Raw genomic sequence first — 135,388 nt, 5'->3', positions numbered from 1 at the left:
GCGTGGCGAGGAGAGCCTCCGTGCCCTACTCCTGGCCAAGAGCCTGGCGTTTAAGAGCTGCTTCCTGAGGGACCTAGCGCTCCTGCCAAGACTTAACCTCCAGCCCCCAGGCCCCTTCCCTCTTTGCACCGCTTGAGCCGTTAGCATACCTCCAGGGGGGTCAGGGAAAGGGCCATCTCAGCAGTTCGAACACTAAAGGGTGAAGCGAACACTACTAATAACATACAACTTTAGAGACGTTACCATCGCCAACGGTAGCCCACGCAGTGTGCCAGGGGCTTGGTGTCTGATTTGCTGGAGGGGAACCAGAGCAAGCCAGGAGGATCCTTCCTGGCCTGTGGGCTCAGCTCCACAGGGAGGGGAAGGTTAGCAGTGGATAAAGGAGGAGTGTCTTTTTTTCCCCATCTTGCAGGATTCCTGTTTTACCCCTTTACTCTTTCTTTACCTCTTCTGTATTTTTCAGGTTTTGCACAGTTCTTGTAAACATCACTTAAAAATAAATTTCCCCTAGCAAGGTCGATGCAGCCTCAGGTGTTTTCCTCTGCAGGATTTTGCTGGCTTCTGATGACCAAGAGACCCATTACATGCCAGTTAGATGCCTTGGAGGTTGAAGGCGTGCTTACTAGGTTGCCCACCAGCCTTCCCCTCTCTGTCTGTGGAGATAGTAAGATGTTAAATATCCATCTGTGGAGATATTCAAGCCCTGACTGGACACGGTCCTGGACAACCTGCTGTAACTGACCCTGCTTGAGCAGGGGGTTGGACTAGATGATCTCCAGAGGTCCCTGCCAGCCTCAGCTCTTCTGTGATCTTGGCTGGCCCTCCTGTGAGGTAGGAGTGTTGTGACGAGCTGTAATTAGTGAACAGCAGCCAGTAAGTTGCCCATGTGCTGCTCGGGTGATTTGGACAAGTTTAATAAATGTTGTCCATGGCAAGTATAGACAGATTAACCTTGCAGAGAGTTGGGCTGTGCCTGCTTTGCTGGTAGGGAATGCTCATCTAAAAGGTGGAGAAAGGCTTTCGTTTCCATTTCCAGCACAGTGAGGGGGAATGGGGTGCGTTTTCGGGGGCTGGGACAGTTCAGTGACAGGTCTGACCCTGGGGCTGAGTCTTCTTCGTGCACAGCTTTAAGGAGGTTAAAGCAGACCTTGCTCTCTGCTGCCCAAGGAGGAGGGACCGATGGTTATCTTACTTCATGCTGCCTCAGAGATGTAGAACTTCCTACGGAGTTTTCTGTCTGTTTCTTTTTCCTTTTTTTTCTTTTTGCTTTTTTTTTAAAGCAGTTTGTTAATATTCATTAAAAAATACTGTATAGTTTAACTTGATGTCATACTGGATCTTTTAAAAAAAAAAAGTTGTGATAACTTGGATTTTTAGAGAGCTCTTTGGTTCTAGGTAGCTGGTTTTTGCTGTTTAATATGTAGTAAGTTCAGTGTATGCTTTACTGTAGGAGTAAAAATGAGGAGTAAAACTAAGGAAGGCTAATCCTGTCTTTACAGAAGGGCTTGGTGGTGATGGAGGCTGCGAGCATGGGAGCGGGACCAGCCGGGGAGCGCGGCACCCACTTGAACCCTCGCTCTGTTCCTGCCTCGGGCTGTGGTTAGCCCTGCTCTTGCTCGAAGCAGCCCAGCGCAGCTGCCACAGGTCCCACAGAGCCGGTGGTTCAGCGGTCGCCCTGACTGCTTGAGCACGGCACCGGCAGCCAGGATCAGTGTCCAGAGCTGGGAGCTTGCGGAGAGGCTCATCTTTAGTAAGAGGAGGGTATGAAACGGAGGCTGCTGGAGCCTCCGGGGGCTTTTGTGGCTGTATTTCTTTCTGGGGCAGCTGCTGGCTAGAGGAGGGGTTTGAAGAAATTGTTACCGTGGCCCCTGAATGGCTGTGCCCTGCTCTCTTCCCTCCCCAGGGGCCCGGGTGTCTGGACAGCCTTGTGTGCTTGGGCAGAGGAGGATGGCGGTGGGCCCTGGACAGAGCTTCGCACCATGCGCTGGCCACGGAGCTGCTGGATCCTGTCCCCTTGGTACCAGCTGGGCACAGGGACTGTTGGGGAGCGTTTCCCTTGTGCTGAGCAGCTGCGGAAGCCCTCGGTGTCCCAGCGAGGAGCTCTGGCTCCGCTTAGGGCCTGGAAACAGCTAAGCAGCGCCCTCGGCAGGGAGAGCATCATCAGGGCTGTGCGCTCGGGGTCCCGTGCCTGGGGGAGAGGGGGTGCTGTGGGGAGCTTGGCGGGGACAAGCCCAGGTCCAGGTCATCAGCCAGTGCCTGTGAGTAGGTGCCTCCAGGTTCGAAAACATCTTGGTGCGGCATTAGAGCATCATTAAGTAGGACTGGCTGTGGGCCTGTGGTGACTCAGTCTCTTCATCTTGTTTGCTGCCTTGCAACAGCCCAAATCCCGTAGAAGCCCGTGGTGGCTTCTGCTGCCAGACCTCGGTGCTGGCAGGCGGAGGACCTGTGCGGAGTGGGCAGCTGAGCGGCCACTGAGGGCCTCAGGTATATTTTTATAGGAGACTGTCTAGTTGGAAGCAGCTGTGTTGCGTAAAGGTGGGCTGGGGGAGCAGGTCAATCTCTGTTGCTGTGCCTTTGGGTCGTGTTTTGTACTGTGAGGTGAGAAGTGATGGAAATAGCAGGAGGCATGTGAATGTCAGGAGCGTGGTGCTGGGTGGGGAGGCAGCGGCTGGCCTGGGGGGCCGATGTCCCCTGGCCATCACACTGCGAAGGGCTCTCTGCTAACTGCTGGCGTTTCCTTTTCAAACCAAAGAGCAGTTGCAGCCAAAGCCTCTTGGGAGTAAAACGCGTTTCTACTCTGTACCTGTGTTGCACTTCACTTCTGACATTTATTTCAAGAGACTTTCAGGCTTCTTCATGCTGCCTCCGCTTGGCCTCACACACTCATCACCCCACAGCACCCAAGAGTGTCGCCGTGCTGGAGCTGGTGTTGCATCAGCCTCATGACAAGTGCTCGCGCGTGTCTTCAAGACCTGGTTGCCAGGCTGCCTGAGGATGCTCTGTAGGGCTGGAGTAGGGGATGGTCCCTCCCGAGGGGTTGTTCTCTTCGGCAGGCAGCTTGAGCATAGGATGCCGCTGGGGACGCGGTGAGGAGGGTTAGGCTGGCCGAAGGCAGCGTGGATGTTGTCCAGGAGATATATCCTGCTCTCTAGGGCTGCTGTTCCTCTGGCTTTCTGTGTCCAGGAAGAAGGTAGTCTGTTACCTGGGCTTTTTTCCGATCTTCACTTCCCCTTACCCTACCTACAGGATGCCTTTAGCTGTGTCTCAGCCCCTTCCCCTCCACAGCTATTTTGCTTATACTTTTGTAAGACCTTCTAGGCTTCTTTGCCCTGTGTTCAATTCTTTATTTGTAAGCAGCGGTTTGGTTTTCATCCCTTTTTCCATTTTGATTGCGAGGTCTCTTCCCCCTATCCTCCCCCTCCTGCCCCAAATTCCCCTCCCAGGCTGGATCCAGGTGATACCAAACCACTGATGATGAGGTCAGGTGTTTGGGACGCAAATCTTGCTGGAATTCAGTGGGTGCTTCTGGTCCTTCCCCCGTGAGGTCGTCCATCTCGCTGGGCACGGGCGATGCCTGTGGCCTGGCAGCTTGGCTCAGCTGGGTCACGTCCGTGGTACAGCTGGCTCTGGCAAGTGAGTCCGAGCCAGGACCAGGAGCCAGAGCAGAGCTGTAGGAAATGGGCACTGGGGTGAGAGTGGCCATTTCCGTGATGGGTCCCTTTGCCACATCTCCAAGGCTGGGGGTTAAGTCAGTGAAGGGCTGTCAGACGTTCCTGGGGAGAAGTCATGGCGCTGGGTTGGGGTCGGACCACTCAGTTCCCCTGGGAATGCCTGCAGAGCGGCTGTGTGCATCAGGCAGGTGGCTGAGCCGAGTTAGTTGTGGCATGGACACCCCTGGGACCGCGGCCCTGCCAGCTCTCCGGGGAGCAGATGCCATCCCTGCAATCTGGTTGGGAAGATGTGCACGGTCTGGTCTTGGAGCCCACGCGCTGGAGTGGGGGGCGAGGGGGAAAGTGTCCTCTGATAGTGGTTTGGGACCATCTCTGGGCACTCAAGCCTGGCCTTGCACCATTAGGAGGGAGGAGAGCACTTTCTACACTTCCCTTGGGAGTTTACCATCAAGTCCAGGCTGCAGCCAGAGCCTGGCTATTAATAATAAGCAAAAAAACTTACTGTTCTTCAGAGTTTGACTCTTCCTCCGGTGGGTGGCAAGTTCACCTGCAGGAAGGTTCCTGCACACGCAGGCGTAATGCTGAGATGCAATAACGGCAGGCCGGCAAGGTTTGGGGATGGCAGCTCTCCCCTGGGCCCTGGCGAGCACGGCTTCTCCCCAGCTGCCAGGCTGCCTCTGCAGCGTCTTCTGGCAGCCGCCTCCACCGCTTTCTGGACATGAAGGTGCTGCTCTCGCAGCGTGCCCAGGATGCTCGGCAGGGAGAACAGGACTGCAGGTGGGAGCTGGACCATGGGCTTGTCTCCGAATGCCTCCGAGCCGTGGATCCGAGGGATTTCATGGCCGGTGAGGTTCTCGGGCTCCTCCTAACCTGCGCTCGTGCCTCCGGCAGAGTTCCCAGGGCTGTGGGAAGTTGCGGCCAAGGATGATGAGGTTTGTGTGGCTTGCAGTGCCTTTAACACTGCTCTCCGTGTGTTTCTAAGATGATACTCCATGTATGTGTGTATATATATTGTATTAACACATCCCGCTCTTCTGTGTGAGTGTCAAATGGTTTTGCTTTACTAATAAATTTATAGTTATTTATACCTTCCTGTGGATGTGTAAGATTTGTGGAGCGGAGGCCGTGTGCCGGGCACTGCCTTCCCTGTCTGTCTTTGTGCTCTGTCTGGCTCCGCTTGGTATTTTTTTTCATGTTTTCTTTCTTTCCCCTGAACTTTTTTGATGGAGAAATGGTGGTTCTTCCGCCTGGTAGCCAAAAGTCGAGACAGAGGGTATGGGCAGGCTGCCAGGGGCCAAAAGCAAATGCAAGCAGAGTCTGCAATGTGGTTTTGCCCCTTGCTAGAGGCGGACTGCTCCCTCCCCGAGCACAGCTTGCTGCCAGGGCTTCAGGGCAGAAGCAGGCAGGATTCTCTGCCTGTCAGAAAGGAGTGCCTGTTTAGGAGGCAGAAGCTGATGCATGTTGTGCTCCGAGGACCCCAGCCCCACGCACGACTGTTTCAGCTTTCCCAGAGGTTTTTTTTGCATCCCCCCCATCCTGTGATAGCAAGAGAGGAGCCCGCTACCTGCAGATGGCCTGACTTGTTCCATCCCACACCCAGGCCAGGTGAGGTGTGTGTTTGTCTCCGGATCACTGAGAAAATGCTTCTGGCTGAAGGTTTGGGAAGGGGATGGGATGGGAAACAGAGGCAAGAGTGGGGACAGCACTCGCCCAGGATCCCACGGCTGGGAGATGTCTCTACATCCCTTCCCGGCTGGCTGCTCCATTCAGAGCTCCTTACATTACAGCAGAGGTGCTTGGGAGGAGGAGGAGGGAGGATGTCCATGTTTTGGCGAAGGGGCAGGACCCCCTTCCCCTTTGCTGACGCTGATACCAGGTCACCAGCCCCTCCATGGCAGCCGTGCTGAGCCCCGGGAGAGCGTTAGTGCCACCGAGCAGGATTGTGCCTGGTGGCAGAAGGGTGATACCTTTCACAGCTGCCCTAATTTCTTATTCCTGGCTGGATGATTTCCGTGGGAAGATGAAAAGTTAAACTGCAGCCGATAGTCCTAAGCTGTGCCCGTGTTTGAACTTTGTGGTTTGAGGAAATACTCCGTATCCTCAGGGCAGGCAAGCAAACTGCATCGGCACCACCGGTGCTTTATATGGGCTTTACTTTCTCGTCTTTGATTTCCCTAAATCACAGCAAAGCTGTGTAATTTTTGCACGTGCCAGAGCCCCAGGCTGGGGGAGGACCAGGAGCGGTTGGTGGGAGCAGCATCCTCTCGGCACCTTATTAAGAGCCCCTTAAGGTCTGGTTGCTTTTCCAGAAGACCTTACCTACTTGGCAGCTGTTTTCCATGCAGGCATTGTCGCCGATCCCTCTTGCCTTACCCCACGAACGTAAAAGCTAAGGATGCAAATGAAAGGACAGCAGAAGTGGATGGAAAGTAGTTCTCCAGCACACACGCCAGGAGTGCTGGCAGCGTCACCCAGGTGAGGAGTAGAACCTTCCTCTTCCTCCCGGGGGTTCCTCCTGGGCATTCACTTGCAGAAATATGTCGAAGACCTTTGTAGACAGGTCTGGCTTGAAGACGAAGTGTCTCCAGAATGTCCTTGGAGGAGATGCAGGTTTAGCCATCAGCAGATGCTGCTTTTTTTTTTTGGACCCCTCACTGCAGGATTTCACAAGCTTGAGCCTGCAAAAGTCCTCTTGAAACTGTCCCTGCATTGTTTTGGTCTTTCAGGCAGCACCGTCTTCTCGGGTGGGACCTGGGCAGCCTCCTGCGAGGTGGGACCTGGGCCAGGCTGTGCCCCAAGGGGTGCAGGATTCGGGCCTGTGCTGCTGATCCTGCTGCAAGGGCAACAAGTCGATTTAATGCTGCGCCTCTCCAGGAGCCACTGCTGCTCCCCAGTATCTTGCTGTTGGGCCCACCACAGCTTGCTCCCTTCACAGGGGTGATTTTTCCTGGTGATCCAGGGTTTTCAAGGCATTATGCAGCAGCCCCCTTGCCCTGCTTTCAGAGCCGAGGCTCCCCTGCCACCCCCAGCCCTGGCACAGGGGTCAGCATCCATCCCGCAACAGGGAGCAGAGGGTTTGCCCCCCTGCGTGGAGGCGTGCATTTGGGGCAGCTGAAGTTGCCGACAGATTGAACTGAGATTTTTTTTTTTTTTTTGGGGTGCTGGAGCATCTCCTGCCCCGGCACTCAGCACTCCCCAGCCCCTGCAGCCTGGTGATGGAGGCAGCGTCCCGGTGGTGGCCATCTCCAGGCTCATCCTGCTTCCCAGTGCAGGCTGGGCCAGGGGAGGAGTGGCAGTGGCCCATCTGCTCCGTGTGACGATGGCATATGCATACAGTGCTTTGGTGTGTTCGGGGATGCAGCTTGCCTAGCCCCTTGGCACCACCGGCCAGGGGCTGTGCCAGGGCTGGAGGTAGAGCGAGCGGCTGGGGAGGTGAAGGGATGTGCTAGGGCAACCCTGATCCCATTGCGTTGTGGGGGCTGGAGGTTTGCGAGCAGGTGCTGTGCCAGCCGTGGGCTGGGGGTCTGAGCCCACCCCAAGGAAGGGGAAACTGGGATGATCGGGGCTGCCTGGCCTGGGATGAGAGCCCTGCGCTCCTCTCCTGGCCACCATGGAGGGTTTGCTGCCGGTTCCTGCTGGGGCAGGGACAGCTCTGCTGGACGGAGTCACGGGGAGCAAAGTGAGGAGATCTGAGGCTGAGTAATGGCTTTCGTAGTCACAAGGCCTGGGACAATGCGGCAAGCACCTTTGGTTCATGTTTTTGCCATTAAAATCAGTGGCCAATGCTGAGCTGTAAGCAGTCATCACTCCACTTCAGAGTGAACGGTATCTCAGAAATACAGGGACACCTTTCGGTCAGCTTCCCCAGGCCCAGCAAGTGGGGAACGAGGTGCGATTTGGGAGACCGCTGCTCTGTGCCTCAGTTTCCCTAGCTGTGAACCAAACCTTCAGAGGTGCTGGGCTGGGGCCAGGCAGGATGGGTACCTGTTGCTTGCCAGGCTGGGGACACCCGTGGGGCCGGGGAAGGAAGAATCGGGCCAGGGGGCTCCAGCGCTGCTCCAGGGAACTCTGGCCAAAGACAGAAGCTGGGGCTGGACATCGAGCAGCGAAGCCGTGCCGATACCAGGATTCCGGGGTGTGACTGCGGCCGAGATTAGGTGCAATGGGAAAGGCCGGCAGTCACGCAGGCCCGGAGGTAAACGGATCAAGCAGCAACTGGCAGGCTCAGCAAGGGGAGGCTTAGCTCAGCCTGGCACAGCTTTGCTGCCTCCTGCCCCAGATCCTTCAGGGTCGGGGCAGAGCCAGGGGTCGAGCATCCTTGGGCACATCACCCTTGCATCACCTCACAGGGTTTTAGCAGCCCCACTGCTGCTCGTCTGCGCATCCCTGCACCCACCTGCACCTGGGCGAGACGACAGCCTTCCCCACAGCACTGCTGGGCTCGCACCTGGTTGGTGAGTGCCTGGGGTAGCTTTGGAGGCTCCAGGGATTTTGAGGATGCTCAAACCTGCTTGATTTGGGGGTTTTCTTTGCACTATCCCACACCAAAACCGGGCTGGCTGCTGGGAGCTGCAGCATTCGGGACAGCTGGGTGTCGGTAATCCCATTTGTGGGCAGTGCTGGGCTAATCCTTGCAGAGCCCTGAGCGGATTGGGGTATGTTTGGGGGCTCAGTGGCGAGCTGCGGTGGTCAAGCGAGCCCGCACATCCCAGGGGTGGCTTCCCGGGGAGGCGGTGGTGAGCGTGTGGGGGTAAGTGGCAGCGATGGAGGCGAGGGACGCGGCTGGGGTTTCTGTGGGGCCACCTCCGCACATCGTGGTGGGGTTTGGTGCTCTGAAATGGACCTTGAGGATGAGCTGCAGCAGGGGTGCATGTCCATAGCGGGGGAGCGATGCTGCAAGGGCAACAGAGCTGGGTAATGTGGAGGGGTTTGATCTGATTCTGGAGGGGAGGGAAAGACCACGGTGCTCCCTGTTCCAAATGGGGATGGCAGATCTGCACCCTGCTGCTTGCTCTCGGAGACTGGGGCCCTTCACCCGCTGGCGCAAGCCCCACAGAGCTGGCATGACGGGTGGTGGCACCGGCCGGTGCCTGCAGCATGGGGGGAATGCACGTGGCTGCCCGCTCTTCGGTGCCATCGCAGCCAAATCTTGGCTGCTTATTCCTATTTCTTCCAGCAACTACTTTTTTGGGGATCCACAAAAGTTTCTGCCCCTCTTGTTCGATGTGTCAGAGGAATGGCCCCAGCCCTCCGCTTTCCTTCCCAGGTCAAGGACAGGCTTAAAGTTCCAGGCTTTTACAGCTGCACAAGCTTATGCTGAGGGAGGCAGAGACCTTGGCTGTCGCGGGAGGCTCTCTCCAGCCCCGGGGGGCTTTCTCTGGGCTCAGAGGTGTACGTTGGCCCTGGGTTTCTTTGGGACCTGTGAAGGGTGGAAATGCCACTGTGCTGCACAGCACCACCAGGTTTTCCTTGCTGTTCCTGGGGCATTCTCAGCTCCTTAATCCCTTATACCCAGTGGGAAGTAAAAGGCAATTTCTTAATTGGTTTCTGGTCATCAGGCCTCCTGGGGGTTGTTTTACAGCCACCGTGTCCTGCTTTGGGAACATGGGGGTCTCTGGGAGAGCTGAGCCTGCCCATGGTGTGCCAGAGGCTGCAGGTGCCGTGTGGGGTGATGCTTCGGCCACATCCAAACCTGGCTCCCAGGCTTGCAGAAGGCAGGGGCAAGCAAATTGCTGAGGACGCATGTTACCTCACCCGGGAACCTTGGCTCATTAAGATTTAAGATGCCAGGCTTTGGACAGCCCCCGATGAACCACCTTGAGAGATTTGAAGGTGTTCTGCCTGCCCGAAAGCTGAGTGGCTTCCAGCCTATAACCTGCTGCCTATATGGGACTGGGGTCATGTGTAAACCTGGGATCAAAACTCCCTTGCAGTCTCCTGGCTGGGCTAAATGGAGCTCAGGGATCTGCTTTTTCTTGCCCTTCTTGGGTGTCTCCTGCGAGCAGCAGCGTGGGGGCCACCCGAGATGCTCCTGAGCCCCTCGTTGAGCAGAGTGGGGTGTCTTTGGAAGGGCATTTTGGGCACAGCAGGGCTCTTTGGAAGGGCAACAGCAGAAGACATCCCCAGTTTGAGCTGGGCGAGAGCCCCCAGCCCTTGTCCTGTACCCAAGCATGGGAACGTGCAGCATCGCTTGGGTCGCTGGTGCTGCATCCCAGCCTGGAGTCACATGGAGAATGGACGGGGGACCCAAAAAGACCGAGCAAACACCTTGAACAGCTGAATCCCTGCTCTGCAACATCTTATTTTTACCTACCCCATCAACATCTCGGCAGCCACAGCAAGTCAGCGCTGGCTGCCTTTGCTGCCCTTCCCAGGGGCCCAGGCAAGTGCTTGCCCCAGCGGCCACCATGGCCTTGGGCTGTGGCTGAAAGGTGATGGAGCAGAGTTGTTTCCTAGGGGCAGAACGAGTTGGTACGTGTGTTGGGGTGTGAACTTGTCCATAAACAAACTCTGCTCAAATGACTGTTGATATTCATCCCTCATGAAAAATGAGGGAGAGCGTAGAGGACCCTGAGCAGAGCATCACAGTTTCTGTGATCTATCTGCTTCTCCTTGCACAACCCTAGCTGTGGAGGGTTGTGCAAAAAAATCCTAAATGAGCAGTTACATTTAGGAAAATCAAGTTTAACTGAGCCTGCGAGCTTAAAATACAGGGCATAGTTTGCTCCTCGTAATGGTTAGGGGTCAGGGGTTGAGCCGGGTTTGGTCTGGCTGTGCTGTAGTGCCGTGTTTCCCAAGCAGGACGTGGAGACGGAAGGACGCCAAGGACCTTTTTGGGCTGCTCTGGGGACAGCGTGAGCAGCTGGTGTACCCGGTATTCCCCGGGGAACGTGCACCACTGCTGCTGGCCTCTTGCCGGCTGGAGACCCCTCCTCGCTACCTGCAGGCGGCAGGATGCTGGGCTGGATCGAGCGGGTGGTTCCCCAGCCCCCAGTGCCCCATCTGACGGAGAAGACCCCCCCGGCCCCAGTGCAGGACCTGGAGCCAGCTAAGGTGAGCGGAGAGCCAGCTTGGGAGGTACCGGGGACCCCGTGAGCATGGTGGAGAGATGCCCGATGCCTCTGCGTCCGGCACTGCGACACCCAGGGATGCTCCACAGCATCCCTGGGAGGGATGGGGTCCAGGATGCATTCCCCCTCTGAGCTGCTGGGAGGCAGCAGGAAGGATGGGGAATCCCTTGGGTTTGCAGCCACCTTTGAGCGGGGGACACTGACCCCTGCGCCTCACTCTGACACCTTCTGCCTTTTACCCTGAAGGCACCGACAGGAAAGGCCAGTGGCCCTGGGGATGCTGCTGACCGCGCACGCACAGAAGGTAAGCCTCTGTGGCGGGGGGACACGCTGGTGCGGGCCGCGGATCAGCATTCCTTTACCAGCTGGTACCCCTCCTGCCTGGCGTGCCAGGGGCTGGTGGAGCGGTGATGGGAGCTTGCTTTTGTTTTTTTTTCCTGCTGCCATTGAAGAAATGGAAAAGAAGGTGGGATTTGCGGTCCCCGAGGACCCAGGCTCTGTGTTTGAGAGGTATTGCTCTTGCACCCTCCAGTGTGCAATATGGTTTGCTTGGGATTTTGCTTTCAGTCAGGGGCTGGATGCCTGGGATGGGGGATCCCAGCCTGACCCACCCCCTTCCCTGGCAGCGTGGGGAGCAGTGTGCTCTCCTGGCTCTCCCAGGGGTTGGAGAAGGTGATTCCCCAGCCAGTCCCGGCCCCGGGGACACTGCAGGCGCTTGGGAAGAGCTTTGAGACAAGCATCGACGTTCCCGATCAGGTAGGTGACAGATCTGGGCAATGGTCTGGCTTATTTGGGCTTCTAGCTCTTTTTACCTTTTTCTTCTTCTTCTTTTTTCCTTCCTATCACTCTCCCAGTGCTAACTAGGAGCACTAAACCTGCCCAGCACAGGCTTCTGCCTTCATCCACCCCTGGGGAAAGGGCAGGTTTCCCTCCCCGCCCGGCAGGATGAGCCCCACCTCAGCTGCCGGGTGGGTGACGGTCTGTTTGGCTTTTCAGACGGAGGTCCAGATCCTCAGGGACGAGGAAGAGGATGCTCTGGGTAAGGAGAGCTGGGAGCCTGCAGCTTGCAGCATCCCAGGGGCCTTTCTGGGACTCCCACATCCCAGCTCCCCGGTTGGTGATGCTGGCGCTTTTGTCCCCTTGAGCTGGCTGATGGGGGGACCGGGAGCTCCCAGCAGTGCAGGTCCTGGCTCTCTCCCATCCCCACAGCACCGCTCTCCTTGCAGAGATAACCCCCTTCGATCCGGAGGAGGACGAGCTGGACGGCTGCGAGCCCGAGGCTGGCTCAGATGCTGGCACGAAGGAGTGGTGGGTCCCCAGAGAGGCTGGTGGGGGGATGCGGGAGGGCAGGAGGGGTGCAGAATGAGCTCCCCGACCGTGGTGCACTCTCCCCGCAGGGCAGGAGCGCGGGTGCTCAGCTGGCTGGTGCAGGGCTTCGAGAGGGTGGTGCCGCAGCCAGAGATTCTGAAAAAGCCAGAGGTGAGCACCGCCTGGCTGGGGGAGACCAGGGGGCTGCTGGGCAGAGGTGACAGCGGAGTGGGCTCCCCATCCTCATCCTCCTGCATGCCCCGGCTGGGACCCTGGGGAGGAAAACCCCAGGGGAATTCATCAGAGCAAAAGAGAGACCTCGGGGTGCTGTTCCAGTGCTCCCCGACTTGGCCGCACACTGGGGGGACCCTCCATTCGGGACCCGCTGGTGCCAGCAACGCCAGGGTCTGGGTTTAATGGTCCTTGTCAATGAAATGGGGCCAAAACCGCAGTGGAGGGTGTGTGAGGCCATGCGTGTGAGTCCCCTTGGGGTGGAGGACGTGCCCGCCCAGGGTGATGTGGGGCCGCAGACAGTGCTTTGCCATGTCCATCCATCCCTCTGCAGCCGAAGCCAAAGGAGCAGAAGTGTGAAGCCGCGTTGGGAGGTGAGCGATCCCCCTTCCCTGGGTGGCTGTTTCAGAGGGGACACGCAGCCTTCGAGAACTCGGGTGCAGGCAGGCACCAGCGCTGGGGCTGCCCTCCATCCCCATGCCCCGGGGTACCAACTGTGTCAAGAGGGGTGGGCACGCCGGGTCCTGGCATCACGACGCTGCCCCTAAACCACGTCTGTCCCCAAACCACCCCTGTCCTCATCCCAGGCTGGGTCCCCGGGGGAGAGGCTGCCAGGGAGGCCCCCCAAGCCTGTCCCTCTGTAGGAGGTGACCCTTCCTTGCTTGCTCCTCTTCCCCAACAATTTATGACTGCTGCATTGTCTATCCCCCTTCTCCTTTTGAATAAACCTGAGCAGGCACAAAAGGGACTAAAACCCAGGCAAAGCCAAGCAGCGTTTCAGCCACCCAGAGCATCCCAGGAGCAGTGGAGCCGGCAGCAGCCGAGGGGCAGCCAGAGCCGGTGGCCATCCTCACCCCTCGGTCCCTGGCTGGGGACGGCAGCAGGTAACCATGGCGGCAACTTCTGCGTGGGTACAGTGGCCAGAGGGACGGCTGCTGTGGGAGCAAAGGCTCCGGCAGCTGGGTCTAACAGTGGTTTCTGGTCACCAGGATGTTTGCCTGGTTGGTCCAGGGGCTGGAGAAGGTGATGCCGCAGCCGGTGACCAGGGAGAAGCAGGGCGCACAGGTACGCTGTCTGCTAGATAGGCAAAGGGCACACGAACACCATGCCCCCAGCGGGGAGGGCATCCCCTGCCACGCAGATGCCACCAGATCAGTGCCGGGACCTGCCGTGGTTTGGGCTGTCACCCAGCTCCTTCAGGAAAACAAAACCCACGACCTGCTTAGCTGATGAAAACCAGGATTTGGCTTCTAAGCAGCAAGAGAGCCCGTAGCGTGTGCTCTCTTTACCATTTCCTTGCCTTTCTGTGCAGCACCGGCTGGTGTCCAGGCCCTGGCACCTCACCCAGCTGCGGTCCAGCTCTAAGGAGAAGCAGCAGCAGCTTTACACGCTCTCCTTTCCTTCCCTTGCACCCAGGCGAGCTCACTGATGTGCTCCTGCCCTTTACCATCGTGTGTGGGGATGTTTGTGCCCACAGCCAAGCCATCCAACGTGCCCTGAGAAATCACATGGGGTATTTAGGGTAAAAAGGTCACGTTTACTGAAAATGGGGCATTTAGGGTAAAAACTTAGGTTTACTGAAAATGGGGCATTTAGGGTAAAAACTTAGGTTTACTGAAAATGGGCAATGTCTCATGTTTCCCTTTTCCTCCTGGCAGGGAGTGGCCGCAGCAACCTCGAGTCCCATGGAAGAAAGTAAGTGGTTGCTTCATCTCACCATGCCGGTTAGCTTGCCGAGGTCAGAAAGGTTATTGGGAAGAGGGGCCGCTGGCAGCTTTTATCCCCTGGTCTGCCGTGGGTGCCGGCTCAGGAGCCCCTGAAATCCCCCAGGGAAGCCATGAGAGGCTGTTGCCGCTTGAGAAACGGGAGCAGATCCAGAGTTGTGGCACAGGCTTGGTAAAACTCAGGCCATGGGAGTCTCGGAGTGCAGCATCCCACATCCTCAGGTCCCAGGTTTTGAGGTTAGTGCTGATATCAAGGTCTGTCCTCGAGCTGTGCCGGAGGATGTTTGCCAAGCTGGTGGGATTCGGTCAAAGGATTACAAGGGAATTCAAACCTGCCCCCTTTGGCATGTTTGCTGCCAAGCCGGAGGGTGTTTGCCGAGCCTGGTTGGAGATGTCTAGGGAGGTACCTCAGGAAAACAAAATCCTGGGCTTAGATGTGTTAGATGTGAGTCTGCATGGTTGTAGGAAAACATTGCGGGGTTCACACTGATGCTTGCCTGCCCGTGGAGGGGAACAAGTGCCGGCTCTGTGGGCAGACGGGCTTGGCTCCCCCCACCAGCCACGTTGCGGGATGCTGAGCAAAATGGGGAGCCCGGCCGGGAGCTACGGCTGCCTCCACGGATGGACCAGGCAGGGGAGATGTCACACAGCCCCATGCAAGCACCGTCCCCAGGAAGGAGCAGTTGGTTGGGCCGTGGGAGCCACCAATGGGAGCGGGGACCCACTGTGGCACACGGAGGCTGTGCACCCCTCCAGGGACATGCTGGGAGGTTTCTCCCGCCGAGCCAGCAGCCACTTGGCGGGATCTCGGAGCGGGAAATCCTGCAGGAAGGCATTTCTCTGCATGTTTGTACAAACTGGAGACCTGAGCGCTGCCATGGACCTTGGAAAGAGGCAAAGCCAGTGGGATGCTGCTGCATGTGCAGGGCAGTCGCACCCTTTGTGCGCGGCTGGCTTGCGTTACAGCTCGCTTTGGTGTCTTGAGGCATCTCAAGGTCACTTAATCTGCCCAAAGAAGGGAGCGATTGGGTTGAGCAAGAGATCTGCCCCGGCACCAAACTGCCAGCATGCTCATTAATGTTTTCCTTCTCCTTTTGTTTCAGGGGGCAAAGGGGCTTAGCGCCTCTGAAACAAACGGAAAATGAAGACTGTGGTGAGCCACCCCTTCCCACAACCAAACGAGACCAACCCAAGGAGAAAGCACAGCTGGGGAGGAAAAGCAAAGGGGAATCTGCAAATGGTCTCTAGCTCCTTCCCAGCCGGGGCGGCGGGGACCCGAGGCTGGCACAGGGATGCTGGCTGCGTGTCCCCAGTCCCAGGGCTGTCCCATCCTGGCTCCCTCTTGGCTCCGGGAACCGGAGCTATTGGTTTTGCAGGATGATGTCTATGAGACAGGAGCTATAATTTATAGGAGGGTAGAAAAGCATCTCTCAGGACACCTCAGAGGCAGAAAGGCTACAGCCTCCCAGCACTCCTGGCCCTCTCAACCCCCCCTAACATCCAAATATTCATCCAAATATTCCCTGAGACCTCCAGCTGAAGCCCACGGGCTTCTTTTAGTCGACTTCTGCCTCCGAGGTGTAACGTTATAAAGCTCTTTAAGCTCTCATGAGCTTCTTATTGCTTTTCTTCCATTAACTGAGTGTTTTCTCCCAGCAAGTGGAAAGGGCTCTGGTTTGCAGCAGCAAATGTAGGTGGTGAGGTTAATCTCTAGGTGAATAGGTAGGAGTTAATGGTTAAAAGCCTTTGCCTGGGCTCTCCTTATAGGAGAACTTACCCCAAACTCTCCTTACCCCCAACTACGGCTGCTCCCTCCTGAAGCTCACAGCTCTTCAGATGCAGCACTAACCATGGCAGCAGGAGTGTCCCGGCAGGGAAGGAACTCAGGAGCTGTCTCCAGCCCAGAGGTGTGCGGGCAGGCGTAGCCAATGCAGGCATGCTGGGCTGGATTGGGTGAGAGCCCCTACACGCCAGGTTTTTAGTACAGACCTTAGAATCGCAGAATGGTTTGGGTTGGGAGGGACCTTTGAAGATGATCTGGTCCAACCCCCCTGCCCTGGGCAGGGACGTCTTCCACTAGGTCAGGTTGCTCAAAGTCCAATCCAACCTGACCTTCAACACTTCCAAAGATGGGGCAACCACAACTGCTCTGGGCAACCTGTTCAGTGTCTCATCACTCTTATTGTACAACATTTCTTCCTTATGTCCAATCTAAATCTATGCTCTTTCAGTTTAAAACCATTGTCCCTTGTCCTGTCACTACAGGCCTTGGTAAAAAGTCTTTCTCCATCTTTCTTATATGCCCCCTTGATATATTGAAAGGCCATGATAAGGTCTCCCACCGTCTCATTGCATCTCTTTAGGATGATCTAGGCAGCTGTAACGATGAGTCATGAACCAAGCAACCAACCTGAGATCCATCCCCTGTGTTTATAACAAACCCCGCTGGTACCAGGCTACAATTTTAGTATTTGCCCTGTTTTCATATAATGTATCCAAAAGTTGTGGTGTGTCACGCGTTTTAATTAATGGAGATCTAGAGGGAACGGGCTAAAGGCAGCATGGGCACTGTGGGGTGGGTAAATACGGCACGGAGCCAAGCGTGGGTGGGTTTCCTGCCTTTCTGTAGTTGAATTTGCATGTTTCCTATTAGCTTCGCTGCGGACATGTAAGTTTTGTTGTCGGGCAGACCTCAAAATAAACTGGTTTTACAGTATGCGGATGCGCTTCCTCCTCCTCTTTCTCTGGTGTGTGCCTGACGTGGTAGGATGGATACCCCTGGGACACGGAGAGGGCTGGTCGTGGGTCAGACCCGCGCTCTCCACTTTGCGGCTGGCCCGACAGCCTCCCCAGTAACCCACCACGGGTTTTCCCCCAGCCATGGTGGGAAGTGGCGGGGCACGCGGGATCCTTCCTACGCTGTGCCCGGGGGAGCGTTCGGAGCGGACATGGCATGGTGCTCCGGGCGTTCCAATGCGGGCTCTGGGCTGAGTCTTGCTCTGCAAACCTCAGGCTGTGCTAGCGCAGCATTTTGCTTGGGGTTCGCAAGGGGAAAGGCTTTGGGCTCTTCCCGCAGCTGCTTCTGTTTGCAAAGAGAGCCAAAATGTGGCCTGGAGATGGGCCAAATCATCTGCTGGTGGAGCTTGCTACGCGCTTAGGGAAGCCAACAGGCATCTGTATGCAAAGGGTTGTAGTTTTCATAGGGTTTTGGACGCACTTGGCACAAAATGGTGAATTTTTGTCTTCCTTTTGACAAAAGTGCCCAAGGCATCTGTCTGGCAGAGCTCGGGGGGACCGGGGCTGCACGGGGCTGTGCAGGCTGAGATGTGCTTCAGTCCTGACATGCGGCAGCACCTCTGCATCGAGCAGCTGTTGTAACATGCAGCTAAACCATGGAATCTGCCCTGGCCCTACCCCTGGCCTCTCGAAAATGCGCTACTCTCACTTCATCACCTCCCTTTCCCCATTCCTGTTTCAGTTCATATTGTCCCTGGGGAACCTGAGGAGACCGACCTCGTCTTGGAAGAGATCGATGATGACTGGATTAATGAAGCCACATGCGAGATGATGGCCTGGGGTCGTGAGACTGAGCTGGTGGCAGATGCTCGTCCCCTTCCCCCCATACAGGAGGAACCTCAGGAAGAAGAAAACAGGTAGGAGGAGGGAGGTGCTGTTGATGGGCAGCTCTGTGTGCTCTCTGGCCACCAGCGTGGTGGCCATGGGAGGGGACAAGCATGTCCCTGGGCATCCCTCCTCGCCAGCGCTGGTGGTGGAGCTGGCAGCGGGCAGCCGAGGTGCCCGTTTCCAAAGAGGGGGGCACCAGAAGGACCCAAAAGGTGTTTGAGCAAACAGCCTTTCCTTCTGGTGTTGCGATTCCGGTTGGACAGGCAGTGGCAGAGCCACGAATGCAATGCTTCACATTGCCCTGCAGAGGACAGCTGAAGGATGCTCTGCTTAGGTTTCCTGTAAGTAGATTTTGGCCCGAAGGCAAGAGGGTTTGGACCTCATTCCTATCAACTGCGCATCCAACTGTCATGACATTTGGAAATGGTAGTCTTTATATAACTCATCCTACTTCTTCCAAAAGAAACCCCTGCTGAGGTCCTCCCAAGGGCTGGGCAATGCGTTCAGAGCCAGGAGCGGGCTGTGTTGCAGCAGGGGGATGAGAGGTGTCCATGCACACTCCCAAAGAGTTCGGGAGCCCCCCAAAACACTCCCAGCACACGTTTGCTCAGCAGAGCTCTCTTCTGCTCAGCCAGAAAACACTGGGCATGTTATAAAAAATATTTTTCAGATTTTTTTCCCCTTAGTACACGAGCCTGAGAAGCTGTCAGCAGAAAGCACGTCCTGCCCTGGAGGGTGGATTTCATTAACAGGGAGGTTTTGGTCAAAATCAGCAGCAAGTGACTCCTAAGCACATCCTCTCCCTGTGCCGCAAGGGGAATTTGAAGGCTCTAGGACTCTGGTTTTGCGTTCCCAAACTTTTTCCCGTTCTTCCTCCCACCCCCTTGGGGCCGCAGACACTAATGGGCTGTGAAACAGCATCTGCCCGGTGTGCCCGAGCGTGTCCCCCCCAGGATGTTGGCTGGGGGATGGAGGGAGAGCATCTCTGGCCAAAGAGGGTGTGGAGACTGGCAGTGCTCCTCTTGTGAGGTTCAGACATACTTTTTGGATTTCACCTAATGAGTTTCTCCTTCTCAGGCTGTGGTTGTGCTCCCTGAGTGCTGCCGAGGAGGAGGAGGAAGAGGAAAAGGAGGAGGAGGGGGAGGAAGAGGAGGAGGAGAAGAAGAAGGAGGAGGAGGAGGGGGAGGAAGAGGAGGAGGAGAAGAAGAAAGAGGAGGAGGAGGTGGTGGAGGAGAGTGCAGGGTGAGTGGCTCCCGTTCCCTTCATGGCTTTGCTGGAAACGAGCGTGAATGCAGTCGTCGTTTCAGCTGCATTCGCAAGCCGGAGAGGCTGAAACACCCGCGGACGAGAGAGCTGCTCTCGGCAGAGCCGAGCCGCCCAGCCCGGCGGGCGGCCGGGGTGCGCTGGGGAGGGAGGGGTGCGCTGGGGAGGGGTGCGCTGGGGAGGGAGGGAGGGGGAGGGGTGCGCTGGGGGGGGAGGGAGGGGGAGGGATGCTTTCGCAAACCGGCTCACCCCACGGCTCGCCGCTGACGCGGCACCTGGTGACAGGCGACCGTCTCCTGGTGACACAGGCGCCATCTCCATCGCGGCCGTCGGTGGCAGCCGCAGCCCCCGGCCATCCCCTCCCGCGGGGTCCCGCGGCTCGGCCGAGCGGGGGCCCCGGCCTGTGCCTTCGTCGGGAGCTGGGAGCACCCGGCGCCCGGAGACGGTCCACGTTATTTAAAACCGTATCCATTGATTCAGGGCAGTCGGGATTATTATGGGTATTACAGAGTGGAATTTAAAGACGGGATTATGTGTTGTACCTGCAAATGCTACTTAATACAAGTAGGTACAATTTAACATTTTTTCCTGTTGTAGAAAATCGCCGAGTTATAGTCAGCTGTTGTAGGTGATGACTTTGGTCCAGATGGTATTTAAAAAAATCTTTCTGCTTAGTTTAGTGGTTTGCTCTGATTTCACGTGAGATAAATGTTTAGGGATTTATTACCTAGTGCTACAATATTACTCTCTGTTAATTCTTCTGAAGTAGCTAGATTTTCAGGAAGAAGCTGAAAACGCATGATTATGCAGTGCTAAAACCATATCTTTTTATTTTATCAAAATCTGTTCCTGGAGCTCCACTATAGAAACCTGAGCTTTAGTTGTTGGGTGAATGAGATGCTGCTCCGTCCTTCGACGTGTTTGTCTGCTTATGGGAAAAGAGATACAGCAACAGGTTTTCTAGATTAGGATGAAAAGACTTGCGATTGCATTTGAAGGGAGCCTAAGTAAAAAAAAAAAAAAGGGGGGGGGGAATGATTAAAAATAATTTTAAGACGACCTTGGAAAATAACAGTTTTTCAAGACATGGAGATAAAAGAGAAAAAGCAGCCACTACTTGTTACATACATCATCTGACTCAGGACCTGCCAAGGATTTTTCAATTTTCATGCATTTAGCTGTCTCAAAGTTTTTTTCATTATCCCCAATCCCCGCTTTGCGTCTCTCTCCAGGAAAGAGCAAATCTGGAGATAAGTGAACAGAACAACACGATGAGGCTTTTCTTTTTTCAGTGGTAAGGTTATATTAAACCAGTAAAATCGATTTTGTGAGCCCCCTTTGTCGGAATGGTGGAGCTGAGGCCTGCGCTTGCTGCTGAAGGAAAATGAGAATTATGTGTCCTGGTGGTGTCTTGCACAGGCAAGCGTGGGATTCGGATGGTGCTTGCGGGGCAGCCCTGCCTGGAAATTAGGCTCTCAGCTTTTTATTTGGCAAATTTTAATTATATGAGAAATTATTATGCACAGCAGGAGAAACATACTGCCTGTATCTTTTTGCATATGCAATTTTTGCTTATGTATATGCAATGCCCTGCATTATTTATGCACCTCTCACTTGGTCTCCCATGTAGTATTTTTTCCAAATCCCTTCTAACCTAAGCAGCAATTTTTTTTGTACCACTACTGTATTAAACTAAGATTTCTGTGGTGGTGTTCACCTGCAAATGAGGCTTGCGGCGCAGCTGGAGGAGCAGTGCTCCCCGAAACCGGGACAGCCGTGCATCTTCCCCGTTGACGTGATGCCCCCCCCCGTTGATGTGATGCCCCCCATCCGCAATGTGCACAACCTCTGAAAGGGCAAAAGCGAGCTTGGGCGCTTGTCTCTGCTTGATCTGTACCATCCAGACCCCTGCTCCAGTCGCCTTGTCTCGCTGCTGACGAGGGTGTGGATGAAGTCTACTTTGCAGAGGAGGCCCTCAGGTTTGAGCAGCTGGAAGAAGCTGAGATAAGTGATCTCGAAGGTGCTTTTGTACAGGTACGGCATCGCTCCCTGCTTGGGCTCAGATCTGCAACGAGCTCTTGCTGCCCAGCGCATGCCAGGGGCTCAGAGCCTGTCCTGGGGGATGCAACGCCCTGGCGAGGAGCAGGGACCAGGATGGGCACTGGGAATGTTGTCCACCAGGATGTTCCCATCTCTGAACCTGCGACAGCAGCAGTAGCTGTGCACGAAGGGGGGGATGCTTTCACCCTAAAATGTTGGCACTGAACAACAAGCTGAGATGCTGGCGAATGGTCGGGGGATATGGGGCACCCAATCAAGCTGCAAAGTCTGCTCTTTTACTGACAGAGCAGGTCTTTTTCTCCTTAAAATGGCTTTTTTCATTTTGAAGGTGGAAGAGGAGACAGCTGAAGCTGCTGAAACCGATGCTGAAGGTACAATATATAGCAGTGTAATGTCAAATTAGGATGAACTGAAGCAGGCAACGCGATGCCCGGCGAGGGGAAAATGCAGCTTCTCCCTCCCCGCTGCTCGCTGTCTGGGAGCAGGCAGATGAGTTTTCTGCAGCGTGGGCCTGCGTGGGCAGTCGGGGCTTTTCGCTAGCTTAAAGCATCCCGTGGGCACAGTGCGATGGCAATATTGTCATCAGCTGGAGCCAGCTCTGAAAGGCTGGTGCTTACTCAGTACTTAGTCTTGTTGATTAAGCAACCTCTGATGCGAAATAAGAGTTTTTCCTTCAACTGAAGAACGTAGGTGGGGACAAAAAGGACTTTCGCTACCACTTTGCTCAATTTGGGAAATAACTGGTGGCATAAAGCGCATTTTAATGTAACCTTTTAGGAGGTAACGGGTTGGTAATGAAACTTAGGTGGTGAGCTCCCATTGCAGCCTGAGTGAGCAAAGGCAGGTCCTGGCATAACTCCACCGACGTCAGGGGAGTTGCACACGGGATGGCTTGACCTGAGCCCTGGTACAGGCCGGAGATTTCTCTGCTCATGCAGCCCTGCAGAGCACCCCAATCTTGCAGCGATGCTAGAAAAGCATGTGGTAGGATGTTCACCGCTGCTGCTACCAACATCCGTGAGCAGCGGGCGGCAACAAAAACCCCAGCAGCCCTGCATTTCTCCGCGCTGACATAACCCATCTCAAACCACTCTGTGTTTTATTGCAGCTTCAGATGCCTTGCCCTTTGCTTGAAGCACCTAGGCACCTAGCAGCATGTCCAAGCGTGCCCGAGACGTCGAGCTAGATTGGCTGGTGCATGACAAGCCGCTCGACGGCGGGGACGCCTCCCCTCCCGGCCACGGCGCGCTAGAGCAGCTCCCCAATGTCCCCAGCTACCAAGCCACCACTGCCTCCCGCATCCCTGTCCTTGTCACCAGCAAGCCAAAGGCTGGAGTTGTCAACCCCAATTTTTGCAATGAGGAGCAATCCCCCCTAGGTATTAGAGATGTCAGCTTTGACGATGGACTTGCGTAACTTGAGGGGGGCAAGGGGTTATTCCTGGAGTAGTTGCTTTTTGTTGCTTTTTTTGGGAAAAAATAAATAAAAGCATGTTTCATGTTGCAGCACAGAGGCTGGGGAACAAAATTCATGTTTTTTCTGCTTCCGCCTCATCACTATACTGCCTTTCTAGCTAACCCCTAGAGAGCGTTTGCAAATATCTGTACGTGATATGCTATATGTTTTGACCTGCTTGGCCAAAAACTCTCCTGAAGGACCTGCAGGCAGAGGGTTAAATATCCGCTGCACACACAGTTTTCTCCTCAGCATTCGTGCAACCCACTCATACTAAGATGACAGTAAGATGGAGGTTTGCTGTTCACGGTTTTCTGCCTTTTAACCCAGAAGTACGAATTAGATTTCTGTAGCTTTGTTTTGCTTTGTTTTTAACCAGCAAGCCAAATTCTGCTGCTTTTCCTTACATGCAATGGGATTTTAACTTTGCAACCCAAACAGGCTTTTTCTCAGTGATTTGATCGAGCCTCTCTCTGATCCACTGGTCCCACATCAGCGTGGGACAGGAGGGGATGCACAGGGTCTTTCAGACGTGTGAACCCCCCCCCTTAGAATAAAACCTGCAGGAACTCATTGCATTTTGTTATATAGCTAAGAAAAGGGATGACACTTCACAGCCCTGCCGGCTGTGGGGTCTAGCCAAGATAACCCCCAGCGCCATTTCTCCCTTGGGCAATTGGCATCTCTTGCTACCCACTATAAACATCCAACCTTCCTGCTAGAGGCCACCTTGCTTGTGGCAGGAAGCAGTTATTACCTCTGCAAAAGAGAGAGGCCGTAAGTGCTTATTTAAATAGCGCCTTATTCTGCATGAAAAACAAACGCTTGTGTAATTTGGAGCTTGCATGATCCATATATTTATGTTCAGAAGACCCAGGAGGTTTTTCTAGACCCTGGGAGGAAGGTTTGCAGCTGGAAATCCTGGGTTCCTGCATAACACCTGCAGCTGGTAATCCACATCTCCATCATTTTCCGAACCACGGGGACCCAAGGCTTGCACGGAGTAGTTGCAATCACTGCAAGCTGGGAAAGCAGAAGGGAAGCAGGTGGCACTTCTTATAGTGTTAAAAACTGGGCAAAAAAAAAAGAGAAAGAAATGCTCCAAACTGTTAGGAGAAAGGAGTGCTGGGCAAGAAGGGAATGGAAGGAAAAGGAGAGTCCCTCCAGCACGCTGCGGGGTTTGGGGGCAGCTCTGCGGAGGTGATGGGGCTTGGGGATTCATCCTGGCTTCAGGCTGGGCCCTTCGCCCCTCTCACATGCAATTATTGTCCTTCTCCATGGGCCAGGTAATTACCCCACCGTGGACATCAAGGATGTGGACAGTGGAGGCGATGCTGTGGAGAATGATGGTACCCACTTACCGATGCCCACCATCGACACTCCCAACATGGTGGTGGTGCCCGGCATGGTGCCGGCATCCCCCAGGTATGGCTCTGCCCAGGCGCGGTCCCCGGCTCCCAGGGGTCTCACCTCCCCCCTTCCCTCCCCCCCCCCAATGGTTCCAGTGCAGGAAAATTTATTCAACCATATAGAGCAACCCATTTCGGGCGGGTTTGGGCAGTGAGCTGGGGTGATGTATGTGCAGTGGGTGTCACCCCCATGCAAGGCAGGGGAGATGGCAAAAGCCTTGCCTCTTGTTTACATTTTTTAATTAAATGGTTAAATTTTGTTTAAAGCTTTTGGGGGCCAGGGACAGCCCTGTCTGTGTGTTCTCCTGGAGATGGGCTCGATCCCCAGGTCGTGGTCAGATCCCATTTGTCTGTTGACACAAGCGTCTGTGCTCCCAAATTTGTAGTGCGGGGGTTCCGTGTGCTGGATACGGGTCTTCATCATGAAAAACAACAATTTTCTTCTTGCGTTTTTGCTGGAAGGGTTTGCAGCATCTCCCACCTGGCTTTGTGTGTCTTCGGATCAAGGATGCTCGGAGAGGGGAGGATTAAAACTGAGCTTTAAAACTGAAGCTGGAGGAAGCTGATGGGTTTTTGGTCGTTAGTGGTTTTTTGAGGCTCATTCTTGAAGAGGATTAAAAATAAAAACCAAGGTGTTTTTTTCTGTGCTGAAAACCAGGTGTTATATCCATGCTTACTTAATAGTTTGGATCTTTTAGTAAACAAGCTCCTGAAGGAATTGAAACTAAGATGGTAAAAATGTCCATAATCCAGTCTGTTGAACAGCTTTTTAAACTGGGAAAGCAGAGCCCAAGGAGTTATACGAAATACCTGCAGTGCAAACACTGACAGCGTTAAGAGGCCAATTATTTAAAACCTGCTGAATCTCACTGCCTTTTTTCTATTAGCCCAGCGATGAAAATTTTCCTGTGACAAGCAGCTCGTCGCTGGAGAGCTGTCGAGGCTTACAGCCTGTCAGTACTTAAAGGGGGCTTATAAAAAAGATGGTGGCAAACTTTTTATCAGGGCCTGTTGCGACAGGACAAGGGGGAATGGCTTTAAACTAAAGGGGGGTAGATTCAGACTAGATCTAAGGAAGAAATGTTTTACGCTGAGGGTGGTGAAGCACTGGCACAGGTTGCCCAGAGAGGTGGTGGATGCCCCATCCCTGGACACATTCAAAGCCAGGTTGGACGGGGCTCTGAGCATCCTGATCTAGTGGGAGATGTCCCTGCCCACGGCAGGGGGGTTGGACTAGATGGGCTTCAGAGGTCCCTGCCAACCCAAACTATTCTATGATCCTATGGTTCCCCAGTAGAGCTATATATTTGCAGCACCTCAGTTTTCTCATGCTATTTTCTACCAATTTCTTAAAGCAGGTCGTATATGCAGTATGAGCATATGGACCTTTCTGCCATGTCTGCAGGTAGCGTCTCTCAAGACAACACTGGAGGTCCCTTGGTAGAGCTGGAGATTTTTAAAAGCAAGCAACTCCTGTTTCGCTACATAAAGAAATAAAATTTCATCATTCTGAACCAGAAGGAAAATGCTCGGCTCTGGCTGGTGTTTTCAGAGGAAGAGGGCATCAACTCTGCATTGAGCAATCATCCATTTATCCTAAGTCACTTCTATTGGCCACAGTCTTGAGTTTTTTCCTGTGTGGGGCTGTGAAGGATTAGGGTCAATGTTGTTTAGACAGAGTCACGAAAGACTCACTGCAAAAGAGCCTCATGTTGTCTAACTGGTGCCTGGAAACAGGCTCTTGCAGGCAATAAGTACTAGGATACACCAGACGATGCCATATGGGCAGTGCCTTTGTGAGGGACCCTGTGCACCCCACATTGCTCTAGGTAGGCGCAGGACAGCCCGGTGCTTGTGGCCGCAGCTTTCCAAGGGCATTGAAAATGGAACAATGTTTAGGCTGCGACAAGGTCTTCCATCACGGCTGGCGGTTCAGTGGACGGTTGCGTGGTGGCCGGGCGCAGAGCTACCTGAGCGTAGCTGGAGGCTTTGCTTCAGGGCAGCGTCAGAGCAGCGACCCACGGTCCACACCAATGGCCAAGCCCAGGCAGCGGCTGACAGCCTCGTGTTGCTCACCCTATACCTTTATTTAGGCAATTGCACTCTCTACCTGGTCTCTTGAGGTGGCAGTTTGCATTTTTATTGCTTGTATTCAGATCCTGCATACTTGTGCTTCCTGCGTGTTTGTGCAAGGGGGTTCGTGCAGCTCTTTCTACCTGTGCTGTGCATTTCCACATCTCAATTTATTATTAATTTATTATTAATTTAATCATTTAATTATTTATTTAATCTTTCACCTTTAGCTTTTACTTGGTCTACACGCAGTCCTCCTCTTCACTAGCTATGTGTCTCTTGGGTCACTTTGTATCGTAGGAGATGTGGTTTGAAGTCTTCATGCATCAGTGGAAAAAAATGTGGGTTTTAGTGCCATTCTGACCAGCGGTCTGGAGGTCCTGTCCCAAAAAACGTCCCCTGCAGCTGGAATGTATCAAAGGACTGAATGTTTTCCAGGGGATTATCACGCAGGTTCCTTTTTTCCCATGGATGACTGGGAAACTGCTAGACCTGCCAGGGTTTTGGACATACGTGAGCTTCTCCATGGGACTTAATCATAGAATCATAGAATCATTGAGGTTGGAAAAGACCTCTAAGATCATCGAGTCCAACCGTCGACCCAACACCACCACCCACTAAACCATGTCCCTCAGCGCTGCATCTACTCGTCTTTTAAATACCTCCAGGGATGGGGACTCCACCACTTCCCTGGGCAGCCTGTTCCAATGTTTAACCACTCTTTCAGTAAAGAAATTTTTCCTCACGTCCAATCTAAACCTCCCCTGGCACAACTTGAGGCCATTTCCTCTCGTCCTATCGCTTGTTACTTGGGAGAAGAGACCGACCCCCACCTCGCTACAACCTCCTTTCAGGTGGTTGTAGAGAGCGATGAGGTCTCCCCTCAGCCTCCTTTTCTCCAGGCTAAACAACCCCAGTTCCCTCAGCTGCGCCTCATAAGACTTGTTCTCCATGTAACATCCCAGGTTCCCTCTGAGCCCTTCACCCACCAGTTTCCAAAATCCGCTGAGGTTTGCGTTGCTTTTTGGGTAGCTCCTGCTCCTTCTCATGTCTGCATCTGCTGGGAATGCAGGTGAACTACAGGCACGGCAGAATATCAAGGGATGTTTCCTGCACCTCTGGAATTACAACCTTCCTGGGGACATTTATTTCCTTTTACGTCTTTCCAAGGGCATCCATTAATATGAAGCAAAAAGAAGCATTTTTTTTCCCAGATGGATGCTGACACACAAAGCTTTGCATGTACGTGGAGGGTGATCACGCGAGCTCTGTGGCCTGTGGGGAGTCGTGCCACAGGCAAAGAGGGGGGGACGGCGATACCTTTTCTACAGGGTCCCCCTTACAGAGCAAGAGGCCATCGGGCTGTCGATGTAGGCATCTTGGGCTTGCTCATGGATGAGGATGGGCAATGGGGCAGCGTGGTGCCTCGAGGGGCAGAGGCAGGGGAAGGGCAGCTGGAGACCAGTGAGAGGCGATGAATGTTGTCCTAACAACATCACGAACCTTGGCAGGGCTCTTTCTCCAAACTGATGTGGTTTTCGGAACCTCTCCATCCACATCTGAGGGTACTTTAACAGGGGTGGTGGTGGTTTTCCTCTGCCCCTGTGCTGTGCACTTGAGGAATGAAGGTTTCGTTGGTCTTGTTCCTCTGCTCCCCTTCCCAGCATGGCACGCCTGAGAGCCAGCGAGGCTGGAGGCGGGTGGGTTCATCACATTTGGCTTTCTTCAGGAGACTTGCGATGGCAGGACGACCTCCCTCAGCGTCCTGCTTGCTCCTGCTCCACATGTGGCACTGAGCCATTTTGCACCAGGGTCAGTGAAATCCTGGTTAATTTAAAGCAACAGCTGTGGTGGCAGAAGACAATTTCTTTGTCACAGTTGAAACTCTGGACTTGACTGCAGGTTTGCAAACCAGATTTTTGTCGCGATTGTCATCTTCATATTGAGATCTCTTTCTGCCACGTTGTTTGCCCACATGTAAGGAAGTTGTCCCAGAAACCCGTCTATGCCAAAGGGAGCCACCAGCTGTGTTAGGACACATCTTCTAGGAAGACATCAGCTGCCACTGGCTCAGCATTGCCAGGACGGCATTTACAGTGCTCCTCTTGAACCTGGAGCCATTCTTAGCTGTTGCGTTTTGCACTTGGCTTTGCAGGTGTCCGCAGCCATTAAAGGGTCCATGTTACACACCCATTGCTCTGCAACTCACTCTTTGTCTCAGAAGTTTAAGGTGCTCCGGAGCCAGCTCAGAGCTGGGCGGTGTCCCCAGTACCCTCCCTTTTGTCCAGATTTCACTTTTTTGCTCCACTTCACCGCGATTGCATTTTCCTTGCCTGCCTCTTGAAGCGCAGTGGCGTGATGGTGCGGCACTGGGGACGAGTGCAGAGCGGTGCCTGCCCTCTATGCGTCTTGCCAGGTGCCCAAAACGGGTTGCAAAATGGGCCAGGTGGCTGCATGCCCGTGCAGCCGTGGGCTCGGTGGTGCCCAGGAAGGAACAGGGCTTTAGCAGCAAAGGAGCAGGGTGGTTTGCTCCCATTAACTTCAGGCAACGCCAAAAATTAGGGGGAAACTGACCCTGGCAGGAGAAAGGGAAGTGGAAACAGATGAGACCTGGGAGGAGGAGGAGGGAGAGGAGCTGGCTGAGGATGAGGGACAAGCCGAGCGTCAGTCGCTGTGTTTGTGTCCGCAGGAGGAAGCTGCTGTCCCCGGTGGATGGTCTGGACGAGGGACCGGTGAGCCAGTCCCACACCCAAGCGCTGCTGGGCTGGGACGAGAGGCAGAGGGAAAGGTGCGTGGTGGAACTGAGGGGCTCTGGATCAACCAAGCTCCCAGGGGTTCGGATCCCGGGGCTCGGGTGGAAATAGCAAAGATCCTAGAAGTGCTGGGATACCAAAGATAGAGGGAGCCATGCCCGCAGCTGGTCTAGCACTGTGTAACAAGTAATGCACCCCCCTCTCCAAAAAAAACCGATCACGATGCTCCTTGGAGCAGAAACTGCTCTCTTGTTTTTCCTGTATCCAGGTAGAAATATTCTCCTTAAGATGAGGTTTAACCACAGAGAAGATGCACCTTTGATCTACATATGCTATAGCACTATGGGGACACCTTGTTTTCACTGATTGTGGAGAAATAACCTTTTTCTACCGTGTAGGAAGTGAGCACAAGCTGTGCATCACGTACCCCAGGTCCTGGCTTCCCTACAGCCCCGGGGGACAGCCTTGGAGGGAGCTGCCCTTCCTGGGAAGCAAAGTCTTGGGGAAGGTCTGCACCTCCACATGGTGCAGGGTTTTGCCTTCTTCCTGGGCAGAAATCGTTGTGCCAATTATTACAATGAACCAGCCTGGAGCTACAGCAAACAAGCTTGTTTTTGTCCTCCCTCGTATTGATGCTTCTCAGTCATGCTAGGTAAAGCATCCTGCTCTGAATCCAACCTAGTTTTAATAAAGAAGCTGAAAAGAGAAGATATAGTTTATAAATTCAGGGGTTTGGTGCACATTTTCATCCCATAGTTCTTCCAAAATCTTCTTCTCCCAAGCACATGCAATCCAGCCTGGGATCTTGGTGCTTCCCAAGTCCCTCTGAGGGCATCTCACACCCCAGGGCAAGGATGAGGCTCAGGCTGGTGCTGCTTGACAGTATTTTGCTGAAATCACCTTAATTTGTGTTCTTCTGATTACACAATAGCCAAATAAATATGGGTAAATCCTAATTCAGGATCCTGTAGGTTAAAAAATGGGTCATGAACCTGCCCTTGTGCTTTCCTACCTGCATGAAATGCCTGATGGTCTCCTCACAGCCTGCTCAAGCGCGTCGGTTCAGCCACGAGCCTGAGCAGCGCCGTCATCAACAACCGGCTTCAGGAGCTGGTGAAGCTCTTCAAAGAGAGGACTGAGAGGGTGAAGGAGAAGCTAACTGACCTCGATATCACCTCAGATGACGAGAGCCCTGAGGCATGTGAGTATGCGTGGGGCTGGGAGCACTTAACTGGTGGGTCCCCACACACGCTGTGTTTTCAGGGAGACAGCTGTTTCATTATCAATTTAAAGACCTTTAAACAAATTGCTGTAAGATGATTTTCTGCCCTTGAAAATAACTGTGTGGCCTCTCCCAGCCCCCGCCAAGCTGGCACCTGCGGCAGCACCGGTGCCTCCCCCAGGAGGGGAGCCAGAGGGGGACAAGCCAGTGGGGGACAAGCACTACTGCGAGATGCTGTGCTGCACGTTCAAGTACCAGCCCTGGCTGGACCGCGTGAAAAACTACCAGTTCCCCAGCAGCATCGACCCGCTCACCAGTGAGTGATGGAGCACGGCCATGCGCCCGGGCTGGGGGCAAGCTGGTGGGGCTGGGGAAGAGGGGATAAGGAGGGGAGCAGGCGAGGAGGTGTAAAAGATGAGACCTTGTAGAGAAGGGAGGACAACTAAGCAAGGAGCAACTTAGCTTACACCTGTATACTAAAAGAACCAGAGTTTTAAATTCCCCTGCAAGGCACAGGCTTGCCTAAATACTTCCCGATGGCTGTGGGTGTCAGGAGCACGACCAGGCAGAGAAGGGGCAGCCTTCTGCTTTTCAGGCTCTTTAGCGGGCAAACACTGTCCCTGTGGTGTGGACACCCCAAATGGAAATAAAAATCACAAAGGAAAAATCCACTGCCTGGTGGACACCCCACAGGATCCCAGCTCCTTCCTTAGTCCTTGCTATTTCACAGTTATTTCACAGCCCCCAAGCTCAGGCAGCCAGCACTTGGCTCAGCACAGCCTCAAGGGGAAAAAAGCAAAGCAAGAAAGTCGTCGGTATTGTGGGAGCAAAGCAAAAGCAAACCTAGTTGAACCAGCAAAGTTAGAAGAAGCTTTCTGATAAAAAGCGATGTGCTCTGCAACCGGTGGTATTCACTTTGCATCTACAGCCCAGCTCACTTGCAATTAAATGCCATCGATAAGAGACCTGCAGGTTTCCTCCTTGCACTCAGGGCAGGTCAGGGGATGAAAACCCCTGTGCATAGCGGATTCACACGGGCAAGGGATGTATGCCCAGCTAATCGTGGTGTGGTTCCCTGTGCGCAGACCTGATGTACGTGCTGTGGCTGTTCTTCGTTGTCGTGGCCTGGAACTGGAACTGCTGGTTGATCCCCGTCCGCTGGGCTTTCCCCTACCAGACACCATCAAACATCTACTGCTGGCTGCTCATGGACTACCTCTGCGACCTCGTCTATCTGCTGGACATCCTCGTCTTTCAGACCCGGCTGCAGTTCGTCCAGGGGGGAGACGTAATAGTGAGTGGCAGCACGCTGTGTCCCACTGCTGGGGACCAGCTGCGGGGACCTCCCATCCCCATCACCCCCAGCGTGTGGATCGTGCTTGTCACTGATCTCTGAATCAAGCTCTCCATGCTCTTCCACCACAGCCGTGGCCATCAGGGCTGTGTCCACTCTTGGAGGACTGCAAGCATCTCTCCTGCCATGTAGTGGATAAGCCGGCAGTCTTTTTGTCCACCAAAAATACATAATTTTCCCCTAAAGTCAATACCGGCCCATCTAGAAAGCATGTGGTCCATGGCGGCCCCGTTCCTGGGTAGGGATGCTTGGAGGGTGCTGCTCTGCAAAGCGGTCCTGCCAGTGGCGCGGTGAGGTGCACGCCGACCGGCCCCAGTGCAGCCGTACGCTGCTAATCGTGAGCAGGTGGCATAAACTCGGGGTTTAATTCTCAGGAGCACAGCTAGGCAGAATGCATTAGCGATACGACAAAAGCAATTACAGTCTGAATGCATAGATCATGCGCCTGAGATAAGTGAATATCGCTTCCAAACCCAATTAAATAAGCTGTGAAAAATAAAACCTTGAGGGTACAGCCTTCCCATTGCCCGTGCAAATATTCAGACAGGGAGGTTTCTCCTGTAAACTCTGATTTTTGTGGTGCAGGCACTGCAATGTGCTTTCTCTGGGATGCAAAACAAGCACAAGATGTCTCGAGATAGGATGGGAAGATGGCATACGGCCAGGTCTTCTTCTGCTCCTTTTGCTCTGCTCCCCTTCCCAGGCACGAAGGGAGCATCTTCCCTGTTGTGGTGCAGAAGAGGAAAGCCAGGCATGACCATGTTGGCCATGACTTTCCTTTCTGTAAGCCGTGACCAATCTTCCTCTCTCTCTCTCCCTCCTATTCCCAACCAGACCGATAAAAAGGCCATGAGAGAGAACTACCTGCGATCACAACGCTTTAAGGTTAGACGTAATCTTATTTATTAATCTGAATTTTTAATCTGAGCCATGGCTTGCAGCTTCGTCCCACCATGCCTGCAGGTCTCCACAGAGGTTTCTCTCTTTGTGTGGATTTCAGATGGATATGGCGTGCCTCCTGCCCCTGGATTTCTTCTACTTCAAAGTCGGTGTCAACCCACTCCTGCGTTTTCCTCGCTGTCTGAAGGTGAGTTGGAGCTTACAAAATCAGGCAAAATACCAGTCGCAGGGGATGTGAAGGCGTCCCACACTGGTTGGGGTAAGCTGTGGCTCGCTAGGTTCATCGATGATGACAAGAGGATTGTAAAATGGATGGGAAGTCTCGTCCCGAAGGCTTTGTGGGGCTGTTGGTCAAACACTTCATTTCAATCCTAAAACACGCTCACATTTGAATAGAAGGGCACTTATAGATGGAGCCAAATCTGTCTGCAGCAGTTCATGCTGCAGAGGGGCTGCAGGAGGGAAACAGAGGCGGGGTGGGGCTTTATGGGGACGTAACTCTCCCGGCGGGGGCCGCGGGAAGCTGGAGCGCGCTGCTTTCCTTCTCCTCCCAGTACATGGCCTTCTTCGAGTTCAACAACCGCCTGGAGTCTGTCCTGAGCAACGCCTACATCTACAGGTGAGGGGAAGGGAGGGAGGGAGGGAGCATGGGGTTGCTGTTACTGCGGGGGGAGAAAGTTCACTTTGGTGTGCACCCATTCTGGGTTTCTGATTTATTTTCCCACTCTCCCTGGACCGGCTGACGTGGGTGTTGGCTGATGCAGGTGGGATGTGGGGGTCCTGGAGCCCATGTGGGTAGGATCACCTCTCCCTGACCCAGCAGGGTTAGGGGTGCTGGTGGTGAAGAGGAGCCACCAGCAGATAAGCTGCTTTTTCTGGCACTTCTGTAGCTGCAGGGCTGCGGGAAAGAGCAGCGGGGCCACACGTTTGGGTGCTCTGTGGTTCCTGCACTGGCAGGACCTGCATGGTCAGCACTCGGCTCATCGCTTCGAAGCTCCTTGTGATGCCGGGGGGGATCTGACGTGTTTCTCCCAGCAGATGCCATATCATCTCCCCTCCTGCTCTTTCCTATTTTTTTGCAGAGTGATTCGGACCACTGCCTATTTACTGTACAGCTTGCACGTGAACTCCTGCCTCTATTACTGGGCATCAGACTATGAAGGACTGGGCTCTACCACCTGGGTCTATGATGGGGAAGGAAACAGGTACAAGCCAGGGCTTGGGTCCTCACATAGCACAGCTTGCTGTGATGAGCTGGAGCAAGAAGGGAGGTATTAGGATGCAGCTGGGTTCATAAAAACCCCTGAAGCAAAGGGTTGGAGGTGCCAGGAGATGTGGAGCCAGGGAGAATGACGGGGACAGGAGGGATGGGGTGTGCAGTAATATACAGTGCTGCAAGACAAAGAGGCTGCAGTTCGGCTGAGATCAAAGGCAATCACAGCTCGAAGAGGCTGAAAAACTGGGAACCCGGTGCTGGGAAGCAAGGGAATGCTCCCTGGCCAAGCAGGATGGCAGTGTGAGCCCTGTTTCTGTTCGTGTTGACCTGCTGCTGCCAGGTTAGGATGGAGGCTTCAAGCTGTGTGTCCTAGGTGCCATGTGTCAGGCCCCTCAGGCCAGCCCAGCGCCCTCATTCCCAGGGTGCAAGACAGCGACAGTGGCCACCCCATCCCCTCGCCGTGGCATTTCCAAGATACATGTGTTAAATGTTCATTGTGCTGTCAGTGATGGATGCCACAGGGAGAGCACTCAGCTCGCAAGCTTGAATGCTGCCTCGTAACGAATGCCCACACCTTCAGGTTGTACAACATGGGCAAAATAAAATACTGAGTAACATTCAACTAATTTAGCACCATGCAGTAAATAAGAGTTTCCTGCAAAAAAAGGGGTGGGCACGTGCATTAAAGACTTAGCGTGAGGTGTGGGTATAGGTGGGGACAACTGACTGTCACCCAGGAAGCCTTAGTGCAGGTGTTGCCTTCCCTTTGAGCACTCAGCTTCCCATGTTAATGTTGCTGCTGTGTAGTTATTTTGTGTGATATACATATCTGTATCTATCTCTAGGTGTAATTATACCATCCAAGGGAGTGCCCAAGACCAGTGAACCAATAATTCACTTGACATCCGAGTCCCATGCTAACAATTTGCTCACAAACCCTTTTTTTCCCCTGACTGTTTCTAAAACTGTAAACGTTGCTGAAAATGCATTGCTGGTTTATGGTAGTGGAGCTGTAAGAAGCAGAAAATGGGAGTAGCCAGAGTAGCTGAGCATCCCATGCAGAGGTTTCTGGAGGGTCCCTACGTCCCCCTGCTCCTGTAGCACCTCCAGCAGCACCTGCAGGTGTGGTGGGGAGTCTGCAGCCCCTTAATTTTCCCTTTGTCACCCACCTACTCTCAGCAGGCTCTGGCTTGCCATGGCCAGAGGATGCGAGCTCGGTACTGAGGGGTGAAACAGGCCTTCATGCCAGAAACGCCTTCAAAGCTGCCTCCTCTTTTCCTCCCAGCTACATCCGCTGCTACTACTGGGCAGTCAAAACCCTCATCACCATCGGGGGCCTGCCGGACCCCAAGACGCTGTTTGAGATCGTCTTTCAGCTGCTGAACTACTTCACAGGCGTCTTTGCTTTCTCCATCATGATAGGGCAGGTGAGCAGGAGTCACGGGGAGTTCCCAGCCTCAGGTGGGGAAGGGTTTGGTCCAAAGGTTTGTACCTCCAGGTTTGTTTTCCCCGTGCAAGGACCTGCTCTGCTTTGGTGGAAGGCAAAAAGGATTTGGCAGATGCTGTTAGGACTCAGCATATGTGCTCTAGACTGCTTAACCTGCGTGATGGATAAGCAACAGCAATTAAAACATCTCTTCCACCCCTTTCTCCTATTCAGATGAGAGATGTGGTCGGCGCCGCTACTGCAGGGCAAACTTACTATCGGAGCTGCATGGACAATACCATTAAATACATGAACTTCTACAAAATCCCCAAAACTGTTCAGAACCGGGTGAAAATGTGGTACGAGTACACGTGGCATTCGCAAGGCATGCTAGGTGAGATCCAAATGCTCCGAGGGTCAACACTTGCATCACGTGTTTTACTGCGGTTGTTTTGCAGAGCTGAAACATTACTGCCAAACAGCACCACAGTTTCGGGGCGGGGGGGTGGCTTATTTTACTCTTTGCTATACGGGCTTGTTTGCCCACCAATAGGGTATATAGGCTGCCACCAGGTCGCAGCACCTCGGTGACCCGGCATCACTCATAGTGCACTGAGTCCAGCATCCCAGCTGACGGTCCCTGGGGAGAAGGCAGTGACTGGCAATCGCTGGCCAGAGTGTGTCCAACAGCAAACCCACTAGCCCACCCTACCAGTAAATCATCAGGCAGGACCTCTGCGCCCACTCTCCTGGCCAATAAAGATGCTGGCTTGGGCATACCGGTCTGTCTCTGAGAGCTGTCAGGGCAGGGATAACGCTCTCCATCACCTGTTGGCTTTAGACCTGCAGGTTGCTGGGTGGGCAGAGGCTGGAGGAGACCTTTCTGGGCAAGCTGGCTCCTGCCCTCTGCCACCAAAATGCGGGCTGCTCTCCCACTGCCACGGCAAGGACGCACTCTCGGATCAAGTGCTGGTAACAGCCAGTTTTCTGCTTCATCTCACAGATGAGTCAGAGCTGCTGGTGCAGCTGCCGGACAAGATGAGGATGGACCTCGCCATCAGTGTGAACTACAACATCGTGAGCAAAGTGGCCCTCTTCCAGGTACCCTCTGCAGCGCGGGTCCTGGCCAGTGGAGCCTGGCATGCCAGCGCAGACTAACGGCACTGTTGGCTCTGTTTCGGCTCAGGGCTGTGACAGGCAGATGGTCTTCGACATGCTGAAGCGGCTCAGATCGGTGGTCTACCTGCCTAATGACTACGTGTGTAAGAAGGTAATGAGATGCTCGGGTGCCCTGCCATCCCCGGTGTCGTGGCCAGGCTGCGCAGGGCACTAGGAGCAATGCAGAGCGGAGAAACCCAGGCCTGGCCCATCAATGCCAGGCTTCACAGCATCAAGCCGCTTCACAGCATCAAGCCGCTTCACAGGGAGGGAATTCAGAGCAAAAACATCCTCGGTTGCAGCTGGTCTTGTGCAAAGACTGACCTCTTCTGCTGCAGCCATGAACAGCAGGAGAGATGGGAAGAGCCTGCAGAGCTGGAGGAGACTTTGGGATGCTTAGATGAGGATGCTCGGGAGTGAGCACCATCAGGACAAAGTGTTTTGAGAGCTTGGAGAGGGCAGTATGGTCGCGGAGGTTTCCAGCAAGATGCAGGTTAGGGCATCCATAAGGTCTCCCTGTTTCTGGGCACCCCACACAGCACCCATCTTCATTGCAGGGAGAGATCGGCCGCGAGATGTACATTATTCAGGCAGGACAAGTGCAAGTGCTGGGGGGACCCGATGGCAAAACCGTGCTGGTGACTCTGAAAGCCGGATCCGTGTTTGGAGAAATAAGGTGAGTGAAGCATTGCCAGGGAGCCGGGGAAATACAGCTTGTGGGCTCTGGGCGAGGAGGGTGGGAGGTGGGGAGATCAGGAACACCCTAATTAATCTTTGTGATTGAGAGCCACGAACACTGAGCAGCATCTGCTACGCAAATTACAGCTTTTTTCTTGGAGCTTTTCCGCTGTTTTTGTCACTGTGATGTTTTCTGCCTGGGGAGCTAGTGACAGTAAGCAGAGGTATATGGAGGGATGGGAAAATGAATAAGAAAAGATGTTTCACTAAAACAGCCTCCCAGACATTAATCTGCCCATTTCATGAGCATGTAAAGTCCTGTAGCATTTGTAGCACAGTGATAGAGTTTGCCTCCCTATAGCCCAGCAGACACTAGAGTGGTGTAAAATGCAACATTTAAACCTTCAAACAGGCAAATCATTTTTTATGTAGCGCTCCATGCCAACGTTTCCCAGCATTCTTTAAAAATTGGGCTTGGAAAATTTCACTGGGGGTGAAAATTAAACTCTGAGTCTTCTGAAAGAGAGAGATGGGGGGACATGACGGGAAAAGGGAGGTTTTAAATTACAAATGCTGTGCTGAGCCCGTTAATAACAGCGTTAATGTCTCGCCATGTCTCCCTCAGCTTGCTGGCGGCAGGAGGGGGAAATCGCCGAACAGCAAACGTCATAGCTCACGGCTTTGCTAACCTCTTCATTTTGGATAAGAAGGACTTGAACGAGATTTTGGTGCATTATCCGGAGTCTCAGAAGCTGCTGTGTAAAAAGGCCAAGTGCGTGTCGGGCTGCTGCTTTCTAGCCTGTGGGGTTTTAAAAAAAGCAGAGTACAGGTTTCAAGATCGCAGGGGAGATTTCTCTCCGTGCGAAAACTCCCGCTGCAGGCACCAGGCGTTAGGCACACGTCCCCGGAGGAGAGCCGGGCTGGAGCTGCCGCGCTTCGGCAGAGGGCACCCGTCCCTCACCGCCGGGCTGGGGAGGCTGGAGGTGCCCAGAGCCAGCCCAGCCCTGCTGCGAAGCTTCACCGCTAAAAGCGGGTGCAACTCGGGAACCAACGCGGCCAAAGTGCATTCGTTTAAAAAAAATCTATTAAAATATTCACTTTAGTTTTTAGCATTACTTAGATTTGTTGTTCTGTCCTTCCTAAGGCGTAAAAAATTCCTGTCCTTTTAAAGTCTGATTTTTCTGCATTATAAAATCAAGCTAATATAACATGTCCCCGGACTGAAATCATCTCTCCTTTTCCTTGCTGTAGGAAAATGCTGAAAAACAACAATAAACCCAAAGATGAGAAGGGAGCGCCCGGAGACCCGCTGATCATCCCCCCGAAAGCTGACACCCCGAAGCTCTTCCGGGCTGCCCTGGCCATCACGGGGAGGATGGGGAGAAAAGGGCCATTGGCGCAGCTCCAGCAGAGGCTGAAGGAGCTGAAGGCGATGCAGGCGACGCAGGTCAGCGTGGGGAGGATGGCAATTTGGCTTTGCTTCCTTAGATGACAAGTTGCTGCTCTCCCCGACCAGCTCCGGAGTCTGTCATTAAGGTGCCTTAAAGGAGTGAGCTCAGGTCATCGGGGTCTGACGTAGCGCAGGCAAATGGGAAGTGGTGGTGCAGCATCTTACACATGGCCTTGGGAGAATGTCATTGTCTCACAGGGTTTGTTTTGCAACACAGAAGGGAAATACCTTCACTTTTTGCCCAGCTATGCTAAGCCTGAGTCTAGTTTCTAGCTGGGCTATAGCCACAGACAAACATCTCTTCCGTGCCACAGAGACAGAGCCACTCGTAATTAATCGATGTGCTGGCGGGACAGAGGGTGATACTGGCATTCAGCATCCACAGGCCAGTCAATATTTGCAAAGCTTTCACGGTGTGGTTGGGGCCGAGTCCGCCAGCAGCAGGCACGCCATCCTGCCAGCTCTGCACGAGCTGCAGTCAAATCACCCTTGCCTTTTTGTCGAGCAACTGAAAAAGAAAGTGGCCCTGCTTTTTTTTTTTTCCCCCCCTTCCAAGTGTCTCTGCTGAACTCGTAAAAAAGGTCATATCTCCATGCAGACCTTGTTGTTACTCTTCCCACCATGGAGTTATGCAGACTATCACATCTGGACGTGTAAAGGGAGGTGAAAGAGCAGCTGATATGGAGCGCGCGGTGGCCTTGAGGCTGGGTAAATATCCAGGGAGACGCTGAGCATGACTGCGTTTCTGCAGTCCTTCACAAAAGCACGACGAGGCTTCACACACTGCAGTGCTTAACACTAATTAATAACCAGTTAAAGGCAGCGGTGAACAGTGGCACCCTGTGGTCTATACGGTAGTGGCAACGAGACCCGTCATCGGGGGGTGCACGTATTAGAAGCTGACCCCGCTAATGGGGTTAGCAGGACCCCATTAGAAGGACAGCCCTGTCCATGGCACGTCCGTAGGTGAGGTTTCTGAGGCTCCTCTCTAAAGGAGGTTTTAAGACAGGGCAGTCCAGGGCTGCTCCCTCACAACAACGCTTCTGCCAAGCTTTTGCCAAGATCAACCCCTCCAGATGCTTTGGGAGCAAAACAAGAGCTAGTGCAGGAGGTGTGAGCGTTGCACTCATCTCTGTACACTTCTCTCAAGATGTGCAGGATATAATCCAGCTGCCTTTCTCACAGGGGTCACCTCTGGCAGCAAGCTGACATCCCGATGATGAGGTCCGGTGTGGTGAAACTCCTCAAAACGCCTGCCTGGCTTTGCACAGCTCAGACGCCGTGGTTCGGGGTGGTGGACAAGGGTCTGCTAAGGTTGATTTTGCCCTGGTCATTTTTTTTTTTTTTTATGATCGTAGGGTTCCAGCGTCAGTCTGATCCCACCGAAATCGCCAGTGCACCGGAGATCGCCTGTCATCTCCCACAAAGCATCCACTGACCTGGGAAAAGAAATATTCTCAAAATCTTCTGATAGTTTAGTCACCGTTCGTGTGATTCCTATGGCACAAGAAGATGAAGAAATCCTTGCTGCTGAGATTTCGGAGAAAGAAGAAGAAAAAAAAGAAGAGAAATGAAAAACAAGCAGGTCCTGGGGCAGGAGTAGGAGTCAGGCAAATGCCTGGGGTAGAAGCTTTTTGTTGTTAACAATTTCCACACAGTGGCTGTAGGCTTCGCTAAGTGCTATGGGTAGGATCTGCCTTTCTTTTCTGCCTAGATCTTCACTCGCTGTTGATAAAACCCTCTGCCATATGACCCAGAACCGTACAAGGTATCTGTGCTCTGGAGATCTATTTTTATTGAGCATCTTTATGAATATTCCCACTAAATCTCAGACCAGCCCTCTTGCTTCAAAATCCAGCCTTACAGAGAGGGAGCCTTGAAGAAATTGCTTTTTATGGCTCTGGATGGTTAGCGAGTGTTCAGATAGTGTGAAGAGTTATTCACCTCTGACAGCCGAGTCACTGCTTGGCCAGAAACAACCGGGGAGAAAAACAACAAGGTCTCTCTGTTGGGCTCAAGGTTGTCAGCAGCAGCTGGAGAGTGATTCATCCAAAAAGGATGTGGACTATGCTCACAAGCCAAGCACAGACTGAATCACGCTGTCACGAGAAGGCCGAGGTCCGTCCTGGTGTGCATAGACTGCAAGATGCTTGAGGGTCCCTGCGTGGTGCCAAGACCACCTTGGGTTTGCTGCTGGGAAGGGGAGTTCCTGCCAGCCGTCCACCCCAGGGAGGTGGTGGGCTCTCCATTGCCAGTGGCTGTTATGGAGAGATTTGATGAGCGTCTTTCAGGGATGGAGAAGCACAGTCCTGGATGAGGAGATGTTCCTGGAGATCCCTTCCAGCCCTGGGTTTCCATGGGTGCACCAGCCTGCCACTGCCAGAGGGATAAACCGAGTGCAGGAAGGGAGAAGCCGTGTCGGTTTCCAGCTGGCACGGGAAAGAGAAGTGCAGTAAGTGCTCTCCTCTCCCAGCCAGCGTTTCAGAATCGGGCCAGAGTCCATAGCGTGCACGAGCATGCAGGTGGTCCCCTGCGCTCATTGCTGGACCTCAGTGACCTGCCACATTTCCAGCAGCCAATTTCCAGCCCCTTTCGGTCACTTTGTTGGCTCTTGGCCATGTTTCCCATGGAGAAGCCACTCCGGTCCTGCTCATCGCTGCAACGGGGTGCTTGTGAAGGCACTCTCCCAACCGTGCTGGTACCAGGTGCTGGATGAGAAGGCGAATGCCTGGTCAGCAGCCAGCACGCCCGGCTGATGGCTCAAGGTGTCTGATCTTCCTCCAGCACCACCAGTTCCTCATCTTCCTCAAACCCAGAGCCAACTGGAGCGAGCTGCTGGTGAGCTGAGAGGCGGCGAAAAGTGATGGGCGAGACAGTGCCGGGTGAGACGATGCAGACCCTCCCCAAGGCTTCGGCTGGCCAGGTCTCCATGCTACTGCTGGCTCCATCGAGAGGAGCCACTTTCCACCCTCTGGAGGAAAAGCTGGGCAGGTTTTGCCACAGGGAGCAGCCCTGGAGCCATGGCCGAGGGACTTTGCCGGTGTTCAGCAAATCCTGTGAGCAGTGCTGCAGGTTTCGCAGGTCTGGCCGTGAGCCGGCCAGGCTGTTTGTGAAGGGTGTCAGCGCCGGCATCGCCCCCGTACGTGGGTGATCCCTCTTCCCGTCAGCAGCCTGGGGCTGATCTTCACCTCCTACAGGGTCTTCTTATTTTGTTGAGTTTTTTCCCTCTCTTGCAAAATAAATGGGTTTCTGTGGTGGTTAGTGTTAATTAACGATGGCTTGCTCTCTTTTAAACAAATTTAATGAGCTCCAATATACCGCAGAAGGGTCTGAAGCCATCACTGCCCTTAACAGTGCAGGGGAAAACCTGGACTCACCCAAACCTGCCTAAATATTTCTCATCTTCAGTCATTGGCAAGCGGTTTCCTGCTGGGTCAAAGGTTTCAGTGGGAAGTGCAAAGTATTTTTTTCCCCTATATAAATATTTATATAATCAAACCAGGAAACATGCAAAAGTCAAACTGGGGTTCTGATTTGCTGCTACGATTTGATATAGTTTAGAAAAAGCATTTAAATAAATAGTGGGCTGTAATGGCTTTCATAATCCACTATATCTACAATAAACACCACGTAGATTACTGTTCATTTGCTGTGGATTTATTTCAAAATTCCAGTTGTTTTCCATCTTTTTGTTCACTGATGCACCAATGGAGCCAGGAAAGTCCCCACGCGCGGTTCACAGATTTTGCAATAAACTTTTTAGAGGCTCAGAGGTCACGTAATACTAGTAGTAGAATTGTAATATTTTTTTTAATCACCAGAAGGAGGGAAAAAAGCCTTCTTAAATGGCAAATACTTGCATGAAGATCTTCGTTTTCAACATGCAGCATTAGATGGTGATGGATACATAACTGGTAATTCTGGAACCGCGGGGAGATTTGAAATTATCCTCCTCTGCGATCTGTTTACAGCTTTAGTTCTTTAGAGAGATTATTCTGCAGGTAATAATTAAGGTCAAGGTAGGATTGGGCTTACAGGCTGGGTTGGAGAGTTGAGCTCAGATCTATTTGCTGTGCAGGACTATTTAGAAATGACAGGTAGGCCAAGGAGATGGGCAGCTCGTTTAGTGCCTCTTGTTTTGGGGGTTGCCGTAAACTGGCTTTCTGCTGAATTCTGTAATTCCATTCATTTACCAGTTTTGCTGTATTCGCAATGGGCTGCCTTTGCATTGGTTCCTATTCAGTATCTTGCAGCGTGCACTTATCACAGGTCTGTTCCTTCCACTGCCCTTGTAATGTTCCTGATGGATTTGGTAATGCTCCATGTACCTTTACTGCGTTTCTTATCAGCTTTTGCTCATTCCGCTTTGATGTCCTCAAGTGTTGGATATGAGATCCTCTAATAATATTTAATGCAGTATTTGAGGGATCTTGCCGGGCAGTTGCTTATTGCCAGTCCAGCACCCTGGAAATTCTGCGTTGCAGTCTTCCTCCTGACTTATATTTCTGTTTAACAGATTTCTCAGAGGTTCGTAGCCATAGAAATCAGGTTTTCTTGCAACGATATTTTAGCTGTTGCTGCTTTTGAGTGAGGTAAGTGGAATAGATAACTGCTGAAGAAGCAGAGCTTGCTGTTGTCGGATCTGTATGAACGTGTTAGGTTTTGCCTCACTGTCACAAGTAGCATCTTTACTGGAGGCTTTATATATACTGTTTTAATATATGTATAGATATGGGTACTTTTATACACACACACACACACAGACTTTTTATACTGGAGGAGTATTCATGTTCCTTGTGGCCTGTGCTGTCACGTCTTTCAGAACAGTGATACTGGTTTAATGTTCTGTATGAAGTTAGAGAAGACAAATGTCTCCGATAAAAATTCAACTTACAAAAGGAATAATATAACCCGCCATGGACATCTGACTGTGGAGGAAGTTGTTTCCCTCTGGATAGAACAGGGCAGGTAGCTTCTCTGTATTTATAGTCGGAGCAATCTTTTAAAAAGATTAAGTGCAATTGCAGGTTAATCACTGATAAGGTTATAACGAAAGTAAAAACAAATAAGCAGGTTTGGGGATTAGATTCGTGTCTAGAAAGAAATCGCAGGATAAATGGAAAGCCCAGTTAAATGGTGTTTAATTAGAAAGCTTGAAATAAAATTAAGCACTTTAACCTTGAAACCTGGAGACCCTAACCAGCAGGACATGCTCCTAATCCTGGGAACAGTCTGTAAACCACTTTTTCTGCCTATATATATTTTTTCCATTGTGTAGGTCTGCTTTGAGTCATGGTTGCAATTAAATCCCCCTGAATCCCTTTTACCTTCCTCAAAAATGGAGCTAATACGAGTCTGGTTTTCTCTGCCCTGAGCACACAGCTCCTTTTAAGTGCAGTAATGGTCCCACTGGAGTTAACACCCTGGAAAAAAAGCCAGACCACCATTCGGGAAGGGGTCACACAGAGGTACACAGGGTGCCCACACCAGCGTTTAGCAGCAGCTTAGGCTAAACTCGGGCTGGATGACATTTTTCCTTTTCTCATTCTTTCCTCATTTACCCATTCTTATTTTGGGATGAAACTTTCCAACTTTGGTTCATGTCCTAGGGTGAATGTCTTAGGGAGATCTGAGCGATATCCAGCGAGTTGGGTTTGAGTCATCTGAAGAAGTAAAGCCTAGATACCTACGTTATTTCATGCATTTTTTTCTGCTTCTAGAAGTCACTTGATGCATGAGAAGAGCTGGAAGTCAAACAGTTAAAGTCTAAAAACTGTTTTCTTCGATGAATTGGAAGGAATTTGGGAGGAAATGTAAACAACTGGAGAAGTGAGAGAGATGCTACGGGGCGGCCGTGGGACATCCCCGCCAGCTCTGGGCTGCGACATCCAGGGGACGGCATGGCCCAGCATGCTCCACACTTTTTGCAGGTGCTCGCTTTGCAAGCTTGAGCTCACCGGGACCGCTGAGCTTTCCAGCTTTAACTGTTCAGAAGTGGTGAGCTGGCTCTGTCTCCGCACAGCAGGACCATTGCCGCAGCGCCCATGTGAGCATCCTTTTGCATTCCGGAACCTCCCATATGTCCCGGCCCGTGGGTCTCCCAGGGGATGGTCCGAATTTGCCCCAGGGTGAGCATCACGTGGGCCGTGCCATGCAGCTCTGTCTTAGCAATAAGCGGAGGAATGAGGACCAGCCAGACTAGTTACTCATTCTAGATAAGAGGCTCTTTTGTGCTGCAGAAATACCAATATCACGTGAAAATCTCCCCGCTGCCATGGTTACTAGCCACCGTCACAGCCGCCGGCAAGACGGGACTCGTAGCATTGACAGGGCTTCTGGTCTCCCCTTTGCAAGGGGAACTCCAGCCATAAAACCTACGCTATGCCCCAAAATGGAGGGGAGGTGTCTGCGAGGGCTGCCTAACCCTCCCCAGGGTGAGCTGGCCACATCTGGCGTTACGATGCTCAGAGCTTGTTGTGTACAGTGTTTCTGCACTGTCACTGGGCATCAGGCTCTGGGTTTTATAAATTCCTCACTAATAACCTGAAATATTATTTAAAAAGTGAGAAAATGGTGCTGCAGCCTGGGCAGGCATAGCTTCCTGTTTTTCTGGCATTTAGGAGTGACTTGACCTCTTGGCACTCTTGCTTTTACACTAACACGCTTCTCATTAAAGTGCTTTCCTGAACACTAATTAGGGCGGTTTTCCTTTTGTAAATTAGCCTGATATGATCTGTGCGTCTTGGCAGACGCCCTCCAGAGCAGGAACCGAGGTCTTTGTGTTTGATCGCTGTTTATTTTGCAAATCTCCCCGGTTTTACTGTTCTTGGCTGCCTTCTAGAAAGTGCTCGCAGGTGGAGGTTAATGGGAGGGAAATGGGGCTTTCCAGCTTGCCCGCCTCAAGAAACAGGAGAGTTTTTGGCGCTACGGGGGCCTTCCCATCAATGCGGGTTGCTGGGGTGGAGGAGCGCTTTCCTCTGAGCTCCTTCCCATCCATCCCAGCATCCTCGCGCGGTGCGTGGTGGAGGAGCAGGTCCGCAAGGAAAGGCACTTGCCTGAGCCAACCTTTTTAACAGGTGATGGAAGAAAAAAAATTCAATTTACACACTCATTCTGTGCAATTAAACCACTTCTTTTGACCGTAGCCAACGCTCAGAGCAGCACACCCAAACGACCCCAAACCCATCTAAATCTGGATGGCTGTGGAGGGAGAAAAGTCCCCCTGCCTGCTGATGCTACTGAACAGGTTGTGTCAGCTATTTGCCCATGACCAATGGTGCTCAGGAGGGGACGGACTTTAATCGGCTCTCATTTTCGTAGCGCACTGGCAGATGGGAGTGGAGGGGATGTTGCTTTCTCCATCGCCGGTCATGGATGGGGCAGAGTCACCAGAGGTTTGTGCGGGCTGAGAAATTCGGCAGCGAAGGTGACGCTGGGTGCGGGAAGCCATCCTCTGCCTTCACTCGCTGGGGATGCCGGCAGCGAGCGAGCATCCCTGGGGGGTCCCGCCACCCCGGCTCTGCATCAGCTGCTGGGACCCTTACGGGACCGGGCACCATTACAGACCATCTTTACAAAAACATTTATTAGCCCTTAAAAAGGGAAGAGGAGAACTGCCAGGGGGCTTCACCCGGGGACCCCTGAGATTGGGACGGAGTTGACAAAGCCCCTGACAAAAAGGCAATGATTTTTCAGTGCCGGCGTGCCAGCCGCGTGGCACCATGTGTGGAAAAGTGCGGTGAAGCATCCCGCCCCAGAGAGCTGCTGCCAGCATTGGCCACGCCAGCACGGCCACACCAGCCTGGCTTGCTCCCAGGGTCTGGGGGAGGCTTGCGGCAGGGGTCCACACGGGCCGTATCCGGAGCTCAGCACCCCTTCCTGGGCTGTGTGGAGCCATGCACACACTGTGTGCGCTGGCAGGACTGTCAGCACAGGGCTGGAGCAAGGGGAGCAGCACGAGGAGCGGGATGCAGGCTGCGGAGAGTGTCCCTGCCCGCAGCGAGGAGGGCAAGCGCCGCAGCCTTAGGGGGTATTTCTGCCGACCCATGGGCGTCATGCAGAGACTGGCCCGTGGAGGAGGATGCTTCCGAAAAAAGTGCCTAGGACCAGGGTTGGCCTGGACAGGCCCGCAGGTGAGAGCAGTGGGGTGGGGCTGGGGGGTGAGCAGGGCACAGTCTGCCTCAAAAGCAAAAGCTGGGGATGAAAACCAGCAAAATGCCTCTGGATTGGAGTTGTTTTCATGAAACATGCCCAGATGTTTGCACACAGGCTCTGTATTTCTTCTGCCGCTGTTTCCCGAGGGGTTAATTAAGCAGCACTTTTTGTCTGGTGGGCTGAAGATGAAGATAGCTGAATAGAGACATGTGAGCCCCGGAGAGCCCCAGTCCCACCTCGCCTGGGATGCCGAGTGCCCTGGCCATGCCTCGGTCCCACCTCGCATACCATTTCTTTCTCCATCTCATCCTTATTTTTTCACCCGACACCTCTCTAGTATCCCCAAATAGACTTGAAAGCCCAGGAAGGTTTGCATGAAAAAAAGCAGCGAGCTGGCAGTTATTCCATGTCAGTCTGCATAAACCCTCCTGCCTGCTCCTCCTGCCCGCGCTGCCAGATTTTCCTTAATGTCTCCTTGTTTTTCCAGTTGTGAGTGATTGCTCAAGGGATCTCCTGGCAGAGAGGATTTGGGTTCACCCTTCACATCCCGCTCATCTCTAAGGCATATGCATAAAAATATGGGTGTGGGTCTGCTCCTCTCCATAAAGACGAATTAAATCTGCTCACGCAGCGCCGGGCACAGGCAGCAGAGCTGAAGCGTGCGGCTGTTTAATATTCATTGGACGTAGACATAAAAGTTTTCTATTCTAAAGTAGCCTTGTGCAGCGCCATGCTGCTCAGTTTTCCCTAAACCTTAGAGGGAGGCTGGAATTTAACGTTTCCTTTGATTGTCTCCTCAACTTCCACTGGCTTAGCCGAGAAGCAGAAGACCCTCGTTGGGTGTAAAACCTGCTTTGAGGACAGATCCTGGCACTGTATTTGCAGTTTTCAATTCCGTAGTCTGCTGCGACAGAATGATGTCTTTGAAGCACCGACATGGGAACAAGAAATTTTGCTTTTGTTTTGAAACAGGATGAGTTTCTGTGGTAGTTGTGCACCTATTTGTGTGTTAAGAGGAAAAAATAGTTTTCCCTGTAAAATTTTGGCAGGAAGATTCATGGATCTCTTTGGCAACTCTTCCTATTAATTGAGCACTTCACCATCTCAATTACACCTTAGAAGAAAAAAATGAGAATATGGTCCCAGTTGGGTCCACAATCACCGTGAAATACATTTCAGTAAGTTAAACTTGAAAGACCCCAGCTTTTTTCCTTGTTAAGTGGGAAGTTGCGATAGTACAGGGAGGGCTGGCACGCTCCGGCTCAGGGAAGGTAACAGCAGGGAAGACATTGCCCGGCAGCGCACGGAGGCGGTGGGAGCGTCCCCGTGGCGCCGGGGAAACAGGGGGCTCGGATGCAAATGGGTGCCTGGGCACGGCTGAGCTGGCACATCCCCGCACTGCGGCCAAGGGGCTCTGCTGACGCCCACCCAGGAGCTGGCGCAGGCACCGCTGCTGCGGGGCTCCGAGCTGCGTCGCCGGTGCAAACGTAGGGACGTCCATTATATATAACGGGTATCAATAATGCATGGGAGGATAATGTTTCTGCCCCGCTGGAGGACTTCTGGTGTCAAAGCTGCAGAGCGGTGGTGGTACAGCAGCCCGCACACGCTGGCACTGAGACACGGTGGGACAAGCGGGGCAGCTGGGCCGTGCCCACTGAACGTCCCCAGGGCACATTAAAATCTATAGGTGACACAGCGTGCCCCGAGGACCTGGGGGACCAGCGCGGCTGTACCCGTGCCAGGATGGACTCGCAGTGACGTTTTGCAGACAGCTCGATATCGAGCAATCAAAGCTGGTTAGCGGGAAGGCTAGTTAATTCCATCGGAGAACGTCCCACCTCATTTGCATATTAACCTCTTTGTCGGGTGCAGCTTTCGCGTTGCAGTCGGGATGCAGCTGAGCCCGTCTCGTGGATTACCCACCGTCACAGTATTTGCCTTTACATGGCTGCATTTACTTTATAACCACAGGGGTATTTCCCTCTTCCCTGTAGAGGCTCTTACTGATTTACCTGTGCCCATGCCTAAACTAGCTGGGTATTATTAGTGAGCCCTGCATTCCTCCAGCCCCCCCGTAATGGCACGGCCACTTACATTGGCCCCAAAACTCTAAATTATTCAGAATTACTGCTTTTACTTCATTTCTTCTCCGAAGTCGAGCACACTTTGGAGGGCAGTAAAAATAAATGGTTTTGCTGAGAACAGAATGTATTTTTTAAAGGAGGTGTCTCCCATCACTTTTGCCTGTGCAGAGGAAAGCCTAACCCTGCCTTTGCACACCCTGTTACCGGTGTCGCCCAGCCAGGGTAAGGGGCTCTGTGGCACCGCGGGGGCTTGACTTCAAGGAGAAAATGAGCAGCAGAAGTAGCAAAACTCTGAAAAAAATCCCAGTTGCCCACCTGCAATTGGTGCCCGTCTTCATACAATTTTTTATTTAAAAAGAATTGCAGAAAGCACCCGGGGTCCCGAGCGGAGGGTCCCAGGGATGCCCTGTAAGCACTGGCTGGGGGAATGCCTGTGGGCTCCTGCCAGACCAGGAGCTCCAGGACCTCCTGCTTGGGATGCAGCCATCTTTCCAGTACAGCCTTAATTTTTATTTGCTGGATAAAATGTCCTGGATGGAATTTACTTGGTATCAAGCTGCCCCCTCGCTGGGTCCGCTCAAAGCAGCATGGGCATCCCCCAGCCGACGGGGCAGTTTTAGCTTCGGCCGGGACACCTCGTGCTTGTTCTTAGCCTTGTTTCTAGGAAGTGCTTTATAAGCAGGAGCCCGTATTGGTTAATGCCATGAAACATTAATGACTTAGCAGGTGAGCTGCGGTCCTCCTGCAGAGCAGCTCACAGCTCGCCAGCAGCCAGCGTGGCACAGGATGAGCCCGGCGGTGCTTTGCTTAGGGGAGGCACAAGCGTTAAAGTCAAACCCAAGTTGTACCTGAAGCCAGCTGAAAAATATGACGAAGAGAAAAGGTAGGTAAAAGGGAGACACGGAGGCTGAGGTTTTGGTTAGATGGCTCTGCAATCCAGTCTGAGGTAGGAAATTCGGAGGGGTGGAAGAGCCGCCCACCTGATGGCTGCTATGTCTTGCACTGCGTTCCCCTGACTGCGTGCAGAGTAGAGTTTTTCTCTACCTGAATACAGCGGGTTGAAAAAGATGTTGCTTTTGTCATTTCCTTGATATAAAGGAGACTTGACGGGGGGGGGACACAGGCAGAGCCCAGCCGTGGCGTGCAGCAGCTCCCAGCCAGACCGGCCAGCTCCTCGGCTCTGGACTGGCTCCATGCTGGCCTGGCCTGCTCCCTACCACCCCGGCGGCCCAAACCTGGCCTAACCGGCTCACAGGGTTTGGCCAGGGGGGCTGAGCCGAGCAGCTGCGGAGCCCCCCGCCACCATTCAAAGCTGCTGCCCAGGCCGGCAGCATCCCAATGCGTCGGATTTAGGCAGCGATCCTTGCAACACCCCTCCCCAGCTCCCACTCTCCACCCAGCTCAACGCAACCCTATCTCAAGGATCAGAGCCTCCGGGTTGAATTAATTCAGTTGGTGAACTTTAAAATGAGTATTAAATTTCTGAGGAGCATGCTAAGACTTAATTAAAACTCCTATCTTTGCACGAAATGGCAATGTAGGAATGCAGGGGGTTTGTTCCTGCTTTGGTAAGTGTTTCATGTCGGCTTGGCAAACCGTGCCTCAGCAATGCCGAGAAATCCCCTCACCTCCTTAAGGAGGAGCAAAATTAGAATAATGAGCTGGATTATAATTAATTGTGCTCTGGGGACACGTTCTCACGATGTCTGGTGCTTCTGGTGGGAATTTTCTACAGGGAGCATCCCAATATACAAGAGGCTTCAGGTATGCTCCTGCCTGTGTTCCTGGACTAGGTTATCGGGTTGCTCGAAGGGCGGGGAGGGGGAGTTAAATTTTTGCTGGGATTTGGGGGATTTTTTTAGCCGTCTTACAGATGTAGGTTAAATATTTGCTCGGGGCAGAACAAATGCCTAATGCAAAAGGCCCTGCTCAGCGATGTGTTTCGATTGCTGGAGCTTCCCTTCATCCAAGTAAAAGGCGAATTAACCTGCCTGACTTAACAGCGTTGCAACAGCGATGCTTTTCAGCTACGGAAAAGGCTGGGCTAAAAGCAAAGAGCTAAACCCGTGCCGGGGTCACCGTCCCCGGGCAGCGTGCCCCACGGCGGGCCGTTGCCGCCGTTGCCGTCCGCAGAGGGCAGCTGTGTTTTAGCACTGATGGTCGTCGATATATCGAGCCTTCCCGCTACCTGCTGGGTGCTCGCAGGAGGGTGCCGCTGGCGGCGAGCCCTGCCGGTTGCTGCCTTTTCTCTGCCTGCCTGCAAAGCGGCGTTTCTAAAAATACCTTCAGCGATGTCGTCAGCCGGTGCTTGCTCAGGTCATGGAGATGTGACATCCAGGAAAAGGAGGACTGGGGCATCACTGGGGGACCAGGCTGAGATTATCCCAGCCAGTGTAGGCGATCCCTGCGGAGAGGAGGGTACGAGCAGGGTACCCGCTGCCTGCAGCCCCCCAGCCCATCCAGCAGCAAGTGCGCATCCCCCGGGATTTACAGCGCTGCCTTGAGCTAAATAGCATTGCGGCCAAGGAAAATGGAGCTGGTATCTGGCCACCAGCGTGCATCCAACCCTAAATAACCCCACTTCTGGATCCCTGGGGATCCTGTCCCTGGTGTGTTGGGGATGCCGGAAAGCCACACCATCCTCACCAAAAATCAGCCCTGCAGCTCGGAGGGGTGGGTTTTTTAGTGCTCACGGGTGACTATTTGAATATGGCTGTTGGCACAAAACCCCTTCCGCATCTCAAATTTTGCTCTATGCTTATTCATCAAGTTATTTTTCTAAACAGGGGAATTCACACATATGCCTGGTTAATTTAGACTTATTTGATGTAATTGATACAACTTATGTGCATTGCATAATTGCAATACCATTAAAAACCTGAAGCATTCAAAAGCCAGGAAATTACTTACCAGTTAAAGTCATTTACATAAACATCTATTTTGCCCTTACAGCTTGTAAATGAAGTCAGTGATGATACACCATTACAGTTGCTATCGGAAAGTAGAAAGTAACTTTATGTGTGTCAATATTACCACCAAACCAGCCAAAGGAGCTGCGCAGAAAATAGGATATTTATGCAAATCAGCACAACTGCTTAGGGCCTCTATGGGTACATATATGTACATATATATGTGTGTGTGTAGGCAGACACACGCATACACATCCACGCCGAGGGCGCTGCGCTGGGAATGTCAATAAACCTCAGCTGGAGCGAAGGGGAGGCGCCGCTTTGCAGAGGCTGGGAGGTTTTCGCTGGGCTTTTTTCTGCCGCGCTGGCTGCGGCGGGAAGGCAGCCGCAGCGCAGAGGTGGAGGCAGCTGCCGGGCCAGGATGGCATTTGCTTCTCAAGGACGAGGTGCTGCACCAGAGGCGGACCAGAGGCATGGGGACATGGAGGTGACCCTTCCCAGCCCCCTTTCCCTGGGGTGAGTGGCTGGAGCGGCTTGTCACCCCCCTCTGTGTCCCCCCCCCGGTGACTCCCCATCACCACCCATCCGTGGGGCTGGCTCGTGGCAGGGGATGGGGCAGCGTGTCCTGGGGGGGTCTCTGAGGTTGCCCAAGAGGGAGACAATGGGATGAAAGGACAAGGCCGAATCCTGCTCCAAACCCGGCCAGGAGTGAGCGAAAGGCTGTGACTGAGCGCGGCAGGGTGGGAGGTGGAGGACCCCTGGCCCGAGGGGAGCACACCCTGCTCACGGGCAGAGCCTTCTCCTTCCCAGCCCCACAGGGCTGGCACCAAACCTGCGTCTCCCAAGGGACCACCACCCCTGCATCCCCGAACCCCCTGAGGACCCATGCACCCCATGTGTCAGCCCGACGTCAGGCGTGCGGACGTGAGCCATCAGCACAGGGCACCCGCCACCGCCGCCACCACCACCACAGATGCCAAGTTAAGTTTTGTTGTGGGAAATATCCGGTACTGCCAGTTAATTACCATGAACAACTCATGAGTAACTTGTGTCACCCAAACCAGCCATTAACATAATGATCGTACGTGCAATACAGACAGGTAGATACAAATCACAGCCTAAAAACGCGTATAAATTATATTTAAAGCAGAACTTTTTATTGCCTTTCTGACACCAGGGCCTTTGGAGAGGTCTCAGGGCACGTTGCGCTGTTTTCTTCACGCCCGCAGGTTAGAAACAGGTTGTTTTCCCGGTGAAATCTGGGTCCCCGGACCCTGGCGAGCCTGGGATGCCGGTTGGCATTGGTGCCAGCTGATGCACTGGTGTTCGGGAGCGGTGGGGACGTGGCGGAGGGTGAGGGCACCGTTTGTCACCTCAGGTCCTCAGTGTATGGGTCACCAGCACCGCGGTCACCTTCTTGGTGGTGCTGGTGGCTCTGTCCCCGTCGTCCCCCAGGGAAGAGCGCCGCAGCCGCAGCCGTGCCAGGGTTTGGTGCTGGAGGAGAGGGGCAGGAGCACCCCAATGAGCTACGCCGGGAGGGGCGCGCGGGCAGGATGGGGGTACACCAGGGCTCCCTGAAGAACACCAGGAACCGGGGTGGGAAGGGCCAGGGACACGCCGGGGGTACCGGGGACACACCGGGAGCCCCTCAGGGCTCTGACAAGGCAGGGTCAGGGGAGCATGGGGGGACCGGGACGCCCTGGGAAGGCCTGGGGGGACATCGGGGCTCCCCTGAGCTCCCCGGGGCTCCGGCAAGAGGGGCTGGGGGTGTACCGGGGATGCACCGGGAGCTCCACGGGGCCGGGCCGGGGCCGTCCCCCCCCGGAGCCCCGTGCCCGCCGGGGCCGCCGCCGCCCGGCGCGGGGAGGGGGGGGGAGCCCCGCCTCCGCCGCCCGTCGCGGGGGGGGGAGGGGGGGCTTCGAGGGTTTCCATGGCAACGAGAGCGGGGCGGAGCTCGGCGTTTCCGTTACCGAAGTGCCCGGGAGGGCGGGGACGGGGACGGGGGACGGGGACGGGGCTGGCGCCGGCTGCCCCGCCGCTGCCGCCGCCCCGCGCCCGGTGAGTGGCCCCGCGGGGGCGGCACCGGCACCGCCGGAGAGGGGGTGAGCCGGGCTGGACCGGACCGGACCGGACCGGACCGGGGCTCCCTTTGTCTGAGGGGGCTGGGGGGCGCCCGGCACGGAGCGCCCCGTTAGCCTGCAGCGGGCGGCGCCGCCGGGACCGGCACCGGCACCGGGATCGGGATCTGCACCGGCACCGGCACCGGCACCGTGACCGGCGGGGCGCGGAGCGGGGCGGGGCGTTGCCGGGCCTCTGCGCACCGGGGCCGGCACCGGCATCGGGGGGGCGCGGGGCGGGGCTGCGCGTCCTGCGCGCCGGGACCGGGACCGGGACGTGGACCGGGACAGGGGACCGGGACCTGGGCACGGACCGGGACACGGGGCCGGCACCGCCGCGCCCACCCGGAGCCGCCCCCCCCCCCCCCCGGGGCCGCCGGCGCCACCGCGGCCGCCGGTTGGGAGAACAAGGGACCCCCGCGGCGGGCGGGGCGGCAGCCGGGGCTCCGCGCCCCTTTCCCCCGCCGAGGCACCCCCGGCCCCGGCGCTGCGCTGCGGAGCCCGCCGGGCTCCGGGCGGCGGGCGGGGGGGCTGCGGTGCCCGCCCGGCCCGGGGACGGCGCTGCCCTGGGCTGCCCGCGGTCCTGGAGTTAATAAATAAATAACCCCCAACTCGCAGTTAGGAGGAGCCTGGAAAGGCTTCAGCAATGAGTAAATTAATTACAGACACGGTTTATGTCACATCCGCCGGGAGCACGGAGGGAGCCCGGGGCTTTCGGCGCCCCGGCCCCGGGAGTGAAATCGGGATCGATGCAACTTTCCGTGGGATTCAGGAGTTGGGGATGGTATTGCCATCGTGGTTTGCTCCAGCACGGTCCCCTGGGCTTTCACGGCTGGAAACTGAGGCAGGCTGAGATGTCTTTCCTTGCGCTTATCTGCAGAGGTGTCGCTGTGCTCGGGACCCCCGTGCCATGATCACGTCCCGCAAAACCTGGGATCTGGGATCCGTGCCCTCCGCAAGAGCCGCCTGGAAGACGAAGGACCTTCCCCCGGACGGTGAGTACAGCGCGGTGGCTCGTCCTTTTCCCTTGGGGCTCAGCCTGCCGTGCTCACACCCTTGCTCACGCTTGGGGAAGGAGAGGCCGGGAACAGGCCAGCCTGCATTTTTCACATTTCTTTCCGGATGAAGCTCGGGATTTGAGAAACGGAGACTCAGAAGCAGGCATGAAGCGGTAGGCAGCCGGCGGGGTTGAGCAGAGCGGGCTGCCTCCATCTCCCTCCCGGCCCTTCTGGGCGGGAAGCTTAGGGAGAAAGGTTAAAATTTAACATGTAAGAAAGAAAACGGAGCGATACGCATGGCAGGGAAGACGTGGGGCCCTTGCTTCTCCCCGTCCTTGGCTCCTTGGAAGGGCTCCTTATCTCTCCCCGGTGCACAGACCCTGTAGGTGAGTTTAGTCGAGGGCTTTTCTCTGTGGCGGCTGAGCTGTTTTGCAGGCGGGCGGGTGACTGCTTGCCCCAACCTGCAGCTGCCTGTTGGGAAACAGCCCTTCCCGCCTCCCTCGCCAGTGGTGCCGGATGGGTTTCGGCAAAGGGGGAGGCTGAACCCCCCCATTTGGGCTTTTTTTGCCGTTGGCTTCAGTGTTTGCCATCCCTATGTGCTGGCAGCCGCTTATCCGGGCGCTGCTTCTTCCCTGGCATTTGGGCCAGCCCAGCCGAACGCTGGTCGGCATCAAAGCCTCCAAAAACAGGGTTTCTCAGCTCTTCCTCCGCCTGGCGGCTGCCGCTGCCCATGCCAGGATGGGGAACTCATCACCTTTTATCCGGGCATTCCCCAGCACTTTGGAAACTCTCGATTTTCACGGCGCGCGCAAAATGTTATGGCTAATTACAGGCTGGGAAGAAGTCCAGAGCGATGGACTGACTTTGTTGGGGCACGTCTCCCTCCAGATGCTGCTTCCGCCTCTAGCCCAAGCGCCTCTGAATGATTTTAGGGAAAAAAAACTGCATTAGTGGGGTTTTGTGGGTTGTTGATTTTTTTCCTGCCTGCCAGAGAAGCCATTTGGCTGCCCGTGGTGGTGCCAGTGCTTGTGGCAGGTGGATAGGAAGGGGGCACAGGGTCCCCACACAGGTCCTGTTGGGACGTAGTGCTCGCTAGCCACTTTATCCATGGCAGAGGAGGACACAGCCATGGGAATAAAAGCTCCTCAAGATGCTGTTTTCCTTCTAAGCGGCTCAGAATGCTGCTGCCCTGTCTGCTTTCGGGTTTGGCTGCATGACAAATAAAGGAAATATTTGGGGGCAGTGGAGGGAGATGACGCCGGCAGGGTCCGTCCGTCCGGTTTCGGTGATGCAAGCCAGCTTTGGCAGCTTTTCCAAGATAGGATCACGGGAAACGGAGCGGCTTGGCAAGGGGCAGGGGTGGGATGTCCCCAGCGGGGGCACAGATCTGGTCCTGCAGAGGACAGACGGATGCTACACCCTGAATTCTCATCACTAGTCGTTGGCAACCAGTCTCCGCCCCCTGAAGGGCTAATTTTTCTAATTAACATAATTAACATTTTTAATAAAACTCATGCACCGTCTCCGCTGCGCCGGTGCGGTGGTGGCAGTGAGGGGGAGGAGGTGGGTTTGCTGAGCAAGGCTGAAGGCTGTGTCCACCCTGGGCTCTCAGGTTGATCCAGTGATGCTTTTCACTCCGTCTCAGGCCGTGGGCAGGACACACTCGTCACCAGGAGTCGAGCGTACGCCTCTCCCCAGGTTCCTCTGCTGCCTGCACTGGTTCACCATAAAATCCTCAGCGTGAGCTGTTCGGACACTGCAGACCCCCGCGGGCTCTGCCTGGCTCTCCAGGTGAGGAGCGCTGAGCCGGCTGTGGCTTCGGTGGGGAGGTCGTTTTTGGGGTGGTGGGAAGGATGCCCCGTACCCTGCTGGGCCACCCCTCAGTGGGAGCTGGCTGGTCCCCCCCATCACCGCAGCAGGTTTTCTCCTCGACTCTGGTGCCGCGTGCCTCGAGCAGAGCTGCTGCCTGGGTGGGGAGGGAAGAGCATCTCTGGAAAGTCAGAAGGCATCAAAAAATGCTGGGGAACAGCCCAGAATAACATTTTCTGGGTCACTTCTGGGTCATGTAGGCAGGAGAGCTCAAGGCAGAAGGGTGATAAGAAAATGCAGTGCCGTGAGATGGTGTTTGCCAGTGGCACGGAGGAGGAGGAGGAGGAAGGCTACCGTGGCTGGGGACAGTGTCAGGACACCATGTACTGGTGTTGCTGCCACCAGTTCGTTCTGGGCTTCGGGCAAATCATTTAAATTCCCCTTCTTTGAAAAGAAGGAAAACACCTTCTTATCTCACACCAGCCTTGATTAATTCCCTCCGGCAAAACCCTCCCGGAGTCTCAAATGTAGAGGCACCGCAGACACGCGGCTTCTCCAGGAGGATGCTGCCGCTGCCTCCTTCCAAATTACTCTCAGAAATATTTGGCATGTACCGAGTATTTGCCCCTCTGCCGGGGTGAGATGTGTTTCCCTGGCGTCGCTGGCCCACGGGGCGATGCCACGGGCTGTGAGATAACATGTAAGTAAGAAAAGGCACTTTTGAGTGGGGCAGGGAGCGATTCTGAAAGCTTGGCCGATCGGCAGCTCAGCTTTCCAAAAGCATCCACGCCGTAGTGCTTTTTTAAATGGTGATTAAAAAAAAAAACAGATTTTTTTTTTCCCTGCAAGCCAGTGGTAGGCATGATAGGTACAGAAATTTGGGACCTTCTCTATATTCCTTTCCCTCCCTCCAGATTTCTTTGTTTTTTTCGGAGCTGTGCTCCATCCCATGGGGCATGGCATTACCTGAGCCACAGCTCACCAGCAAGCAACTTCACATTCAACCCTGTCTGCAAGCCAGGGTCTTTTATTTTAAGGCCATAGAGAGAAAAATAGGTAATATTCAGTATAACTGCATGAACAAGCTGAGGGAAGTTGTTGTTTATGGGGAGAACTAAAAGCAACACAATAAATTCATCGCGGCAGCTTCCCAACGCCGAAATCCCTCGGAGGGGGCGTTTCCCCAGGTCCCGCTGTCCTGTCCTCTGCGCCCTCCTCCCTGCTCGCTCCTCCTGGCCAGCCCGGTGAAACGCCGGCTGCTGGCACCGTGTCCACCACGATGTGCACGGTCGCTGCATCTCAGCTCTCCATCCTGTTTCTTCTTGCGGACGCAGGCCCTGCAGGAGACGGCGGGTGAGCAGCGGGAGGAGAGCCGGCACCGGGCCCCGACACCGGCCACGGAGGAGCCACCGGTGTCTCCCTGCGAGCCGGCAGCTGCCACACCGGTGCAGGCAGCCTCCACCATGAACCTGGAGAAAGCGGGTAAGGGGAAAGCCAGGATGCGTCAGCGGGCGCTCAGGAGGAGGGATGCGGTGGGATGAGCGCCTGGTATCTGCTGGTGGGTACCGGCGGGGCCTCTCCTCTTTCGGGGTGCACGTAGACACGCGGCCGCGCTCATGGCGGGGGGGGGATTGGGTCTTGGTAGGGATCAAACACCAGCCAGCTGTCGTGTGACGCCAGGTGACCGATGAATTATTTAACTGGGTGAACAGAGCAGGTGAGCGCCAGCAAACCCACCACTTTTTCTTCTCTCTTAAGGAAAATGTAACGTTTGTGGAAACACTTGCAGTGTGCATGACTGCGCTGGGGCAGGTGAATCCCCGTGGTTTCCCCTCTTTCTCCATCAGGACCAAATTGTCCGGGCTTGTCGGGGCGCATCCCCGAGCAGCTCCCGGTGCGGGGCGGCTGGTGGGAAGGGGCAGGAATGCAGGAGGAAGGGAGTCTGCGTGGCAATGGTAACGGGGCAGAGCCATGGAAACGGCCACCTTTCCAAACAGGTTTCAAAGCATTTTGGAAAACAGGAGGGTCAGTGTGCTGCGCCTGCCGCGCTCAGACCCCGCGTCGCCACCAGCGCATCTGCCCGGTGGTAGATGTAACGCAGGTCTGGCCGGCATCTCCTCTCCCAAGGATGCTCTTGCAGGAGGAAGGTGTTGGAGTGAGGAGGAGCGCGTTATCCATGCGGGATCACCCCTGCCCGGCAGTTTGACTTGCAGCCGGGTGTCATGGCCTTGAACCCAGCTCTGCCTTCAGTCCCAGCCCGGGGTTAGCGTGGATGATGTGTGCAGACACATGATGTTTCCACAGGAGCCCTGGTGCCTCCTGTAATCTTGTCTTATCCCTGCACGCTCCCCAAGGAGTGAGAGCTGGCGTTCCTGTTAACTTTAGGAGTTTTGGGGAAGGTTTTGTGTGTGTTGGGTTTAAAGGGAACATCACAGTCCCCTGCCTGAGCTGGGCTGAGCTTTCGGCACGGAAAGAAAGAAAAGCCAGTGCCCATCGGCACTGTTTCAGGGTACCCAGCCCAAGGCGGAAGACAAAATCCAGCGGTCACTTCTGCAGACATTGCCAGATAAGTCTCTTGGCACGCAGTCAACAGCAGAGCCGTGGTTTGGTCCCAGCATTTCATTTTTTGCCCGCTCTGCTGGCTCTTTAACTCCTTTTAAAGGTAGAAAGTCTGATTCACAGACAAAAAAAAAAGTCTTTCTTCTTGTATTCAGGACGTTTCCTATAAAGCAGGCAGCATCTGCCCGCAGGCAGCGAAGTGATTCCCAGCATCATCTCCTGCCTTTAAAACCTCAGGTTTCTGGTGGCAGCGGCTGAAATCCATGGCAGGCAGGGAAGGGCGCCAGGCAGCCGGGATCCTGGCCGCCGGTTCACCCGCCGCGGTGCCTCACCCCCACATTGGGAATGAGTCAGGCCAGCTCATTTCTTCTTGGGAACTACCAAGTCATTTAGGGATTCATTTGGTAGGCTCTGTTGTACGGGCCAGGTTGACTTCTGTCAGCACCGGTGGCTCTGTTAACACGCAGAAAACGATGTTTAAAATAGCACTAGGAAGGTTAGAAAGCCGAATGCGCAAGGATTAGGCAATGCGGCCATTCAGGGTACCCATATAATTTTAATTTGGCTTCCATTATATTTGTGTGTAATGATGCAGTCTTTAATAACATGATCACATACTGGTTTTCCACCGGCACCTGCTCATTCAGAAAAAAGGATGCTGGGATGAATCAGAGCGCCGTGGTGAAGGCGGTTGTTATCTGAGTGAGGTGTCAGCATCTCGGTGTGTGGTGGGGCTGGGTCACGGCGCGGTGGCATGGGCAGGCGCTCTGTGTTACGGCCTGGGATGCTCTGTTGGCATCGGCAGGTCCATTCGGCTCCCACCCCCGACACAGGGGCTCACCCGGCCGGACCCCCACGATTAGCCCAGCCGGCCATGGTCGGCACCGTGGCGCTCGGGATGCACCTCCCGGCACGTCACTGCTCTCCGTGGAACTTCTGCAAGTCTCGCTTCCCACGGTCCCATCTCCACCGCAGCCCCTGGGGACTCTTCCCATAGCTGGCGTCCTGTTCCCCAGTGAGGCAGCCGGATCCTGACCGGCTCCGTCTTTGCTCCCACTGCAGGAGGGAGGCTCTGCGGTGGGAAACGCGCCAGCCTGCCGGCGGCCCGGCCCTTCCCGGTGATCCAGAAGGTGATGGCCTCCATGGCGCATCTGCAGGAGGAGAAGCTGCGGCTGCAGGAGGAGCTGCTGGGGCTGCAGGAGAAGCTCACTGCCCGGGAGAACGACGAGGTCTCCCACTCTCTCCAGCTGCAAGGCCAGGTACGGCAGGGACAGGGGGACACGAGGGGGTCTGTCAGGGTCTCCAGCTTCAGGCTGTGGCTTGGCCAGAGCGCCGTGGCTTGTGGTTAGCGAGGGGCACACTTGGAAGGAGCATAGGACCTCGATCATGGAGCATCTTCTCCGCTTGGGTGCGTAGGGATGACCTGGGAGCCAGGTGCTCCTGAGCACTGCGGCTGTCCCACCGGCTTCAGCTGCATGTCCCTTGGGATGCTTGCAGCCCCCCGATTGACGTTACGGTGACACCGCGATAACGCCAGCGAGGGAGCCTGGCTCCTTGTACGTGACACGGCCAGCAGGGCTTTGGGCATCGGGGTTGCAGCCCTGTGGCAATCGTCCATCCTCCCAGCGCAGGAACGCCACTGCAGGATAAGCTCGTTAGACCAACCCAGCAGATTAATTTTAGTGACTTTTGAGAGTCAGAAGGTGGAAAGTGAATGTGAAGGCACAGAGTTGTCCGCTGAAAGGGAGAGCGTTTTGGCCGCCGCGACCAGAATCCCCCCAAAAAACATCTCCTGTGCCGGTGCGGCCGCATCCTTGGCGTGAGGACCTGGGTCGTCCCAGGGAGATTGAAATTCCAGCTGCCCGTAAAGGGATTTGCATGTGGCTGTTGTGGAAGCTGTTACAGTCAGGTTCTGCTTGTTCCACGGGTGTCAAAAAGGCGGAGGTAATTGTCCTGCATTTGGTTGGCATACTCTGCATGACACAAGCGTGAGCGCCAGCAGGATCTGGCCCTGCACTGACCAGTTCGGCAGCAAGCGCAGCCGACGCCGGCCGGAACGAAGCGCTGACCCAAACTTCCAAAGCTTGGGGATGGCCGGGCCACGGCTCGAGCCAGATCCGGCTGCCAAGGAGTCCCTGTCACCTCCAGAGAGCAGGATGCAGCTGGAGATGCTCGAGGTAGGGGATGGAGGTGGATCGGCATTTTCGGGTGCCACTGGCACAGGCAGCAGTGGGCAGGCTCCGGCGTGCGCGTTGGCCAGCTGGGGTGGCAGCTTCCCCGCAACAAGCCGTGACTCTGTCTTCTCGGTCCCTCCCCTCTTTTAAAAATACTTTAAAAACTACCTTAATAATCTACCTTACTGAATATGGAAATGGGATTTTCCCACTCAAGCGCGAGGCTGGTGCGCTTGGCGCGCACTTGGCCCCCCAGCCGGAGCGGAGGAGGCCGGCTGTGGAGGGAGGGGGATTCCCGATGCCGGCAGGGAGCAGCCGCCTTCCCCAGCTCGTGGCTGTAAGCGCGCGGAGCTCGCCCGCGGAACCCCCGGCAGTGCCCTCCCGAGCATGCGGGGCAGCACAGGAGGTGCTTGCCTGCCGCGCTGCCATCTCCACAAGGGCGTGGCTTAATAACTTACCGTCATTAATTACAGCACAATGTCAGCACGTCTGCATTTGTTATTAATCAGCAGTTCCTAAATTATGGTCCACAGAGGCCCGGTTGCTTAGAAAAAGCTGGTTATTGGGATGGGGCAATAGCCTGCCGTGTCCGGGCGAGGGGTTTGGCGGCTCAGCGGCTTCTGGGCGCGGGGAAACCGGGACCTGGGCTGGGGATCTGGGAGATGGCGGTGAAGCGCACGGCCAGGTCCGGCTCTCTCTGGAGTAAGTTTTGGGGAGGTGGCAATGCTCACCCAGCGGCCATTGTTTTTTGGGCACGGGGACAAGGCACGGAGCAGGTGGGCAACCCCCGTAAAAACACAGCTCGCGAGACCACTGGCTTTGCCAAGCACTCGCTGGCGCTGTTAATTCGAATAACTGCGTATTTTGGGGGGAGCCTCACTGTTCCCTGCACAAAAAATTGGAGGATTTATGAAATCCGCCTCGTTTTGTAGGGTGGGCAGCCTGGTCCCCATGGGATGGGCAGATGCCCGGATAGGGGTGGCTGGGGAGCATCCTCCCATCGGACTTGGACATGCGGACTTCTCAAAGAGCTCCTGCTCCCTCTTTCTCCCAAGATAACTTTCCTAGAAAGAGAAATAGAGAAGGCAAAGCAAAGCTGTGTTGGAAGGGCAGGACGAGGCACTTCTAGCTCTTTAAACACGGATAGGTTTGTTTTTTTCCTTCTCCAAAGACGATGCTATTTTTTTTTTTTTTTAATAATGGTTTCTGCTAATGCTCAACATGGACAAATTATACCCATGGTCGAACAAGGTCGAAGCAAGCCTTTCATTAACGCTTGTTTTAATCAGTTCATGTGAATCAGGTGCTCAGAGCGAGGTGGAAAATTAAGGCATAACGAAGGTGCAAGCCAGACTGGACGCTGGTGGCACCGCAGGGTCTCCTCCGAAAACTGCTGAGATGCTTCCTGGTTAACCTTGCTGTGTTGACAGGTTGAAACTCTGACGGCGAAGCTCCTGGAGCAGGCACAGGAGATCGGCCGGCTGCGCTCGGAGCTGGTGAGCTGCCATGGGGTTGGGCTGAGCCACCCTTGCCCTGAGGGATGCCGGAGCTGTGGGTCCCCTGAGGAGGAAGGGGGCACGTGGGGAGGGCGTAGAAGGATTAAAACCTCCCCAGGGTCGCCGTTGGGACCCTGCAAGCCGAGAGAGAGACATTGAGGGATGAAAGTTTGTGGGGTTTTCTGTCCAACACAGTGTTGTGACCGGTGGCCCCGGGGCGCAGCCGACAAAGGCTCCCCGGCACCGGCACCCTGCAGCGGGAAGCAAAAGCCCCTCTGGGGGCTGGGGCTACCCAGGGGACAGCAGGTGGGGGCTCCCCGAGTGTGGCACACTGGGGGCTCCCTGGGGGCAGCGGGCGGAGGCTCGTTGATGCAGCAGGCTGGGGGGCCTCCACTGTGGCAAGTGGGGGCTCCCCTGGGTGCAGTAGGCCGGGGGCTCCCCGATACAGTGGGCTGGGGGTTCCCTGAGGTGCAGCAGGCTGGAGCTCCCCGACGTAGCAGGCTGGGGGCTCCCCTGAGAACAGCAGGCAGGAGGTCCCCTGGGGACGGCAGGCTGGGGCTCCCCGGGGTACATCAGGCCTCCATCCCCCCCGCGTCGGCAGGGCGGCACGGACGCAGAGAAGCACCGGGACCTGCTGGCGGCCGAGAACGAGCGCTTGCGGCAGGAGATGAAGGCGTGTGAGGGGGAGCTGCGGGAGCTGCGGCGGCAGCAGCAGGCGCCGTGCCGGGACTGCGCCCACCTCCAGGTGAGTTGGCGGCGGTGGCAGTGGTGGCGGCAGGGTGACAGGCACCCATGGGTGACGCGGCCTCAGCTGTGCTGTTTCGGGGCCAGGAGAACGCTGGGCTGCAGGAGCGGCTGTCCCAGCTGCAGCGGGAGGCAGAGGAGATGCGGGTCAAGCTGGCAGAGCTGGACTTGGAGGTGCAGCAGAAGACGAACCGCTTGGCCGAGGTGGAGCTGCGGCTCAAGGACTCCCTGGCCGAGAGAGCCGAAGAAGAGGAGCGGCTCAGCCGGCGGCTGCGGGACAGCCAGGAGACCATTGCCAGCCTCAAGTCCCAGCCCCAGCAGATAAAGGTGAGCATCATGGGGCTCTCCATCTCTTCTAGCCAGGCAAGGGGAGCTGGGCCCAGTGGGTGCCCTGCAAGCACCACCCATCCCTCTGCCCTGAGCACATCAGCACGGCACCATGATTTTGTAAGTTAGCCCCGCCGGGCCAACACCGGCTGCATCCCAGGCCCCTCGGGCCCATCTCTGGGTGCTTTTCCCCCCCAGTACATCATCAAGACGGTGGAGGTAGAGTCGGCCAAGGCAAAGCAAGCCCTGTGCGAGAGCCAGTCCCGAAACCAGTACCTGCAGGAGCAGGTGGGGATGCAGAGGCAGGTGCTGAAGGAGATGGAGCAGCAGCTGCAGAGCTCCCAAAAGACGGCAGCTCAGCTCCGAGCTCAGGTTTGAATGCAACGGGTGTCATTCAGAAATCACCCCGCCCAGCTCCACCGTGGTTCCTGCCTGCGCGGTGCTTGCCGGGCGATGCGGTGTGGCAGCAGGTGGTCACCAGCTCAGCGTTACCCCCCCCCGGCTCCTCCCCCAGATCATGATGTACGAGGCCGAGCTGGAGCGAGCCCATGGGCAGATGCTGGAGGAGATGCAAGCCATGGAGGAGGAGAAGAACCGCGCCATCGAAGAGGCATTTTCCCGCGCCCAAGTGGAAATGAAGGCGGTGCACGAAAACCTGGCGGGTGAGGAGGGGGCAGGGGGCTCGCAGGGTCGCCCGACTGGTGTTGAGGGGGGTCATGCCACACCTGCCCCTCACCCCACCTTGTGCCTGCAGGCGTCCGGACCAACCTGCTGACGCTGCAGCCAGCGCTGCGCACTCTCACCCACGACTACAACAGCCTGAAGCGTCAGGTCCGCGACTTCCCCCTGCTCCTCCAGGAGACCCTGCGGAGCGCCAGGGCCGAGGTGAGCCCCCCGGGACCACCACCCCAGCTCTTCCCCATGCAGGGTGGGGATGCTGGGGCGGGGGGGGGTCGCTGAGCTGCTGCTCTCCATCCCCTCCCAGATCGGCCAGGCCATCGAGGATGTGCACAGCACCAACCGGGAGCTGCTGCGCAAGTACCGGCGGGAGCTGCAGCTCCGCAAGAAGTGTCATAACGAGCTGGTGCGGCTGAAAGGTGTGCGGGGGGGGGGTGGCAGGTCCCACCACGGGAGAGTGAGTCCCTGAGGGGGGGGCAGGACGGACAGGGGAGCATCACCCCGCTGCACCCCAGCACCATGGCTTGGGTGCTCCACATCCCCGTAAGACGCTCGGGTCGGCGATGGGATGCTTCGGTCGGCAGCGGGGTACAGCCTTCAGCCCATCCGGTGTTTGTGATGGTGACCGGGGGTGGCAGAGGGAGGTGCCGGAACTGACGCCATCTCTGCATCCCCCCGACCCAAGGGAACATCCGTGTTTTCGGGCGAGTCCGCCCCCTCACAAAGGAGGATGGCGAGGGCCCGGAGGCAGCCAATGCGGTGACCTTTGATGCCGATGATGATGCCATCCTGCACCTCCTGCACAAGGGGAAGCAGGTGTCCTTCGAGCTGGATAAGGTCTTCCCCCCGCAAGCGTCCCAGGAGGAGGTGGGTGCTGCCGTCCCGCGGGGACAGAAACGCTGCTGGTGTGAGGGGAGGACGCAGCCACCTTCTCATGATGGTCCCCGGTCTCCCCCCAGGTGTTTCAGGAGGTTCAAGCCCTGGTCACCTCCTGCATCGACGGCTACAACGTCTGCATCTTTGCCTACGGGCAGACGGGGGCGGGAAAAACCTACACGATGGAGGTGAATTTGCCTGGCTTTGCTCTTCTTCCTCGGCTTCCCATCCCATGGTGCCCAGTCTCGGCACCCTCCCTGGTTTAGACCAGGCTGGTGGCCAGCTCAGACCCGGGGTGCACCAGTGGTGGTCACTGCGGCTGCCAAGGGGTTTGTGCAGCCCTTTGTGACACCCACCCTGGGCTTTGCTCCTGCTCAGAAAAAAATGCAGAATAAAATGCAAGAGTGTTTCCCCCCCAACCCCCCCCCCATTTCTCACCCCAATCCACCAGGGAACAGCAGCAAACCCAGGGATCAACCAGCGGGCCCTGCAGCTCCTCTTCTCTGAGGTGCGGGGCAAGGCAGCCGACTGGGACTACGCCATCAGTGTCAGCGCTGCCGAGATTTACAATGAGGCACTCAGGTACGGGGAGGGGGGGGGGACTTTCTGGTGGGGCGAGCGGAGCTGCTGGGGAGCCAACATCAGTGGGCATCACCCCACGCTGCTCTCCTCCCCGTCCCACCAGCCCTGCCTTGGCTGCACAACTTGTTCCCAGGGCCTTGGGTGCTGGATTTGGCTGCGCAAGGATTTATTTTTAATTTTTTTTCGGTGCACACCGCCCTTTCAAAGCAGTCTCCCTCAAGCTCCATTACTTATACAGGCTCCCAGCCCTGCCATCACTCCCACTCCACTGGCCCTGATGCAGCCGGGGATCCCCCCCTCTCCTCCCTGCCTCTGCCTCCCTGGACGTTATATTTAGAAATTACTAACTGGGAGCTAGGAGCATGAGAAATATTTTCCTCCTCTGCCCAGCCACAGGCAGGAGGGGCCGGGAGGAGGCCGGGAGCGCATCCGTGTGGACAATGGGGACCGGGAATGGCAATAAAGAGCAGAGATGGGGTTGGGTGGGAGTGGGCACATGGGGAGCCGGCGGGAGCTGGAGAGCCGAGGTCTATACATAGGATGTGCGGCATCCCCGGGAGGAGAGGGCTGCTCTGGCAGCCTTGGCACGCAGCCCTGAGCCGTGGCGTGGATGCCATGCCGGAGGGGAGCAGGCACCCGTCATCCCCCTGGGGTGAGGATGGTGACGGGTACCCCTTTGCCCAGGGACTTGCTGGGGAAGGAGCCGCAGGAGAAGCTGGAGATCAAGCTGTGCCCCGACGGCAGTGGGCAGCTCTACGTGCCCGGGCTGACCGAGCTCAGGGTGCAGAGCGTGGAGGACATCAATAAGGTGCAGGGAGATGGGGGGGCGGCAGGAGCAGGAGGGTGGCATCAGGGGTGCGATGAACTGGGGGGGGTGGGGGGGTGGGGGTGTCTCTGGTGCATGACCCCTGGATTTGGGAGTATTTCTGAAGCACTGGGGAAGCGACAGAGACCAAAATAGGTCCCTGGGTGCAATGTGACGGTCGCTGTCCCATGAGGTGAGCTGCAGGGGGTTAAAAATAAAAGCGTGGGGCCCGGGCGGCTCCCAGGGGATTAGCAGGATGCCGGCTGTCGGCTGTCACTGCAGTGCCCTGCCTGTCACCCTCTGCCTTCAGTATGTCACCCAGGCTGAGACCTGACAGCGGTCATCACCCCAATGGACCAGACACCTTGTGGGGAGCGTCACTCGGGTTACGTCCCCAGGGGTCCCCGGGTCATGGCAGGGGTGGGGGTGGGGTTGTGGCAGGTTTGGGGCAGGCTGGCTTCACCCCCCACCCCCCCCAGGTCTTTGAGTTCGGCCATGTCAATCGGGCGACGGAGTGCACCAACCTGAACGAGCACAGCTCCCGCTCCCACGCCCTCCTCATTGTCACTGTCCGTGGCTTCGACCGCAGCACAGGGCTCCGCACCACAGGTGGGTGCCACGCAGCAAGCCCCTCACCGGGGCATCTGGGCTGCGGCATCCCCAGGGTGCACGGGGCCGGGTGCTGATGCCAGCTGGGGGGGGGGGGTTTGGCTTTGTGCCCCCAGGGAAACTGAACCTGGTGGACCTGGCGGGATCGGAGCGGGTCGGACGGTCAGGTGCGGAGGGCAGCCGGCTCCGCGAGGCGCAGCACATCAACAAGTCCCTCTCGGCGCTGGGCGACGTCATTTACGCCCTGCGCTCCCGGCAGGGCCACGTGCCCTTCCGCAACTCCAAGCTGACCTACCTGCTGCAGGACTCGCTCAGCGGTGACAGCAAGACCCTCATGATGGTGCAGGTAGGGGCCGGGCACCCGGCACCTGTAGACATCCCTGCGGCCAGTTGGCGCAGTTTTGGGGATGGGTTTGGTCCCTGCTCGCCCCTGTTCTGGGGCAGGCGGGAGGGATGCTGGAAGCAGGAGCTGGGCTGGGACCAGGGGACTGGGCTTGCACATGCGGTCATCATCTGATCTGCAGCCATGGTGCCAGGGGCAGCTCTGTCCCCATCTCTGCACCCCCATGAGGATGAGAGATGGGGGATGAACTTGGAGGTCCACGATCCTGCCCTCCCTGCCTGCACATGGGTGCTGTCCCTATGGGCACAATGTCCTTGCATGCTGACATCTCCCCATCTTGCTGGGAGGGTTTTATGCTCTGGCAGCTCCTCCATGCCCTGTGACCTGCCCCCCCCCCCCCCGCTGTCTGCGCCCACACCGAGCCCCCTCGGGGGCTGTCCGAGCCCCTGGCACCTGCTGCAGCTTTTCCCAGCTGTCCCTCGTGCCGGGGCAGTTGGTGACAGGGGATCCGGCTGGCTCACGCTGGCCCAGGCACGGATGGACGGGGCTATCCTGGGAGCAGCAGGTTAATAATAGCATCTCGCCAGTCTGGCACCAGCGTGTTTGCCGGTGTGGGGGAGCCCTGGGGGTGTGCAGGCAGCCGGCAGGGTGACTTTCTGCCTGCTCCTGCCTGACCGCAGGTCTCCCCCGCCGAGAAAAACACCAGCGAGACGCTGTGCTCCCTGAAGTTTGCTGAGAGGGTTCGCTCCGTGGAGCTGGGTCCCATCTCCCGCAAGGCTGAGCTGGCCTCCTGGCCCAGCCAAGAGCAGCTGGAGGTAACCGAGGGCCCGCTGGTGCCCTTCCTCTTCCCCCTCACCCCAGGGCGGGGTCCCCCTGTCTTGCCCCCATGTGTGATCCCCAGGGCTGTTTGCTGTTGGGTGTCCCACTGCAGCTGCCTCCGTTGGGGAGCATCACCCAGCGGGACACGGGCTGTCCCCAGGCAGTGGCATCCAGCCGATGCTGACACCTTGGCTCTTCCAAGCCCTGTTTTGCAGCAGCCCCGTGGTACCCCCAGAGCATATTTGGACACCTCTACCCAGGCAGGCACAATCTGCCCACGAGCCCATCCCCGTCCCTCCCCTCTGGGGACTGGCGTGGGCTGACCCTGTGGCTGTGCCCCATCTCCCCCCAGGGTGACTCGCCGGGGACCGCAGCACCCTCTGGCCGGGGCCACGCGTCCTCCAGCCCGGGGCAGCTCTCTGGCCGTGCCTCCTCCATCCGCAGGAAGCTCCAGACCTCAGGTGGGTGGAGGGGCACTGCGGCCCCCGCTCCGCACCCTGGGTGCCCGGCCAGGGTCTCTCTGTCAGAGGAGGCTCCCACCGCTAGCCTCGTCCCAGCCAGATGCTGGCAGGCAAAGCCTGCGCAGGGGAGCTAGCTGATTTGTAATCATCTCATTAACTAATGGCTAATTAGCCATCGGGAGCCTGGTTAGCACTTCCCCAAGAGCACCCTGGTGCAAAGCCGCTGCCGGCAGCTCAGGGTGCATGGGGGGAGCGACGCTGCGGGGCAGCAGCAGTGTCCCCCAGGCTGAACCTCTCTCCCTTTTGATTTCAGCCTGAATTAGGGGCAGCCGAGGCTGCCAGGTGAGTGCCTGCGGCCGGGAGCCGGTGGAGGGCTCTGCTTTGGCCCCGCTTCCCGGGCAGGGCAGGGGTGCTGGGCTGTGCCGCTCATGGGGATGCTTGCAGGGATGCTTGCAGTACCAGCTCAACGCAGCACCCGCTGAAATGCCACCGGAGGGGGCTGAGGCAGTGATGGCCGTGCCCCCTGCCCGGTGTGACCCACGCATGTCCCCCCCCAGGGAAGCTGAGGCCAGTCCCCGTGTGACGAGTGCCAGCCCCAGCACCAAACTCACTGCAGGACCCGGCCCCTCACGGTGCTACGGAGAGCCAGCTGCTGGAAGACATGAAGGCTTCGATGCCATTCCCTCGCCTACCAGGACCCGTGACCAGATGGTGACGGCACCTCTCACCATGAGCACCATGGGGCCAGGGTCTCCCAGCAGCCAGACCCCCATCTCAGGGTGGGGGACAGCAGTGCTGGGCAAGGATCTGCCCCCTCGGAGGCTCAGCTCTGTGACTGTTTGTTATTTTTGCTGGACAGAGGTTTTTGGCCAGAGTGGGGAGCTGCTGGGTGCTCCCTCCATCTCTCCAGCTTTGTTTTTACAACAGTAGAGGTATCTGGCTGGAGGGGGGGCTTGGAGCCAGGCGAGCCCCTGGACATCTCTGCTACCTGCCCAAGACTGTGTCCAGGCAGCTGCCCGCTGTCTTTCGGAGCAGCGCTTCCTCCATTTTAAGCCAGAAAAAATCCCAGCAGCTCCTTTCCCTGTAGGTTTCTCAAGCCCTGTTGTTGCATGAAGGCACCCTGGTGCCGTGCATGAGCCGAGCTGCCGTTCATCGTGGTGCTGGTGCTGCCAGGGCCCCGCGCCAGCCGCCCCGGCACAGAGGGAGAGTGGTTGCGGAGCTGCCCGCGTTACACAGCACCAGGGTGGATTTAGCAGTCTCAAATGAAGCTATTGTAAAGTTATTTACCAGTTGTCTTGTCAAGAGAGATCACACTGTGGTCAAGATGAAAGTGTTTGAAATATTTATACCCTGTTTACATGGTCTTGGAATGGAAAACAAGTGGGAAAAAAAACAAAAAACCCCAAACCTCCAGCCCAAAAGCCCATTGGCTTATGTGGCAGGATGGCGGCTGGCAGGGGGCTCAGAGGAGACAGCACTATCCCCTGCACCCCTGAGCACCCACCTGTGGGTACGCTTCCTCCTGCTGCAAATAACCGACTGGATGCACTGATGGCTCCTTCCCACCGCAGCCCTCTCCTCTCACTCTTCCACAGCATATTCTATTTAAAAAAAAAAAAAAAAAAAAAAGGGGGAAAATAAATTTAACCTTTTGTAAGATTAGATGTTTCTATGTATTTTAATAATTAAAAAAAAAAATCCTGTTTTGTAACAAAACTTATTTTAAATAAACTGTTAAAGCCAGTCCTCCTGCACTGCTGTTATTTCCTTGCAGGGGGTTTGAGCCCGGCTCAGGGCGGGTGCTCCCTCCTGCACTGCTTGCACAGCCTCTCCCCCACAGCTGGAGAAGCCCCTTGAATCCCTCCTCTCGCAGCTGTCTCTGGGCCAGCCTGGCAGCACAGCCCCCCAGACTGCAGCTATTGGGCTCTCTTAATTAGCGGGAGGAATTAAACCATAAGCCAGCTCCAGCGCTGCAGCACCTTGCTCCATCTCGTGCTTCTCCCAGCTCTGTGGGCTGTTCAGGGCTGGAGGCAGGCGGAGCCCTTTTCACACCTCGATCAGTTCCAGGCACGGGATTGTCCCCAGAGAGGCCCCAGATGAGGCAGCAAGGGGCTGCAGCACAGGCGGGACAGGTGACCGTGAGTTCCCTGGTGCTCGAAGCAGGCAGCATCTTCAGCCCCAGTCATGCTGTCCTGCAGTGGCACATTGCCAGGGCCTCTTGCTGCATGAGCCACCACCAGAGCCACCTCCTCCAGAGCCATGGAGCAGAGCAGGACGCTCCCCTTCGTTCCTAAAATCTGACCGTGTTTGGGTGAAGTATCAGCGAGGTAGGGATAGGCTTTAGCTTTCCTGCTGGCCCCGCTACACGCACCTGAAACAGCCTCCTGCATCCCCAAACACCAGCGGCTGTCTCAAGAGCTCACAGAGAACCACGTAGACAAAACACTGCACCCCCGTGTGCCGCTACCTCGAGATCTGCTAGAGATCAGGTGGGGAGAAGAGATCTGCATCTGGCCAGGGAACGGACAAGCCACAAACGATGAAGTTCCTCTTTGGGGTGGGAACTACCCAGCAAGAGTGAAGCCTCCTCCAGGGTTTCAGCAAGCCACCTGGCTAGTGCCATCTCTCCAACTTGCTCACCGCAGCCTCCCGGCAGGAAGGGTGAGAACGGCCAGCTTCCTCATGGGAAACACAGGGAACAGAGCCCTGCTTTCCCTGGACGCTCCCAGCCAGGAGCTGTGCCAAGGTGAACAGTACTTCAAGAGATTCAGGCATTTAACACAGCTTTTTAAAAAAAGTTACAAATCTTTTAATAAAATTCATTATAAGTTACAGTTTCCTGGAGAACAGGCTCCAGTGTATAAAATGGGAGACAGGCTGGGAGAAGCAGGGGAAGCACCAACAGGAACCTCTTTCCCCACAGGAAAGAAGAAAGAGGGACAGAAAGGTTCTGACAGACATTTATTGGGAAAAAAAAAAAAAACAAACAAAAAAACCTCTAAGAGTGGTCCAGTGAATGTAGAAAGACATTAGTCCATATCCCTCTGTTCCACCACCCTCCCAAATCCTTACCCCCAAAGGCAAACACATACGACAAGTCCTGTTTAAGTCACCTATTTTAACAGATCCAGGTAGACCTCAGTTCCCAGCAACAGTCTGAAGATATTAATCTTCTGTGGCCCAGGGTGCCAGCAGGGATTTTTGAGAAGCCAAGAGACAGCCTCCTCTCAACACAAGTCCTTGAGACTACACCAGGCACGGTGTCCTGGCTCACGTTTGATGAAGCAAGCCAAAGGGGCCGGTCCCACACGGCAGTTGAAGAAGTCCCTTCTGCAGGGAAAGGGCACTCCACCCCACAGCAGGCTTTTGTGGGGCGGACGCTGCAGTCCTCGGCGTGCTGCACGGAGAGAGCGGGGCCAGCCGGCCCCAGCCCACAGAGCCAAGCGACACGAACCGACAGCACACACGGGTGAAGGATGGGCGACAAGCAGGTTTGGAGCCCTCCTGTCAGGGAAAGGCCAGCACACAGAGACAGGGCAGCCAAGAGCTTGATGCTGAGATGAAGAGCTGAAATGAAGCTGCTTCCCTACAGGGGCTTTGCGGGGCCCTCCGCCAGCCAGGTCCTCTCACGCAGCACAGGCATCTCTCCAACTCGGGTCCTCCATCCAGCCCGTAAGGCACTGGGGCTGGGCAGGCGACCCACCAGCGAGATTCCACTTCCCTACCATGCTGTGGGGGGGAAGATGGAGACATGGAGAGAGATGAAAGCCAGCCAGACCAAGAGCAGAGGGGAGCTTGGCCACCTGTGTTTGCACGTGAGGAGGTGGCGGCTGTCACTCCAGGACAGCCATGAGGAGATGCAGTTCCCGAAAGGCACTACCATGGCGGCCACTGAGCCCAGACTTGTTCTTGACGATGTTGCTGATGTTTTTCAGCTGCTTGTAGCACAGCTTGCATTTATGGAGCCTGAAAAAAAAAAAAAAAGAAAACAGATAGCAGACACAGCACGAATCCTCAGCTGCCCAAGAGATGTGCTTGTTCCTGTAGTGCCAAAGATGCAAGTCAAGCAGGAGAGAAAACGCAAGCCCTGCAAATGGCCTGGAAGAGGCTGAAATGTGAGCACGGCTCTGCAGAAACACCATGTATTCAGCCCACGTCCTGATGACACAGGAGAATGGCATCCACATAAGAGCTTTTTCACTCCTCCTTCCCCCTTTGGCAGTAAAGTCCAGGGAGGAAGGAGGTGCTGGTTTTTGGAGGGCCAATTCTCAGAGCAGAGCCATCCTGTGAATGAACTGGAAATCCAGGGCCTGGCTGACAACTCGTGTCTTGTGAGGTAGAGGGTGAAGCCACAGGGTGGTTTTACTCTTGACATACTCGCACTTTGTTTAGATATGACTCAATACACAGTGACAGAGGGAAAAGCAGTCCTTGGTCTTTTTCTCAGAGCAGGAGGGTTTGGTGTTTGCAGACAAAAGGGAAGGCAAGCCCAGTCTAGTATCAAAGCCTCGATGGCGAGGAGCAAAGCTCACCCAAGAGAAAGGCTGGTTCAAAAAGGGAGCAAGTGGAAGTGAGTAAGCGCCTCACCTTTCCTCTCTGGTGATGTCCACTCCGACAGAAGGTGGTGCAGCAAGGATGTCTGTGATCAGTGGCAGGAATCTCTGGAGAATGAGTTTCAGGGAGGTGCAGCCAGTCTGCACGTAACTGAAAGACAAACAGAATCGGGTCTCACTTGAATTTCCTTCCTTTCCTCCCAGCACAAAACCCTCACTCACATCCAGTCACCGGGGATAATCTACTCAAATGACCCCCCCCTTCCACCACCTGTAATCTGGTAAGGAGAGCAACAGCCAAGTACCAACATGGTCTTGGTTCGAGTCAAGACTGACAAAGTGAGCCCTTTCGAAAGGTCCTGGCATATACCCTGCTCAGTGGGACCTTTCTGCTCAAGAGCAGAGACATCCTGCCGAGGGGACTTGGCAGGAGCCTCTCTTCCGGTAGGAAGGAAGGGCAGAAACTCCATCTGAGAGAGAGGCTGCATTTTTTTTGCCACCTAACGATGAGGTTCAAAGCAATCTTCCAAGTGACCCTAAGGCTGTTGCGGGACTTCATTCCCCCTTGTCCCAAGTCGACAGTTACATTCCCATCAGCCCGCAGAGCCCGCTTATTCTACAGCGATTTGACCCCTCCTGGCTGCCAGAGCTGCCTTCAATCCAACACACCTACGCCAAATCTCAATACCCTTGCTCCTCTTGCCCATGCATACTTTCCATATCTTTTCCCACACACGCTTGGCAACTCCACTGCTCTTTTCCAGGCATCGTATCAGCATTATACTGTATCTGCTGTGATTCTTCAGGATTTTCTTTCAGCTACAAAATACCCAGTGGAGCTCTCCTGTGAATATCCACACCTTGTCCCCCAAGCACACCATGTTCTTGGGGCCTCACCTTTCATATTTACTTTGGAGTAGTTTCTCTATCTGTGGCAGGACTATAGTACACAAATCCAGCTTCCACAGAGACCTGAAAACAAAAGGACACATTCCGAGACCGGGGACCGAGGCTTTACAAGGCTCAAAAAGCCCAGGCAGCGACACGAGGTTTACTGAGCAAGTTCACTGACTCCCCCTTGTGATAGAAAGTAGCAGGTTCTCACATATTTTATTGACTCTCAGCAGAATCGCTTTATGAAGCCCTAAGACTTCGATTTTCCTTGCAAGACATCATTTGCCTACAGAAAAGGCCCCATACAACTCCAGCAGTTACTGGCACTGCAGACTTGAAATGCATTTCACGCTGCCATGGCCCACTGGACACAAGGCAGGTAGAATGCAGCGCTCCCAACACCCAGCCAGATGGCTCTCGGGTATCCCAGGGGCTGCCCCCACCCAGGACTCACGCTTTTTGGTTGACAATATTCAAGAGGTCCACAACAACAGACAGATCGTTGATCGCCACTGCAGAGTCCACAGAGTTCTGAGAGAAAAGGGGAAGAAGGAGTCATCTATTGCAAAGCTCAAACTGGCTAGACTAAAGCAACTGATATCAAGTGCCGCTTTTCAAAAACACGGCAGAGGAAACACGGAGCTGGCTAGGGAAGAGAAGATAACTCTCGCATGAGAAAGTTTTCTCCATGTTTCTTTGTGACCATTCAACCGCAGGTGGGACACGGCAGCACTCTGCGGTGCACCCCTGGGGACAAAAGCTGTGAGACCCTGCATTTTGTGTAAGAGGCAGAATCAGCCCCAGACAAGCCAAGAGGTGCTCAGTTGCTCCCCTCACGAGCCTCGGGTGTCTCCACATCCTTGCCTTGATGTCACCGGTGCTCCATACAGCCCGCACGGTGTCCAGATTCTTGTGGCGGCTGGTGAGTACCACACACATGGTCTCGTGGCCTTTCCTGATCTGGGACATGGCTTCCTCGTCCACGAGCTCAGTCTGGCTTTGGTTTTTCACAGCCTGAAAGTACAGATGCCAATGGAGGAGCGGTAACAGAGCAGGATGGCACAGAAGGGTAGGAGCTTTCTCTGGCCTAGGTGAGAACTAATTTTGGTGTACAGAGGGGACAGTAAATACTGACTTCCTTGCAGATCATTTTATAAACATTTTGAAACAGAAATGCTCAAATTTGTTCCAATTTCAGCTACTTCTCTTCTGCCTCTTCTACTGCGTCAATCACAAACACATTCGAAGCTTTGGAAAAACTCTCAAAATTGAAAAAAGTGAATTAAAAGTAAGCTTTCAAAACCAGTATGTTTTGATAAAGAAATGTTTTCATGGAAACCCTGTTTTTTATGTGAAATGTTCATCTGAAATCAACAAATTTTATTACAAAGCATAAAACTTGCACAATTTATTAGACTCTCAATTTGATTCCCACTGACACCATGCTGGAATCTCCCTTCCTCTGCTCACATTTAGAGTTTGGGATCATGAGAATGCTCTGGTCCTTCTCCTTTTTTGGGACAGGGAATACCCTCCTGCTCAAGGGCCAAGAGGCCTCCAAGACGCAAGAGGGAAAGACTATTGAAATAATTACGTATGTGTAATGGCAGACACCAATTTTCTAAATGAATCACTGTCTAGCATGGGGAATTGTTCAGTGTCTTTGTCTCATCCCTTGCTCTCTGCTTTGATAACACGTTCTTCGTGAGCATGGATCAACGCTGCTGTGTTTGCATCAGCCTGCTGTCAAACGCAATGGGGGCTGGGTCCAACAACCCGGAGGTGCTAATTCCACAGGAACTGCAAGTCAAAGCAGTTGGGAGGTGGGAGAGTAAGCTGGCAAGGGAAGCACCAAGTGAGCAGAGGAAGAGCAGGAGGTAACGTGTTCTCATCAGTACTGAGGACTGGAGGCTGCAGAAAGCACCTAAGACACTCTTTCTGTACCTCAGAGAACCCCCTTTCTGATGCCACCCAACACAGACACCGGCTGGAAACTTTTGTCCAGAGACACTTACTGGTAGAAAGTCAGAGGCCTTCAGGCCAATGGGCTCATTCCTGGCTGCAGGAATCACAGACGGCTCTGTTCTGGTCACAGGAGTTGAGGAGGCAATCGGTGGCCTCTGAACCGGATCAGGCTGCAGGAGAAGTCAGGATAAAAGCTCTAGCAGTAACAATCTGGCCCTAGTCTGATGTCCTTTTTTTCTGGCCTGCTTTCCTCTCACAGCAGGGTCCTAATGCAGAAGCAGTCTCCAATTTGCTAGCATGGTTTAAGAGGCAATAAAGTATCTCTCAGGTACATGCCAAGATGCAATTAAGGTTTGCAAAGAACACGGAGATGCCCCAGCAGAAGTGCCAAGTGCTGTCGTTATCAGCATCTAAAATTAGGGCAATGGGCCATGGCCAGCCTGAAGGTGAAGAGAGAATTCTAAAGAAGCCAGTATAATGTATCCTGGCCCATCGGCTGCTTGCAGTTTTGGCTACAAAATAGCCTCAGTTCAAGCACTTGGAGAAATCTGGCACTTGGTTCTCTTTAGAGTGCCCCGATTTTGAGATGCAAGGAGAAACACCACTGCAAGTGCGAGAAGCAAACAAAAGCAATAGAGCCATCGCCTGTTGGAGGCTTGGCCTTCGATTCTACTGCTTAGGCAAGACACGTGGCAGGACAAAGACCGGAGCTGCACTTTTACTGCTCTTCAGTAAAGGAATCAGCTTGATTAGAAATCATAAAGTCTCCAGCACCCACATCTTTCACGGTGGGAGCATGAACAGCTATTAACAGATCATGCAGTACGTACAAGTTCTTGCTTTGGCAACGGGGTCTGGACATCTGCAGCTTGGCTGGACTTGACTGCTTCCTTTGCGGTTACGGGCTCTACCGAGATGGGAAGAAGTGGGAAAGCAGAAACTGATTATTCCTTTCAAGAGAAGCTGTGAGCAAAGGTTCTGTATAGCTAGACTACAAGTAGTCATTTCTTCAGACATGCAGCTCTCCCTCTTTTCAGGGCCATTAACCCCATTCCCACCAAGGGCTCATTTTCATACGCACCATCCTCAGGAGGGGCTGGAAAGGGCTCGTTGTTTCGAGGAGGAGTTCGACCTACAGAAAGAGAGAAAAAAAATAAACAAAGGAGCATCCAAGGCTACAGATTAGTGATAGGTCAACCTTGGAGCTGGGAGATCTCCAACAACTCCACAGATTAGGGCAATCAGTGATACTGCAAGCAGAGTTATCTCCTTCAGACCTTGATGCTATTGTTGAGTTTAGCCAAAGGCTTTCAGCCTTCATGGACGGGAGGGATAAAACCGGCCCGTGTAGTTCATTGCTGCTGTAGAGGTGTGAAGCACAAGAAAAGGCACTATCACAACAAACTATATTCCCGCTAAATTGATTTACATAAGTAAATCAAAATAATGACCATTAATTCCTTAGAAAGACTAATCTCACTTTTCTTATTTACATAAAAATGAGATACAGGCATTGCACTATGCCTCCTAAACAATAATCTCTGCTTTAAAAAAACATTTTGCCTTTCCTTCTTTAATGGAGGCTGCTGATTTTATACATATCAAAATTCTAAGTTAATAAAGATCCCATAACACAGTAGTCCTTTCTAATCAGGACAGGAAGGCAGCATGCTTACAACGGAGCTCTGGATTCTGAGCCAGACTTTGACCAGACATCACTGCACCCTAGTAAAGGCGCCACCTTCCAGCAGTTCACCAGCATGATCTGTGGTTCAGAGTCCAAGCACAGAATATTAAATAAAAGTTTTCTAAACTCTCCCAGTCACAGCTGAAGCCTCTATTATAGTAAGCCAAAGCTCACTTCTACTGAACCAGTTTAGCGCCTACAGCTCTAATCCAAACAACATGCAAAAGCACAATAAACCCTGGTACTGACAGATAGCGTTCTTGGGCTGGAAGATCTCTTTGTAATCCTCCGGGTTCTGGATCTCAGCCTTTGATTCCTTCTCATCCCGGTCATCTTCACTGCTGGGACTGCGCCTCTCGCTCTCCGAGTTATGCTTCACTCTGCTGTGGAAAAAGAGATGCTGTCAAGGGCAAGTCATATGGACTCTGTCAGAGAGAGAGAGAGAGCGCACTAAGCTCCTTGTACATTTCCTTAAAATCTTGAAATTCAACAAGCCAGCAGATTCTCTTACCTTTGTGGCTTGCTGCAGCTAGTTGAGGGCCTGTCATAGATGCGGCGAAGGGAGGACCCCGTGGGGGTAGGTGGCACAAGAGGCTCATCGTCCCTGATCAGCCCATGAGGAATGGAACCCGATTTTGTGATTCTGCTGAGATCCACAACGAAGGAAGAGACTGTGCTTTGCGCAAAGGAAACTCCTATCTGCAGAGGCAAAAGATCAAGGTTATTCACCAGGGAGCAGGGTGCACGCCAGCCTTTTTGAGAACAGGCATGATGGAGTGACCCTGAGCAACCGTGCTTGAGAATTTCTCAGTTCAGTGCTCTGACTTTTTCAATTGGAACCTGCCAATGTTTTATGAAAGGGTATGATAAAACTTTTGCCAAGCATAGTTTCTAAATACTGGTCAAACCAAGCCGCAGTTCTTTCCTCCAGAAGCCAAAGAGAGCACGAAGCAGAGCACGAGGCTGCTGAAAGCAAAAGCACACAAGCTCTGTCTAAGTGCTGGGCACATTGCAGGCCCTGGCCACTTACAGTTGGACATAAGCTTAAAGGTCAGAAGGCCTGCAAGGAGGCAGGAGGATTTTATCTCATGTTTCACAGCCGCCTCCCCACCTCCTCAGGAGCAGTGGCTTACCAGCTGGTTGTTGCAGATAGATAAGTCAGCTACTTTCCCCCAGTTCACCAAGACCACATCAAAACAGCGCTCTGGCTCCCAGCCGTACACACGCAGCGAATCCTGGAAGCCACTATACAAGCAGCAGCCATCTGGGTTGAAGAGCACGCACCTGGGAGGAAGGCAGGTGGAGAATTAGGCACAGCTTCCCAACCTTGCTCAGTCCTACAAGGACCCCAGGGCTCTATCCCTGACTTCACTGAACGCCTCCAGCCCCGTTTCTAACAATGAACCTACCAATGTGGTGTTCACCTGTGCAACATCTCCAGCAGCCCAAACTTCTCCCCAGTAAAGGCTCTCTTTCAGGAAATCCTCCTTTCACCCCCACTTTAGTCTCTGCCTAGTACACTGCAGAAGGAATTCAATATACCTGACAGGAGTAGCCTCCTCTTCAATACAGCTCACAACTTGAAACTTCTCCAAGTCCCAGAACCGAACAGTCCTGTACACACAACAGAACAAAAATCATCGCTCATCCCTCTAGAAATCTGCTGTAGAATCCAGTATTGAAATAATACGCTAATAGCTAGAATGACTTTCGCTGTTGTGCACATAGATGAACCTACACAGAAGGCTAGTCTAGCTAAGATCTGTGAATCCAGCCACACATGCTTAGAGGCTCTAGATACGGATAGGTATGTAGAGCTGACCCAGAGCTAAGAGGACACCCTGCTAGCTGAGCAGGACTGCTTGCTGTTCAGATAGGACATCAGCTGGATTAGTGAGATGCTTGAAGCTATCGCACTGTTTTCTAGTGGGGTAGAAGGTGCCATCGATTTTGGATGCAAAGGCAAGATCACCATGTTCTGCACATCACAGATGTGATGTGCTGCTGGCTAGATGTCAGGCTCTTGCAATGGCAGGTTTGAGTGGTGCGATACTCCTATTTTCTACGTTCCTAAAAGGAAGGGCATCAAGAAAGGGAACCGACGTATACAATTCCCTTCTTTCTCCCTCCCCTTCTGTACCTGTCAGAGCTGCCAGAAGCCAAAAGGTATTCATTGGGATGGAATTCAACTACGTTTACTGGGCCGGTATGTCCTGTAAACTCAAACATTATCTTCCCAGCAGCCAGATCCCACAGCTGGAAGAAGGAAAGAACAGAGACATTCTTGAAAAGATTTAACGTTAGAGAATTCCAATACACTTTGGATTTCCTTGTACTGGCAATCTTCTAACCCTTCTCCCCCTCCAAGAACAGACTCAAGTTTGTCAAAGAAAGCAGTGATCAGGAAAGGAGTACCGTCCCAGTCATTTAAGGCTGCATTTTTTTTTTATCATCATCTTTTTTTTTGGCATTCTCTTTTAAATTTTCCATTTAATTTGTCCCCTAGAAGTTTCTGGTTTATATTTAGAGACTGGGATAAAATACAGCAGTTCCACCTGTCCCCCCCACAAAAGCAAACAAACAAAAATCCAAAAGCTCTGAATCCCTTAGCAATTCATTCTTCCCGTGCTCTAGTCTCCACTGAAAAATCCAGAGTGAAATGACTGATCAGTTTATTTCATGTGAAGCTGAAAACAAAAATCAGTCCTTCGCCCACATTCCTCCATACCACATCTGAAACAACTGAAGTCACTGTTTCAGTCGATACTTTTCTGAATTCCTTCTCTTGCTCTGCTCAGTCCTGACAGCAATTTTCAGACTGATAATCACGTGCAATGTGTATGATAGCACACCCCTACTGAATTAACTGAGCAGAGCCAGAAATTGGTATGGTAAAGCAACGTGCTGTGGACAACTCATTCTGTAACATTTACTGAGACGACCGAGGCCAATGTTCAGGTATCACAACTCCACCACCATCAAAACTTGAACTTTCACGTGCATAGTGCCAACATGTCTGTTGGATAAGTGCATTTCAGCACATGCAGCTCTTTCCTGGATGTTGTGGGCCACTGGACATGGTCCTCATAAACAGACTGGTCCCTGCAAAGCCACAGGGCTCAGCTGGCTGCCTAATGAACTGAAGGTGTTTATGAGCAAGTGCTGGTAATGCCTGGTAAAAAGACGATCCCAGCATTCCTATGTGCCACGAGCACATAAGGAGAGTGTCACAATAAATTACCTTCACAGTGTGATCATCAGCAGCAGAGGCTAACCATTTCCCATCAGGACTAAAGCGGAGACATCGAACTGCTTCTGTGTGACCCTGAAATGAGAAAAATAAATAGGTTTGGGTTTTTTTTTTTTGCTTTTCTTCCTTTAGAGGGAATTCTGGCTTTTGTCTTTCAATCCTATAAAATAAAATGAAATAAAATGAAATCAGGTAACTGTTTCACAGAGCCCACAGCTCACAGAACACTAAACACTACGCTCAAGAGCTACACCCATCCACACAAAATGAGTGTAATCCCTCTCTTCTAGACATTTCTGTCATCAGTTTAAGTACGGTAAATGCACATCTGGCTTAATTAATAAGAATCAATTTTAAATTACACAGATTTATGGGTGGTCAGATAGAAGTGCTGTGCCATTAAGTTGATTTCTAAATGAAATTAATATACGGCAAGTTCTTTGGGTAGAAAAAGGCCCCAAGAACAGAACCATCTCAGTGCAGCGGGGACTTGCATGGTAGTATCAGGCACAGTATAAAGAAACACTCATGGATGCTCTCCATCCCCCACTGAAGCCAGCCAGACTATAGTACATTAACTCCTATGATATCCATTTCATATTCCCATACAGTTCACAGAGGCCCGCAGAGGTTTGCCAGGCCACTTCACAAATTGTGCAGATCTTATTTTCATACTGGAAAACTAGGGAGTTAATCGTATGTAATGACTTTAAGGTCTGCTCACAAGTCCTCGACAGAAATCTTTCTTCCCTCTTTGCCTGAAAACTAATGAAGCATTTTACCTTGTACCTGAAGACACAGCCTTTTCTTCTTACATCCCAGAGCTACAGGGAAGAAAAGCAAACAAAAGATATGCTTAGAGCAGTGTGCGGGGAGCCCAAGAGTCCCGTCAGAACAAGAGCTCTCCCTGTCACCAAGCTGATAGACACTGCAGAATGAAAACACTGAAGGGGCTGTTGAACCCATTTGCTTCAGGGGTACCTAATTCCCCAATCGAGAATCACTTCTGTAAGGTGTTTCTGACTACAGAAGCTGTTCCTACAGTCAAATACCAGCCTGATGAAGCATATGCAATCCACAGCAATCCGGACATCTGCGCTTGCTGACACCGGGTTTCGGCTGGCACCTTACTCGGAGCCACATTCCACAACAGAGGAGTCACACTCATGAGTTACCACTGTGAAAATACATGCACGAATTTCACAAGCACTCGCAAATACACCTGCCCACACACATGGAAATGATGATGTACAGCATCTACATCTACAGCTTGGCACAGAACATGTTCTGGCACCCTTCAAAACAAAGATACTGCAAGTAAAGAGGGCAATCTCTAGGGGAAGCTGGGTTTTACCTTAATGTTTGTGTCCAAAGAGCCAGATGCCACAAAGCTTCCAAAAGGATGGAAATCGAGGCTGCAGATATTCGCTTTGTGACCAAGTAAGGTACGAAGAACTGGGAAAAGGAGCAGCAGAGCAGGGAGAAGGAAGAGGGAGCAAATATTTAGTAGTTCATTTCCTCCAGACACCATGCAGAAGTTTAGCCATACCATCCTCACCGTTAAGCACATGCTAATACAACGTACACTACACATGCTACACATTGTTTATTCATCTGTATACCCTATTTTATGGAAATGTTTCCGACTTTACCCTTGCAATGCAAAGAAACAGCAATAGAGGGCCCATGTTCAACGATCCTAATTAAAGTCCTGTCCTTAGGTGTGGAAACTATGAATAAAACTCCAAAGGTCTCCGTTCTGAAATTAAAACTAAAAAGCCACACTTTGAGGCAGCTGTCAGGCGGTGTATCTTTCCACTTGTTACAAAGAGAGCAAAAGGGCACGAGGGGAACAGTTTTAGCCAGGAAGTGAAAGGGACATTTGATTGCCTGCATCGTTCACCTTGCAGCTATTAGACAGACCCTTTCCCAGGACTCTGCACCCCCGTCCAGGCACAAGCCTGACTTCTACCTCTTAGGTTCCAATATTCGCCCTGGACTCCTTCAATCGCCCCTTGCAAGAAGCATCCCAAAGACTGGGAAAGGACGCTTAGGAAGCATGAGACAAAGAAATGATCACAGTGTTTCAGCAAGTCATCAACCAAGTAACACCCCTTGTAATTCTGGAAACCAGAAAGGACCAGTAGAACTGGTACACCATATCTCTGAAAGCAGAGACGAATGGAGAACTCAACTTTGAGGAAGAAAAATTGCTCAGATAATAACAAGGGCAATCTCTCTCCATCATCCGTCATCTGCAACAGTCTGATGATTCCCCTGGCAGAAATTAGCTCTTGAGCCAGACCTGGAGTGGTCATTTGCACAGACACTGGCTCATAGGTCTCCTACTAAATTCAGCCAGATCAGTTACTCTCCACTGGTAGAGCCAAACTATTTTATAACTGAACTGATTCTAACAGAATGACAAAGTGCTTTTTATTATTTATGCCACCTGCTGTTTGCCTTCTTAGCTCAGCCAGTGTAAATCTATTTTCATTACACATTCTTTCTATGAACAAGCAACAACCTATAAGAAATATTCAGTCATTTTATGGTATTCCTGCTGGAATGCACTCAAGTGATTCATGATATCTTTGCAAACTTGTTCTAGGATTTGAGAAAAATGCAATAAATAAAGCATGACTCAACAGTCGGTCTTTAAAGGATCAGAGCTTGATGAGTACATAGCTTTTACGATTTATTAAAAATTAGGTCTTTGTCTATTTATATGGCCATGCAAGAGCAGAAGAGGAGAAAAATCACTTGAGGAAAAAAAGACAAGTTAGAACCTAAGAACGAGAACAAGAGGTCAGCAAGCGGCGGATTCCTGCACTTGTGCAGAACCTAATATAGTTAATATTTCCAATCTGATTTTAGATCCGTTTATTAAGGTTGACAATTTTAAGCTGAGACTCTAAACACAAATTCTGTATGCCTAGTTACTCTATACATGCTTGGAACCTGATCTGGAACATAGATTTCAACACACTCGGGTTAAAACCTAAAAACTAGTTCCTCAAATCAGTCTCCACAATACACGTACAAATTTCTGCTCGAGTAGGCATACACAGCTATACAGTCTCAGTAGGAAGTGCATAAAAGGCCTCTAAGAGGGATGGAAATTAAGATGAAAGCAACGCCAGGCTCCTGTGCCTTCTTAAGTTGGAAACCTTCTGGGTCAGCATAGATATTAAGCATAAGGATATTCCAAAAAGCGTGCATTAACAGAAGTGAAAACTCATGGAAACGTACTTTTGGCAGCTTCCAGGTCCCAAACTCGAATGGACCCTGACTGGGACCCTGCAACAATGAGTTCCTCGTTTGTATTGATCTGTAGGCTCTCAATGGGCGTCGTATGGCCTGTCAAGCTCTGCAAAGAAAACCACAAGTCACGATCAACAGCTACTGACACAGCCCTGTCCACAGTGGCATTGTTCACGCTCGATCGGTATGTAAAGTATTTAGCCATGCATCAGGGCCACCTGGTTGTGCCACTAATCCTTTTTCCTCATCAGCTACCAGTATGGTAGAGCACCCTAAAGACCATCACTGCATATAGCACCGTGCATGTATCTTCCACGTTACCCCACTTTCTGGGGCACACTGACTAATTTTTAAAGGATGCATCAACAGAGACATGGGTAGTTAAACATTAGGTGCGGATGCCCAGACAAGGTTGACACATGCTTACATTATAAAAATCATGCTGTGCAAGCACAAAGGCGCCGTGTTCGCTCTAAATGGGTCACATAAGTGTCACGAACCGGTTACAAAATCAAAGCGAGAGCAAAAGCAGGGCTACTTCGAAACCTCCACATAAGCAAGGAGCCATACGTTGCTGCCAGCAATGGGTGTCACAGTGGTAACGTGGTGCTATTACTGAAGTATTAACTTGAGGCATAAGGTAGTAATTCGCATGTATGCAGTTCCTTTCATCCTTGAGCATCTAAAAGCTTACAAATTACATAAGTATTTTGAAAAGGCCAGTATTTAATTAAAACACAAGAATATTTAAAACTAGCTCTAGAAAACCAATACCACTATTGCAGACTTTGTGCTTGCAAATTAAGCAACATTCTATGCTTTACTCCATCCTCAAACAGGTCTTTTTAAATAGCTAAGCTAGCTCTGTGCCTCCCACACACATACAGAGGCTGGGAACGCCAGTTGAAAGCTGCCTGTTCTGATGGGGTTTCTTAGGATTTCACGTGCAACTGAAATCCTCTACATACTCTACAGCTGCAACTGTCACTGCTTAGTGAGAAACAAAGCTCAAACTTGAACCAAGTCGCAATGCTACTTGAAAAGTTCCTCTTTTCCCTCTTCCCCAACACGTAAACATCGGAATCCTAACAATATAAACACTAAAGATGCATTTCAGAGGACAAAATATACAGCACAACCCCAAAAATCAAGATTCTTTTGATACACAAGAAGGGCACAAGTCCTCAGCAGCTCCAGTCAGCCCCCGCCTCTCAGAAACACCAGCTTCTAAGGTCTGTGGTTCCCAGGAAGCGCAGGAGAGCTACAGCTCTCTGCTCCCACAGGAAGGGTACGGAGATATTTAGTCCTTCAACCTTCCTTCTCATGGAAGGCAATACCCTGGTTTCAAACTACTGTCCTGCCACCACCAAGGGCCTGGAAAGACACAGCTTAACAACGCTACGCAAGAAGCACAGCGCTGCCAAAGGTGAGCAACTCCTTTTGCACCCATTTCAACCTCTTTATTTTTCCATTCATTTACTGAGGTTGAGTATAAAGTAGACACATTCTCCTTTTAGCCTTTTTGACCCTACTTTCCCAATTTCTTCCTCACAAGGTTCACACTGGCTAGAGAAATGCCTTCCATTACACAACATTATTGTGTTGTTAATTAAACAAGTGACAAGGGACACTTGCTAAAGATGGTTTTCCACAACACCCACTCAAAGCAAAAGCAATACAGGACAGACATCTGTTAAACATATTTATGGTGCACTTCAGCGATCACTACTGGCGTAACCCTACTCTTTCCAACACGCTGTGCCCAGCGTTACTCTTCCTCAGGCAAGTTAGCAAAGTATTCTGACAAAGTTTGTGCTGGCAGTTAGTGACTGTGGGACAGGTGGGGACGCATCCTGCTGGGGATGTTTCCTGCCGTGGGGGCAAACTCCAGGGTATAAAACTGGCCCCTGTAGCTTGCACTATAAAACTAGCTGATCTTGCACAAAACTCTGCGTTTAATTATCTGTAGCCTGGTAACGGAAGGCACAATAATCATTATCTGAGCAAGCGCTGGCGCAGCTGAAGCAGCCAGCCATCCCAGATTCTCTCTGGAGCAGTGGTCTCACCAGCTAACGAATTCCATCCCTATCTTTAGCTAGAATTCGGTCACCCAGCTTTGTGTCGGTAAACTCTATTCACAAGTCCCACAGGCTACAACCCAACAATTTTTCCCCTCATTCCCCACCCTCCATACCTCAAAATTAATATTGCCATCACCCAAAAGTTGAGAACAGGCCTGTTCTTACCATGATGCAGTTGGGCTTGTTAACTGACCATATGTTGACCCGACAGTCATATCCTCCAGTTGCCAGCAGCCGGCCTGAACTTTTCCCCAGGACTAGTGAGGATACATTGCTGCTGTGAGCTGTGATCTCTTCTGCACAAAACAAAGCAAAGGGTTATTACAGACTAGTATAACAGTTTTCCATGCCATCCCTCCCAAAGGACTAAAAAAATATTCTTCCTCCAGAAAAACTTTCCAGCTTCCACTGGACAAGCTGCAGCAGCCCACAGTTCAGATAAGAAGTCACACTGTTATCTTGCTTGAAACAGCCCTCCTTGGCTCTGTCTGCTGTACTTAAGACACCTGCTGACCAAGCTTCACAACTCCAGTGCTCATGTGGCTTACAGAAAGCATCTTCTCTCACTAGCACCAGCTCGGTAGCTTTTAAAGATTTGCTCAACTGTGGCAACCTGCTCACAGAAGCTGCTTTACCGTCGGTACCTGGGTGGGTCTCAGTAAGCCGAGCTGCCTGAGAAGCTGCAATAATACGCAACAGTCAGAGTCATCTAGCGAAAGGCCCTGTAATCCTGTTCTAGAAAGCAGCAGCAGACCGTCCAACCTGAGAACTGGCAGATTAGCAGCAGTACAGTTTGTTACCTTACACAGAAAAAAAGTCAGACTCAGCAGCAGGGATAGGTGGAGCTCCCTTCTCTGAGCTTTGGCAGAGGCTTCGCTACATTCCCACTATGCAACACAGGTGAAACTTAGCAATGCAGAGTGTGAAACTGTGACAAAGGAAGGATGAATATATATCCAAAAGTGCACAAAAGAACAAATGCGATTGATACTAAAAGACTGTTAAAGAACTGGGGGCTGAGGGGAAGCTCTGACACCGAGAGGGCTTTGCAATGACAGACCTCCAAGGAAGCCTCATCATAAAGAAACAAGTTTGGTGCAAAAGAGAAGCCAAAGGAGCATCTTTGCTTAGACATCTAATTTTCACAGTGGATTTTCAAATCCACTCAAATTTTTGGCAGGGGCTTTTGGCAGATGTATTTACCAATTTCTTCCACTTACAGTTCTCTTCTTTAAAAGTTCATGGGATTTGCGTGCCTAATAGTTATGAAGCTTGTTTGTAAAAAGCTAGGTAGTAATCAATTCAGCTTTCGTTCGGATTGTTTTGGCGGGAGGAGCAATTTGATCACTTTACAGGCAACGCTAATCCAAAAGGATATTAGACAGCTGCCATAATAATTACAGGTACTTTGATGTCAAGCTCTCAGAGTGCTTTTTTGAAAGCAAAACTGCGCAACTTTCACTTTAGCCGGAAAAACACCTTTCAAATTACAAAGGCAACTGGACCGTAAATTACATGAGAAGGGCAAATCTGAAAATATGCTTGTATTGTGTTGAAAGACCAATCTTCCATACAACAACACTAAAGTATGTCTATATACACAGACCTGAAGGTAACAAACAGTACAATTAGTATTAATAGACCAACCCACTAGTTAAAATTGAAAGGATATAGATGCTGAGCATTGCTGCCGAAATGAGTGCGTCAGCAGCTCCACTTCTTCCCTCGTCTTGATTTCATTCTTAATAATATATTGCAAGTTTAAAAGTCATTGCTGAAGCATTCAACCCTGTGTTCCTAAAAGCCAGGTTATAACCCGATGCCAGTCTTGGCCAGATCGCACCATCCTCTCCCTCGGTGAAGTGCCAATTTCCTCAAACCCACAATTGTGGGGGTTTTTTTAATAGAGTATTCATCACCAGATATCACCCACCAGCTCAGTAATACTAAGCTCCTAATTAGCATCGCTGAAACATTTCTAACATTCAGCACGCTTCTTGCTCTAAAGAGGATGCTAAGATGGGGCAGAGCCTAGCAAAAATGAAGACCAAGAACGGAGAATGGAGATTGATCAACTTTCAGCTTTTCCTATAACTGGAGTTTCAGGGATGGGGAGATAACATAGCAAACTGGCTTTCTGCTCAAAAAGATATGAAATTACTAAGTCGATTATCTCGGCTCCCTTAATGTGTTACCAGTCAAGGGTACCGTATTTCTGCTAGCCAACTCCTAGACCTCAAGTCAGTGGTCTAAAGCTCACGCTTCTGCACAGCCGATCACTTCCCGCTGCTTCTAAGCATTCCTCAACAGCCCCTATGAAATTACTCATCAGTGACCAGCGAAGCAGCTAGAAATGGATAGTCAGCAGCTGTTTACTGCTCATTCTGAGGAAAAATAATGGGTGTAAAAGCAGCAGATTCTTACTGTCGCTTGCAAAGCAATTTCAAGAGAATGAGACATACAGGCCCTGCAAAGATCACCTCACCCCTCCTGCAGCAAAGAGCTCAGCGCACCTTCAGTAACAAGTGAGCAGCAATGAAGGCCGACCCCAAACAGGCTAACCTGACACGGAGGGAACTCCCCGCTGCAGCCTGGGCTCTGCGGGGGGCTGCCATCACCCCCTCGGTGGTTCTTGTACTACGTGAGAGTCACATGGGGCTCGCTAGAAATTTCAGATAGCGTTACAGCAACCGATCAGAAAAAATACAGGCCGTGAGCCTTTGAAAATAGCAATGACAAGGCCCTACGCTATTCCACTATGTTGCTATGTTTTCAAAAAGGATTTCTAAGAGTTAAAAATTCCAGTCAGCAACTTGGAAAGAAGGCCGGGGCACCCACACCCAAGGCAGGGATTAGCTGGTTCCCATCACAAACCGCCTCTGCCACCCCCCTTCCAGCTGGGGAAGCTCCTCTGCCCTCCCCCGGGCGGGCAGCCCGGCGACACTCACGCAGCTTCCACGCCGTCTTAGTGGTGACGGCCACGGCCATGTCTCGGCGCGGCGCCTCTCCGACGGGCAGGGCAGAAGCGCCTTCTTCCTCCCAGCGAGGCTCCGCCGCCCGGCCCTGCCTGGGCCGCCTCTCCGCCGGCGCGTCCTACCGCCGCCGGGCCATCCACCCGAGCTTCCCCGAGACCTACTCCTCGCCCGCGTCCCCGCCGCGCCGCCCTGGAGGCAGAAAAACACCGGCCGGGGTTACGGCGACGTCCCCGCCACGCCGGGCCGGGCCGGGAAGGCCGCGACCAGGCGGCGAGCAGGGGGCGGGGGCCCAGCCCGCCGCCCGGCCCGGCGGCGGCGCGGGGCGAGGCCTCACCGCTGACGGCCATCACGGCAGCGACGGGCCAGCGGGGAGCCCCGCGGGCGGTGCCGGGGGGCGGGCGGGAAGCGCTCCTCGGGCCGTCGCAGGAGCAGCGGGCGGCGCCCGGAGGGGCCGGGGGGACGCTTAGAACGTTGGCTAGCGGCGGTGCTCGGCAAGAACTGCCCGGCCGCCCCGCCTCTACCGGCGGCGGCCCCGGCAGCCCCGCACCTCCACCCCCCCGCCCCTCCGGCGGCGGCGCCGCCTGACAACCGGCCCCTCACAACAAACCTGGGCCGCGCCGCGCCCCGCCTCCGCCCGGCCGCCGCCAATCAGAGCCGCCGCCCCCCAGCCACTCCCCGGCGTCGCTGCGCCCTGCCGCGCCGCGCCCGGCGGTTGCCCGGTTTCCGCACGCCGCTCGGCCAATAGGAGCTGAGGGACGGGCGGTTGCCTTAGCGACCGCAGAGCGGCCGGCCATTCGCAACGCAGCTTCTTGGCGGAGCCTTTCAAGCACGGCCAATAAGGAGGGCGGCACGCTGGAGCTGCGGGGCCGCCATTTCGCGGCGCGGCGGGGCGGAGCTGGGCCGCCCTGAGGGGCGGTGTCGGGGAGTGGGGCCGGGCGCTGCCTCTTCTGGGCTGGCGGGGAGCCTGCAGCAGCCCCTTAGCCTGGAGCTTCCGTGGAGGCAGCCGAGAGGTCCTTCCCCGGCCTTCTACCTCAGGGCCCTCCGGCGGCCGAGGCGGTTGTGCGCCTGGGCTGTGGCCGGTGTGTCTCCAGGAGGCGATTCCCCTCGCCGGGTGTCACGGGCGCAGCCCTGGTGGGAGTGGGGCTGCCGCCGTTCCCCCTTTCTGTGTCTCTTTGCCAGGCAGCGCTGGCACCAGCTCCTCCTACTCCTGCTTCCACCGGCAAGTCAGGCCCGCCGGGGCCTCGGGTCGGTTTTCCTCCTGGCAGAGCCTCGCTGGGCACCCTCACGGCCTGGCTGAGATGGGTCACACTGCTTCTACTCTTTCCTCCCTGCATCTGAAGCCAATTACTCCCATCAAAAGAGGAAATCGCATTAGTTTGATGCTAGTCCTTGATAATACGTATTAGCTGATTTTTTGGCAGCTGCTATGTCCCTAGTGCCTGTAAAAGGATTTTTAAATTAATTTGTTCTGGTGTCTCGTCTGGTATTGAATTAACACTGATGAGTTCATAACAACAGGCTTGCTTGCTCCTTTTTTCTCTTTAGAGACCTTAGGGTTTCCTTTCTCCCCAGTTCGCTGAGGTCCCTCAGTCCTTCAGCAGTTCCTGGTCCTTGTGATTTGGAAATTGTTTTGGCTAGTTCCTGACATTCCTGGTGTTCCTCTTCAGTAGTGTGTTCCTATTGGAATACCTCTCTGTCTCAAAGAGTGAGCTGTTCTGAGCTTTCTCAGCTTTCTTTCCTGGCCTGTTTCTATCTGTGCTAGGTCGCCACGTTAGCCAAGCATTGATGGAGGGATGCGGAGCTGTCAGTGTGTTGGCATGAAATGGGCTGCTGCCGTTGTTGAATGGCTTGGAACACGATGTACTGTCGTGAACCATCTCAAGAGCTCCAGAACTGGGAGCCGGGAGGCCCGGGCAGACCCAGGGATTTGCTGTGACGGGTGTCAAACACTGCAACTGTCTCCCACAGGAGATGCTGAATTCCCTGCTCTCCATTTCTGAGCCCAAAATGGAGTGCATCCTTCAAGCGACACCTAATTTAATAGCCTCTCTAGAAGGATAATTTGGTATGTTTTAATGACCTATGATATTCAGATTAGGCATAATGAGCTGATGGTGGCTTTTGGTTTTAACATTGTGTTCACCTCGTAAAACGTAACAGAAACAAAGCAAGACAAAATTACTCTGTTGCAATAAAATAGGCAGGTGGGGGCGGGGTGTTTCTCTGTAAAAGCCCTTTAGTGTATCTATTACGCTTAAAATGGACAGCTACCATAAGACAAGAAGTTTAATCTGCTCTGGTTCATGCTGTATTTCAGGTGTAATGTCCCTTATTCTGCTGTATTACAGCAAAACAAGTTTCTGCCTTCCCCCAGCTGCAATCAGTATAGTCTTTGTTGAAGGTGATCATTAGAGGTTGTTCCTTGAAGACTGCAGCTGTTGGGAACTGTAGGTAGAATCACTTGTAGGTGTCCACGGTGCCTAATGTACTATAGATGACATCAGAAATTGTTTCCTAGCAGGTTCAGGGACTTACATAAATACCAATACATGGCACACACATACTGACTTCCATTTGTGGATCTCGGTGAATGATTAAGCAAAACACTTGGATTACCTAAAATTTCTTGGATTTGGAATGCTTTTTGGATTTCTCTTGACTTTTTACCCTGTCTGCCAATACTTGTGAATGGTGATGGAGACATTCAAAGAGAAAAATAAAGATGTTAAAATCCAAAGTTTGTCAATTTGAGTATTAGTCTTTGCTGGGTTTCGTAGTTAATAGATAGCTCTAAATGAGGTCAAAGAATTTTTAATTTGTTGTGAACTCACAAGTTCAAAATCTTTGCTTGTGCTACTTATAAAACCAAATTATAAATTTGTTAAAATATTATGTTGGAAAGAACCAGTATTCCCAAATAATCCTGCTCCTGATGTCAGCAGCTAGGGAGCAGGTTTGGGGAAGAAAAGCCCCGCAATACAGCGTGCATAATTTGTAGCAACTTCTGAAGCAGACCTTAAAGCTGAGGTCTCATTCAGACTTCAGTCTCAAACTTAATAGAATTACATGAGAAGACAATTGATGTAATTGCAGATGGGCCTTAAAATAAACGAGGGAAAAGAAAGACAGTGGAATGCTACAAGTTCATTAAAATCTCCATGAATCCGATGATAATGAAAGATTTACTGCAGGCAAGTAGGAAAACCTTTCCACCTTTTTTCCCAGGCTGCTTCCAACAGGCTTCAGCACTGATTTCCAGTGTCTGGTGTGAAGGAATAAAGAAATCGGGCATGACCGAGGTGCTCAGCTAGGCGAGGATCCTTGCGCAGCTTCTCTTCAAGAGCAAGGTATTTCTGTGGTGCTGTCTGCTTTTCCCTAGAACGAGAAGGGGGATATCGGAGGAAAACTGCAGCGGGACATCGAGTAGAGTATTTTACAGAATAGCTTCAGTGCTGAGTTCCTGGGGGGCTGACTTGTAGACCTCCCCTGGGCACTGTACTCTGGCAGTCATTCCCAATACCTGTTGAGCCTCAGCGCTAGAATGTGGATATGGAACATGGTTTCAGAGTAACGGGCGAGGAAGTCATCCTCCTCCTCTGCACTGAGCTGATTCTTCTTTTCCTGAAACCACTGGTCCTTCTTCTGCAGCTCTTCCACCGCCTGTTGGGGGAGCAAGCAACCAGAAGTCAGGGTAATAGAGAGGAGAGAGAGGAGCAAAGGCACACAAGAGTGGAACTCAAAGTTCAGGGAGCCGAGATGAAGGAAACCACAAATCAGAGCTGGTTTATTTTTATGGGAGGCAGTAAGTTTGAGATGAGGTCTCACAGAACAAGAAAACATGGGGAATCAAAAAAAACATGGAACAGCGAGAGGCAGCAAAACCTGAATGCGTTGCCTCACTATAGTCAAGAAGCACTGGAGAACCAAGTCAGCTCTGATTGAGATAGGGACTAAATTTCACCCTGGAGCTATTTTGTTCTTTGATTTCACATGCTAACGACAAAAAAAAAAAAAAAAGGCATGTTTATGGGTCTCAAAGTAATCAAAGGTTTGTTTCTCGCCTGCTGTCACAATGAGATATGTGTTAGCCTCCTGCCAGTACAGAAGAGACTCCAGTAACAACACATCCTGGAGCGAGGCTGGCAATACCTTTTCAAAGCGGGCCTGGATGATATTGGCTTTATCAATGAGTCGACGCTTAAAATCAGTCAGGCAGTTATCTCTGACGCGCAGGGCCTGCCCCTTGGTCATTTTCTCTCTGTAGCCAATTTGAATAAGAAAAGGTGCCAGGTAATCCAGATCCTGTTCCTCTTGTCCTGGGAGCTCATCCTCCATTGCGTTCTTCTGGAGGGGAAAGGACAGAAAGAGTCATGGTCCCATTTACCTGTTTCCCCAAACACCCTGTGATAAGGCAAAATAAAAGCAAAGGCCAAAATCCTCCTCCCCCCCTCCCCCAGGAGGAAATAACGTTTCTTTTTCCTACAGTTTGATCAAAACTACTGCTTTGTATTAGCTTTGCATACCAACCCTTTTCCAATGCAGTTTTTATTCTGTAGTTTATTTTCTACCGTCCTTTTTAACATTTCTCCTAATTTCCTTGATTGTAGAGACGTCTCTTACACAAAACACGTTATCCACTGAGGTACAAGGAGGGCTCTACAAAATGCATTTGTATTTGGACAGAAAGAGGTGAGGACAGGGTATTTTGAGCGACAGCAGCTTGTAGGCTGGCAAGTAGCTGGTTCTTGCATCTTTGCCCCTGCTTGTGTTTCACGCCAGAAGTTTGGCATCGTAAAACCTAATATCACCTTTTATAATCTCTATTCAGGAAAGCTCAGTCTAAAAAACATTCACAAGAAGCATCTTAGAGATCTTGAAAAATTGCAAGTAATTATTCTTGAATCTTTTTGTATTTGTCCATAACATGCATAAGGTATTAATTCCTCAACAGAGATGGTGGAACAGAATTGGCTTTGCAAGTAATAATGAAAACCAAGAAAACAGCTGACTCGTATCACACAAAGTAGTGTGTATTTGCCTAACAAAATGAGCCCTGGCTAGAAAGATGCAGCTTGGAATCCATTATCATACTCCCCCCATAATCCCTATTATCAACTAATCCTTGATAATTTTCTTTATTAACTAAACAAAATAAAACAATAATCTTTCTCGGTGATGCAAGTTTTTCCAGAAAGTCAGAAGGTCATAGCATGATCATGTTATATTTTCATGCAAGTCAATTGAAGCTGTGCTGACTTACACCTGCTAGGGATTTGGCCCAGTATATTTTAACGATACTAAAAGCTCTTCAGAGATAATTCCTCAGACAGAAAAAGCTTACTCTGGATTTCTTTGTGTATATGTAATAAATACTGGGACTAATGAAGTCTACCTACCATGGCTTCATTCTGTTGTCTTCTCTTTTCATTCCTCTCTCTATTATAAATTGAAACTGACAATTTAACGGCAGTTTCTTCATTCTCACGGATCTTCAAAATATTTAACACCTTCCAAAAAATCAGAAGAAAGACCCCTCAGCTTTCCTACCAAATGACAGTACTTTTACATGCTTGACCTGCTAACAGAGCAGATGCTGCATACAAGAACTGTAGCATAAGGTTAAATATAGAAGATCTATACAAATATGTTCATATCCTGCTGTCAGATCAAGCCGATAGTGGTCTTATTTTTAGATTGCTGCTCTGCATGAAATTCTTGGACACAATTATTATCTGTTAAGAAAGCTCTTCTGGAGTCACAGTCTTGCCACTACTTTTGAAATTGCACTGATAGCTTTGGCTTATTTCTTTGTCTTAACAGGATATACAGCACAAGCAATGTGAATATTTTGCCTGTTAATACATCAAGACTGAGAAATTTGGCAAGGTAGTTCATGAGGTCACAGTGAACTAGCTTCAGATTTCTGGGAAAAAAAGGGAATTTTGCCATCTTGTTCTTAATTATTCCTAGTATTCTGTGCTAATATAGTTGAGCATTCCCTCTCCAGCTCTCCTCCTCTTCCTCACAAAAACATTTAAAAAAGAAATAAATCCAATAGCTTTGCCTCCATCTGCTAGAATGGTGGTATTTATCATGAAGTAATTACAAAGACTTCTAAGAACATGGATTCGTTACACCGGTCACAGTGTGATTAGCAGTACAAGCAATGTATTTTATGAAGTATTTCTCTACAGTTGCTCCCACAAAAAGTCACTTCAGTATTTTGAAGACTTCCTGGAAATGCCTAGCAACTAGATATACAACATTACATACAATATCTTTTCTTTTAGGTCTCATTCCCAGGCAAAAGGCAGATATGTTTCTAGGTGCCCCAACTCATATGCTGTCATTTGTCCTCTGAACCTGTCTTCCTCCCAGAGAATGAAGAGTAAGAGCAGGAGCTGGAAAGTGTGTGCCTCTCCATAAATATATTAAAGCCACGTCTTTACTGAACAATGACTGGGTTGCAAGCTTGATAATTCAGCATGGAGACCAGCTTTGTGACACCAAAGTTTTATTTTTGTCACAGTTTATGCTGAGGATGCTTTGGCAACCAGTCAGCCAAAACCATTTCCATGCCTGACCAACTTTGACAACAGTGCGGACACCTCCCTGTTACCTCTGCTTCAGATTGCCGGACTTGTTGCTTCAGCCGCTTCTCTTCCTCTGTTAGCTCCTGCAACAATTTGTACAGGTGGAGCAGCTTCTTCTCTTTCTCAGAGGACCCCGCCTGGAAGCAGATAAGCTAGTGAAAGACAGTAGCGCTCTCTGGGTGCACGGGACCAGGTACTCTGCTAACAGAAATTGGCACAATTCTGCTATAGTCAGTACAGTGACACTGATTTCCACCATTGAAACATCTAACCCATGGTCAACAACTTATTAGACTTCGTTTCGATTTTGAGTCTATCAGTAACGGGAGCCAGATGGCACATCTTGCACTTTGCTGATGCTGCTGTTATTGGTTAGAACCGGTTGTGCAGGGTTAGAGATGAAAGGATGGCATTACAGCAGATGCGTTCTGTGTATTCTGCCCAATGGGAGATAGAAACTTTAAGAAAACGTGCATAACGCTAAAAAATCCTGTATTTGCAATCTCTCTTTGATTTTCCTAAGTGTAATTGTGCAGCATCACTGCAGAATTTACTGGCAGACTCCTGCCCCTGGTTACAGACTCCCATCAATAACGTTAGTGGAATGACCCCCCCACCCCAAATGAGAGAATTTGGCTTAATGACGGCACTCCACTTTTTTTATAGTATCTTTTATTTAAGGCTATCTATCTATCAGCAATGCATTAAGCCTCAGCATCTTGCTCTGCATCTGCAGGGTAAACTCTGGGAGATTTAAGCAATGATGTGACCCAAGAAGTCCATGGCAGAATTGAAGCTAGAACCCAGGATGTCTGCTTCTGCTTCTCTGCTGTAGTCTCTTCTTCAAGAGAGAACGGCAGAGGAAATTTCAGCTTCCCTGCCATGAATCTGCAGAACTGAGCCTAACAGCTGCTGAACCAGCATCTTGCAAGTTCCCAATGGCTGTGTCTACATTGCCTGATGACCAAGTCTGGGAAGATGGCCTCAGGCATGGCTAGAGCAAGCCTTTCACGCTACACTATGTCCTGCGTGCCCAGTCACTTCCAGCATGGTAATGCATCCCCAGGGGCATTTGTGTTGTCAGCCTAGAGGCTGTCTGTGAGGGAGGTGTGCAGACGGAGCAGAGGGGCAGCATGGAGTATGTCATGCTTGTAGTTCTTCCACTGACATTTCACCTTCCCTTTGTGTCTTGTGATCTAGAAAAACTTCAAGATATAAGTAGTTTTTCTCCATACCTGGTATGTGATGCACATTTCTGGGGTCATGACGATTTCATTTCCTTTCCTATCCCTCTCTGACGCTTTGAAGAAATCCTTCTTTGAGGCAGTAATGTATTTATCCTTGAGGTGATACGTCAGATGGATTGTCTCCTCTGTGATCAGAAAGATACGTTCTGCTACATCTTCATCAGCAGGCTTTTCTAGGTTTCTGTGGAAACGCTCCTTGATTTGCTGATGAGGGGTGAAAAGAAAGAGATGGAAGCAGGTTAGACAACACAGAAAACTGGCAAGATTTGCAAAGTTGGGTAAAAGGTAAAAATTGGGCTTTTCTGCCTGGACTACGATGGCATCTCTTGGCCCATGGTCCTACTGTTCTTTCCTGTGCCCGAGAAAAAAAGCACAAAGCTGCTTAAAGCAATAGAGAAGTCTCCTATTTGTGAAGCTGAGTATGCTCTCCAAGCTCAAAGTGAGTTTGGGATGCATCCCTGCCTGAGGCAACCACAGGAAGCAAGGTATTTTGGAGCACAACAAAAAGTTTCCCACATTCCCCAACATAGGGAAGGAAAAGGAGCATGTTGGGTGCTGGTCCAAAGGCAGGCCACTGCATGGCTCTGTCTTGGCAGGTGAAGTGTCTGAGCCATGCTGCCAGATGTCAGATTTCCTCCCTCTTCTGTTCTCCAAATCAGACCTGACTAGAGGAAGAGGTAGATTACCTGCTTGCAATCATAGCGATGGGATACTTCATCAGGAACCTAAAACGTTATTAGTTTGGGGTCAGAACGTGAAATCATTTGACTAGTTTTGAGTCTTGTGAAAATTTCATTCCAAAATCATAGTCAAGCTTTTTTCCTTTCCTCTGACACACATTTTCCTAGTTTCCTAGTTTCATTCTAGCTGCTCAATGCAGTTCGTGACAACTGGTCACACTGTAGCTCTCTGTCAGGCAAGCAACTGTGAGACACAGCAGCTGAACAAGGCTTGGACGTCTCATCTGCAGTTTTGCCTTGGCTGCACCCACTGAAAATGAACCTAAAGCCCTAGGCAGTATGTTTTGCATAGTATAAATATCACAGTGACAGATATTTTTCTGTTCCTGCCTTGGCCGTACCACTATAGGCTGGGAGTTAATGTCAGTTCTGGTGCCAGCCAAGTGTATTTTCTTTCCTCTTTTGCCAAACTCCATGTGCCGGACACGCAGGAAGTCATCCCGCCCCACGAAGTACTCTGTCATCTCATTAGCATTTTCAACACGTTTCTGGAGGCCATCGACTCGCGCCTCATTGTAAAACTCCATCGTATGTTCAGTCTCTGGTTCCAGCGACATATAGGTGTGAGCTAAGGACGTAAGAGAGATTGCACACGTTTTCAGAGTTAGCAACCATAATATGGTGAACACAAGTGTGTCCAGAGGAAGCCTCATTTTCTTCAGCAGCCAATAAATCAAATGCACATAAGAGCGTAAGAAGGGAATGTTATCTCCTCACTGCTGTGTACCAATACGCCACAGCCTAAGGACAGCAGGACAGCTTTGCAGGGCCGCTGCCTTCCTTACACAGTAAGGCAGTAGTGAGTGGAGCCTGGACCCTGCTCTTCCCAAACCAGGAATGGGCGCAGCCTCTTTGGGTGAAATGCTGCTTTAGCAACAGATCTGGTGCAGGACTTTCTCTCCCCCAGCTGCACAACACAGAGAGACTGAACATAATCCTAAGTAAGTTAGGAAAGTTTCTACTCCTATCACCTCTACTGGTAAATCACCCTATATATGTGATAGGTATGTATTTTTCTTCTGTTATGCTGGGGGGGAGCACTGTCCAGGACTGGAAGCCAACAACCCAATTCGCTGCTCTCCACTGGAGACCATGTTATTTATCTCGGCCATTCATCCCACAAGTTTGCTGCCACCCCAACTTTGGGCTTCTGCCACTGCTAGAAGGGATTCACATGAAGTCCCATCAGCTGCAGTGGCTGCCCAGATGAGCTGGGTTACCTTTAAGATTGAGGAGGTGTCCTGGGCTGAAGTAGTCTGTGGTCAGCTGTGTTTGTTTATTCACTTCCCTCATATCCAACATGTCTTCTCGGTTTTTGAACCACTCCCTCACCTCCACTACTTCAGTACCTGGCAGGAGACAAAGCGTTTCACAACCTTATGTCACTCTGTCGGAGGTGGCAAGATTCATCTGATGAGCTCTCAGTGTCTGTGCAAGCACACTGTGCTCCTGATACAGCCAAAGCAGACATCGCATAGCCACTTTGTAGATGAATCCTAATCTACATTTGAGTAGATGAATTACACCTTAAGAGGGTTTATTCCTCTCCATCAACAAGAACTAAAGGAATCAGCTCAGGGGGAGAAGGTGGCATGGCGGATGGCTATGGTTAGGCAAGGGAAATTCCATCCCAAATACTTAATAACAGTGTCAGGAGTGAAGGGAAATGAGATAGGGGCATTACACTATCCAAGAGTGCCGAGGACAGGACGCTGTATGTCCAGTTAGGAATCTGCACAGTCTCTTGGACCAGCTGTTGAAGAATAATGCTTTGGAGCACAGAAATATCCACAGTCAGTAGCTGCCCCTTTCTATGGCTCCTGTCAACACCAATAGGAACAGTGATACTATTGGATCAAATCAAACCAGCCTTCCATTTCTCTGAAGACTGAAAATCCAAGCAGCTGACCTGCGACACCGAACAGCCTCACCACTGGGGTGTAAACAGATTCAAACTCTCGCAGGAACCCCTAGCAATGCTGGAAAGTTCTGGGGCTCGACAGACAGCGAGCGTGATGAAGCGTTTGAAGATGTGGTAGGTAAGTCCCCCACAAATGTGAAAGGAGGATGAGAAAGCACAAGAGACTCTGGCAGGAAGGGGACCATCTCCCCCTTCCCATCAGCACACCCCAGGCTGTGTTTGCTCAGTGCGTTGAGTGTGTTCACTCGTCCCTCTTACAGTCTAAGTCTGCGTAGATGGTGAGGCGTTTCACCAGCCCATTTCCATTCAGGTATGGTGCCCATTTCTCCAGTTTTGCTTTCCTGTACAGGATCACCTTCCTCCCCTGGGAACAGCGGGTCTCAAACTCTGCAGTGAGCAAGAGAGGTATCAGAAAAAATTACTCCCTTGTACTCAGCGCAAGGAAAAAGAATTCGAAAGGGAGAAAACCATGGTCTAAGGGAAACCATGCATTTACTGATTGTGTTCAGCTGCCAGTAAAGCTGTTCAGGCCCTGCCTGTTGTGCTTTAATGCTATAATAGCATAATAACTCTTTTCTCTCCCAAAGCAGATATTTGATAATGCAGGGGCAGTACCTTGTGCGTAGTGGTAACAGAAAGTGCATCCCAGGCAAAATCATTCAGCTGGCAGGAAAACACGGGGCGGGGGGGGGAGGGAGAGAGGTTAGCTGGGGGGCAAGCAAAAGGCAAAGGAAGAATACATACCTCTGGGAGATATCTGAATTGGGGCTACCCATGATGGTGGCATGTCAAAACTCATGTCTTCCTCCTTTTCCTGCTGAAACAGAAGCAGAGTTTTGCATTTTTGGCAGCTTCTCTTACTGTACCAGGAGGCATTTTGGTTCTAGAGAATGCAGTGCAGTGATCAGAGCTCGGCTCGTGCGAGGCTGTGCTGGTCCTGGGGAACACGGTGGCACAGTTACGAGAGCTGTGTCGGTCACACACAGCCTGAGGACAGAGGCAAGCAGCACACTGCAGTTTACGTGGAAGGAGAGCTTTACTGCACCCCCACACTCTCACTAGCACACCCCTACTCAAGCCTGATGAAATGATCTTCTTCTGGCTAACGCTCATGCTGGATAGGGGATGACTGTGACAATCGTCATTCAAACTAATGACCAGCTTGTTTTATGTAGACCATGGAGGGTGCTTTGCTCCCCAGTTATGGGCACAGGCTGAGGAGGGTAGATAACAGGAGGGAACGTACTGTTATTGGCGTTCCTCCGTCCTGCTGTGCTGGTGCCATGCCTGCTTTATCATGCTGTGTTCTCCCACCAGGACAACATACCATTTTTTGCTTCCAGTACACAGCATTTTTTGGTATGTTAGAGTACATACATTATTTCTACATCTGGCTGGCAACTCCACCTAGCAGCCAGGAAAGCAGGGTGCTGACCAGCAGAGAAAGAGTGTCCAGAAAAATTTCAGTTTGGATTTTATTTTTTTAAATTATTTCATCCCAAAGGTCAATGCACTGGAGGCCTACAGAGGTCCCGAGCCACTTAGGACGCCAGAAGTACCACTTGGGGTCCTGCTTCAAAAAGCATCAGAACTATTCAAGACTGAGAAGGAATCTAAAGTGCCAACCAAAACGTAGCTAGAGCAACAGTGATCTGACCTGGAGGGGGCAGCAGGCAGGCAGACATACGCGGGCCTACGAACACACCAGTTCGATACAGCATCCCCACTGCACGAGAGCCATCATTTGGGTCACTCACCATGTCATCCATGTCCCTGTCAGATAACTCCTTTTCCTCCTCAGCATCTGGGAGCAGCTGAAGAGGCTTGTTGCTCCCCGAAAGCATAATTTCCCAGCGGATAGCGTCACCCAAGTCAAAGATGAGATCCTAGGCCATACAGAAGAAACCCACTTAACTACAGGGCAGTCTCAAGGGCCTGACACTAAACTGAATGCTGCCCCTGCACGTCTGCGGTGCTCTGGACCTGGCTGGATGTCAGAGAGTTAAAGGATTCTAGACAGACCCTGGATCTCAGTGAGGTGGGCTCTTCAGACCCTTGGCTGGCTGGCGGGACCCCAAAGCCTGCCCCTGTGCCTAGAGAGCTACAGACCCCTTTCCTCGTGGTGCCTCTGCCACAGATGAGAGGAAGTTGCTGGAAATCCTTCTGCCTCCCTCCTCGGGGCATGCATGGCCCCAAGGTCATCCACACAGGCCTAAAGTTGCTCTAACTCAGACCCTCGCCTCACAGACTTTGTATCAGCTGGGGAGTAGCTGAGGTGTGGGAAGAGCCTCATCAAGATCTTTCCTGCCTTGAGCCATGCCTGACAGGCTCAAAACATCCTCTGCCTTAAAAGCTGTTGTTTGAGAGAACAAGTGTCCAGCCAGCCTTAAAAGCTGATATTCTAGCGCTGTAGGGGTTTAATAGGTGTGATAAGTATTTTCTAGCTCAGGGTCTGGGATGTCCTGGAGTAGTTCCAAAGTCTACGTAATCAGGGCAAAATGACCAGAGCCAACACAGGGAATGGTTAAGTGGAAACTGGGGTGACCTCTGATCTTGGACTTCCCCAGGACTCAGGTTGGCCCAGCTGTCCCTCCCAGGCACAGGGTGCTTAAGGGCTCATTACCTTGCAGCCGTTCCAGCAGTCCTGCATGTTCACCCAGTAGTTCCTGTGGTTCCAGACGCTCTCGATCCCAAGGAAGTGCTCATCCATGGTGCTGTGGCTGTTTCCCGTGAAGGGGTTGATGAAGAAGGTCTCGGGAACCGCCCTCTTCCCAGACAGAACCAAAACCCATGCGTGCACCCGTAAGCCATACAAAGGGTCACGCCTGGGCTTTTCCAGTTCCTGTAGCGGAGAGGACAGAGCAGTAATTATTGCCATTTTATTGCCACTTTAGTCCAACCCAATGGCAATCTTATTCTCTCCTCTGCCCACTTCTAAAGATCTCCAGGCCACTAACACTCTTCAGAAGAGTGACGTAGTACATATCCAGTACATATTCCTGTGCCAGCACACACTGTGCTCCCAGGGGCCAAGTGCTCATGGCCATGGTCAGGGTTGTGTCACACTTCACGGCAGAGGGTGGTGAGCTCCTTTCTTTGGTCAGCCATTACCTGTGTCTCAGCTCTTGCTCCTGGAGTTTACAGTGAGGTGGACCTTGCTAACTCACCATGACCTTCTCCTGTTCTCTTTCCTTGTTCTTTTGAGCAGCTTCAGTTTCTGCCTTCTTCTTGGCCTCCTGCTGAAGCTCAAACTTGCTGTGCAGGTCTGGTGGGGGCTTAACTCTATACTTGTTGGACGACTTCTTCATCCCCTCTTTTGGTACCTGCCTCCACAAAAGCAGGGTGTTGCTGTGAAACCCAGCAGAGATCAGGAGAAGGGAGAAAATGTATGGCTTACAGGTACCTCCCAGTTCCCAACCCTTGGCAGTTTGTAGTATTGGACCTGGTGAGCAGGAATGCAGTGAAGCCAAAGAGGCCTCTTAAGGAACTGTGGAAAATCACTCAAAAGATCCCTTTGGTGATGTCCCTTCTTGGTACAGCCTGAAACCCAGTGTGGACCTGAAGCTGTTCCCCCTAGCTCGACTCCGGACCTCACTGGAAATGAACAGGCTGAGCATGCATGCTGGGCTCCTCCCTGCCTGCTCACTGCACATCTCACCTCCTGTGGCTTCCTGAGCAGTGGGCACAGCTCCAGAGTCTCGTCCAGGGTGCATATCTCGCGGGTGGCATATCCGTGCACACAGTAAGCATCATACCCGGCCCCGATCAGCATGGAGCACAGCAGCACGCTGAAGTCAAAGCAGTTCCCTCGCTGGTATTTCAGGATGGTGGTTGGGGAATAGAGTGAACTGGGCTGGAAAAAAGAGAGATGCGTGTTCACAGTGCTCTTGTGAAGCTGAAACACGCACCAGGCAGAGAGCAGGAGAGAGAGAGGGCATTGCCCATATCCCTGGGCTCTGCACCCATAGGGAATCTCTTATATAAAATTCCCATATAAGCCACAGACCCCAAAAGTCCCCTCCAAAGCGATCTGGGGAAATTCTGACCCCAAATCTGGTGACATTTAACCACAGGGAGAGATGGGCAGGAGGTGTCTTGGTCTTTGGAGGGGAAGCTTGTCAGCCATTGCAACCCACAGCAGACCAGCTGGTCATCTGGGGTGACTGAGAGCAGGGTCAGGCCCAATTTTGTAGAAATGGTGCTTAATTGCTTGACAGGTACAACACTGTACCTGTACTGGGATTACAGATCCAAACAGAGCGCACAGGGCCTGGGAAAATCGGGGGGTTGCCTAAGTAATGAGGGGATGATGGAGGGGTCAAAGACCTTTGTAATCCCAGCCACTGGGGTTTCCACGTTGTGTCCTGCTGAGCAGCCCTTCTGTCACCTCCACTACGGGGCTGTTTCTGATGGGACTGCAGCCCCTTTCTTACCGGTGTGATAGGGGACTTGAGGGGCTCCACAGTGAGGTAATCAGAGACAAAGCTGGCACAGCCATCCCAGTGGTACAGCTCTGTATAAGGCAGCAGGGTTGGCCTCACCGTTGTGCTCACAAACTTCTGTAGGGCAACAAGAGGACTTCGGTTAGCCAACAGACGCCTGGCAGAGTCTCCTGTCAAAAGCCATCTTCAGACCACCCCTGGATGTTGCAGCTCTCATTCAGGACCTCCCTAGAGCATACCAACAGCGTCAGTAACCCCCCTCACCTGTTCCGAGATGGAAATTGCATGAGGTTGAGAGGCTGCCTGCTTGTCTGTGGCTAAAACTTCAAGCTCATCTCAGACGCACTACAGATGCGAGCCAGTTCTTCTCTTAGCTTTCAAGCAAGACAAATAGCTACTGCCCTTTCCAGCTTTTATGTCCTCCAGCATTTTTTGCCTTGTATGTTAATGATATAATAAACGTTGGGGAAAGCTGGTCCAAAGTAGCAATTCCAGATGCCTGGGGGAGCATCAGGTCCAGAACTAGGCAACAGTTGTGCAGCTTGGACCCAGTCCCAAACAAAACCAGACCACAAACTTCCACATTTACTTCCTTGCCTGTAACTTCTGCGAAGTTCAGAATAAGACCTAACTCTGGATCCAGACTCCATATCTGTGACTGAGCCCGAGCCTTATCTATTTCATGTGTTTCTTTTACTTTCCTTTATGTTTCTGTGGTCTTTCCTGTTTCCTAAGCATCATGCTGCAGGGCTGCGAGCTGCCTGCAGCCTACATGGCACCACCACCATGTGCATGGTACAACGCACTTGTGGATTTGGACAGCCAGGGTGTTCCCGGGGTGCTGTGTGCCTGCTCGGGGTGCTGTGTGCCTGCTCGGGGTGCTGTGGGCACAGCAAGCGGGTTCCCATTCCCTTCGGCCAGGGGGGAGGGCAGGAAGGGCTGCTGTCCTTCCCCAGCATTTGGCACTATGGAAGCCGAGTGTCCCTTCCGCTGCGGCCCAGCCCCACGCCACCCCATACCTCCACGCCACACTCGTTGACCGGGTGGAGGAAGAGCGGCTTGCGGTCAGGGCAGAGGTGAGCGTACTGCTGGAGGAAATGGTCAGCGATGTGCAGTAGCTTCTTTTCCTTCAGGGAATTTGTCTTGTACGAGGACGGTAACTGGGACGTGTCAATAGAGCTCCAGTCAAAATCACTTCCAGGACAGGGGGAGGCAGAGAGACACAGGTAATAAGCCGGGAGCAATTCAGGCAAGATGACCTGCTATCAAAACATGGCAGGGGCTCCCTGTTTCCCAGGGAAAAAACAGGGATCATATCCAAGGACATGATTTTGACATAGCCAAGCTTCTCTGGAGTGATGGCAAGCTGACATATACCCAGAAGCTCAGGGGATCTTTATGTAGTGTCACGATACAGCAGTAAATGAACGTACGATGAAGTGAGTTATCGTCTTACTCGCACGTGCCCACTCTTGGACAAACTGACCAGGCACGCAAAACTCGCTCACTCCCCTCCTTGTGCAAGGGGACCACACGTGCCATCCACATGTGTGCAATCTCCCCGTGGATCCCAAAGGGACCATCTCTGCTCATCCCAGTAGCTGACAGACACACGTAACTTACGGTACATCACTTGGGATGCAGATTTGCTCCATGGACAGCTTCGTCTCCAAGTCCGGGAGTTTAGCACTGATCTCCAAAGCCTTCAGCTCTTCTTCTCTTTGCTCCTCTTCCTCCTTCTCCTCCAGGACCTCCATTCTGCCTCCTCCTGTGCACTACAGAAATGCACGCACCAGGGTGAATTCAGGGGTGGGACCCAGATACACAGCAACACTCGCACTCTGGCCGCAGTGATCTAGTACGTGAGCACGGCTGAAGCAGCCTGAAGCGCGATTCCCATTTCTGCGACAGGAAAGGGTGAGCACTGAATCTGAGTTTGGGTTGGGCTTGGTAAGTAAGTGGCTGCATGTTCCCGGGCCCCCCCGAGCATGGGGGAGACGGCAGAACGGGGGGAGCCTGGCTTGGTAGGGCACAGCACATCCCCACGTTCAGTCTCAGATCATGGTGCGTCCCCTGTTTCCCGAGCCCATGTAAATGCTGCGTCCTCTGTCCTGCCTGGGGTGCTGCCGGCTGGAAAACAGCTCTGGAAATCTGCTGGGCACCTGCCGATGGCCCATGCCAGAGCCTGCGGGCTGCACTGAGCCCGGCCGGCCGCTCAGGGGCCTTGAAGGGAGGGGGATGTTTTGGCAGCAGAGTCAGCAGCCTCCAAGGACAGAGGGCTGCTTATATTATTTATTTACGTCTCAGGGAGGTTGGGGGCTGTTTGTTTCCCCCTCCTTGCGGTCAGGCTGACCCCGTGAGGAGGAGACAGCAAGAGGGAGACACAGACCTTGCACGGGGGGGGGGGGGGGCAGGGGGCGGCGGGACAGGGGGGTGTCCCGGGGCCCGGCACTGCTCACCGGCTTCTGCACCACCCCGACAGTCTCCCGCCCCCGCCGCCCCTTCAGCCCCACGGCTCCCAGGGACAGCCAGGCGGCAGCTGCTGCCCCCCTGCCCTTCCGCCGCCTACCCCCGGCCTCACCGCCTCCGCCTCACCGCTGCTGCTACCGGGCCCGCGCACCATGGCAACGCCCGCCGCACAGGCGGCGTGGGGCCGTGGCGGGGGCTTGCGGCCTCTCCCGGGCCTCCCCCCAGCATACCCCGGCCTACCCGGGGGCCTACCGCTGCTTCCCCCCCGGGGCTTACCCCAGGGCCTACCCGGCCCCCCCCCCTCCTCCTGCCCTACCCTCAGGGCCCCCCCCCCAGGCCTCCTGCCACCCCGGGCAGGACACAGGCCACCCCCAGGCTGCCCCCACGGGCTCCTCAGGTGCCCATCCCGCACCCCCTCAGCTGCCCCAGCCTCCTCTGCCACTGGCCTGAGCATCTCCTTGGCTCCCCACACCCGCCCCGGTGCCGCCCGGGGAGAAGGCGCGTTTCTGGTGGCAGCCCCCTCTGTCCAGAGTATTTTTAGGCGAAACAGGGGGAAAGCGGGCAAACCCTGGCCACCAGGACAGTTTTGCCACCAGCCCCTCAGAGACCACAAGGCTCACGAGTTTCATCCTCTTTTTAAAAAAAAAAAAAAAAAAAAAAAAAAAAAAAAGCCCCCCCCCCATTCCTCATCCTTTTCCTTTGTTGCTTTCTAAGCCTGCGGGCTGCACTGCCTTTGCATCTCTAAGCCAGTCTGTGCAAGCTTCTCTCCCGGTTAATTGCTTTGTAAAATACATAATGGAAAGCAGAGATTCTCACCCAAAAGCTGGCAGCAGGCCTTTTTTTTTTTTTTTTTTTAATTGGTAGTTCATTAGGCTGTGAGCAGGGTCAGGTGCTGAACACTTTTGTTTCCTGGTTTTCGTTGTGGTTAGGAAAAAAACTGGATGGATGGATGTTCACATTTGCTGCTATGATGTTATGGTGACTGTAGCAATTAAAGCTCTGAGGATGCACAGAGCATAGTCAATATATATCAAGAAGCATCACTTTGAATGATGACTGCTATTTGCAGCTGGTTACTGTTTCCCAAACAAAGCATGGTAGGACCAAGCCCTCATCCCTCCATCTCTCACTGCTACTTCTCACCAGATCTTAGATGTCAGAACTCATTAAAAAAAACAGCCGAAGCAAATGTATGTTGTGGTTGCGAAACCGTGTGTATTCAGTACACACAGTTATCTGGCCTTCGCGTGTGCTGCTGTGGTATCTGTTGTTATTGCTGTGTCAAAGGCAGGTACCACAAAACCAGCTGGATGCACAAAACCCCAGATTCCCGGGGATTTTGCAGATACTCCCCCTGTTTGGGATCCCATCAGGGCCGTGAATTGAGTCAGCATGCACGAGCCGTCGGCTAATCGGAAGGGGCATCCGTGCTGGAGGATGGACTTTCGCAGAGTCCTTTCCTCCCCAGCCGCCGCCAAAGGATGCCAAGCTGGCTCTTGTGCAATCACGGAGGCAGCATGTTTGCGTGGGGGAGAAGGATGAGCTGCTGGAAAGCAATATAAGGCACGCGGCGGGGAGCACGAGAGCGACCTGGGGCAGCGGTGGGTGAAGGAGCATAGAGTGGCCTGGCGATGGTAAGTGTGATGAGAACAAGGGGAGACCTTGACGCTGGTGGGACCTCCCAGGACTGCTGCAGTGAGCAAGGAGCAGAGCGGGGAATAAACCCTCCTCGCCTGGAGGTCTGGCGGTCACAGCCGCTCGGGGTCGAGCAGAAGGGGTAGGGCAGCGATGTGCTGCCAGACCAGAGTGGGGCTTTGCCCCACTCTCAGTGCACCTGCAGGGCAGAGGGGTGGCCACTCCAGCCACCGGCCCCGGCTGACTCATATCCACATCTCTGATAAGGAGACTCCAGTGTCCAGGGCTCATCCAGCATCGTGCCATTAATTTCCCTACAGAAATCCATTATCTGTACCAATGGGGGACATCGACTTAATCTGTGGCTTTGTAGCATTAATTTTAGTTGCGTTCAAGGCTTTGGGGGGTTTTTATCCCATTGTCTCCTTGTTATGGATATGGGTTACTGGAAAAGCAAGGATCCTTTCGCAAATCCTAACTCTTCACAAGAGCTGTAGTGGGAAGAGGGAAACTCCTTTCCTCTGCGGGGAGCCTGGACTGATGCCTCAGCTGTGCGGTTTTACTCAAAGTGCCTGTTCTTACCGAAATGTGGCTTTATCACTGCCAGCACATCCCTGCAGGTTCGAGGTCTGGTTTCTCCCACCCCCTCTTTCTGGAATAGCTACCTAAATTCAGGACAGTATTTGACCCTTGTGTTAGCCTGGCTGGGCCGGGGGGGGAGGCTTTGCTGCTCTGCCCCTTTGGGATAGGAAATGACTTTGTGCCATTGAACCTAGCGTTTTTGGAGGAAATACAGTACAGAAATTATTGCACCCATACTTGAGGGTTGGCTCGTTCTGAATGACTGCAGACATCTCCAGCGAGCATGCTAAAAACCCGAGTTACCCAGAGCCTGCTTGTTTTTACAGGAAAGGACTGTGAGATGTTTGCTGCTGGTCTCTGCCCTCTGCCTGGCTGGCTGCGAAGGCAACAAGAGTGAGTCTCCCTGTACACTGTCCCTGCTGGGTCACAGACAGGTGGTATGGAAAGGAGAGGTCAAACCCTCACCTGATCCGTGTCCAGGGTCCTCATTCAGGGCACTGCTGAAGGCTGCTAAGGGGGGACAACAGAGCAGGGCTCGGGGGGGCAGGAACTGGGGTGCAAGAGCCGGCAAAATAGGCAGAAACCTCAGGCTCTCCGTCTCAGCCACATATGGTATATAACCTGTGGAGATGGGCACAGGTACTGTGACGTGCCATCACTCTCCTTGCTAGCTGGTGGCAGACTCCATAGCTCTAATCCAGATTACGGCCATGATGAGGAGGTCTCCCAGGCTCTCAGTCACATCCTCATCCAGGCAAGCTGAGGCAGCAGGTTTTTCCTCAGATGTGCCTGCTCTGGCTCCAGGCGAGGATCTCAGCCCTTGCGAGCTGTGCAGGGCTTCATGCCGTGGGGCGAGTTCGCTCTCACGTCTCTCGTAGGGGAGATATTCTTGCTGCCTTTCAGCTTACTCGCCTTTCCTTTGCTGCAGGTGAGCTGGTGAGCCCACATGGCCTGAGGCGAGGGGTTGCCCTCCGTCTCAAGAGGAGCCCAGACGTCTGCCTGCCAAACCCGTGCCAGCACCAGGGTGACTGCCAGGTGATGGAGGACAGACCAGTTTGCAGCTGCAAACCAGGCTTCACAGGGTCGTTCTGCCAAGGTAGGGCTGGCGGTGTTGATGAGCCCTCCCCAGTCTGTCCACGGGCACCAAAGGGAAGGGTGATGGGCACGGTGCACTGGTGTTACCACTGCTCTCCACTGCAGGCTCCAGGAGCACATCCCAGCTCCTGATTCAGGTGCATTCCCCACCACCACCACCATGTCCTGACTACATATTGGTACAAGACCCAGTCACAGGCCATTTCCTTCCTCCCCAAAATTCTTAATTCCTGTAAGAAGGAAACCTTGGCTGTCAAGAAGCCGTGCCGTGGTGTAGCCGTGTCAGGGAAGCAGGGCGTGCTGTGGAGCACAGCTGCCTCACAGTCTCGGCACAACCACATGGACTCCAGCACAGCTGCAGTGAAGACTCCTTCCAGACACTGGCCAAAAACTGTGTCTTGTTCATCTGAAAGAGAGGATCGCTGTTCCTGTCTGGTGCCCTTGGCAGGCTGCAGTGATTCTGTAGGCAGCCCTCGTGGGCCAGACCCACAACATCTGCCTTTGATGTCTTGAGCTTAAGGACTGTGTGTGTTCAGAGTAGTGGCAGCCATGGACTTGTGCAGGTCTTGGCAACCGGTAGAAAATGACAGACCCACATTAACTTCTGCGCATTCCCAAAGGTTTGTCTTTTGCCCAGTGTCTCTGAAGAGCCCTACCAGCAGCCTCCAACAAGGCTGGGATGAGGGTCTGTTGAGCTCAGCGGTACTGTGCCATCCTGTAGCTCACCTAGGGCTCCTTCAGGCCTCTTCCTTATTGCTATTGCAGATGGCTTTTTCCCCCAGATGTGGTACTGAAGTTGGCCTGCGAGGAAGAGCACATGAAGATGATGGTGAGGAAGGAGGTGTTTGAACTCCTGAAAATCCCCCGGGAGCTTGTCCACTTGAAGAACCAGGCATGCAAGGTCTCAGAAAGGGAAGAAGAGGGTGAGCTGTTTTTTGCAGCCACTCTCACAGGTGAAAACCACACTGCCTGTGGATCAATAATTCAGGTGAGGATCCAGCAAAGCCTCTCTGCATAGCTCTGAAGCCATGAGAGGAGCAGACATGCTGAGTGGGGACAGCATGGGGAGGCCCCAGAGGCTTTTCCTTTTATATAAGTGCTGTAAAGTTCTCGTTCCCCTTGGAAGGCTTCCCTGGGGGCTGTCAGAAAGCTCTTCTGCCTCCACCAAACCCCTGCTGGCAGCACATCTTGTCTTATTCAGCAGAGCATGGAAGTCTCAGTGTGCTCTTTACTAGCTGATAACAGCCCTCGGCTTTCTGGCAGCGTCCTCTGAGCTCTGCAGCCCTGGCTATAGCCACTTGATTCATGGGTCAGGGAGGGTGCAGAGGAACCAGTGCTCCAGCTCTGCACTGCACAGGAGGGCCCTCACCTGTGGTCAGTATGCTGACTCCTCCTGCTCCAGTGATGGTTGCCAGCAGTCCCTGGACACGGGGCTTGAGCAAAAACCCCAGCAGATATCCAGGGGGCCTGGAGCAGCTATAGCTGAGTTGTACCATCTGAACTGGAGTTTGGAGCTCTGTGTATGGACTTAGACATGGTCTGGAGACTTGATTTCTGTGTCGTTCCAGCAAAACAGCTCCCATGTGTCGTACTTCAACATCATTGAGTCAGAGCGGGAAGCGCGCGGGGGCGTGATCTCCCGGAGTTTTCAGCTGGAGGTGCATTTCTCCTGCGTCTACGCCTGTGAGCGGGTCGTGAAACTGCCCTTCGCTCTCACTGCTGTTGACAAGTGAGTGGTCCCTCTTCACCTTGCTGCTGACGTGGTATCTGTGAGCTTGCGGAAAAATAGATGCCTTCGATGAGGTGATCTGCAAAGGCCATGCGGAACCACTAGAGTGCTCTGAGAGCAATACTACATCAGGGTGCCTCCCTTTCTCTTACCTACATACTTTTTCAACACAAGGTTTGGGCCTGGGACAGAGCCAAATTGGGGCACGCACAATCTACCTTTCTCCTATCCTCACTGCTTGAAGCCAGCTAGCCAAAAAATAAAGGGTGGGAACTGGAAGACAGGCCTCACCAGGCCCCTGTGGAGGTGCAGGTTAGGACCCCCTGGGTTGCCTTTCTCGTAGCCCTCACTGTCTAGCAGGTCAGTGGGAGCCCCTGGAGCTCCTTGCCTCTGTCCACACATGGTGCGGACATACCAGCCAGGAGGCAGCTTGGGGCCTGGCTCTCACGAGGCTTCACCCGGGAGCAGAGGCACGTCCAGAGTCAGTGCACCTGCACCGGTGGCCTGACTTGTGCTACATCCTTCCTGCCTTCTCGTTCTGCTCATGAGCTCTCCTCCTCTCCTCTCCTCTCCTCTCCTCTCCTCTCCTCTCCTCTCCTCTCCTCTCCTCTCCTCTCCTCTCCTCTCCTCTCCTCTCCTCTCCTCTCCTCTCCTCTCCTCTCCTCTCCTCTCCTCTCCTCTCCTCTCCTCTCCTCTCCTCTCCTCTCCTCTCCTCTCAGGCTGGTGCAGTTCGTGGTCAGAGAAGGACACTTCAACGTCAGCATGAGACTGTATAAGACTCCCTCCTACCTCCAACCCTATCACCTGCCGACCACGGCCATCCCCATCACGGACACGCTCTATGTCCTGCTGAAGATAGAAGGACAGCACCAGCTCAAATACTTTCGGCTGAGCGTTGAGGACTGCTGGGCCACACCAAGCGCGGATCCCTACCAGGACGTGCGGCACGAGCTCATTGAGAAGGGGTGAGTGGAGTGCCCCTAGCGCATCTGGCCTCCTTGCACCATGAGCACAGTCGCGTCTCTTTGCTGGGTGCTAAGGACAGGTTGCTGTGAGGGAGCAATGAGCAATGACACCATCACTGCTCATAGGTGGAACCTATGGTTGGACACCATCATTGAATAGGTGGAACAGCCCCACAGATGAGCTCCCTACCTGCTCTGAACTGAGACCCTGCTCTGCTGCCAACAGTGCTGCCTTCCCTCTAGCATCACTCCTGGCCAGCTGGGGAGGCAAAGGGCAAGGAGGGGAGAGGGGAGACCTTGCTGGGATGTGCATAGAGGTATCTGCTGAAGAGCTTGCATTAGAGGTGGCTGCAGCCAAGCTAAAGCCAGTAACGTGGATATCTGGGAAGTGGGAGCTACAGCCAGGCTCACTCCACCCCTGCAGAGCAGCTGTGGCCCCACAGAGCAAGACACGAGCCAGCTCCTGTGCTGGTGGCAGCTCCTCCCTGAGCTGGGCACAACGCAGGGTGCCAAGGAAAGGCATCCCCACCGGCACCGAGACAGAAATAGTCCTGTTCAGCAAAGCTTGGGGGCTGCACCCGGTCCCTGTGTGCTCTGGTGTCCCAGGCTGGGATGCTCCCCCTCGTTTGCTACCTGCTGACTGAGCCATCGTGTCCCAGGTGTCCCCACGATGAGACAGTGACATACCTGAATGCCATTGGAGAGAGCACTACTGCCAAGTTCAGCTTCCAGATGTTTCAGTTTGTTGGTTACCCCGAGGTGTTTCTGCACTGCCGTGTCCGGCTCTGTCTCCCTGACAGCCCAGACCCCTGTGCCAAGGTGAGCTCTCCCGGTGGTGTGTGCCGGGCAGGGGGACCTCCCTTCCCTTGGCCTGCAGTTTGGAGAAGGGGCTCTGCTCTGGTTTCGGGTGCCTCAGCACAATAAACACCTCCCAGCAGCAGGAGCTCACCCCAGCACCCTGAACTAGAGGTACGAGGGCTTGAACCCACCAGAGAGCTCCTTTCCCTCTTCCCTCTGTCTGTTGGGTATTTGCAGGAGGAGAGGTTATGCTAGGACTTGGGGAGGAGCAGGCTAAGGTCCTTCAGGAACCAGCTCCTCTCATGCTCTGGGGTCTTGACTGCTCCCAGGCTGCAGCCCCAACTGTGCCTCTGCCAGGGGGAGACCACCAGGACAGCTCTTGCCCCCTGGAGCAGGCTTCTCCCCTGCCCTCTGGTCCCATCACCCTTCCCTTGGCTTTGTTGACAGCAATGCCCCAGGCAATGGAGGAGCAAGCGGGCGCCGGTGGATGACTACAATAAGATTGTCTCCTACGGGCCCATCCACCTACTGGCTGCTCCTTCCTTGGGAGCAGAGACCCACAATTCCAGGATTGACCAACAGGACCTGGGGGGTACGTATGTCCCTCTGGGGAGGGCAGGAGCAGCTCACAGACACTTGCAACTGTCTAGGCAATGCCAGGTTATTAAAAAGGGCTGCTAAAATCACTGCCCTGCGCAGAAGCGTGGAGTCTTTCAGGTGTCATGGCCACGCACGGCGTGCTCCAGAAGACAAACCAGCACAGAGAGGTTAGCTCTGCGTGAGCGGCTCCGTAGCAGGCACAGGTCGGGCTGAGCAGGGGAGCTGGGCGGGAAGGGACCAGGAGCCAGAAGGCTGTCGGTGCAGCACCCCAGGCGAGGAAGGCTGGGTTTTCACGCTGGACCTCCACATCAACCGAGCAAGGCAGGCTCCTTCCGAGCACCGAGGTCAATCCAGGAGATCCAAGTGGCAGACCAGGACCAGAGCTGGGGGCAAGCCCGCCTACAGCATAGCTCAGGCCGAGCATGAATGCCGAGCTAAATGGAGCCCCCGGGCAGCGGGTGTAGGTGGAGGCCCCGGGTGAGGCCTGTTGGGGTGACCGAGTCCTGTTAACGCCCTCAGGGCCCTGACGTACCCCCAGCTCCGGCGGCTCTTACCCTTCACAGGAGGTGACCTCCCCCAAATCTGCCCCCAGCCAGGAGATGCTGTGCCAGGGCTCAGTGCAGACTCGGGGGACCCAGATGTGTAACCAACCTTTCTCCTCTTCGGCAGGACCCAACCCGTGGCTCCCCAGGGCCCTCATCCTGCTGTGTGTGCTTGGTGTGCTCACTGTGGCTGCTGCAGCCGTCAGCGCGAGGCGGCGAACGGTGTAGAAAACGGCTGTTTCCAAATAAATGTGACAGTAGCAGAGAGGCTCTTGCCTGTGTCTTTACAGGGGTTTTTTGGGAAGGAGGCGATGGTTGGATGCAAACGGTGCTTGAAAGATGAGTCAGATCAGAGTGTTTCTGTTCCCTGTAGCATCCCTAGGAGCTTCTCATCCCCCCCTGGCCCACGCTCTCTAGACTCGAAACATGTACCCAGGGATGGGAGGTTCCTTCCTCCTGCTTCCCTCCTCCCCAGAGAGTCACCCAGGCGCGTGGGGAGAAGGAGGTACCCGCACTAGATACTTGCCCACCGAAGCTGGACTTGGCGTGGTTCTGCGTGACGCAGATGCAGCAGTAGCAGAGAAAGGGCCGCTCTGTGCACGCAAGCGCACGCGTGTGTATATACACCTATTCGTACAGATTTCTTCCTTCTGAGCGATGACAAATTGCCAGCAAGATTTTTGCCCATCAATACATTCTTGATATAAAGCAAATAACAAACAATATTGTAAGCATCAAAGACTAAATCCATAGTGCTCAGACAGCCAGCAGGGAGCTAATGCTAAAACACAGATAAGGAGAGGTGTGTTTTCCCTGCCAGGGGGCTGTATGCGTAGATTCGGCTGAAGCACGATGTCCTCGTGGAAATCGTTGCTGGCCCCAGAGGGTGTTTTGCAGGAGAGACATACAGCAGATCCCTGCCCGAAGAGCTCGGCCCCGGTCCGTTTGGAGAGGACATATTGCAAAGAAGCTTGTGGGATTTCTCTTTTTTTGCTAATTCCCAGACCTTAACCTCCTGAGTCTGGGCTGGAGCGAGTCAGTCCTCCCACCTCCAACAGCAGGAAAACCCACCGTCAGGCTGGTCCAGCACCAAAGGCCATCTCTAGTGAAGAGGGGGATGGCTCCATCCTGGCTGGTTTGTGGGCTCCCTCCTCGCCCCCGCAAGAGCCCCTGGGGAATGAGAACGGGGCACTTCAAGACCGTGGGGGAGCTGCAGCCTGGAGGGACTTTGGCAGACGGGACCTCTCCGGAGCTCCTTGCCCAAGGCAGGCCACTAGGAATGAAAGGGCCGAAGCAAAGAGCCCTGCTAAGGTGGATCATGCCCACTGAAGGGTAAACTGAGGCATGGTAAACTGAGCCCTCGTCGTCCGTGGGGAAGCTGCATCCATCAGGATCGAAGCTTGCTCTCAGTGGGTGCACGTGCAGGCAGGGAGGGAGGTCTAGCCAGCAACTAGTCCTGGGAAACTGTGACGGTTTTGTCGTGTCTGATGATGTGGGAGAGGGAGCCAGCAGTCTCCCTCGTCTTCGGGTAGTAGAGGATGACCAGCCAGATGAATATGAAGATTCCTGCAGGGAAAGGAAGGCAGACACTCAGCAGCAGCAGCAGGAGATGGTGGGAAACATCCTGCCAGGATGCTGCCGGCACTTCCCTGCTGCTTCCAGGGCGTTCCCCCAGCTCGCCCCTGCTCCTGCAGGAGGGTCTCCCCATGCTTCAGGTGAGCTATTTGGCTGGGACATGCCCTGGTGGATAATGTCCCTGTTCCTCTGCTAAGGAATGGCTTCCTTGGAGGAAAACCACCCCCGCTGGAGTGGACATGGTTGAGAGCCATGACCAGCTCCACGCCGGTGGCTGGGACCTGCTGCCAAAGGGAAGGGCATGACAGTGCTGGGAAGATGCTGGTGCCTTGGGACCCCTGGTCAACCCACTGCCAGGCTGGCTCCTGCCTCCTCCATCTTCCCCACCCGAGCCCAGGGAGCCCAGCTTGGAGCCGGCCCTGACCTTGGAGGGAGTTGAGGATGGTGAAGAGGTAGAGCATGGGCACAGAGGAGGTGTCATGGGTGAGGAACGCCAGGACCCAGGTGGCTCCCAGCAGGCAGAAGAGCCCCACTACCACCAGGGCCACCTTCCAAGCCTTGCGGTCTCCCTGCACTGCCCCCGTGCCCTGCAGGCAGCAGCTCTTCTGGGTCACCACCCCAAAGACAGCCATGTTGAAGAGGATGATGAGGCCGAAGTAACCACAGTTGGTGATGTAGTGGACCAGGAGATATTTGGAAGTGATCCAGCACCTGAAAAGAGACAACCACAGTGCCTCCAGTGGCTCTGCTAGCCCCGGCAGCACCCATGGGAGCCTCCCCAGGGGGACATGTTTGGGGATGCAGGGACACCCTTGTGCTGGTGGGGTTTTCCAAGGCCAGGGTGAAGCAGGGGGGACAGTGGTGCAGATCCGCTGCCCTCGTGTTGCTCAGCTGGAAGGGAGCCTGGAGAAGGTCCAGGTGGACCTTGGATGTCCCTCCATGACCTGGTGGCCTGCAGGCATGACTGAGGAGGCTCGGCACAAGAGGTGGTGGTGGTGACCATGGCTGTAGCTGCTGTGTTGTAATCACAATTAAGGAAGCGGAAGCATGGCGTAAAGCCGAGCAGGATGGGCGCAACCCCCGACCGCCGCGCTCCCGGCAGGGCCGGGTTACCGCTCTCCGTGCCAAACGGCCACCTAAGCCCTGTGGGCGATGGCACACGCACAGGTGGGCTATGACCTGGTGGTCCACGGTCTGGACGCTGTATTCTCCGTAACTGCCGATGACTCCTGCCACCCCCACCACAAGAGTAGGGAAGCCTGGAAGAACAAGGGAGACATGTGGAGGAGGCCAGAAAGGCAAAGCGGCGGGCGAGGTGGTCAGCTTGGGGTCTCTGCATTCCCTGGATGTGCTGACCTCAGGGAAGATGGGGCTTAGGAACCCGCTGAGGTTGCACAAGTGCCGGGGGCACAACGGTTGCTGCTGGGACATGATGGAGAGGTGGAGAGGGAAGGACAGAGCTGGGCGGCGGGGCTCGAGGTGTCCCCCAGCCTCTCTGTGGGATCATCTGCTCTGGTGCCCTCCAAGGTGCCATGGAGGGCTGGCAATGGGGGAACAAAGACCCCCAAGGACACCACCCGCTTGATGAGCAGGAGGCTGGTCCCCAGCAGGATGGAGGGTGCCTGTGGGTGCTGCCCTGAATTTGGTGCCCTGAGCCCATATAAGACACTTCCCGGCCCTGACCATGGCATTTGGAAGAGCTGCGGGCAGGACGGGGGCTTGCTCGCTCTCTGCCCACCACTGCATCACCCCTGGTTGTAACTGTTCCACTGCCCCCCTCTCCCCCCAGCTCTCACCCAGGCTGGTGGTGCTCACCCCAGCCGACCAGGCACAGCTTCAGCAGGTAGTGGTGGATGTAGGTGCCGAGGACCTTGACGAAGAGGCGGTAGAGGTGACAGCCCTCCAATGCCATCCAGGTGAAGCAGCAGAGCAGGCAGTAGTGGGTGAGCCCCGCCAGGACCTTGCAAGTCCCTGGCTGGGTCCCACTGGAGAGCCCGCTGTTGAGCAGGAAGGCCAGGTTGAGGAGGAGCAGGCTGCCCATGAGGTTCACGTGCAGCCCCAGGTTGATGCAGAGGGTCTCCTCGGACCTGAACCTGCACCTGAGCATCCCCAGAGGGAGCAGAAAAGGCGGGGGGTCACAGCTGAGCGAGGCCCCATGCCATATTGCAGCAGGTTCATGCAGAGACACGGGAATTGCCCCACATCTCTCCCAGCCTGACGAGTCCCCAGGGAGCTGCTGGCACATCCTACCTTAAGAAGATGCAGAAGGCGATGGTGAAGATGGAGAAAGCCATGGCTACCCCACAGCCAGCAGTGGCAACAGTCATCAAGGCTTGTGCCGTGGACCTGTCCAGAGCTGGGTTCTGCCAAACATGCGCATGTTGGGTTAGACAGGCCCTGGACCAACCTAGAAAAACCCAACTGCAGCTACCAGAGCCACAGCGCTGATGATAACCCCAGTGGGCTGCTGCAGGGACCCCACGCAAGCCCCTGGTCTGTTCCCCCAGAAGGTCTTCGGGAGGAGCAGGGCAGTGGTGTCTCAGAGGAGACGCTCCCTGGGGTGGGGTGAGGGATGAGTGAAGGCTATGATGGACCACCATGAGCACCCTCCTGGGAGCCTCCACCAGGAGACGAGACCCCAAGCCTCGCTGCTCCAGAGCCTGCACTAGGCTGGAGGCCATTTCCACTCTGCACCCACTCTGCTGAGCTACTGCTGTCCTCCTGAGCTAGGGCTGGGCTTGATTTTGGGACCTGGGCTTGCCTGGGAGCAGCTATAACTGTCCCTGGGCAGCTACTCGTGCCACCCGAGGGGCCACTGAGGCAGGGCAGGCAGCGCAGCTGGGGTATGAGCAGGAGCTGCAGGGAGTGAGATTGTCACCAGGAGGAGAGTGAAGAAGGTGAGATGGTCACAGGAGCAGATTGTCCCCTTGTCCCCGAGCTGCATGACACATCCACTGCTGTTCCAGCCTCCTGCCTGCCCTGCAACAGGCACAGGGCAACGGCCGTGAGCGCCGGGCGCAGCACCCGCGCCTGGCCCCGCGCCTGGCCCTGCCAAGGACCATACCTTTGCTGGGATCCCAGAAGACGCATTGCGGGGTGATGCCCTGCAAGGGGGGAGAGCAGCGTCAGCCGACGCCACAGTGAGGGACACCAGAGGAGAGGTGAAGGCAGGGCACAGCTGACTTACATGGGGCAGCTGCCCGTGGGCGAAGGTGAGCTGCATGGGGTCCTGCAGCCCAGAGATGCTCGTCTCTCCCACCATGATGCCCACCACGGTGTCGTCCAGGACCTGCCCTGTCTGGTTGACCTCCTGCATGGGGTCAACGCTGCCTGAGCCGAGCCGGCAGGTAGCGAGTGCCAGCAGCCAGAGGGATGCCAGCAATGCCAGCTCGTACCTCGAACATGCCAAGCCGCTGGATGTTGAGGACCGTCACCACCACACGCACTGTCTGGCTGCTCAGGGACCGGAATATCTCCCTGGGGAGCTGGATTTTGCCTGCCTTCCCCTTCTCCGTTATGTTCAGCATCCTAGGGCCCTGCGGCAGCGAACAGTGGTGGGGGGCTGCTTGCTGGCAGCGTCACGTCTCTGCTTGGGACCCACCAACCTTGCTCCAGGCACAAATTCAGCCCTGCCTGGATGGGTTTTGCTCAGCAACATCAGCAGGAGCCCCAAGGGCAGAACGGGAGAACCTTATCCCCAGCACCCAGCAGCAAAGGAGCAGAGCTGGGAGCAGCTCCCAGGAGAGCCCCAAGCCACCATCACCCCATGGGACATGGTCCCCTGGGACATCCAGAGAGTGGGAGAACCTGCGGGTGAGCAGGAGACGCAAGGTCCCACACATTCCTCCTCTTCCTCCCCCTCCACCTGACTACCCTCCTGCTGCTGGGACGGCTCCTTAGGAAGGGCTCTTCCCTCCCAAGCACCATTTCACGTGACTCCTTGCCAAGGGATGCTAAAGCTGACGTGGGTCCACGATGCAGCCATGGAGCAGGGCGGAGGAAGAGCACGCCATGGCATGCCAAGCCCCGGGGCAGGGGCGGAGGAATGCTTGGAAGGCATGGGACCTTCTGAGTGAGGGAGAGGGGTGCATCTCACCTCCGTGGGGGAAAAGGTGATGAGGACATCGCGGGTGACAGCCCTGCTGACGTTCAGGAGCAGCACCTTCAGCCCAGCCAGCCTGCTGCGCAGCGCCGGCCCCGCCGACTGCAGCAGCCTGCAGGGCAGGAGGGCTGTGGGACCGGTGGATGTGGGGGGCTGAGTCCCCCAACCCCGCCATGACCACACCTGCCCGCTACCTGAGCCAGCGCTCCCGCAGGCAGGCACAAGCAGGGCTGCCGGAGCGCCCCAGCTCTGGGCAGCGCCGGGGCAAGTCAGGGCTGGGGGTCCCGTTGCCTTGCTCCTCTGACTCCACCGTGTCACAGCAGTGGTGGTGCCTGTCACCCCTCCTCAGGGCTGGGGAGGAGGGGAGCGGGGTGACCGCTGGGCACCGTGGCACCAGGCAGGCACCGGGGCGAGGGCAGGGTTGGGGGGAACCACTCACTGGCACAGCTCTCCTGTCCCCCAGCAGCATCTGGAAGAAGAGCGCATAGGGAAATGGGGGAAAAACCCCAAAATCTAGGGTCAGTCCTCCCCCCACCCACAGGGGAAGGGGGAGGCAGGAGAACGTGGCAGCTGCCAGGTTCGAAAGGAGCAGCCCTACAGTTACATGGGCTTCAAAAAGCAGCTGGACAGCCGTCAGGGCTGGTGAAGGCAAAGCCACCATGCCTGCGTTGACACCACCCAGGGTGGCTCGCAGAAGAGACCCTGGGCCGCTGGTCCCAGGTTTTAAAACAGCCCCCAGCAGCAAACCCCCCCCCCGGCTCCGCTCGCCTCTGCCAGCTCTCTGCACAGCCCAGGGGGGACACTCCCTTCTGGCCCGGCCACATTTTGGGGTGAAACCCTGCCACAGTCTTTGGGTCAACACTTTCCCATGGGAAAATGTACCCCCAAGTCCACGTATACCCTGAGCCGGGGGTGCCCACGTCCCGCTCACCCGCCACTCACCGGGCAGCACCAGGAGCAGCAGGACAATGCCCAGGAGCAGGTTCATGCTGCTTTGTGGGGTCTCCTGGCTGCCCCCGGCTATCCCACGATGCTCTGCTCCCCTTGTCCCAGCAGCTCTGCTCCTCCCCGGGCTCCCCCGGGGCTTGTGGCTGCTCCTCAGGCAACGGCTGTGTCCTCATTTCCCTTCTGCGAACCCCTCGGTTGGCAAGTGACCTGCCCCAGCTCACAGCAACGGCAATAACCGTCAGAGCCGTGTTGTTTCCCCCTTGGCCGCTTCCCCCAACTGACTCGGTGCTTTTTTTCCTTCCCCTTCTCCCTCGCGTCCTGCCAAGTCCTTGGCCGATGATCCCCACCAGCCCAGCGATGTCTCAGGGCATCCCTCTCCCAAACTGGGTACGCCGCCAGGCATCGACGCGAGCTGCCGGGGATGAAACATCCCCTTCCCGGGAAGGTCCCCCTGTCCCAGATGGGAGCTGGAGCTGGGTGGAAGGGGATGAGCTGCAAGCGGAGCATCGTCCGGAAGGGGAACTGGTGGGTTGGGAGACGTGGTGCTGCGCTTACAAGCGGCACAGCCAGGAAAGCGGTGCTCTGCGTGGCCCCGCAGCCACCGAGGGAGGCGATTCCCACCCTGCGAAACCTCCCTCTTCGGATTCCCGTCCTCCCCTGGCCTCCCTCTCCACTGGGTAGTGATGGTCTCCAGAGACTGCAGCAGCTTCCTGAGCCACAGCATCCCCCTCCATCACCCCGACCCCTACGGCACCGGGCTGCCAGTGCCCTGCCGGGAGCGCACTTACTGGTCCCAGCTCAGCAGGATCCTACAGGGTGAAACGCCGGGTCCCGCCCCAGGGATGGGACAACCCTGGCCGACGGATGGATCCCATTGGAAAGCCCACGAACACACCCAGCAGAGAGTCCTCGGCGAGCCACACTCTGAGCAGGAACAACTTTAATGGGCACAAGTCTGGTGTGCGGGCGCGCTCATTAAACTTCTACACCATCCAAAAATAGACATTCAACAAAATAACAAAAATAGATTATTTCAGCTGCTGGAGGGTGTTGCGGGGGCAGAGTTATTCTGTCTTCACTGGGGAAGGACCCTCTCAGTGACCACCAGCAAGGGCTGAAGACGGGGCCTTTCCCACCCATCATCCCTGGCCTCGGGGCACGAGAGGGGATGTCCGGAGGCACTGGGGACCCTGTCCCTGCCCCTTCCACTTTCTACAGCCCCTGCTGCCTGGGCGAGCATCCCTCCCTCCTGCCTCAAGGATGCCAAGCCGAGGGATGCGCCGCTGCCCAGCAGGATGCGGTGGATGGGAAAATTGGGGAGGGGACCGGCAGAGGCGAGGGGCTCGGGGCGGCCGGCCCCGCTGCGGGTCCCTGGGCTCCTAGCAGCCCTACGAGGTGGGTGCAGTAGCAAAGCGGACGGCGTCAGTCCTTCCTGCGGCTGTCCTCCACATGGGGAGCCCCAGCACGGCACGGTGGGGCCATTGCGGGGCTCAGCCGAGGTGGCTCTGGCTACTGTTGGGCTGCAGTTTGACACTGTCGGAGCTGCTCTGCGAGTCAGGGGACTTTCTCGCCTGCAGCACCATGGTCCAGTACCAGAGGAAGATGAGGAAACCTGGGACAGGAGGGAGGAATCATAGAATCATTTAGGTTGGAAAAGACCTTTAAGATCATCAAGTCCAGCCATTAACCTAGCACTGCCAAGTCCACCACTAAGCCATGTCCCTTAGTGCCACGTCTACATGTCTTCTAAAGACCCCCAGGGATGGTGACTCAACCACTTCCCTGGGCAGCCTGTTCCAATGCTGGACAAGCCTTTCAGTGAAGAAATTTTTCCTAATATCCAATCTAAACCTCCCCTGGCGCAACTTGAGGCCGTTTCCTCTCGTCCTCTCGCTTGTTACTTGGGAGAAGAGACCAACACCCAAAGGGAAGGAAGGGTGGGTGAACCACCTCTAAGGACCAACAGCAGTCGAGAGCAAGCCAGCCAGCCTACCGGGGACAGCTCGTACCCCATCACCACCCCATCAATACCCCATGAAAGCCCCAGTGCCCTTTGGAGGAGCCCGGCATCCCAGGCTCACCTTGGAGGGAGTTGATGATGGTGAACATGTAGAGGGAGACGAGGCGGAAGACGCCAGAGGTGAAGGAGAAGAAGACCAGCACCCAGGGGATGCCCAGCAGGATGCTCAGCCCAAAGAGGGCTAGGACGTGCTTGAGCTTGTGGCCTTTCTTGTTCTGCCGGAGGATCTCCCGGATCATGGCCCCCAGCATGACCGAGTTAAAGAGGAACACCAGGCTGAACAAACCCAGGTTCACGACATTATGGATCAGGGGGCTCGTGATCCAGCATCTGGAGAGAGGAGAAAGGGCAGAGGGTTATGCTGTGTCATCCCACAGGGACATGAATTGGAGGGGTTGGGGGAAGCACGAAGGTGTGGTGCAAACCCAGCGCCCAGCTTAGTTAAACAGGGAGGGGGAATCCCCCACCACCACCCTGCACAAAGCCCCAGAAAACCCACAGGTGGGCTAAGGAAAGCCTGTAGGACACGATGAAGGTTTAGCCAGTTGGCTTTATCTAAGACCAGGGACCAGGCAACACACTTCCCATGACTTACATGGTTGCGTTGGTGGATTTGCCACCAACGGATTCATAGACGGGAATGGAGAAGGGGCCGTAGTTTGTCCAGCTAGCCATGAAGATCAGCATCACGCAGAAGAAAGGGAGTCCTGGGTGGCAAGAACAGAGTGAGGCGGCTGCCCTAGTCCCCAGCCCTCAGTCCTCCTGGAAGGATCTGTTGCCCCTTTCTGCCTGTATAGACTACAAACCAATGTCCTCCCTCCCAAGGGGGAACTGAGGATGGAGCATGCAACAAGGACACCTGGCGTAAGCCCCGGCCTGGGAGCAAGCTGTGCTGCATCGACCCCAGCTGGGGGTCTCCCAGGGCCGCGGAATTTTAGGCCATAAAAGATCATGAGATCTTCCTACCGCGGCTTCCTGCCCAAAGCATGGCAGAGATGCGTGGGTGCTTCCTGCATCAAACCCATGTCTCTGGGCTGCCCTGGATGTTTCTTTCAGAAAGAGAGGATCCCATTACTATTTAAAGACCCCAAGCAGTGGCTCTCACATGCCTCCCTTGCTGGGTGACCCACCCTTGCTCTAGCACCAGCTTCTGCTCTCAGCCACCAAGTCTCCTCCTCCACCGAGTCTCTCAACAGAGAGACCCCTCTGCTCTCAGACATCTGCTCCCCCACAGCTACGTCTCCATCCCCATCCAGGCACCACAGATGGTGGGAAAGACCTAGCGGGGTGCCCCTCCACCCCCATTGCCCATGCCCTCAGGGCATCTCTGCCTCCCCCATGCTCACCCCAGCCCACCAGGCAGAGCTTGAGGAGGAAGTGGTCATGGTAGGCATTGAAGACTTCGATCACAAGCCGGTAGAGGTTGTAGCCCTCAATGCCCATCCAGGTGAGGCAGCTCAGGAGGGAGAAGTGCAGAAACAGCCCCCCAGCTCTGCAGACTGCCTCGCTGCTGCTGGAAGCCAAGTGCTCGGAAATGAGGAAGGTGACGTCCAGGAGGAAGATGGCACCCAGCAGGTTCATGTGGATGTGCATGCTTGTGATCTGGTCTCGCTGCTTGCTTCTGGAGAAGCGAGGAGGGGGGACACCTCACCACCGTGCCTGGCCAGCATGCTTGGTGTCCTACAACACCCCACAGCTCCACGTGGGGCAACTCACCCTTGCCAGAAGAGCCAGGAGACCCTCTGGCTGAGAGCCTAACCCCACGGGTAGGACCACCCGTTACATGTGCAAATTCAGGTCCCTGCAGCTGACCCTGCATTTCAGGTCTAGGCCATGGGGGGTAGAGAGTGACATCATTTCAGCTCTGAATCATCCAGCGACATGACTCAGGAGAAGACACTCATGTTCTCCACCGGGCCCTTGAAAAGGTCTTTGCAGGCTTCTGCTTGCCGGATCCATAACAACAACCAAGCTGATTTTCCAAAATCATTGAAAACAGCCGGCGTTTTCAAGCACCCTGCGGGAGACCTGACCAAGGGTGTGGTTTCTGGAGAGCAGAACTCTGCTTTCTTCAAGCATGGCTCCTTCATCATGCTTCTAGCCAGGACACCAACTGTGTTTGGAGAGCTTGCTCCCACCCAGGTGTAGTGGCAATGGACAGGACACAGGCGGGGAGCGTGGGGTGATCTGTCAGACCATACCTGAAGTAGAGGAAGAAGATGGTGCAAATGGATGCCAAAGCTGAGATCAGGCAGCCGATGTAGGTTATGATACTCAGGTAATCCCTGTGTATGTAGGCGATCTCCGGGGAGGATACCTGAGGAGAAGGAGGAACGAGAGATGGTGAGGAAAAAGAGCCGGTGGGAATGATGTAGAGAGCTGCGGGAAGGCGCTACCCACCATCAGCACGGCAAAGTAGGTGAGGTGGTTGCATCTGCAGTCCGTCTGGCTGTCCCCTGTTGCTGTTGCACAACCATAGCTGTCCCAGCTCCCAGAGCTGGCTGCGCAAGAGAAAGGGAGAGTGTCTGGTGAGCAGCAGGAACATCTGCTTCGGGTTTGTGGATCTTCAGGGCAAGGTGTCCATGGCAGGGGGGAGGACAAAAGTGGGGGTCCCAGTTTGTCCCATGCCAAGCATACACACTCAGACAGCACCCTCAGCACCAGGACCCATCCCTAGGGGAGGGAGAAAGCTCTTAAATTAGATATGGAGGGGAAAACCTGAAATCAACCCCATGGGAAAGGTTTACAGAGCTGGAGCGAGGAAGGGAGGTGTGGAGCGACTTTTACTCCTACCAGCAGGTCTGTGGTACCCTGCAAAAGGAGCAAAGGCAGCGCCTGGCTTCACACCCAAGTGCAGGAGCACTCACCGGTGGTGTCCTCCTGCCAGAAGACGCACAGCGGGGTCACATTCCTCTGCAATGACAAAACCATGGGCCCTGATCAGGATGGAGCTGTGGATTTGTCGCCCGGACAGCACATTTGATAGGGAAGAACATGGGGCAGGAGGCGAGACGGTCTCAGGAGACAAACCATCCCGTATCATGGGAGCAGGCTCCAGGTGGAGACCATTCTCTTGGCAGCTTGTGGAGCAGACGCTTCCTCCCAGGTCCCCTTTCTCAAACAAGGGGTTCAGCTTTGAGCAGGCGCCTGATAGGGTCATGAATGAGCCAAGGGATTGTTAACTCAAAGTGTCCCCCAGCCCTGGAGACTCTGCTGGAGGCGACATATCTGCAAAGCAGCATCTCCTGGACAGGAGCAGGCAGTGCCACCACCAGTGCACACGGTGAAGCCGTGATCACGATACAGCCCCAGAAGACGTAGCAGACCCTGTACAGGCAGGCCAAGGGCACAGACCTGCTGGATTGTGACCACTTTCTAAGCTGGCAGGGCCTGAGCCCTCCTTGCCCCTCCATTCCTGGTGGGACCAGGTTCGATGAGGCTGTTTCCCCACCTACCGGCAGCTGGTCATGGAAGAAAGTGAGGACCACTGGATCGGAGAGGTTGGCCACCACTGTGTCCACCAGGGAGATGCCGATCACCTTGTCACCCAGGACGTGGCTGCTGTTTTCATCCTGTGGGAGAAGAGGAGGCGATGGCAGCATGGGAAGGATTGCTGCTGGGCATGAAGCAGGTGAGAGTCCCCAAGAAAGAGGTCCCATGCCTCTTTCCCCGTCAAGCTTCTAGCTCATCTCTGAAGCATCTTCTCCAAGCGAGCACCAGCACCCTGGTCTGGGTGGCATCCCTGCTGCCCTGTATCACCGGAGCCCCCGGCACGGTGGGGACACCCCACCATGCCACGTGTGTGGGCGTTACCTGGAACATGGTCTGGCTATTGATGTCCATGAGGAGCACCCTGTGCTCCACCACCTCCTCCCTCTCCTTTGCTGTCACGAACAGGCTGCTCGGCAGGTCCACTGCGAACCCATGGACCTCTCCACCCTCCTGCAAGGAGAGACTTGTCAGGAGAGAGGTTGGGAGAGGTGCTGTCGGACCAAGACCACCAGGGCAGGCTGCCCAGGACCCACCTCTCTTTGGGAAGCAAAGGCCAGGTGCTGAGGAGCCCAGGTGGGCTGGACCCTCAGGACGGTTGCGTGCACGGTGGCCTTCCCAAAGGTCTGGTTCTGCCCTTCAAGCTCCACCTTGGCCAGCGTCTTCTCCAGCTCCCCGAGTTTGCTGTCGGGGAAGGGGTGCAGTAAGCAGGATGCAGCAGGCACCGCACCGACAGCAGTGGGAACAGCATAAGCCAGGAACTCACCGCCGAAGCATCTGCTGCTCTGTGGTTCCCGCGGCCGGCACCGGGGGCTGGGCGATGAGGCTGTCCAAGGCAGTGAGCTGCTCCTCCACATCTTGCTCCCAGACGGGCATGCTCTCTGGAGAGGCTGACGGGCACACAAAAGGAAACGTCGTGAGATGCATGGACAGAGCGGGCTTCCCCGTGCCCCGAACCAACCGGGCACAGTCCTGGTGGGAGCAGAAAGCAGAGGGCTTCAAGGTGACCCCAAGCTCAGGGAGCTGATGGAGACCCCAACCCAGAGGGCTTCTCCTGCTGCCAGGAGCTCGGCTCCCACCAAGGCCATCGGGACCAGGCTGGCTGAGGCTAGCTAGGTGCCTAGCAGTGCAGACGGGACCCTTGGAGACCTCTGCAAAGGCCATGATTTCCCAGGATTTTAGGGGCAAAACACTTGAAAATCTCCATCTTCATCTTTTGGGAGCCTGGGTACCAGGGGCTGCCTCTGGGCTTCTTCAAGCAAACCTATGTCCCCTTCCATCACCCTTCAGCTGTGTCTTCACATCATCACGCTGTAGCACATACTGGGACACCACCAATGCTCTGCCGATGGCTAGGGAATGGGCTGGGGATGAAACGAACACTTTATTTCATTAAAATAACGTTGAATTGCCTTTACCGGGGAAGAAGTATTCAGATGCACTGTCAAGGGAGGTGTTCTTCCCACCCTTTGAGATGCAGGACACATTGAAGATGGAGGTGCTGGTTCGTTCAGTCTTCTGACTCTCCTTCCCCCGGGTGATGCTGCTGGACAGGTCCCCACCCAGGAGGAAGCTCTGCTTCCCATACACCAGCCTCAGGGTCCTGTTGGCCTTGAACCAGTAGAGGCAGAAGCGGTACCTGCCCAAAGCCGGGGGCAAGCTGTACTTGTAGTAAGAGTTTCTTCTGTTTGGCAAAAAGGGCCTTTTTACTATCAGCGCCTGGGCCGTGTTCTCGATGGTGATGGTGGCAGGGCCATGCTCATAGATGACGGAACTGTTCTGGGTCTGGTTTCGGTCACCGCAGAAGCAGAAGTCCTCTTCCCGGTGGCCACTGGCTCCCACACCTGCATTGCACAAGCAGACGGAGATGCCGGTTCAGCCGGAGGGGCGGCCACCCCCGGCAAACTCCCCACCCCCATGGCAGCCGCTGTGCGTGGCACACTGGGCTCTCTGCCCCAGACATCCCGACCCCGTCCTGGATGGGCTGCGTGATGTCGGCCACCTCCCTGACATCCCCATGGACATGCTGGGAGGGTTTGCCGGGGAGCCAAGGCTCCTGGGGCAGCAGGACTTCCCACATCTTGGTGCCACCCTCTCCCAGGTGTCACCACCTGCGTCGGCAGAGACGGACAGAGGAGCTCTCCATCTCCAGAAGGGATGGATGGAGACCATCTCCTTACTCTGGAAAAGACCCATCCTGCCCCGGACACCCCACCAGAGGCAGCCCATGAGATGTTTCACCTCTGTGGAAGCCACAGCTGCAAACACCCCTTGGTGCCTCCCAGCCAATGTTTTGGGGCTGCCAATTATGTCCAGCAGCCCAAACCTGGCCCACCGGCCCGGGGCAGGACATGGCTGAGGACAGCCTACCTTGGAGGGGGGAGAGAAGGAGCAGGAGGAGGACCTTCATCCCGGGCAGCTCTCTGCTTTGGCTTGGCCTCCGAGGAGAAAGCAGAGCCTGGAAGGGTACAAAGGAAAGGGGCCACGTGAGTATTTAGGTACCACCCATATCATGGGGTCAGGGGATGGAGAGCAAAGGCTGTGCCAGTGGGACACCGTCCGGTGTCACGGCCAGCTCCCCAGTGCCTCTGCCACCAGGAGGAGCCACGAGCACCGGGCATCCCGCCCGGCTGTGGGCTGGAAGGATGGGGAGGCCAGTAGCCGGGTCGCCGGGCTCTCAGCACAGGGAGGGTGCCCCACCGCCCCGGCACAGGCGTCAACCGCCAACGATTCAGCGCGGGAGGGGTCCCCTCTTCCGCTCACTGCTTCACATCTCAGTTTGGGCCTTGGCTTCTTATCGTGAGTGATAGAAACAGAAGGAAACAGTGGTTTCCTAATTCGCCAGCCCTAAAACTATTTTCTCAGGTGCTTTCAGCTCCTGCAGATTAGCCGAGGAGCCAGGAATGTTGCAAACCACTCCGTTATTTCAGCCCGGCAGAAACGGGCTCTCCCGGGCTCGCGCCGGCGATGCCGACACAGCAACTATGGCTGCCAAAACCCCTTCTGCCCCTTGTGACCAGCCGGGCAACGTCCTCCGCATCCCCTTTCCCCATCCCTTCATCCTGCACTCTGCTCCACCACCCTTTTCTTTGTCTTTATATGTGGTCAGGGCTCCTGTAACCTGCACCCAGGCCAGCACCAAGCACCCTAGGGTGCTGCCACACCCACGTGCCCCACTCAGCCACAGCCTTCGCACCCGCAGCCCTTCCCATCGCACTTTCCGCCTTCCCCACACCGTGAACTGCATCTCCGGTGCTGCTGGGGTGCACCGAGCTTCACCTCCTCCTCACACTGCTGTCAGCCCAGCAACGGGTCGAGGCTGGTGGGACCCATCCTGCCAGGGTCCAGCAACCAGCGAGAGCCACCCCAGGGTGGGACAGCATCGGCAGGAGCCGCCAGACCGGCCAGCAGAGCCAAACACTTTGCCAATGCCCAAAGCCAAGCCGGCATCTGGTTTGCCACTGCTGCATCCCACTCCTGTGCCGCTCTCAAAGCACCCTCCTTGAAATGCACTGAGTGGCCAAATTCTGTTTCGTGTGCCGCAAGCAGGTGCCAGGGCACCCACCAGCATAACCTGCAAAGGCTCATGAGCTCTCCCAGGCACCCAGCGGTCGTCAGGTGGGAAGGCTGGGGGGAAAACCACTTGCTTGAAAACTTGGCGTCCCCGTTAGCAGGTTTCTCCCACCAGCACGGGTTTCTCCTGGCGGTTTCTCCGGCCGGCACGGGTCCAGGGCACATCCTGCACCGGCACAGCCCGCTCACCGTCCCTCCCCGTCTGCTTCTTGCAGCAGTTTATCACTGGAAGACAGGGGCTTCGGGTAGTTAATTAACCTGCTGCCATGGGCATAATTGAGTGTGGCACTAACGAGGTTCCCCAATGTGGGTTGGGAGGGTATGGCACAGGCATGACTTGGCAGCAGTAGCTGGATGCGGATGGGGCTGGCATCCCGGTGCCTTGCCGCACACTTGGGAATCACACACGTGTATCCAAAAAGCACGGATCCGGGGTGGCAAAATGCCGGTGGCAATGGGAAACACCTGGATCGCTTAAAAGCAACGGAGCGGCACATGAATGCCAACCATGGCGTGATGGCACAGAGCCAGTTTGCCGGGAAAGCATCCCCTCCGGGTGGGGAATGCTGAATCCCAACAAGGCTTCAGCCCATCCCACTGCGCTGGCTCCGTTGGGATTCTATTGGGGCGGTCGGAGGACAGGATCAGCCCCTTTCAGCCGTTACTCAACCGGGACCAGAAATCCCTGTGGGGATGTGGGTGGGGGAGCTGGTATTTCCCCTCCAAGCCCTATATGGTCCCGCTCGCCCCGACGCCGATTGCAGTTTCCTGAGCCAAACAATAGCAAGAGAAAATCCCCCGAAAATGGTTTTGCAGTGGGTGAACAAGGTTCCCATCCATGCTGGCGATAAGCAGCGTCGGAGGGAGGCGGATGCACCGAGCCCACGCCGGGGCTGGATCCTGCTCCGTCATCTTCCCATCCCTGGGTGGCAGTGGGGACACGCGGCATCGCCGCCCCTGGGTACCCGTGGCGATGCCGTGCGTCCCCGCTGCCACCGGGGCATCTCCCCAGTGTCACCCATCTTCAAAGCCCCGCACTATCATGGTGACCAAGCAGAGACCCCCTTTGGCAGGATGGCTTTACCCGCTGCCCCAGCCAGAGCCTGGGGGCTGAGTTCCTCCAAGAACAATAACGCATAGAAAAACTCCTGGTTTGGCCCCAAAATCAGCCAGAAGATGTAAAAAGAGGTGGCAGGGACACCGCCGACGCTATGCAGTCTGGACCAGGCTCCCTCACCACCGGCACGGAGGGAGGCTCAGCCCTGGGCATTACATTGTATCCTCCCACTAAAAGAACATGCTGATCTCAGAAAGAAAAGCCAAGGAATAATATTGCGGCCTCTAAACCTGGAGGCAAATGGGAAAAAAAACTAAATCACAAAAAAAAAAAGCCTGGACTTTATTACCACCTTACTGCTCTCTGGGTGACTTGGCAGCAGGTATTTAAGCTTTCGGAGGTGGCACGTGGCTTTTGGACGTGACGTTTTTCCCGAGGAGGAGGGAAGATGCTCTGACGCCTCAAACAAACACCGGAAACGGGGAGATCCAGGGGCTTTTATCTCTGTTTTCCTTCCAGGTCCGTTAGAAAAATACGCCGATGCTCTGTTCCTCGAGATGCTAACGAGCCCACAGCTCATCACCCGCAGCCTGTTACCCAGGCAAGAACATGGGAACCGGATGGGGAAACTGAGGCACGGAGAGGCAATCCAGGACGGGCTCCCCAAGATGCAGAAGAGCTTTGCACATCCAGCCTCCATCGTAGGGACCGCAGACGATGTGCCCGGAGCTGGAGCTGCCCGAGGAGGCAGGTACCCCGGTGGGGACCCCCCCGCGGAGGGGATGCTCCAGCATCGGTCACCCGGGTGTTTCACAAAGTGCCCTTGTCCTTGGCCAGCGGCCCGTGCGCACACGGGCCAGCCCGCACGTTATTCACGGCATCGGCATGCGAGCCTTTCCCGTCACCGGTGGGCGGCAGGGTCCGACCCGGCGCGTTTGTGAATGCCCGAGGAGCTGAGCGGCAGCTGCACAATGCCGGCAGCCCGGCTGTGCCAAGCCTGTGTCGCAGGATCGGCTTTTCCTGGGCCGTGGGGTTGCACGCAACACCCAGCACCCGTGAGCTGAGTTTTGCCAACAGGACAAAACCAGACCCAATAAAGATTCCCACGGGAGCGGCACAGCTCCCTGCCAGATCCGTCCTTCACCAGCCGCTGGCAACCATCCCTTCCCAAGCAGGCGTGGGGAGAGCCGAGAGGAGGCTGGCACAGGCAGACCGCTGGTATCTGAGGCTCTCGAGATAGAGCTTTTGCTTAAAGCTGGATCGTAACGTTCAAAATTTTAAAAAAATCCATTTCCTAAAAACCACCACAGACAGAAATATCGCAGCAAACTAAATCAGCGCTTCCTCCAGCGCCTGGGCAACACGGCACCCGGCTCGGTGGCATGCAAAGCCTGTGGCTTCAGCAGGGGCTGCAAATGGTCGCAAAGGACCAGGTACACCTGCGGCAAATTCAGGGCTGCCATGAAACGGGAACAAAGCGGTGCAGGTTGTCCTCCCCGGCCCCCCACGCCACATCACCGGCCTCGGGGGGTACAGACAGCTGTCCTTACAGCACGCTCCCACTGCTCAGCCTTCTTCGGGAGAAACCCCTTGGCCTCCTCCTGTGGGTCAGCTTGTACCTTCCCTCCACCCAAACCACCCCCCTGGGTTTTAAATGGCTTCCAAAACACCCCGTCCCCTCCCAGGTCTTGTCTCCCTCTGCGTGAGCAAGGTCCCCATCGTCTGCCCGCACTGTGGGTGCCGGGGAAGGGAGGTACAGGGCAGTGCAGAGCAGCCCAAGGACCACCCCAAATTGGGCTCCCAGGCATTTGGGGTTTGGCATGGGAAGCAGCCAACCTGGAGCCCAGCAAGGGTGAACCTGATCCAGGCAGGCTTTCCCGGCTGCAGAAAAGCCAAGCACAGCCGGGGCGAAGGCTGCAGCACCCGAGGAGCCAGGTAAGAGGCCATGCCCACCACCCCCACCCCCCCCGGATCCCTGCCAAACCCCAGCTGTCAGTGAGCTGACGGGAAAGGAGTTGGGGGGTCAGAGCCCTCCTGAAAAACAAGCGCTGGCAGGCTGCCGCCCAGCTAGTACCACGCAGGCACTGGCACGCTGGGAGCCACCCGGCCCGCTGTCTGCAAACCCCGCAGCACTGCGTCCCTCCGACACCCACGGGTGCCAGTGCAAGGTGCAGGGACAGCCAGCCCCGGAGGTCCCCGTCCCAGCAGCATGCAGTTGCTTGCAAACCTGTTGCTCTGCGAATAGCAGCCCCCGGGTCGCAGGATTAAGAGCTGGACTGCAACCAAGTGTGCAGCATTTTTAGGCCTTGGCTTAATTTACGTGGGAGCTGCAAATCCAGTAAGGGGCACGGCAAAACCCACCATGGCTGCGGTCCTGGGCTTAAAGGATTTGCCCCCCCCACATCTCCGAAACACTCCTGGCTCCCCGCTGGCGGTGGAGCTTGGAGGGGGGTTACTGCAGCCCTCAGACTGTGAAATGAGTTTTGGCTGCCTTCCCTCCTCAACAGCCATTCGGACTTGCTGCCAGGAGGTTATTCCAGGAGACTTCATTTCAATTCTCCAGCTGGCCTCGCTGGGTTTTGCTGGTCCCTCTGGAGGGGTAGTTCAGGCAGCTTGCGGGCAGGGAGCACACAGAGCATCCCGCATCCCGCAGCGGCGTGCCAGGACCGGCAGCAGCAAGCTGAGATGTTGCAGGAGGAATCGCCCCAACAGGCATTTTAGGGGAGGGAGATCACCCTGTCGAGACACGCCGGCAGTCCCACGGGGATGCTGCGCCCTCCGTCAGGAGGGAGGAGGAGGAACGGGGCGCGCTGGTGGTTCTCCCAGGGTGGGAAGCGGTGGCCACACACAGGGCCCGGCCCGGCGGCGGGGGCTTCGTGGGGCTCAGCTGTGCCACTGGCAGCAGCCGGGAGCAGCTGGTCCTGGGCGGCTCATGGGGCTTTGTGGCTCCGCGGCCCAAGAGTTCAGCCTGGCTCCAGGGCAGGGGCGAGGGGCGGCGGGGCAGGCGAGGGTGAGCCCCATTTAGCAAGGGTGTTCACCAGACAACTCGCACCTTGGCCACGAGCGGAGACGCCTGGTCCCTGCCCAGACGGAGGCATCGCACCCACCGCTCGGGTGCAGGGAGGCAAAATGTCCCCGTACCTCCCGGAGCAGGGTGCATCCCAAAGCCCCCCATGGAACACCCTTTAGCTCCATCCAGACAGGCCGCTCCCTGCCCCGCCAGCCAACGGAGCACCCCAGGGTGCTGCCCAGTGGCGCCAGTCCCAGCGACGCAGAGCCCCGGTGACCTCCCAGTCCTGCTGGGCTGGCCCCAGGGGGTGACGGATGCCCACCCCACCCGCCCCCGCACCCAGTGGGCGCCTCCTGCCCCCGCCGCCTCCCCGCCCGCACCGAGGACCCCGCAACATCCCCGCCCAGTATCCCCAGTAAGGACGTGCCAGGCAGCGCCCCTTACCGTGGCCTTCGGGACCCCGAAAACAAGCACCGGACCCCTTCGCTCTTCCTCCCTCCCCCGCCCGGCTCAGCCGCTCCCCGCCGCCCCCGATACCTGTGCCCGGGTCGGCTGGGCGCGCTGCCTCGGCTCGGCTCGGCTCGGCTCGGCTGGGCTCGGCTGGGCTGGGCTCGGCTCGGCTCGGCTGGGCTCGGCTCGGCTCGACTGGGCTCGGCTCGGCTCGGCTCGGCTCGGCCCGGTCCGCCCCCGCTCGGCACCTTGCAGCCCAGCCCGGCTCGGCTCGGCTGGGCTCGGCGCGGTGCAGCAGGACAGACGGGCCCGCCCCGCCCCGTCCCCCCGGGCAGGCGGTGACTCAGCGGGGCGGGACCGGGACGGGTCGCGCCGCACCGACCCCTCCGAGACCCCCCGGGATCGCTGCGGGGGCCGCGGGGCCACCAACCCTCGGTCACGGCACCTGCTCGGCTCTGCCCAGCCCAGCCCGGCTCAGCTCGGCTCGGACTGGCTTTGCCTGAGAGCACCGGGCTGGGAGCACCGGACTGCATCACCCCGCCCG

General features: G+C 54.4%; 8 protein-coding genes across 16 annotated transcripts in view; 4 read left to right on the top strand and 4 right to left on the bottom strand.

Annotated features, from left to right (window-relative positions):
• ZNF319 (zinc finger protein 319) overlaps positions 1-520 on the top strand; it is a 3,260-nt gene extending 2,740 nt beyond the window's left edge. Inside the window, exon 1 of the mRNA XM_076349607.1 lies at positions 1-520. This exon is cut by the window's left edge and continues 2,740 nt beyond it. The gene's annotated coding sequence lies outside the window, so the exon portion shown is untranslated.
• Positions 521-10,625: 10,105 nt separating this feature from the next.
• On the top strand, positions 10,626-41,689 carry CNGB1 (cyclic nucleotide gated channel subunit beta 1). The gene is made up of 34 exons (XM_076349225.1): positions 10,626-10,724; positions 10,988-11,037; positions 11,180-11,251; positions 11,368-11,497; positions 11,738-11,780; positions 11,968-12,049; positions 12,139-12,220; positions 12,615-12,654; positions 13,014-13,164; positions 13,270-13,345; positions 13,939-13,975; positions 17,483-17,657; positions 18,706-18,870; positions 20,796-20,925; positions 21,281-21,323; positions 22,061-22,083; positions 22,117-22,330; positions 23,694-23,832; positions 28,579-28,677; positions 29,686-29,843; positions 30,001-30,180; positions 30,950-31,158; positions 32,053-32,103; positions 32,219-32,305; positions 32,673-32,737; positions 33,201-33,323; positions 34,620-34,761; positions 34,995-35,154; positions 35,764-35,861; positions 35,947-36,030; positions 36,476-36,594; positions 37,222-37,368; positions 37,848-38,043; positions 39,405-41,689. The coding sequence occupies exons 1-34, from the start codon at positions 10,626-10,628 to the stop codon at positions 39,618-39,620; spliced, it is 3,885 nt and encodes a 1,294-aa protein (XP_076205340.1). The 3' UTR covers positions 39,621-41,689.
• Positions 41,690-49,055: 7,366 nt separating this feature from the next.
• On the top strand, positions 49,056-70,329 carry KIFC3 (kinesin family member C3). 7 transcript variants are annotated; one of them, XM_076349601.1, is made up of 22 exons: positions 53,936-54,097; positions 54,194-54,308; positions 55,957-56,102; positions 57,455-57,602; positions 59,742-59,938; positions 62,284-62,349; positions 62,951-63,094; positions 63,181-63,420; positions 63,619-63,792; positions 63,935-64,082; positions 64,175-64,305; positions 64,406-64,517; positions 64,784-64,965; positions 65,058-65,162; positions 65,426-65,556; positions 66,241-66,364; positions 66,841-66,970; positions 67,087-67,316; positions 67,994-68,128; positions 68,485-68,593; positions 68,907-68,935; positions 69,151-70,329. In XM_076349601.1, the coding sequence occupies exons 1-21, from the start codon at positions 53,960-53,962 to the stop codon at positions 68,909-68,911; spliced, it is 2,910 nt and encodes a 969-aa protein (XP_076205716.1). In that variant the 5' UTR covers positions 53,936-53,959; the 3' UTR covers positions 68,912-68,935; positions 69,151-70,329. The 7 variants fall into 7 exon arrangements, with proteins under 7 accessions (XP_076205718.1, XP_076205720.1, XP_076205721.1 ...); XM_076349603.1 differs by lacking the exons at positions 53,936-54,097; positions 68,907-68,935 and adding an exon at positions 49,056-49,170; XM_076349605.1 differs by lacking the exons at positions 53,936-54,097; positions 68,907-68,935 and adding an exon at positions 51,665-51,712.
• Positions 70,330-71,540: 1,211 nt separating this feature from the next.
• On the bottom strand, positions 71,541-89,804 carry KATNB1 (katanin regulatory subunit B1). 3 transcript variants are annotated; one of them, XM_076349597.1, is made up of 20 exons: positions 89,597-89,804; positions 89,236-89,451; positions 86,453-86,583; positions 84,195-84,312; positions 82,297-82,397; positions 81,725-81,766; positions 80,934-81,017; positions 79,833-79,948; positions 79,235-79,306; positions 78,826-78,976; positions 78,204-78,391; positions 77,942-78,075; positions 77,087-77,137; positions 76,836-76,912; positions 76,056-76,175; positions 74,905-75,054; positions 74,495-74,571; positions 74,044-74,118; positions 73,181-73,297; positions 71,541-72,559 (listed from the first exon to the last, which is right to left on the bottom strand). In XM_076349597.1, the coding sequence occupies exons 2-20, from the start codon at positions 89,273-89,275 to the stop codon at positions 72,427-72,429; spliced, it is 1,977 nt and encodes a 658-aa protein (XP_076205712.1). In that variant the 5' UTR covers positions 89,276-89,451; positions 89,597-89,804; the 3' UTR covers positions 71,541-72,426. The 3 variants fall into 3 exon arrangements, with proteins under 3 accessions (XP_076205712.1, XP_076205714.1, XP_076205713.1); XM_076349599.1 differs by having other exon boundaries at positions 77,942-78,072; XM_076349598.1 differs by lacking the exon at positions 89,597-89,804 and having other exon boundaries at positions 89,236-89,465.
• A 2,271-nt stretch (positions 89,805-92,075) lies between these two features.
• DRC7 (dynein regulatory complex subunit 7) lies at positions 92,076-106,101 on the bottom strand. The gene is made up of 17 exons (XM_076349596.1): positions 105,829-106,101; positions 105,225-105,399; positions 104,197-104,322; positions 103,422-103,616; positions 102,931-103,086; positions 102,387-102,605; positions 101,521-101,649; positions 100,508-100,580; positions 100,022-100,150; positions 99,063-99,191; positions 98,184-98,410; positions 97,091-97,306; positions 95,882-95,992; positions 94,659-94,769; positions 93,412-93,606; positions 92,783-92,922; positions 92,076-92,637 (listed from the first exon to the last, which is right to left on the bottom strand). Exons 1-17 carry the CDS (start codon positions 105,960-105,962, stop codon positions 92,505-92,507), a joined length of 2,598 nt encoding a protein of 865 aa, XP_076205711.1. The 5' UTR covers positions 105,963-106,101; the 3' UTR covers positions 92,076-92,504.
• Positions 106,102-108,295: 2,194 nt separating this feature from the next.
• On the top strand, positions 108,296-114,878 carry LOC143165808 (pancreatic secretory granule membrane major glycoprotein GP2-like). Its single transcript, XM_076349595.1, has 9 exons — positions 108,296-108,308; positions 109,218-109,284; positions 109,820-109,987; positions 110,769-110,974; positions 111,555-111,715; positions 112,435-112,680; positions 113,340-113,499; positions 113,926-114,070; positions 114,748-114,878. The coding sequence occupies exons 1-9, from the start codon at positions 108,306-108,308 to the stop codon at positions 114,846-114,848; spliced, it is 1,257 nt and encodes a 418-aa protein (XP_076205710.1). The 5' UTR covers positions 108,296-108,305; the 3' UTR covers positions 114,849-114,878.
• A 1,192-nt stretch (positions 114,879-116,070) lies between these two features.
• ADGRG3 (adhesion G protein-coupled receptor G3) lies at positions 116,071-121,285 on the bottom strand. The gene is made up of 13 exons (XM_076349076.1): positions 121,240-121,285; positions 120,737-120,766; positions 120,492-120,648; positions 120,292-120,409; positions 119,591-119,731; positions 119,383-119,505; positions 119,260-119,299; positions 119,074-119,174; positions 118,446-118,558; positions 118,011-118,294; positions 117,361-117,454; positions 116,620-116,906; positions 116,071-116,186 (listed from the first exon to the last, which is right to left on the bottom strand). The coding sequence occupies exons 1-13, from the start codon at positions 121,283-121,285 to the stop codon at positions 116,071-116,073; spliced, it is 1,650 nt and encodes a 549-aa protein (XP_076205191.1).
• An 883-nt stretch (positions 121,286-122,168) lies between these two features.
• On the bottom strand, positions 122,169-135,160 carry ADGRG1 (adhesion G protein-coupled receptor G1). Its single transcript, XM_076349593.1, has 14 exons — positions 134,932-135,160; positions 129,125-129,212; positions 128,173-128,598; positions 127,521-127,644; positions 127,291-127,438; positions 127,079-127,207; positions 126,721-126,837; positions 126,133-126,178; positions 125,666-125,766; positions 125,467-125,582; positions 124,612-124,886; positions 123,861-123,972; positions 123,327-123,595; positions 122,169-122,857 (listed from the first exon to the last, which is right to left on the bottom strand). Exons 2-14 carry the CDS (start codon positions 129,162-129,164, stop codon positions 122,736-122,738), a joined length of 2,025 nt encoding a protein of 674 aa, XP_076205708.1. The 5' UTR covers positions 129,165-129,212; positions 134,932-135,160; the 3' UTR covers positions 122,169-122,735.
• Between the last annotated feature and the right edge of the window lie 228 nt (positions 135,161-135,388).

Source organism: Aptenodytes patagonicus, chromosome 11 (genome assembly GCF_965638725.1).
Source record: "Aptenodytes patagonicus chromosome 11, bAptPat1.pri.cur, whole genome shotgun sequence".
Classification (NCBI taxonomy): Eukaryota; Metazoa; Chordata; class Aves; order Sphenisciformes; family Spheniscidae; genus Aptenodytes; species Aptenodytes patagonicus.
This window is presented reverse-complemented; position numbering and strand designations above follow the sequence as displayed.

Bases quoted from the DNA above. Each gene is read 5' to 3' on its own strand.
- CNGB1 (XM_076349225.1), top strand. From the start codon at position 10,626: ATGCTGGGCTGGATCGAGCGGGTGGTTCCCCAGCCCCCAGTGCCCCAT. The intron at 13,165-13,269 runs GTAACCATGGCG...TCTGGTCACCAG, and splicing joins CTGGCTGGGGACGGCAGCAG to GATGTTTGCCTGGTTGGTCC. The intron at 22,331-23,693 runs GTATTAGAGATG...TCCATGGGCCAG, and splicing joins TGAGGAGCAATCCCCCCTAG to GTAATTACCCCACCGTGGAC.
- KIFC3 (XM_076349600.1), top strand. From the start codon at position 53,960: ATGAGTAAATTAATTACAGACACGGTTTATGTCACATCCGCCGGGAGC. The intron at 59,939-62,283 runs GTACGGCAGGGA...CTGTGTTGACAG, and splicing joins CTCTCCAGCTGCAAGGCCAG to GTTGAAACTCTGACGGCGAA. The intron at 68,594-69,150 runs GTGGGTGGAGGG...GTCCCCCCCCAG, and splicing joins CAGGAAGCTCCAGACCTCAG to GGAAGCTGAGGCCAGTCCCC.
- KATNB1 (XM_076349597.1), bottom strand. From the start codon at position 89,275: ATGGCCGTGGCCGTCACCACTAAGACGGCGTGGAAGCTGC. The intron at 82,398-84,194 runs GTACGTTTCCAT...TCCTTTTCCCAG, and splicing joins GGACCTGGAAGCTGCCAAAA to TTCTTCGTACCTTACTTGGT. The intron at 81,767-82,296 runs GTAAAACCCAGC...TCTTCCCTGTAG, and splicing joins CTTTGGACACAAACATTAAG to CTCTGGGATGTAAGAAGAAA.
- DRC7 (XM_076349596.1), bottom strand. From the start codon at position 105,962: ATGGAGGTCCTGGAGGAGAAGGAGGAAGAGGAGCAAAGAGAAGAAGAG. The intron at 103,617-104,196 runs GTAAGAAAGGGG...TCTTTTTTCCAG, and splicing joins TCAAGTCCCCTATCACACCG to CCCAGTTCACTCTATTCCCC. The intron at 103,087-103,421 runs GTGAGATGTGCA...TTGTGGAGGCAG, and splicing joins TGCTCAGGAAGCCACAGGAG to GTACCAAAAGAGGGGATGAA.
- LOC143165808 (XM_076349595.1), top strand. The intron at 110,975-111,554 runs GTGAGGATCCAG...GTGTCGTTCCAG, and splicing joins CCTGTGGATCAATAATTCAG to CAAAACAGCTCCCATGTGTC. The intron at 112,681-113,339 runs GTGAGTGGAGTG...ATCGTGTCCCAG, and splicing joins CACGAGCTCATTGAGAAGGG to GTGTCCCCACGATGAGACAG.
- ADGRG3 (XM_076349076.1), bottom strand. From the start codon at position 121,285: ATGAACCTGCTCCTGGGCATTGTCCTGCTGCTCCTGGTGCTGCCCG. The intron at 117,455-118,010 runs GTGAGCACCACC...TTGTTCTTCCAG, and splicing joins GCTGTGCCTGGTCGGCTGGG to GCTTCCCTACTCTTGTGGTG. The intron at 116,907-117,360 runs GTGCGTGTGCCA...GTCTCTTTTCAG, and splicing joins CACCAGGTCATAGCCCACCT to GTGCTGGATCACTTCCAAAT.
- ADGRG1 (XM_076349593.1), bottom strand. From the start codon at position 129,164: ATGAAGGTCCTCCTCCTGCTCCTTCTCTCCCCCCTCCAAG. The intron at 125,767-126,132 runs GTGAGTGCTCCT...TCTCTTGCGCAG, and splicing joins CTGGCAGGAGGACACCACCG to CCAGCTCTGGGAGCTGGGAC. The intron at 125,583-125,665 runs GTGGGTAGCGCC...CCTTCTCCTCAG, and splicing joins CCTACTTTGCCGTGCTGATG to GTATCCTCCCCGGAGATCGC.